Genomic DNA, 121,896 nt, shown 5'->3' on the forward strand with positions numbered 1-121,896 from the left:
TCCAGAGGTCTGTAGAGGCGAGAAGACCAGCCATGCAAGCTCCAGAAAGAATCAGCCGTGCTAACACTGCATTCGACTTGCTGTGATTCAGCTCATATTAGCCTCCAGATCCATAAGAGAACAAACTGATGTCGGCATATGCTTCAGAAGTTGGAGCCATTTGTTATAGTGACCAGAGAGGGGGAAAAATACACTGGCGTAGAGTCCCTCCAGAGTAGAAGGAGGAAGGGAGGCGTGCAGTATGAACTTCCCTGGGGTCGGAGAGGTCGTAAAAGAAACAGCTGCCTCTGACACCAGTGACAGCTCAACAGACTGTTCATGAAAGCCTGGCTCTCCAGGCCTGGTGAGAGAGCTCGGCGATTAAAGAGCACTCTCTGCCTGATATTCCAGAGGACCCGGTTCAATTACCAGGGCCCATATGGCGGTTCGCAGTAACTCCGGTCCCAGGTGGGTCAGACGCCCTCTTCTGGCCTCCTTGGGACCAGGCAGTCGTGTGTACAGGCTTAAAATGCAGGCAAAACACCCATACATTCGGTTTTTTTATATTTTTTTTATTTATTTCATATCCCAATAGAAGGTTTCCCTCCCTCCTCCCAGTACCTCCCTCTCACCTCTCCTTCCCTCTCCATCTTCCTGACCTCCCTTTCTCCTCAGAAAAAGGGAGGCCGGATATCAGCCCATCTTGGCATATCTAGCTGGAGTAGGACTAGGTGTATCTTCTCCTATTGTGGCTAGGCAAGGGAAAGAGATCCAAAGGCCGGCATCAGAGTCAGATAAAGTCCCTGATACTGCTGTTAGGAGCCCCACAGGAAGACCGAGCTGTACCCCTATCACATAAGTACAGAGGGCCCAAGTCTGTCCCGTGGACACTCTCCGTTTTCGTGGGCCCCTATGGGCCCAGGTTAGTTGCTTCTGGAGGTGTTCTTGTGGCTTCTTCAATCCTTCCTCCCCCTCTTTCATAGGCTTCCCCAAGCTCTGCCGAATGCTTGGGTATGGGTCTCTACATCTGTTTCCATTAGCTGTTGGGTAAAGCCTCTCAGATGACTGCCAAAGTCCAGCCCAGGCTTGAGAAGGGTTCTGAGGAAGGGGCATCTGGGGAGCAGAGAAAAAAAACGAGGTCAAATAGTGGTTCGAAGTTGGCAGCCTATGTTCTGTTCAAGACAGCTTTTCAGAGTGTTTTCTCTGTTCTGCTTTCTTTGGAGATCTCCAGAAGGTGTGTGTGTTCCTCACCTCTCCTCACCTTCTCCCCCCCTCACCCACACCCTCCCCTCCCTCAACCTCCCCTCACCCCACCCTCACCCTCCCCTCACCCCTCACCCACCTCACCCTCACCCACCCCCCCCTTCTCCTCCTTTCTCCCTCTCTTCTCCTCCAGACAATTCCCCAAACAGGTCTCTCTTGCTATTCTAAAAAATTCTCTGGATAGCTGATCTCTTGCAAATCATAAGCCCAGTCTTTTATTTTACATATCAATCCAGCCACTTACTTCAGGTTCCCTTTTGATTATCCTAAGAACCAGCCTTCCCTGACCCCAGCCCCTTAATTCTTAGAAGACAGCAAGCACACATTTTCTTTTAACATTGTGAAATAATTCAAGCATCTTGAACTCAGGAATCTGTCTGCCTTTGTAAGAAAAAAAAAGAAAGAAAAACCCTTAGCTAGATGGAATCTCCTTCGTCCCTACTCCCTAAATCCCTTTATCTGCTTAGTATCTTTCTGACAAGTTGGCTCACAGTGCAGCTGCCTCTGCTCCTTTAGATTCATGAAGCCCCTTATACAATTCATACTGTATCTTTATATTTTTGCATAGTTGAGAAATTACATATTTTTAACCCATGTTTTTAGAGTTCTTTTCCATAACCTTAAGGGCTGTCCAGAGGATCCCAGTGTTTACCATTTGGCTGAGACATTAACCACACCTTTGCCTCCCAGACTCCTACGGTCTCTGATTATCATGGAGCCATTAACATTAACAGGGAGGACTTTCCTTCGAGGAGAAACATAAAATATGTACATTACTATACAAACAAACCCTATGCCCACAGCAGGCGAGACACTCCTGAATGCCTACGCCCTCTGGCTCTGTCCCAAGGTCAGGAACCATGTCATTCTGTCACCACTAAACCATGCCAGACCAACAGATGAGTTATGCTAAGCTCCGATCTGCAAGTACAGCAGGATATCATTAATAATGTCAGGGTGGGCTCCCTCTCATGGCATGGGTCGATTATTAGTTGACCATTCCCTCAGTTTCTGCTCCATCTTCTTCCTTGCACATCTTGTAGACAAGACAAATTGTGGGTCTAAAGGTTTCGTGACTCAGTTGGTGTCCCAGTCCCTCCACTGAAAGTCTTTTCTGATTATAGGAGATGGCTGGTTCAGGCTCTGTATCCCTCATTGCTAGGAGCCACCCTCATAGATCCTGGGAGTTTCTGTTGTCCTAGGTTTCTAGCTCATCCCAAAGATTGTTCCCCTCAGATTTCAATTTTCTCTCCCATACACACCCATAAACACATAATTTTTTTTAATTTTCTTTTCTTTTTTTCGGAGCTGGGGACTGAACCCAGGGCCTTGCACTTGCTTTGCTCTACCACTGAGCTAAATCCCCAAGCCCTTAATTTTCTTAAAAGTTTTTTAAAAAAAAAAAAAAACCAGCTTTTCGAGTAATTAAACTTAATTTGGAATCAATTACTGAACAGAACATAGCTCTTAGGCAGCTGCTCCAAAACCTGTGTGGTGGTTTGAATAGGAATGGCTCCACAGGCTCATAGATTCGAATGCTTGGTCGTTAGAGAGTTTCGTGCTACTTGACAAGGATCAGGAAGGAGGTGTGGCCTTGTGGGAGGAAGTATGTCACTGGGGGCGGGCTTTGAGGTTTCAAATGTTCAAGCCAGACCCAAGGTCTCTCTCTCTCCCTCCTGCCTGCCTGCCAATCCAGACATGGAAATCTCAACTACCTCTTCAGCACCATGGCTGCTGGCGTGCTACCATGCTTCCTGACTGACAATAATAGACTAAAACTCTGAATTGTAAATCAGTCACAATTAAATATTTTCCTTTATGAGAATATGTCATGGTCTCTCCTCACAGCCGTAGAATACTGAGTAAGACAATTCTTTGACTATGTTGACATTTCTTTCTTTTGTCTGAGATAGATTTTTGACATGTAGCCCAGGCTGACTGCAAAGCCAAAGTCCTCACAATCCTAATTTGCCTGGTGCTGCTATGGTGAAATACAAACCAAACCGACTTGGGGGAGAAAAGGGTTTATTTGGCTTACAGGTATTGAAGTGGAAGTTTCTAGTTGTGTCATGTGATGCAGAGTCACGTGGTGCTTTGCCGAGGCAGGACCCATGAGAGGACATGTGATGTTTAGAAAAAGTATAAATAGTACTCAATGGACAGTGATGGGGCGCTGGCGTAGCTAGCTGGGCAACTCTTTGTTGGTCTCAGGTCTTCTCTGATCTTCACTTCATTGAGAATGGCACTGCAGAGAACTCCTGGCATGATGGCTGGTTCTGGTTACTCGCACTGACTCATGCCAATTCAGTGGAGGCCTAGCTGTTTCTGCTGGATCATGCCACCACTGTTGATTCATGTTTGGTGTCCTGGAACTACTGAAGTGGACTGCTGGTATCCTGAACATGGAGATTGGAATTGTCCCTAAGAACTTCTTCTAAGCAGGTCCACATCCCCTTGTGTTATTCACCATCTTTCTCCCCTACCTTTGTTTGAGGCTGGGCTAGAAGGGGGTTGAAGCTTTTGAGAACCATTATTAAAGTAGGTTTTGAAAAATCTAAGCCTACAGGTTACAGTCTATTATCAAAGGAAATCAAGGCAGGAACTGAAGTAGAAACCATGGTGGAATGCTGCTTACTGGCTTGCCCTCCATGGCTAGATCATCTTGCTTTCTTCTACATCCGGGACCATCTAACCTCCACCTACAGGCCAATATGATGGAGGAGTTTCCTCAATTGAGTTTTCTCTTCCCAAGCGACTGAAGTCTGTATCAAGTTGACAAAAACTAACCAGCACAGACCACTAGGGATGTAGCCTGGTCGATAGAACCCTGAACTGCCTGGCAGGAAGCCCTGGGTTCTGTCCCTAGGTCAACCTAGGCATGGTGGGGCATGTCTACACAACCACAGCACTTGGGAAGTGGAGGTGGGAAATCACTAATCCTCAACCATATAGCAGGTTCAAGGCTTCCTTGGACCACTTACAATTCTATTCACCTCAAAACAGAGATCCTCCTGCCTCTGTCCCTTGAGTGCTAGGATGTGGCTCTGACTTCCTATGTTGTGAGCAGGGGAGAGTTAGTGAGAAAGCAGAGAAGAAAAGTAATGAATAATAGCTTCTCTTGGCGAGGGCAGTTTATAGTGACCATGCCTCTCTTCCCAGGAGGATGTTAACAGCCTCAGTGGTCACTATCCCCCTGCAGTTGCTATCCCCCTGCAGTTGTTATCCCAATAGTGTAGAGCTCTTTTCTCTATCTTCTTGCCTAGGCTATGGACTCCATCAATCTGCCCCAAAGTAAGGATGGTTGTGTCAAATCCTGAGGACCAGTTCTCCCCCAAGGCCCAATGCCTGAATGCCCCCCTCCTCCCACCAAAAACATCCCTCTTTGCTGCTTTTCCCCCTAGTAACAAAGAGCTAGGGAGTCCCTGTAGCTAAAACTCCCAACCCTCTCATCTCAACACCTATTATCCCCAGCTTGGTCACTGCATGAGCTTGTACCTCTCTTCTGTGGCTGGATGTGGGACTCGGTAAGGTCAAAAGTTAGGACCGGGCTGTCAAGATGAATCAGCAGGTATGGGTGCCTGCTGCCTGAAAACCTGAGTTCATTCCCCAGGACTCATGCAGCCATGGCAAGGACTGACTGCCTCCCACAAGTTGTCCCGTGACCTCCACATTTGCTCGCCATGGTGCCCGAGGACACACACAGAGGTACATACTTTTAAAAAGTTAGGATAGGTTCCAAGGCCTGGGTGAGCAGCCAGTCTGTACCCAGGAGCAAGACTAGGTTTGCTTTTTTTTTTTTTTTTTTTTTTTAAACTTAGTTTTATTCCCCCTCCCCTCTGGCCCCTGTTTGTTTTGAGACAAGATCTGACTTTCTAGCCCAAGCTTGCCTCAAATTCATGACACCCAGCTTCAGCTTCAGCTCCGCAATTCCTGTAATACAAGCAGGAGCCGCCACACTAGGCCAGTTTGCTCATTTCTTTTTACCCTTTTGGATTATCTATCAGTGTTGTGAGATTGCCCAGTCTGGCTCAATAAAGCCATGGCAGATGATCCATGTGGCCCCAAAGTAACCTCAGCTGTGTCTCTGTCTTCTAGAAAAATCTTCAGTGGCGTGTGTGTGTGTTGCGGTGGGTGGAGGGGGGTGTCAGTAGATTGTGACTGTCATCCTAGCTACTTGGGGAGCTGAGGCAGGAAGAGGTAAAGTTCAGGGCCAGCATAGGCTACAAAGTTGAAGGCCACCCTGCTCAACTTAGTGGAGGCACTCTCTCAAGATCAGAACTAGTAACCGGTGGAAGGTTTCAGCAAGTAAAGGTGACTGCTGGCAAACCTGACGGCCTGAGTTTGATCTCCAGATGGTGGAGGGAGAGGGCTGATTCCCCCAGGCAGTCTCCTGACTCACACACATGCAACACTATGGTATATGCACACCGGCTCATCCACACACATACATATAGACAAATAATAATAATCATTTTAAATGTAAAGTATTTACTAAGTAAAAAATTAAAAATTCTAAAAATAAAGGAGGTCGGAGGTCGAGCTCAGGAATGCTTTGGCAAGCACGTGTAGAGCCAAAGGGAGCCATGGGGTGGGGGGTGGGGAGGCTCAGAAACACATTCAGCTTGTTTCCCTGTGTATTTATTTACCTCAAACGTGTGCCCAACTCCCAAGTACCAGAGTTCTCGGCCACAGTCCCAGCCTCTCCTGTACACATCACATCTATTCTTTTTTTCAGAGCTGGGGACCGAACCCAGGGCCTTGCACTTGCTAGGCAAGCGCTCTACCACTGAGCTAAATCCCCAACCCCACATCACATCTATTCTAACTGAAGTAGATGACCTCACACATCACTTCCTGACTCCGGCCAAGCATGATTTTTTTCTCACAACCATGATAAGTGGATGGGATTAAGATTCTGCAGTTTGGCCTGGTGGTGGAGGCGCATACCTTTAGTTCCAGGACTCAGGAGGCAGAAGCAGGTGGATCTCTGTGAATTTGAGGCCAGCCTGGTCTACAGAGTGAGTTCCAGAGAGTCAAGGCTATCAGAGAAACCTTGTCTCAAGACAAACAAAACAGGATTCTGCTACAGTTCTAAGAGTCTCCCGTCACCAAGCAGCGTGGCCTATGTCTGTTTTCGAAGGGACCTGGATTCAAGCCCTAGCCTGAGAGTTATTCACTGGAAAGCCTCCATTTCCTAACCTGTAGAGTGGGAGCTAAGTAAGGCAATGTTTCTCATGTGCTCAGCACAGTGCCTGGTGACACAGTCATAATGGTTACGAATCATTAAGTAGGTCTGGGCTGACAGTGGACATTAGAATTGAGCATCCAATAGGACACACACCTACACACACACACACACACACACACACACACACACACACACACACACGGATGTACAGCAATTACCATGAAGGTGTAAATAGATTAGTGTAGTCCAGAACAGACCAAAGAGTGAAAATCAGAAACCATGACCCTTCAAGGTCATGCCTGACAAGACATTAGTCTGACATGCATTTATTCACCAGAGATCTGTGAAGATTTTCCTGGGGATAGACAGATAGAGGAATGAACTAAGGGGAAAACACGAAGATTCTCATTTGCAAGTAGACAATCCCAAGTGAGGTGCTATGGTGCCCCTGCTCTTCGGGAGGCCGAGGCCAAGGACCATAAATTCATAGTTAGTCCTCCCTCTCAATAATTGTAATGATGCTAACAGTAATAATACACAGTAACGTGACTGAGAGTTTTCTGGAAAGAACTAATTGAGAATGGCTTGCTCGTTCTCTGCAGGCCGTGTGTGTGTGTGTGTGTGTGTGTGTGTGTGTGTGTGTGTGTGTGACTAAACCCAGGGCTTTGAACATGCTATATCCCCCATCTACTCATGATTTACTTCTTTCTGGGGAAAAAAATATCTAGGGATATCTCTAAGTGGTGGAATTCTAGCCTTACCTCCCTGCTATCCTCTATTCATGCTGTTATTGCAGAACACTGGTAAACAAATGAAGAAATGGTTAGAACATCAATATTGCCCACAGCTGGGCTAGAGAGATGGTCAAGGGGTTGAGGGGCTTGCTGCCAAACCTGACGGCCTGAGTTTGATTCCCCAGACCCACACAGTAGAAGTAGAGGCCTGACTCCTACAAGTTGTCCTCTGGCCTTCACACATAGCCGCACATGGGTACACAAAATAAACAATGGGATGTCTGAAGTAGCAAGGGTCTTCAGCCTACTAAAGTGATGGCTGGTGGCTGACACCTCTAGCTTTGAGATGAGGCTTGCAGCCAATTCTCTGACCAGCAGTGTGGACGGAAGGTGGAGGTTGAGTTGATGATCGTGGTGGCCCACGATATATTCAAGCAGGTTTAAATGAACAGGTCTCCATCAAAATGAAAAGGGACAAGGCTGAGGCCGCAGTTCTGATGGTAGAGAGCTTGTCGAGCACACACGAGGTCCTGGCTCCATCCTCAGCAGCCATATATATAAACCGAACATAGCGGTGCGTGCCTGTGATCCCAGCAGGAAACAGGAGGATCAGTTCAAGATTATCCTCAGCTGTATGGTGGTTTCCAAACCAGCCTCGGCCGCTTGAGAAAACAGAAGGTAAAATAACGCAATCAAAGAGCTTTTGGATAGTTAAATATGTCAGGAGTGGTACTAAATCATTCCTCCGGCCCCACCACACCCTCTAAGTTATTGATGCCTGTGTGCTCCTAGCACTTGGTACACAACAGCTAAGAGCCTCTCCTCCTGCACTTTAACACATCTCTTCCATCTGGCTTTTATAATAAATCAGGAAACATAAATACTGCTTTCCTGAGTTCCACCCTGGCAAGTTATTTGAGCCCCAGGAGTGGGGGGGCGGAGGTCATGAGAACCCAACTCATAGCCAATAGATCAGAAGCACAGAGCAGACAATCAGAGGCTTGTAGCGATCTTCTGCCAGGGCAGGAATGGGGGTTAGCCTTGTGTGCAGTGAGCTGTATTGGATTTGGGCCTAGCCGCTTTGTGAATGCATAGCTCAAGGTGGCTACTTGACTCTGGGCTGCATGGCCACAGAGGTTTAACCTTGAGACGACTGTCATACGGACATGAGATTGTTGAACTAAGAGCCTCTCCCAGGAAGACCCTGGGAGCAATGACAGGATGTTTCAGCCTGAGCAAAACACCGGATGTCCCTGAGCAGATTCCTGAGAAGGGTTCGACCTTTTCAAAGAACATGTCCCCGGAAGACTGTTGCCTCTTTGTTATAGGAGGATATCTTGCAGTATAGTGATTCACCTTATATCCTTGGGCACTTCCCAAACTCCCCCACCCTAAGCTTCAGTTCCTGCTTCATTTCCTGCCTCAGAGCTTTAAATGCTGTACATTCCTCTCAATAAACGAGACCTTGACAACAGAACTCTTGCTTGGTCTCCTTCTTCTCTTCACCCCCATTTTGGCCCACAGGTAGAAAGCCTCTTCGGGACCCTGAATAACTGGGTCCCCGCTGGCGGGGACACTTGTGGGAGGGAGGTTCAACTTGTGCAATCTGGCATGACTCCAAGGAGATGCTGGGCCTGTATGGAGTTGGAGGAGACCAAGCTGCTGCCTGACGTAGAATGGCCCCGCGTGTAGAGAAAACAATCTGTGTTAGACTCCCTCAAAGTGACCTGTGTTGTGAGAACACAGTATAAGGGGCCCACAATATGGCTCAGCGAGTAAAGGCACCTGTGGCCAAGCAGGACGACCTGAGTTCAATACTCAGGACCCACACAGTGCTAGGAGAGAAGATCTGGATCCTGAAAGTCGCCCTCTGACCAGCACACACTTCCACTCGCACACAGTACATAAAAAAATACAACTTTAAAAAAAAAAAAGAATACAAGATACACTGCTGGATGGGTCATCTCAAAAATAATTAATTACTAATTTTAAAGACGGGAAAAACACATTTTTAGGTTTTCTTGTGTCTCACGTGATTTTCTTGCAATCCTTTGCTTTTCAACTTTTCTCTTAAAAAACAGAAATGGTGTTGCAAGCCTTTACCCAGCAGAGGAAGGCACAGGCAGGCAGATCTCTGTGAGTTTGAGCCCAGCCTGGTCTATACATGTACCAGGCTACCCAGGCATACAGAGTAAAATGGTCTCTAGAAATAAATTCATAAAAGAATTTTTTAGGAGTAGTGGTTGTAGAACATAGCAGGTTCAAGACAAGTCTGAGCTACATAGAGAGACCTTATCTAAAGAACACCCCTCCCCCCCCAAAAAAAGTGAGAGGGGATTTACTAAATTAATATATGTTGGCTTCCTGTTATGTGAATGCTATTTTTCCATGCTTGCAGCAGCAGAAGTAAAAGAATAAAAAAAAAGTGGTTTTGGTGTGTTTGTGTATGTAATGTGTACCTGCATGAATTTATGTGCACATGTGTGTGTGCACATGTAGGTATCCTCAGAGACAAGAAGAGGGTGGCAGCTTCCCTGACACCGGATTACTACTGGTTGTTGTGAGCCCAGATAGAGTCCAGATCCTCTAAAACAGACAATAAGTGCTTTTGTTTTGTTTCGTTTTGTTTTGTTTTGTTTTGTTTTGTTTTATGAGACAGGGTTTCTCTGTGTAACCCTGGCTGTCCCGGAACTTGCCCTGTAGACCAGGCTGGCCTCAAATTCACTGAGATCCACATGTCTCTGCCTCTCCAGTGCTGGGACTCAAGGTGTGCGTCACCACCACCTGACATATAAGTGCTCTTAACCATGGAGCCATGTCTCCAGCCCCAGGGATGAAAATTTCAAACTCGGGGCTAGAGGGACAGCTCCATGACTAAGAGAACACACTGCTCTTCCACAGAATCCAAGTCCGGTTTCCAAGGCCAAGACAGGCGGCTCACAGCTTCTGTAATTCCAGCACCAGGGCATCCAATGCCCTTTGCCTGCTGGGGCACCTACAGTCATGTGTGCATTCCCACATGCACACGTGTGCACACACACACACACACAAAATTTAAAATAATAAAAGTAAGTTATTCTTTTTAAAAATGTTAGGGGCTGGAGAGATGGCTCAGTGGTTCATACACGTTCTCACAGAGGACCTGGATTTAATTCCCAGCACCCACAAGGTGACCCACAGCCATCCACAACTCCAGTTCCAGGGCATCTAAAGACCTCTTCTCACCAGGAGCATACATGCAAGCAAAACACTCACACACATAAGTAAATATTTTTTTAAAAAATGTTTTTAACTGGAGGGGTGGAGGGGTGGCTCAGTTGGTAGGGTGCTTACCCAGCAGGCGTAAAGCCCTGGGCTCGAACCCTAGCACGAAACGCCAGCCGTTGCACGCTTGTAACGCAGCACTCAGAACGGGGAGTCAGGAGATTCAGAAATTCAAGGTCCTCCTCAGTTACAGTGTGAGTGTGAAACCAGTCTATATATATACATATATATATATATGTAAAATGTTTATGTATTTATACATATGTATATGTATTTATATACATATATGTATGTATATACTAAAAACTGGGTGTCAACTAAGGAAGAGCACCTAAAATTGTCCTCTGACCTCTACGTGCACATGCGCATATGCACATGCACACATGCATGCATGCACAGGCCAAAACTGAAGTCTGTAACTATTAAATGTCTTCCCTAACATTTCTGACAACTCTGTAATGAAGAAATATAATGTTCCCATTATACAAACTCTCATGGGAAGAGGAGGTCACAATACTCCGTTTTTCTTTGATGCATTTCAAATTGGTTACCTAGAGAAACTGTGCACTGATCTGTCTCCGCTGGCCTCTGCTGGACTGTGAAGGCTTGAGTCCAGACTGTCTGTTTCCAAGGCCTCAGAATCCCCAGAGTGTGGGCTGGGCATGGAGCTGACTCCCAAGGCCGAGGTGGGGCTTCTTTAGATCTTGGATACCAAGCACCTCTGGAGGCATCTGTTGCATCCTTGACTTCTGGATCTTCTCCAGCCATTCCTTATTCTGGAAGCCCAGGCATGTTGAAGGTTTTTTAAAAGAAGAAAGAGATCGGATTTATTTTCTCTTTGGAAATGTGGGTGTGTTAGAAGAACTGTGACTCCCAGAAAGGAAATCTCAGGAGCCCGTAACCTTCTCCCTACTCTGTGAGAGTGATATATTCTTCTGGAAGGGCAGAATGCACAAGCCCAGGCTGGTTCAGGCAAAGAAAGTTAAACATTAGTAACTGCAAGAGTTGCCTGATTGAAATGGGGTGTGGCTGAGACAGCCAGTAGCCTGGGAGGGAGTATGCAGAGAGAAGAAATTCTTTTCACGTGGTCTTTTGAAATTAGTAACGAACCAGTTTACACACGTTACTACAGTTAGAAGAATGGAACTTCTGAGAAAATAATGATAACCACTCTTGGGTGGTTGTAAGGTTTGGGATCTACCCCAGGCACAAAACAAACACCCTGAACTTTAGTTGCCACACATTGACTGGCCGAACCAGAATTTGCCAAAATGCAATACAGGCATTAATCCTAGGACTCCTATAATTGTCAGGGAGAGATATTGATGCATTGGCTGGATTTGCTGGGTGAGGTCACTGGGGAACGGCTCCACCCACAGCCACACACAAGGCCAGAGTGGGGTTTGGACCCAGCAAGGGAGCAAGGGAAAGGAAGGGAAAAGATTATGGTGTCTCTGACTCCCTCCCACCCACTCTTCCTTCCCAGAGCTTTCAGTCCTCTAGGTCTTCCACCTGGCTTGGTTTAGCCCTCTAACCGCAATGTGGTCTAAAAACAGTAGCTCAAAGGCTGGAGCATGCTCTGGTAGACGCTGCGTGCATGCAGTGGGGTAGCTCAAAGGCTGGAGCATGCAGTGGGGTGAGCCAGCAAGAAGCAGGGCAGCTCATAAAGAAGAGTACAGCAGAGTTGGGCAGAGGGTCCCAGAAGGATACGAAGAGAGAGCAAGTCACAGTAGAACCCAGTTACTTACTGCATCTCTGTCCAAGGGGACCACTCTATACTGGAGAAGGGTGTACTGGGCCATGGGAAACAGCAAAAAAAAATCCAGATAGGTGAGGTGAGGCATCCTAGAAAACCAGAGACTGGGAAGATCATCTACTGTCCTTCCTCCCCAAGTTCCTCAATACAACACAGAAAGGATAGACTAGTACCTAATTTAAAGAACCTAACGGGGAAGGGCCAGAAAGATGGCTCTGGTTAAGAGCACTGGCTGCACTACCCAAAGACTATACATGGACTGACCCTGGGCTCCAACCTCATAGGTAGTAATGCATAGCCTAGTAAGAGCACCAGTGGAAGGGGAAGCCCTTGGTCCTGCCAAGACTGAACCCCCAGTGAATGTGATTGTTGGACGGAGGGCGGTAATGGGGGGAGGATGGGGAGGGGAACACTCATATAGAAGGGGAGGGGGAGGGGTCAGGGGGATGTTGGCCTGGAAACCGGGAAGGGGAATAACAATCGAAATGTAAATAAGAAATACTCACATTAATAAAGATAAAAAAATTTTTTTAATTTTTTTGAAAAAAAAAAAAGCACTGGCTGCTCTTCCAAAGACCCAGGTTCAATTCCCAGCACCTACATGGTATAATTTCAGTTCTAGGGTATAAGACACCCTCTTCTGTCCTCTGTGGATATTTCACATGTGATGCGCAGACATACACGCAGGCAAAACACTCGTGTACATAAAAATAGATCTCAAAAAACCTTTTAAAAAAGAATTAATGGAAAATAGTTGCAGATATGAGTCGTATTTACAGAGGAGGAAAACTGGGAGTTGATAGCCTAGTCAAAGCCACACAAAAGGCAGTGGCTGTGACAGGGGCAAACTGTATTCAGGGAACTCCTTGCCAAAAAAAAAAAAAAAAAAAAAAAAAAAAAAAAACCAAAGTCCCACTTCCCCACCCCCTAAGCCTTGTCTGATCCTTTCCGAAGAAAATTCATTTCCGTCCTGGCTCCTTCCCCTTAACACCAAGATCGTTCTACCCCTCTGAGAATCGCCACTATTGTTTTATTTGTGGTTTTGTGGTTTTTTTGCTGTTTGTTGAGTTCGTTGTTAGTATTATTTTAGGGTTTAGAGACAAGGCCACACTATGTAGCCCACACCGGCCTGAAACTTGGAATCCTCCTTTTCCAGCCTCCCAAGGACAGGGGATCGATGCTGTGAGCCACCGAGGCCCAGAAACCAGTTGCTGAGATGTGTAGGGTACCCAGGGGTGAGAAAGGTGGGACCTGCCTCTCCTCTCTGGTATAGGCAGAGAAATCAAAGCTCGACAAATAGCCCAGTACATCTGGCTGGGTAGAGGGGCTTCAGGAGAGACCTGGAAGCCAGCTCAGGAGGGAACTGGACCCAGGAGAAGGGCTCAGAGAGCAGATCAAAGAGAGGGGGATGCAGAAGCAAACAGACGTCCTTTGACTCGGGCATCTGAAATTCAATTGTCAACCCAGAAAAAGATGCAGAACTGATTTTAAAAGGAAAGGTCTGGAAAGGCTCAGAGCTCAGCTATGCCCCTGGGGGCAACAGAGGGAGACATATGTCAAAGTCATTTTGTGAAACACCTCCCAGAAGTTAAAAACAAGTGAAGCAGAACCACCCTTGTGGATAAAGACAAATGTCAAAACCAAAGTAAGCCTCCATTTGCAAAAGAACTAGGTGTGGGAGACACCTCACAGGGTAAAACCCTGGCCTTGCAAGTCTTAGGTCAGGGGTCAAAACCACAGAACCCACACAACCCTGTGAAGTGCATCCCTAATCTGGCACTGGGACAAGATAGGAGGAGCCAGAAAGGACATCTGGAAGCAGACAAGGCAAGGACAACAGAGACCCAGTCTTAAATGCCGTGGAAGGCAAGGATCAAAGGATCAAAGGACCAATACCTGAGATTGTCCTTCGTCCCCACATTTCACCATGACATTCTCTCTCTCTCTCTCTCTCTCTCTCTCTCACACACACACACACACACACACACACACACTCACACACACACACAGCACACACACACACACACACACACACACGGACACCACACCAACCACACACACACATATCCCACACACACACACACAGCACACTCACACACACAGCACACACACGGCATACTCACATGGATACACCCATACACACATACACACACAGCACACTCACACACACAAACAACACACACCAACCACACACACAACACACACACACCCATGGACACACACACACACAACACACACACACACCCACACACACAGCACACACACTCACCACACACACACACAACACATACACAGAGCACACACACAGCATACTCACATGGATACACCCACTCACCCACACACACACACAGCTCACTCACATACACAGCACACACACACAGAGCACATACACACACACAGAGCACACACATAGATACACCCATGCACACACCCACATACGCAGCACACACACATGTACACACGCACACATACACACACACACACACACACGCACACACACGCACACATACACACAGGCATGCACACAAGAATAGGTTCCAACGTGTACCACGCTGTGGAGTCTGCAAAGGAAGATGTCTGTAAATACTGAAGCCTAGGCTGTCCTGTGTAGGCAGGCATAATGTTTTTGAGAGCTATGTAAAGGTTATCTTTCTGTTATTCTAATGTCGATTTCTCTGCCCTCATATCTTGTTTCAATCTAGACGTGACATTGTAATATTTAGGTCAAGAATTGCCTGTCTCAAGTTTGTGTAAACAATTCTTTCAACCTTCAAAAAAATACAAAATTTAAATAAGAAAATAAAGTCTCCATAGAGAGACTTAGACCAAAAAAAAAAAATTTTCCATATTAAAAGATGGAAAACACTAAAAAAGAGGGCATTCTGACCCCCTTTGTTTTGACTGTCAGCATACAAGTAATATGCTCAATAGTGACTATAGTTCTCTATATCCTTTTGAAGAAAGGTCAGACTAAAACAGGCTTAGGGGGGAAAGAGACAGAAATTAGATACTAGCTTAGAGGCCATAAAGCAAAGTCAGAAGATTCTTTAGTCCCAGAACTTGGGCCCTCCTCTGTCAGCTTCCCAGATGCCTAGACCAGGCTTTCTCTTCTCATTTACATGTGTGTGTGTGTGTGTGTGTGTGTGTGTGTGTGTGTGTGTGTGTGTGTAGTGGGGGACTGTGCCTGTGTGTGTGGTGGTGTGTGTGTGTGTGTGTGTGTGGTGTGTGTGGGTGTGTGGGGTGGTATGGTGTGTGTGTGGTGTGTGTGGTGTGTGTGTGTGTGGTGTGTGTGTGTGTATGGTGTTTGTTTATGTGTGTATGGTGTGTGTGTTTGTGTGTGTGTGGTGTGTGGTGTGTGTGTGTGTGTATGTGTGTGTGTGTGTGTGTGTTGTGTGTGGTGTGTGTGGTGTGTGTGTGTGTGTGTTGTCTGTGTGTGTGTGTGAGTGTGTGTGTATGTGTGTGTGGGTATCTGTGTGTGTGTGTCTGTGTGTGTGTGTGTGTGTGTGTGTGTGTGTGTGTGTGTGTGTGTGTGTGTGTGTGTGTGTGTGTGTGTGTGTGTGTGTGTGTGTGTGTGTGTGTGTGTGTGTGGTGTGTGTGGGTGTGTGTGTGTGTGTGTATGTGCAGGTGCCCTCAGAAGCCAGAAGAGGGTTGTCAGATCTCCTAGAGTTTCAGGCAGTTGTGAGCCATCATGTGAATGATTTCTGGGTCCTCCTGCAAGAGCAGCAAGTGCTCTTAAGCAGTGAGCTACTTCTCCAGCCTCCCTGGCTTTTTTCTTTTCTTTCCCTTTCCCTTGAAGTATTTATAAGGAATACAACCCAGGGATTTTGAGCAAGCATTCTATCACCGGCATTCACTTTCAGCCTCACATATAATGATCTTAATTAAAAGTCAAACACATTGGCTTACACCTTCAATGTCAGCATATGGGAGGCAGAGGCAGGCAGAAGATTTCTGTGAGTTTGAGGTCAGCCTGGTATACATAGCAAATTTAAGGTCAGCCAGGGCTCTCCAGTGAGACCCTGTCCCAAAAAAAAAAAAAAAAAAAAAAAAAAAAAAAAAATTAGGAGAGAGAGAGAGCGCGCGCGCTTTATAGGCAATTCTAGAACTAACTACACATTATTTCATTAAGCCAAAACAGTTTATGTGTGGCGCGAGCTGTTGCTGTCATCCTGGGAACTGAGCTCAAGTTCTTGAACATGCTGGGTCAGCTCCCTTCTGCCTTGCTACATACAGTGCATCCCCAGACTTCTTTTCACTGTTTACACCAAGACAAGTTCTCGATAACTTATTCAGCCTGACCATGAACTCACTGTGTAGCCCAGGCTGGCCTTAACATGAGTTCTCCCCACCTCAGGCTAACCCCACAATTAGCATTGCCCCAAACCCCGCCCAAAACCTCTTTCCCTGTAAGATGGGACTGGAAGGTGGAATAGGAAAGTAACCATCAGACTACCTACCTCTGTTAGAATTAAGACCGAAGGGCTGGAGAGGCGGCTCAGAGTTTAGGAGCACAGATTGCTCTTTGCAGAGGACCCTGCTTTAATTCCCAACAATCACATAGAGGCTCACAACTGTTGGTTAACAACAGCCCCAGAGGATCCAACCTCCACTGGGTTCCTTGGGCATCAGACATGCACTGGAAGACCCCCAGAGCAGGGAGACCCTCACTCAAGTCTCGGGATGATGCGACCCCCCAAGAACTCACGTGAGACCATCCTTGCTGTAATAAACATGAGGTTTATTGATAGGAACCAGTGCACTGGGGTCGAGACTCATATCCCATGCAGGGGCAGTGGATTTCAACCCCGAGAGGCTGGGAGAAAGGGTATTTAAAGGAAGAAGCCACAACCCAAGGGGGCAGGGGTGGCATCATTGGAAAATCACAAGGAGAAGCTTCTTGTCTCCCAAGATTGCTTAACTTTATGGTCCGCTAGTTCCTAGAAGCTTCCTGCTTCTCGAGGTTGTTCTCTAAGACTTTAATCTAACTTTATGGTCAGCTAGTTCCTGGAAGAAGCTTCCTCTTATCTTTACTAGGTTGAGTCAGCATTCCTAAACTTCTGACTTTTTGGCTGTATTTTTTATTCTTTCATTCCCCACTTCTTATATGGCTAGTTCTAATCATAGAACTAAATTTTAGTACCTTTATAATATTGGTTTTCTTGTCCTCCTAAAGCATGACACTGTGTCGTAACATCAAAATCTAAACAGTACTCCCTCTTTCTCTAATGAAGGTAACTAGTAGCTTGTCCCAGGTTACAGAATTTTTTTTAACTTATTTAATTAATGTATGAGTACACTGTAGATATCTTCAGACAGACCAGAAGAGGGCATCAGATCCCATTACAGATGGTTGTGAGCCACCATGTAGTTGCTGGGAATTGAACTCAGGACCTCTGAAGAGCAGTCAGTGCTCTTAACCACTGAGCCATCCCTCCAGCCCCTCAGGTTGAAATTTAACTTGGTAAATCCCACCAGGTGAGACTTAAGACTGCTACCACAACTTTGAGCTCTAATTTGAATGAGCTTCATTAAATAGTGACCAGAACGATGCTTTATTAATACTGGCCAGCTCCATACCTGAGATTCCCAGAATGTGGCAGCAAATGACATCAGTCAAAGGCTTGTAAAGGCAAACCCCACAGGACTAGGTCCTTCCTGCCTCCGTCCCATTAGGGGAAAGCATACATCCTGAGGCACTTCCTGCCTATGTACCTACCCCTCCCTACCTGTGTTCAAGCCCATCCCGTGCAGTTGGGCAACCAACTTTGTTTACTGAAGGGAAATCACATGACATCTTCCACGAACAACAGCCCCAGCATTCCAGAAAGTTGTCTGTCCTTGGGCATGTTAGACGCATTTTTGTTTTATACAGCTCTTAATCCCGGTGATTTAAACTTAAACCGTAACTTTAGCCATCACCATGGGAGGAGGGATGGATGAAAGTGTGTATTTGGGCATACCGACTGGGGACAAGCAGGGCTTGTCAGAGGCAAGTAGAGGTTTTCCCTCAGGCCCACTTATCTTTTGTAGGGATGGATCTAGTTTTAGCACTTCAATACCTACACCTTTAGGCTGAGCATTCCAGAGTCTGAAACAGGAAAAGCTCATGGTCAATCTCAGTCACATAGTAGATTCCAAGCCAGCCTGGGCTACATAAGGAAACCCGTTCTCATCTCAAGACGCAAGGAGAGAGAGAGAGACAGAGACAGACAGAGAGTCAGAGACAGACTCAGACAGACAGACAGACAGACAGACAGACAGACAGACAGAGACAGAGAGCTCACTGTTGGAACAGGCTGGGAAATCAAGCTACTCTGGAGGCTGGGGCAAGAAGACCATAGCCTGGGCCACAATGTTCAAGCCAACCTGACACATTTGGTGAGTCTCTCTGTCTCGGGCTGTGAGCACAGTCAGTGGAAGTATACTCCTCGCCTTGTGTGTGCAAAGCCTTGGGTCCAATCCCATCACAGCGCACACAGAGACAACATTAACAGGAGAAAACCCACTTTCACTACATATATGTTCACAGCAAGACACACAAAATAAGAGACCTCCCTCTTCCCCCCCCTCCCCCAAGAAAGGCTGGATGGAGGTTATTTTACCATCCAGGCCTCACAGAAAGAAATAGAAGCTCTGGAGAGGGACGGAGGAAAAAGGGGGAGGAGGGGCAGAGGGAGAGAGAGTGTGGGAGGGGAGGAAAACAGGGACTCTAGACTAGAACTGACTCACAGAGAAACTCGGACTTTGTCTGGTCCGCCCACTACTCTTCTTAACTTGCAACCTTTGTTCCCCAGGCTCATTTCCTCCCTCACCATCTGCTAACCTGCATTTAACCTCTCACTCCACCCCACCCCCCAAAAAAGCCCAGACACCTGTTTCTTGCTTTGCTTCAGGACGATACAAAAGGTTCATCCGGCCCTTCTCGGCTTACATACTAATACACATGGGTGTTTTGTCTGACGGTAAGCACACCAGAAGAGGGCACTGGATCCCACAGGACTACAATTATAGATAGTTGTGAGCCTCCATGTTGGTGCCAGCAATTGAACTCAGGACCTCTGGGAGAGCATCCAGCGTCCTTAACCACTGAGCCATCTCTCCAGCCACATCGGCCCCTTCTTAGGGTCTTTTTATTTTGTGTGGCTCAAATGCCTCTGTGTAGCTCAGGCTGGTCTTGAACTCACAGTCCTCTGTGCCTCCCCCAGCCCCTGCCTTATTTTAAATTTCACTTTTATTTACTGGTTGGAGGGGGCGGGGGCGGGGAGGGATACACATGCCGTAGCATCCATGTGGAGGTCAGAGGACATTTTGTAAGAGTTCTCTTCTACCATGTGGGTCCCAGGCTTCGACCTCAGGTCCTCGGGCTTGGCAGCAAGCCTCTTTACGCTCTGCTGTGGTTTGAATGAGATGCCCTCCTGCCCACCGTAAGTCTCAGGTATTTGAATTCTTGGCGTCCAGGTGGTAGCACTGTTGGGCCAGACTTAGGAAGTGTGATCTTGCTGAAAAGCGTGTGTGGCTGGGAGCTCTTTGAAGGATTAAAACCTGTGCGTACTCCCACTCTGCTGTCTGTGCTTCACGTATTCCATTCCAGAAGCTCGATTGCTGCCCCAGCCTCCATGTCTGCCACTCTGCCCCACTCCAGTGGTGACCGACTCTTACCGCTCTGGAACACAAGCCCAACATAAACCCTCCCTCTATGTCACCGCGATCAAAGTACTTTTTCACAGCACTAGAAAAGTCTCACTGGCTCTTTGAGTCAGGGTCTCATGTGGCCCAGGCTGGCCTGGAACCTATCATGTAGCTGACTGTGGCCCTGAACTTGTAATGCTCCTGCCTCCACCTCCCACGTGCTGGGATTCTAGATGTGCGCTCTCAGACCCGGCACATGTATGAGGTCCTCGAGGTGCTTTTTCTATCTAGCAAGCAAAACCATCCCCCTCCCTGGCTTCCTGAAGCCAATAATTAAATTAATCGATATGTCAGAAAACCCTGGTTCACAGACCTAGAGTTCTTTAGCAAATCCCAAAGGTTCCTTGAATGGGTCAGGAAATCCCATAATCAAAGTTTCCAGGTCATTTTAAAAATTATTTTATTTGGGGGAGGGGTTAGGGGGATGTTGGCCGTGAAACCGGGAAGGGGAATAACAATCGAAATGTAAATAAATACTCAAGTTAATAAAGATGGAAAAAATTATTTTATTTGTGTTATTTGTGTGTTTGTGTGTATGTGTATGTATGTGAATGCATATGTGTGTTTGTGTGTGTGTGTGTGTATATATGTGTCTGTATGTGTGGTGTATTGTGTGTATGTGTGTGTTTGTGCAGAAATCTCACAATCAAAGTTTCCAGATCACTTAAAAAATTTTTTTGATTTGTGTTATTTGTGTTTGTGTGTGGGGTGTGTATATACGTGTATGAATGTGTATGTGTGTATATGTGTATATGTGTGTGTAGTGTATTCTGTGTATGTGTGCTTGTTTGTGTTTGTATGTGTATATGTTTGTGAATGTGTATGTATGTATATGTATGCATGTGTGTGTGCATCTGTGTATATGTGTATATGTATGTAGCCTGGGTATGTATGTGTATGCATGTGAGGGGTGTGTGTGTGTGTGTGTGTGTGTGTGTGTGTGTGTGTGTTGGGGGGAACTTTGGGGAGCAGGTTTGCTTCATTCGCCCTGATTACAAGGATCAAACCTAGGTGCCCAGACTTGTGTGACAAGGGCTTTCCATCCTGCCAGCTCAATCTTTGGCAGTGTAGTTAGAGGCTATAACAATGTCTTCTTTGATACAGAATATTGTTTCTGGGCATGATGGTTCATACCTAAACCAACCCTTGGGAAACAGAGACAGGATATCTCGTGACTTCAAGATCTGCATACTGAGCACCATAGAGAGATCCTGTCTCTAAAGAAAAGAAAATTAGAATGAGGAGGAGGAGGAGGAAGAAGAGGAGGAGGAGGGGGAGGAGGAGGAGGAGGAGGAAGAAGCAGAGCATGATAGAGGAGAAGTATGACAGAGAAGGGTGGAGAAGTGGCCATTAGCTTCCCCAGAATTCATCTTCAGATCTGATATAAGCTCTGAAATTTTCAGCTTTTTAAAGATTTTTATCATTTCCAATTATGTGTCTGTGTGTGTGTGTCGTGTAGACATGTACATGTAAGGGCAGGCGCCTTTGGAGGCCATAGGGGTGGAATCCCTGGAAGCTAGAGTTATAAATGGTGGGACCCACCTGATGTGGGTGTTGGGAATTGAACCCAGGTCCTCTGGTAGAGCAGCAAGTGCTCTTAACCACTGAGCTATCTCCCCAGACACCGAAGCTTTCTTATCAGATGTCCTTCAACATCGTTCAATTCTCATGATATTGGAAAAATCAGGGTATCTTAGAGAGTGGTGGAGCCCTTCTCTTCTTAGGGAGCTAAAATCCAGGAAACTCAACAGCCAGCCACCAAGGCTGCCTTGAGCCAGATTTTGTGGTTCTCACCTCTCAGATTCAGAGAATGAAAGGGATCAAAGAGAGTGGGTTTTAGAAGTTTGCTACAGATTTTTAGGTAAAAGCTTAAGAGGGAGGGAGGGAGGGAGGGAGGGAGGGAGGGAAAGAGGGAGGGAGGGAAAGAGGGAGGTAGGGAGGTAACTAGAGCTGAGCTTCTGTATAGCAAGCATGGTCCCAGGAAATAGAGTACTATCTAACTGTTTCTCTGGGCCTTTTTAAAGGACTTGTGCAGGCAGGCATGGTGGCACACATCTTTGAAATTCGTGAGGCAGAAGTAAAAGGATCTCTTGAGTTAAAGGTCTGCCTGATCTTTACATAGTGAGTTCTAGCACAGCAAGGATTACATAAAGAGACTCTGTCTCAATAGAGATAGATAGATAGATAGATAGATAGATAGATAGATAGATAGAAGGATAGGAGATAGACAGATATAACAAAGTACTTATGCCAGAAACTGGGGTGTAGTATGGGGAGAGGGATGTTAGCCCAAGCCTTCAGTCCTGGGTGCTCATTTGGGAATAACAAAGAGGGACCAGGGTTCTCATCTGTTGTTCCTGTCAGCAAGGGCAGCTGAGGAATGGCTGCCTTGGGGTTCCAGGCCTGTCTGACCAGTTTCTGCTGCCTAGTTCCAACATTTCCCACTTCTGAAGAAGCAATCCTAAAATCTTTAGGAGCCATATTAGGGACCAGAGCATCAAACACTTTTAGCCACGACAGGACCAAGGGCAATTTTGACTTATGGCTGAGGATATGAATGGTAGGAGACCCCTGCCCTGTCTGACCAGCTTCTATCTCCTGAACTCCTTCATTAATTTCTTGTACATTGACAGTGTTACCATTTCTCTTCTTAGCTGCTTCTAAATTCCAACTGAAGTAAACTCCCCAACTCACCATCTCTCCTTTTACTCTGGCTTTGCCACAGGGGTATCAAGTATTCCCCCACTGAGGAAAACACAAACCCCCATTACCTTTAGCTCAGTCTCCACGTTTTCCCAAATATTTGCAAGTTATCCTACCTGTCAAACAAAGTGATCTGGTAGACCAGATGGCAGTTTCTCTTGAATGCTTTCTCCTTCCTTACAATTCTTTTTGTTTTTATTAAAGATTTACTTCATTTATATGAATACTCCATAGCTGTTTTCAGACTCACCAGAAGAGAGCATCAGATCCCATTACACATGGTTCTGAGCCACCATGTGGTTGCTGGGATTTGAACTCAGGACCTCTGGAAGAGCAGTCAGCGCTCTTAACCGCTGAGCCATTTCTCCAGCCCCTTCCTTACAATTCTTGTTTTGTTCAGTTTGGGCCTTTGAAACAGAATCTCACGTAGCCCTCAGACCGGCCCTACACACCCTATCCAAGAACATCCTTGACTCCAGTCTTCTTGTCTCCCAAGTGCTCAGACAGACAGGTCACCCTTGAATGTATGCGTTCCCTCTTAATGGCCTTTGCTCCTGAAAATTCCAACAGTCTGTGTTAACTGAAGGCTTATGCTTTGGACTTAGGGGCCCATGGGAGTGGTTTCACCCCAGGGTCAGTTCCTCCTCCTGGTCTGATGTTCATGCTACATACTTATGGAAATATGAAGGGGCTCCAGGCACTGAGAAGGTATCACTTGTGTGTGACTTTTTAAGTGAGCCAAGAAAGGAACTTCTGACCCAGGAACAAGGTATTTTGGTTTAGGTGGGTTTTTTTGTTTGTTTTTGTTTTGTTTTGTTTTGTTTGTTTTGTTTTGTTTTGTTTTGTTTTTTGGTTGGTTGGTTCTTTTCTTTTTATTTATGTGTACTGGGGGGTGGAACATACACATGCCACACCATTTGTGTGAAGGTCGGAGCATTAATTGCAGGATCCAGTTTTCTCTTCCACCTCGTGTATCCCCAGGACTGAACTCAGGTCCTCAGGCTTGGCAGCAAGCACCTTCACTTGCTGAGCCATTTTGCCAGCCCAAGGCCTCAGTAAGAGGCCACCACAAGTCAGAATTCCTGCTGACACCCTTACCTGCTGGGTTAGAAGGAACTCGGGACCTCTTGTCTTCCGCATCTTTGCAACCAGCCCTCAGGATTTCTAAACCAAACTGGGCTAAGTTGCGATGAAGATGAGCAAGAGACAGGAAAATAAAGTTAGATGTTGAGGGAATGGCAAGAGAAGGAAGGCCGAGTGCTAGCACCAGACGTCCCGGAAGAATGTATTGAAACAGTAATAGGATGCCCAACCTAACTACCAGCTTAGAATAGACCAACAAGCCCGGTCAACCAAAACAAAAGGTAGGGGTGGGGGTGGGGTGCAGGCTCCCGGAAGGACTCACCATCATCCACTCTGAGATGTAACGCGCATAGAGATGGCCGGTGCTGGCACCTGGCGCCAATCCCGATGACTCCTCAGGTGATCATCTCTGAGGTCCCACATCACAGTTCTTGGTCCAAAGGGAACGAAAGCCACGTCTTCTGGGCCAACGGAGAGTACCCCTGACTGGGAGCAGAAATTCGGGCTGTCCCTAATGTCGTGTTCCACTGTGGAGGATGTGGCTTGAACTTTTTATAGTCACAAAACAAAAGAAGCTGAGTCACTACGTTCACCAAATACATCAGTGAGGGGTGTGACAAGGGCAGAGCTTTGGGGTCGGTGGGCGCCAGCGCTCTGGCAAGTTTAGCAATGCATTCCAGAAGATGTACCTAGGAGTCAAAGATGCGAACTCAGAACTAGTAGATGACTACTAAGAGGAACTAAAGATAGTCCCTGTGTGATTCTGACTCACGGTGTACAACATTCAGATGTCTCTTCACAACCTGAAGCCGCAGTTCAGCCATCAGCAACCCAGATATGGCTCCTTCGGGGTTCATACTGCTTCCCTAGAACAGAAAGGAAACAGTATTTTTTCTTTTCCGAAATGTGAAGTCATGTCCTACAAAAGCCACCCCCATGCCCCTAGAGTTCTCACATGTCCTACCTTTGATTCAATCCTTGATTTAGCAGATCAAGATGGCACCTTGATAGGTGCCAGGCCCGGCAATGCCAGGGATACTGCAATGAGCCAAACCAGCAGCCGCCGTCTATCATCTGATGCTGCCTGATCCCTCTCAGGTCTTTGTACTTCCTGATTATTGGACCTCACCCTCATTTGCATGTGGATATGAAGAACACAGAGCTCCTCTAGATTGCTCACAGTCACATCCTCAGACAAAAAAAGAAAAAAAGAAAAAAAAGACTTGTTTACAGTGAGAGATCCCAACAGAGAGGGACTGGGGTTATTAGCTCAGTGGTGGAGCCTGCATTTGGTCCTTAACACTGCAAACACTCGGTACCTGTTAAATACCTGTATGCAGATACATCACTGCTGGCAGAGGCCTTACTGCAAGTGCAGCAAAGAGCTCTGAATTCAAGGAGTCTGGCAGCCACTGACAAGCAAAGTAAGTCTGTGGTTCTCAGCATATAGGTCACCACCCCCTTGGGGTCGAACACCAGATATTTACATTATAATTTGTAAACTAGCAAAGATACACTTCACTTATGAGCAACAAAATAGTTTTTTTGGGGGGGTCACCACAACACGAGGAACTGGTAAAGGGTCACAGCGTTAGGAAGGTTGAGAGCCACTGCTCTGAATGAATCGATCAAAGAGTGGAGCCAGGCTGTCAAGATGGCTAGAAATTAAGAACACTGGTTGCTCTCCCAGAGACCCTGAGTTCAATTCACAGCAACTATATGGTGGCTCACACTTGTCTATAATGACATCTGGTGTCCTCTTCTAGCCTGCATAATAAAATAAATAAATAAATAAAAACTCTTTTAAAAGAGGGAGCTAGGAAAGAAGGGGTTTATGAGGCTCCCAAGTCTGAGAGGGGGGAAGGGAGAGGAGAGGAGGGGAGTGGGGAGCGCCTTTTCAGTGGTGTGGCCTCGGAATCAGGAGTTCACGCTCCTGTGAACAATCTCTCAACTGAGACCCTGTCAGCAACCCTAATGAAACTCATCTGGTCATCAAAATTCATTAACTAACTAATTAAGTAGGAAGAGCAAAGGCCTCAGAGATAGGGAAACGAAACTAGTTGGGTATTCATGAATATGAATATGAAAAAATGTTGTGTGTGTATGAAAATGCCAGAATGAAACCATATATATACATATACATATATATGTATAATTAACATAGTTAAATAAAAAATAAATTAGGGCTGGGAGACTGCCCAGTGGGTGAGCACATCCACAGGAGGACTGGAATTTATAGCCCCAGAATCCTTGTAAAGAAGACAAGAGACCCCTGGGGCAAACCCATCAACTAGAAGAGGGATTCCAGAGAGAACCTGCCTAGACAAATACAGAGGAATGCAGGGTGTCGTTTCTACCTGCCTGCCAGGATCACCCACGTACACAAGAGGCCCACTCACAGAGTAACACTAACACACAGATATACACTAAAAAAAAACTTTGTTTTTAATTTAAAGAACAAGTCCTTTAACCCCACCAGTGAGTAATTGAGGCAGGAGGATTAAGAAATTCAAGGTCATACTTAAGCTTCCAGAGAGTTCCAGGCTAGCCTGGGCAACCTGCGACCCCGTTTCAAAACAAAAACAAAAACAAAAACAAAAAAAATGGTTAAACCAATACAGAGTGAATGACCTAAGTCGGATAGCAATGTCACGGAGCCTTGTAATCTAGGGACAACATAATGTCAAGTCCCTCCTAGTTAGTGGAGGTAGGATGCGGGAGGAAAGTGCCTCCAAGACACTGCATATGCAAGCACACACGCACGCACGCATACCAAGATAAGCAGAGGGAGGCAGGAGCTGGGGAGAGCCAGGCGGGGTCACTGCCCCGAGAGGTGTGGCTGCTGCAGCCAGCCAAGGTCTCCGGCTCCCAGGTTTCTCTTATTTGCTTACTGTGCCCTACCTGGGCCCCAAGGTACTGACTCCGCCCTCTGAACCCCGGGAAAACCTAGGTGACCTGGGAGTGGGATATCTATTCTTGCTGTGGTGTGGGACGTCTGATGACTGCGGGCCGAAGACGGAGAAATTGGGGTGCGGGGAGCGACGCCTTGCAGGAGGCTGCCCCGCCCCACTCCTCTTGATTTCGTTGAGGAGGGAGCCGCCCCGTTCCCGCCCCTAACTAGTCCGGCCGCGAGGAGCTTCTAGGAGGTGCAGACCCAGCCGACCTGCAGAGATGGAGGCAGCCAGCACCTGGGCGCTGCTGCTGGCCCTGCTACTGCTGCTGCTGCTGCTGGCTCTGACGCTGCCCAGGACCCCGGCCCGAGGCCACCTACCCCCGGGGCCCACGCCGCTGCCGTTGCTGGGGAACCTCCTGCAGCTGCGGCCCGGGGCGCTGTACTCGGGGTTCTTACGGGTGAGGGAACGCAAGGACATCCTAACGGGATATGCGCGGGGGCGGGGGGCGGGGGGCGGGGAGCCTTCTAAGTGTCTGGGCAGATGAGTCTTGCAGAAGCAGGAATCCTTAGGGCAAAGAGACTATGATTGCCTTGAGCCTGAGACGCGAACAAGTTGACCCAGGCTGGGCAAGAGAGAGAGGGTATCCAGGTTGGGATGGGCAGAGCTCAGCCAGTCCTGGAAGTGGAATCCTGGGCTAAGAAAGAAAAGAAATGCCCTGAAAGGGGGACGAGAGCTGGAAGGGACACAGCTCACAGAAGTCTAGGAGGAAATGAGACCAGGACCCAGAGGGGTAGGGGTCCCAGGTCTCAGGGACAAACAGATTGCTGGAAGTTAGTGAGCTGGTACGAAAGCTGCAAAGCAGGCATTCTCTAAGCAAGAGGGTGGTGGGCGAGCTTGTCGTCCCCACCACCACCCGTTGGAAAGGAAGCATCTGGAAGCTGGAGGGGGCTGAGCAGAGAGCATCCTAGGGCTGAAGGAATCTGCCTCAGAGACTCCCAGAGTGGGAGGCGGGTGTAGCTCTGCTAGGAGGGAGCTAGGAGTTCCTGCCACCGGGTGGGAGGATGGGGAGGCAGTCCCAACTTGCTGGGGGTAGTGGGGGGGTGAAGTTCTCCATTCAAAAATATTCTGAGGAACTTTTAAGGACAGAAAAGAGGAGTGGGCGTCTAAGGGAGAGATGGGACACATGCTTCATGGCACTTGGTTGTGATATTTAAGTGTTCAGTAGAGGTTGAAAGGGGTAGCCAGGTACTGGGAAGAGGGGGATTAAGCAACACCAAAGCTGGTTGTGGATGGTCCCAAGATCAGAGGTTCGAAGAGCCTAGAAGGAAGTGAGAGGGAAGGCAAAGGGATGTGTTTAAGAAGCCCCCATCCCAGCACTCTGGAGGCAGAGGATCTCTGTGAGCTTGAGGCCAGCCTGATCTACAGAGCGAGTTCCAGGACAGCCAGAGCTACACCGAGAAAACCTGTCTCCAGAAAAATAAAAGGGTGAGGGTGGGGATGGGCTGGAGCTCCCATTCCACACGCTCATGCAAAAGGAGAGCAGCTTCCCAAAGGGATACTTTTTGCTTGCAGTGGAGAGCGGACCAGTTCCTGATACAGGGGGCAAAAGCCACACCACACGGTGTGGAACTAATACAGGCTGCCTGACAGAGGCAGCTCCCTGGGACCCTCTTCTCCCTCTCTGCCCCCAGCTAAGTAAGAAGTATGGGCCTGTGTTCACGGTACACCTGGGCCCCTGGCGCCGCGTGGTGGTCCTGGTTGGACATGATGCTGTTCGAGAAGCCCTGGGAGGTCAGGCTGAGGAATTCAGCGGGCGGGGAACGTTGGCAACTCTGGACAAGACCTTTGATGGTCACGGTGAGTCATGAGTGCAAATGGGGGCTGCTGGGTCTTGCCCCACTTCAGGTATGGAAGGTTTTGTACAGGTGACTAAGTGCCTACCTTTCTAGGAAATGGGGTGACAACAGTGCCTGTCATTGAAGGTTGTACTAAGGTTGTTAAAGAAGAGAGCAGGCTTGTGTCAAGTGGGTGCTTACTCACCAACTTCCAACCAGAGTGATCATAATTACTACTCCCTTATCCGGGAATTGATAAATAAGCACTCATGGCACGGAAGCTTGACGTACGTGGCTCATTCCCAACATTTGGTAGGCTAAGACTGGAGGAACTCAGCATGCACTACATAGTGAGTTCAAGGTCAGTTTGGGCTACATAGGACATGACAGTGTGACTAGGATTTGTGGTAGAGCATGCATAGAACCTACCAGTGATAGTTGCAGGCCTTGTTCAGTGGAAAGTACTTAACTAGAATTCCCCAGTGAGGGGCTGGGGGCATGGCTCAGTGGTAGCGCCCCTGCCTAGAATCCCCAGTGAGGGGCTGGGGTGTGGCTCAGTGGTAGAGCCCCTGCCTAGAATCCCCCAGTGAGGGGCTGGGGGTGTGGCTCAGTGGTAGAGCCCCTGCCTAGAATCCCCCAGTGAGGGGCTGGGGTGTGGCTCAATGGTAGAGCCCCTGCCTAAAATCCCCCAGTGGGCATGGCTCAACAGAGTATTTTCTTAGAATTCACTAATGAAGGGCCAAGGATCTTGTCCTCTCCCTAGCTTGTGTAATGCCATGGATTCCATGCCCAAGCCAAAAGCAAGAGAAGAGGGCCAGGGGGCCCAAAACACAGAAATAATTCTTTATGCTAAGATGGGAAGCATGAGCAGCATGTGTGGAGCCCTGGCTTCAGTCTCCAGGACCACAGAAAAGTCCGGCAACACAGTAGTGACTAAGCTGCCTACTTCCCCTAGAGAACCCAGACAGCCTGTCAGCAGACAGGATGGAAGGGCGAGCTAGCATTGGGGGGTGGGGTGGGGGGAATCTAGGATTCTAGGAATCCAGAGGCGGTGCCAGACGCAGCCTATGCTCTGAGACATACCCAAGAAACTGACAGGACAAAGAGTCTGTCGAAGCTGCAGCTCTTGGGCTAGAAGGGAAGTTATATCCAGGCAAAAGGACCAGCATGCTCGCAGGTGTGGAGGAAAGAGAATGGATGTCACATTTCTCTTTGTCAGTGCACAGGCTCTCGGTGCCCGGCCCTGTCCTAGGTACTGAGGACACGCAGTTTCCAAGGCAGATAGATGCCCGTGTCTTCTGGCTGTGAGAGAAATGTAGAAACTACAGAGGGGATAGAATTCTAAAGTGAGAAGAAGCACGGCTCTGAGAGCAGGGACACAGTGTGGGGGTGGAGGTGCTGCACTGGAGTGGGGTGGGGAGGGAGGCAGGCTTCTCAGAGCAGGTGACATCTGGGCTGCAACACAGTGAGGGAGTGGGGTTCCTCCAGGCTGGGGAGGCAGCAGAGAGTGGCGGCTCAGGCCTTTGATCCAAGTACTCAACAGGCTGAGTCAAGAGGATTGCTAGGAGTTCAGGCCAGCCTGGGCTACATAGCAAGACCCTCTCAAAAAAAAAAATCATTAATAATTAAAAACAAAAGGATGGGGGCAGGGAAGATGGTTAAGCAGTTCTTAAAGAGAACTTGACCCTTGTTCCCAGGACCCGTTTTGGGCAGCTCACAATAGCTTATATTCCTGCTTCAAGGGATCTGACCTCCTCTTCTGGCCTCTCCAGGCACTTGTTGTATATGTGTGAACGTACACAACACACAGAGAAATTTAAAAAAAATAAATCTTTTAAAATAAGTAAAACAATGGACTGCATCTAGGAATGTACTTGTGGTAGAATCCTCACAGAATCCTCCAGTGAGGGGCTGGGGGCGTGGCTCAGTGGTAGAGCCCCTGCCTAGAATCCCCCAGTGAGGGGCTGGGGGCGTGGCTCAGTGGTAGAGCCCCTGCCTAGAATCCAGAATCTCCCCAGTGAGGGCCCGGGGAAGAGAATTTAACACTGGTAGAGAGCTTAACATGTGCAAAGCCCTAACTAGGTTCATGTCCATCAACCCCTAAAAGAACTAGAAGGGTGGGAGAAAACAGCAAGGGTCCAGGTGGGGTTGGGGGATTGTGAATGAAGCCTTTGAGGAAATGAGAGAAGTTGTAGTTGATGATTAATAAAGCTAGAAGTCAGCATGCTTCTGTCCACCTAGCAGGCCTGTGAGTCACACCAGAGCAGCTGGGCTCTGGTTTTCTGAGAGCTATGCATTTCCCCAAGGAAAAGGCTGTGGAGTGAACAGAACTGAAGGTTAAAAGCCCAGAGGAGGGACTAGCTGGACCATGACAAGGGCTAAGGATGGAGAGAAAATGTATTTGTCAGAGAAGGCTGAGAGGGCTAGGATTCTGAGGAACAGCCAAGGGATGCGTAGTGGGGCTGAGGTAGGGAAAGGAAAGATCTAGAAGCTGGTTTCAGACATGAGAGGAGCCCAGGACAGCTTCCAACTGCCACTACAAGCCAGCCTTCATCCCATAGCTCTGAGTTCAGGAGGGGAGAACTGTGCAAAGGCATGTGTCTCGGATAAAAGAAAAGACGATGTGACTTTAACCTTCTGGCTCTCTGTTCATATTCTCACCTTGGCTCCTCAGGGCCCATGGTGCTCCTCCACACATGCTGGGACACGAGGGGACAAAGAGGGATAAAAAGGTGATGGGGGGTTAGTCACACATTCAGGCTATCTCCTCTGGCTTAAGCTCAAAGGATAAAGAGCTAAGTCAACTGTGTACTTATAGATCACCTACTGAGTCCTTATTACACACACGCACACGCACACGCACGCATGCACATGCACACGCACATGCTCACGCTCACACTCGCATGTGCACACACCATCTGCCAGGCTGGTACAGGTTCAGGACAGGGCCCTGGGACATCTCACTGAAGGGAAGGGACCAGTCTCTTCCTGAATCTGGCTTTCTATGCAGGAGTTTTCTTTGCCAATGGGGAGCGGTGGAAACAGCTGAGGAAATTCACCCTGCTGGCTCTACGGGACCTGGGCATGGGCAAGCGAGAGGGCGAGGAGCTGATCCAGGAGGAGGTGCAGAATCTGGTGGAGGCTTTCCAGAAGACAGAAGGTCAGAAGGGTGGAGCCAACAGATGCTTCCAGCCAAGAGGAAGAGGAACCATCCCCTTTGTTCCTGGGTGGTGGTGAATCTGCTAAGGGATGGTGGGGGGTGCACAGGGGTGGGGAACTTTGCTCACCTCCTCACTGACTCTGTCCTTTATCTCTGGAGGTGCCACAACTGCTCTCCCTGTCCTTGGAACATTGGTACCCTTGAGCAGGCTCTCTTTCTCCCTCTCTCCCCGCTTCCTTCCTCTTTAACCCCCTATCTCCTTTGTCTTGTTTTGTCTGAGACAGAATTTTACTAGTTAGGCCAGTCTGTCTGGCCTGGAACTGATAATTAATCCTTCTGCCTCAGTCTCCAAGTGCTAGGACTGCAGGCGTGAGCTGCCACGGCTGGCTCTCCCCCCCCCCCCTCTCTCTCTCTTTCTCTGTGTGTGTGTGTGTGTGTGTGTGTGTGTGTGTGTGTGTGTGTGCGCACACGCTGTTTATCTGATTTCATAAATAAACCACAGTAAGTTCCTTTCAATGGTAAAAACAGCATCCTTGACACAGGGGATTCTAATGAAATCGGCAGCGACAGGAACAGACAGTTGCTTCCTGAGGTTTAGCCACTGCCTGTAACAGGCCAGTGAACACAAAGCGAAACACAGGTGGCCTTCTTATTTCTGAGACAGTGATAGAATGTCCCCCGTGTTCAAACATGTTTGTACGCCCAGCTATATGAATCCAAGTGTAAAACCACTCAGTAGGTGTGAGGTGACACCCCCGTCTTTGCGGAACATTGAACGTAACTACTTAATCTTGAGAAAGGGAGAGAGAGCCACACTAGCATGCAGCTGGAGCTGTTATTCTAAAGAAGCTCACTTCCGCTTCACCACAAGTCGGTTTTATTTAAATCAGGGCTGTCCGACAAAAACATTGCTCGCCATTCACGTTCTGAATTGAATCACGGTTCACATATGAGACATTTGTTTTGTGATAAGTAAGGCAGAGTAGCCTTGGGTTTTGTAAGTCAGTGTTTCTCGGTGTCGCCCTGGCTGTCCTGGACCTCACTCTGTAGGCCAGGCTGGCCTTGAACTCAGAGAGATCCACCCGCCTCTGTCTCCCCAGTGCTGGCACCAAAGGTATGCGCCATCACTGCCCGGCTTCACTCTTCACCTTTTTAAGATAAGCTATTCAGTCTGCCCTCTCCTTTCTTAATCCAGAGAACGTCATTTCTGTCCCAGATATGTATTCTTTGAATTCTCCAAATACTCCATTAGGGCTTTATCTCCCAGGTGATCCTTTGTTCTCCTTGGCATCTGTGTAAGAGAATCCATTGGCCTGGCCTGGCTTCCACCCAGACAGACCCTGGAGATTTGATCCAGTCCCATGCTTGCCTCTCTTTTCCACAGTGTGGAAAACTCTTCTGGCCTTTCTCAACACTACAAACCACTCAAATGCTGCAACCCAAAGACAGATGCCCTGTTCTCTCTCTTTTCTCTCTCTTTGTTGCTAGGCTTTGTTTTAGGTTTGGGGTGTGTGTGTGTGTGTGTGTGTGTGTGTGTGTGTGTGTGTGTGTGTGTCTGTCTGTGTGTGTGTGTTTTGGTTTTTTGCTTTTCGAGACATAGTCTCACTCTGTAACCCTTGAACTCCCAGCAATCCTTCTGTCTCAGCTTCTCAAGGGCCAGGAACACAGGTGTGAGCTACCACAACTATTTTAATGCTCTTTCTGCCTCTTTTTATCTAATTCTAATCTCTCTCTCTCTCTCTCTCTCTCTCTCTCTCTCTCTCTCTCTCTCTCTCTTTCTCTGCCTTCTATGCCTCTGGGGGACGTCCATTCAACCCTTCCATGCTGCTGGCCCAGGCTACCTCTAATGTCGTCTGTTCCCTCATCTTTGGCGTCCGTTTGCCCTATGAAGATAAAGAGTTTCAGGCTGTGATCCAGGCAGCAAGTGGGACCTTGTTGGGGATCAGCTCTCCATGGGGCCAGGTAAGTGCTGGAAGCCTTCTCTAGCCCCAAAGCTTCCTGTCAAACGCTCTGGGAATGAGTTGTCTTCCTGTACCCACAGGCCTACGAGATGTTCTCCTGGCTACTGCAGCCCTTGCCAGGCCCCCACACACAGCTCCAGCACCACTTGGGCACACTGGCTGCCTTCACTATCCAGCAGGTACAGAGACACCAGGGACGCTCCCACACCTCAGGTCCTGCTCGTGACGTCGTCGATGCCTTCCTGCAAAAGATGGCACAGGTGTGGAAGAGGAAAGTCCCTTTTGAGTATGACTGGCAACTGGCCTAGCTAATAGTCCATTTACTTAGCGTATGCTGAGCCCTCATCCCAGGGATGAACTCAGGATGGGACTCTGGGGAGGATTTATTTTATTTTGCTAGAGGAAGAGACCATTCCTTTTTGATTCTAGTCTGCTATAAAGAGCTTTCTTCAGGGACTGAGAGCTCCAGAGGGTCTTTATTACTCTCTTCCCTTTTTATTTTTGGTGAGATATGGTCTTACTCTGTAATCAGGCCTGGAACTCACCCTGAGGCCTAGGCTGGCCTGGAACTCACCCTGAGGCCTAGGCTGGCCTGGAACTCACCCTGAGGCCTAGGCTGGCCTGGAACTCACCCTGAGGCCTAGGCTGGCCTGGAACTCACCCTGAGGCCTAGGCTGGCCTGGAACTCACCCTGAGGCCTAGACTGGCCTGGAACTCACCCTGAGGCCTAGGCTGGCCTGGAACTCACCCTGAGGCCTAGGCTGGCCTGGAACTCACCCTGAGGCCTAGGCTGGCCTGGAACTTGGAGATATCCCCCTGTGTCTGCCTCCTAAGGGCTAACCCCCCAGGCCTAGCTTCAGGTCTTTTCTCTACCTCCATGTGTCTGTATACAAGTTGGCAGAGCTGTCTAGCAAGCAGGAAGCCCTAGGTACCACCCCTAGAACCACATGAACTGGTTATGGTAGCTCACACTTGTCATCCCAGCACCTAGGACGCAGAAGCAGGAGGTCATCTTCATCTGTATAGCAAGTATGAGGCCAGCCTGGGCTACATGAGACCCTGTTTCATAAACAAGAGTAATGACCAATGGCTTGTCTCGGTGGGTAAAAGGATTTGGCATCAAGTCTGACTGTCTGTGTTTGAGACCCAGGACCCATAGGACAGGGAGAACCAGCTTCTGCAAGTTGTCCTCTGACCTCCACATGCATACCATGGCGCACCCATGCCCACACATAAAATGTTTAAAAAAAGATTTTCTTTTAAATCTAGAATGTCACCCACCATGCCTTTAATCCCAGCACTCAGGAAGAAGGAAACAGGTAAATCTCTGTGACCAGCCTAGTCTACAGAGTGAGTTCCAAGACAACCAAGGATACACAGAGAAACTTTGTCTGGAATAATAATAATAATAATAATAATAATAATAATAATAATAATAATAACAACAATAATAACAATAATAACAATAAATAAACTTGAATCTGTATCCCACTTAAATAACAGTTCCTCACTTCCCAACTTGTCCCAAACACTTATTTCAAAAGGAGAAAGAAGACCCAGGTACAGAATTCACCGAGAAGAACTTGCTGATGACAGTCACATACCTGCTGTTTGCTGGGACTATGACCATCGGAGCCACCATCCGCTATGCCCTTCTGCTCCTACTGAAGTACCCTCAAGTCCAAAGTAAGAAACTGGTCCTGCCAGGCGGCCCCAGGAACCAGAGCAGCGGTTCCGGAGGACAGAATGTGGAAATGAAAAAGAACGTGGCTTGGAGTTCCCCAAGGGGTTCCCCGAGCGGCGAGGGCTTCCAGAACTTCTGATCACAGTGCAAGATGTAGTGAGAGGCGAGACAGGACCCACCTGTGCCACTTGTCACCTTGTCCCCACTCATGGGGAGCCATAGAAGGATCTTGAGCAGGGAAGATATGATTGGTTTGTGCATTTATTTTTATTTGAGATAGGATCATACTTTATAGCCCAAGCTAGCCTGCTGCTCACTGTTTAGCCCAGGCTGGTCGCTAACTCAGCATCCTAGCTCGGCTTCCCTCGTGCTGGATGTGTTAAATTACCGCATGCAGTTTATATCTGCATTTTAGAAAATGTCTGAGCTTCCATGACAGAATGAACTGGAGGAGACTGGAACTCAGTGGCAGAGTTCTTGCCTAGAGTCTCAGGGGACAGTGAAGGGGAGCTCAAGAGCCCTTGCTTAGAATCGATCCACTGGTGAAAGGTGGGGATGTGACTCAATGGTAGAGTGATTGCCTAGCAAGCAGGAGGCTTTGGATAACATTCCCAGCTAACACCCCACAACATGCACACATGCACACACACACACACACACACACACACACACACACAGGAATACCATATGCACATGCGCACACTCATGCAGGCACACATGTACACACATGCATGTAGGAACACACACACACACACACACACATAGGAACACCATATGCACATGCGCACACTCATGCAGGCACACATGTACACACATGCATGTAGGAACACACACACACACACGCAGGCACACACATGAATGAATGCATGCAGGAACATACATACACACATGTGCATACTCGCACAGGCACACATGTACACACATGCGTGCACACACACACACACATGCGCGCACGCACGCACAGCGGATTGTAAATGATGAGAGGAGACCCAAGCGCTCCAGGAGGTGGACGGAAACCTGAAGAAATAAGACAGGGTTAGGCGGGACACAGGGGATAGAAGCGGAATAGGCTGGTCTTGAGAACAAGGAAAGGAGGACTTGTCCAGGGGTACACTTGAGTTTCTAGCTGGCAAACTGCGGACAGTGGAGTTACCCTGAGCTAGAGACAGGAAAGATGAGGACGGTGTTGCTGTCAAAGGGGATGCCAAACACTGTGGGTCTTGCCTGTAATCCCTGCACTCAGGAGGCCTGAAGCAGAATGACTGTCACAAGTTCAAGGCCAGCCTTTATCACATAGTGAATGACAGCCTTGGCTACTTACCAAGAGCCTGTCATAAGAAAAAGGAGGGGAAATGCAGGTGGGGAAATATATTAAAGTCACCTTGGAAGGCAAGCAGGAGGCTCTGGGTAATATTCCCAGTTAGCACCCCACAACATGCACACCTGCACACACAGACACACAGACACACACACACACACACACACACACACACGGAGAAGAATACAAACTTCACAAGACACTGGACCAGGCCTGGAGTTTAAAAATTATAATCAGGGCTAGGGAGATGGTTCAGAGGGTAGCTGCACAAGCATGAGGATGTGAGTTCAAATCCTCACCATTTATGTAAAAAGCTTGGCACAGCTGTACCATAACTCAGCACTAAGGGAGGAGGGGCTGAGACCGGAAAATCACTACTGGCTGCCAGCCTAGCTCCGGGTTCAGCTGTAGATAACGGGAATAAGGTGGTTAGTAATGGAGCAAGACAGGGACATCCTCCTTGGGCACCCCAGCACACTTGTGTGCACATCCCCATCCCCCACACCCCATCTAGGTGTGGTAGTGCTCACCTGTAATCCCAACGCTTAGTAGGCTGTGAGTTTGAGGCCCAGGCTTGGTTACACGTGGAGATACACTCTAGCCTGGTTCATAGACAAAACAGAATAAACAAAACAATGAAAAAGAGGTCATGATCAGAGCTGTGGCTAGCCTGTAGTAAGTGAGGAAGGGCAGGTGGATAACAGGCCAGGCTGGGAATGAACTCCCCACCCCCACCTCCAATCCCACTCCCACCCCAACACCACCCCCAATCCCACCCCCAGGGAACTCAATGTCTCCAGCTAAATGCCTGAAGGCTAGTGAAGTAACCTGACCCCTAGTGAAGTAGCCTGACCGGATAAGCAGCACTCTAAGGCCCAGGGCCGTTACTGGACTCAGCTATGACTTTGAGTGGATGTCTGAGGCTCTGTGGGTCTCAGTTTCCTCATCTAGAAAATGGTGATCAATAACAGTCTCCACCATGCCCACACCTTTAATCCCATTGCTTGGGAGGCAGAGGAAAGTGATCTCTGTGAGTCCGAGGCTAGGCTGGTTTATGTAGCGATTTACAGGACAGCCACTCTCAACACCATTTTTTTGTTAAGGGAGTTAAGGCAAAATAGATACAATATCCAACATAGGCAGACGAGACCCCAGGCTTACCTGCTCCTCACCTGCTGCTAGCCTCACCCCCAAACCACTCCTGCACAAGATGAGGCTTCTGGGGGAAGAATCCTAGGGTCCGTCCCACCCTTGACCCGTAACACTCTTGATTCAGAGCGTGTTCGGGAGGAGCTGATCCAGGAGCTGGGTCCCAGCAGGGCTCCAAGTCTCAGCGATCGAGTTCGCCTCCCTTACACGGATGCTGTTTTACACGAGGCACAGCGGCTCCTGGCCCTGGTACCCATGGGAATGCCCCACACCGTCACGAAGACCACTTCCTTCAGAGGATATACTCTGCCCAAGGTAGGTGTATGGCACGGCCAGAGCAATTACCTCTGCCCTGGGACTTGCCTTTGGATGCCTCTGCCTCTGTCTGGTCCACCCCTTTCTCTCCCGCCTCTATTGAAAAACAGTTCAGAATAGAACCACCAGGGGGCGACATACCTCCAATCCTGAGAGAACAGCAGCGGCTCCTTCTGGAATCAAATCCTTATGCTAGTTAGCTCTGTTGTTTTTCTTAGCTGGAACTTGAACAAATTGCTTCATCCGCTGAGCTTCAAAATACCCCTCTTCTAAATTAGGAATAACGATACTAATAGTCATTCGGACTTGTAAGAGAATGCTTGAAAAACATCTACCCAGCTCTTGATGGTGGGTGGGTGCCCATGTACACACAGAGGACAGCCACAGTGTCATAATAAACACCTTACATCGTGTCAGCCATTGTTCTGGATGCTTTCTGTTAGCGTCATTTTCTTTCATCCGCAAAACAATCCTATGCAGTCATCACACCCATTTTACAGATGGCAGAACTAAGAGGTGTGCACCCAGCCAGAGAGTGGGAAGACAAGATTTGAACCCAGGACCTAAGCTTTAATCACTTCAACCTTTCTTTCTGTTACTTAGTAACAGTTCCATGATCCTTTTCCGGGAGCTCCTTCACCTTCACAGCTCACATGCCAGGGGCCAGACTTTGTAGCAAATCACACTTTGCCCCTCTGCTCTGACTCCCCCGCCTGCCTTCACCCTCTCCCATAACAGCCCCAAGAATACACAAGCTCTGGTCTGGCCCGAGGGACTGCAGCCCTCCCTGCCTGTCCCTTCTTGGACATCCCTCCCCACATGCTCTTGTCTTGCCTCCTGCGACATTCCCCAGAGAGGTGACTTCGTACAGCCACAATTTAATCTCGAGATCACAACAGACTCCCAGAATCTCAAAACAGTATAAAAATAGCACACTTTGCCAGTCTCCCCTAGGGGTTTCCTTGGCTACTGCTTAAGTTCTCTAGGCCTTAGTTTCTCCATTTTTTTTTTCATAGCCCTCCCTTCACCCTATAAGGTACTAGGGGTTGAACCCAGGACCTCTTACACATTAAGCAAATGTTCTACCACCAACTTACATCCTAGACGCACACCCTTGTGGAGGTTTGTTTGGTTGGTTTTTGATTTTTTTTTTTTTTTTTTTTTTTTTATTTTCGGAGCTGGGGACTGAACCTAGGGTTTGCGCTTAGGCAAGCACTCTACCACTGAGCTAAATCCCCAACCCCTGATTTTTCTTTTGAAATATGATCTTTAGGGTTGGGGATTTAGCTCAGTGGTAGAGCACTTGCCTAGCAAGCACAAGGCCCTGGGTTCGGTCCCCAGCTCTGGGAAAAAAACAAAAAAAAAAAACCAAAAAACAAGGAAATATGATCTTTTTAAGTAGCATGGGCTGGCCTTGAACTTGCAATCTTGCCTCCTTCCTATCTCAGCCTCCAGGCTCGTGCCATTACACCCAGACTCTCCGTCTTTAAATTGGGCTTCTCCTTCCTGAGCTTAACTCCAGAGACTCAAGGTGTCAGGACAGGACAGGACTGTGTCCGTGTGAGCCTGTTACATACAAGGCAGTGGGTGTGAATGTTGAAAGAAAACGCTTGGTTATCCCAGTGTGGTAACACACACGCCTGCTATGTCACCACTGAGAAACTGAGGCAGGAGAATTGCTGCCAGTTCAAGGTTAGCTTGGGATACATAATGAGACCTGGCCTAGAACGAAAGTAGGAGCAAACGGGAGAAAAGAGAGAAAGGCACAGAAGTGGTTATTTAAAAAAGAGCGCACAGTGCTGTAGCTGAGGACCCAAGTTTCGTTCTCAGCATCCATGTTGGGTGGCTCACAGCTGCCGGTAACTCCAGCTCCAGGGGGACACGACGCTTCTGCATCTACAAGGATTCATATGCACATACACACACTCTGACACACATGCATAAATTTAAAAAAAAAAACTAAATACCTATAAATCTTTTCTTTAAAAAAATAATTTTTAATCCAGTTATTTTAAGAGTATACATGTAGAACACCCAACTGTGTGAGCTTTCACCTGTCTCCTCAGGGCACTGAGGTCTTTCCTCTGATTGGCTCCGTACTGCATGACCCTGCGGTTTTCCGGAACCCGGAAGAGTTCCAGCCAAGCCGCTTCCTGGACGACGATGGTCGGATTAGAAAACACGAAGCCTTCCTGCCCTACTCCTTAGGTATCTAATGGGCTTTCGGGATAATCAGAGGGTGCTGACTGGCCCGTGGCTCCAATTGGGGAGGCGCTTTCCCGCACCCCTGGGTCTCTGTCGGTTCCCAGGGTCCCGTGAGCCCAGATGTGACCACGGCTGACTCAGTCCTTCCCACCAGGTAAGCGAGTCTGCCTAGGAGAAGGCCTGGCTCGGGCGGAGCTGTGGCTCTTCTTCACTTCCATCTTGCAAGCCTTCTCCCTGGACACCCCGTGCCCGCCGGGTGACTTGAGTCTGAAGCCAGCTGTCCGTGGACTTTTCAACATCCCCCCGGACTTCCAGCTGCAGGTCTGGCCCACTGGCGATCAGTCCAGATGAAGGAAGGAATTTGGAAGGTGGGAGCCACCTGGGACGACACAGTGTGTGAAGCAGGAGTCTCGGGAGCTACCCCACACCACACACCATGTACCAAGGTAGCTGTGAAGACCAGGGGGCCACATCCCCAGGACATAACCGCACAGCAACCGACGCGTATGCTTTTTTGGAGAGGGCTGTCTGAAACGGGATCTTGCTATGGGACACAAGCAGATCTCAAAACTTGTGATCTTCCTGCCTCAGCGTCCTGGTTGCTGTAATTAAAGATATGCACCGCCATGAAGAGCTGCATAGGTTTCCAGCCTACATCAATGTAATGTATACCATCCGGAATCACAAGCATATAGCTAGATACCCCACCATCCACCACACAATTGCGTATGCACACAACCTTAATCTACACAGACACACAAACAACCCAACCGCGTTCAAGACCTCCCTGTCTAACGCTCTCAGCACCACGTTGCTGGGTCCCTGCCATAGAAAACAGCATGCCCCAGCTGGGGTCGTGTCACAGCCAGAACGATGTTCCTGTCTACTCCCATGGAATGACCTCACCACCATCCAGGCACACGAGTACCTCCATCTACGGCCACTAGCCAGAAATCCACACAGCCAAACCTTACATGACAACATCTTGGCTCTTCCAAACGTCTTCCCACTGAGACACACCGTGACGACAAACTATTCCCCCGCCGCCTCCACACCCTTGCCCCTCAAACATGCTCCTTCCAGCAAATTTCCCCAATATAACTGTTTCCTGGTCTGTAACTGCGCGCACAGACCTTTTACAGATGGGGACCACAGACCCAGAGGAAAAAATTCCCAGTCGTGTTTTACGTAATTGCATTATCAGGGGCCTGCTCTCAAACACATTCTGATCTCAAGCTGCCTACAAGTCCTCATGGGAGTGCTGGAAATGTACCCCTCCCCTGGAAGGACTAACTGGTCAAACAGGGATGGAGCAGGGGAGTGCTGTTGGATGTTTCCAGCCCTCCTTATCAGGACAGAAGCCATATCTGACCTCTTTGTGTCCCCATTTTGCAATAAAAGTTTGTCTCTGGCCCGGGAACGGACACCCTCGGCTTGTGTGAGTAAGGGGTGGGGATGAGGGAGTCCGCCCCTCCCCTGAGGCTGGGAGGGAGCAGAAAAACATGGTTACCGCCCACCTCGCTGTTGACATCAATGCCAGATGTGTAGCTGAGGGGGTGGGGAGAGGGAACAGACAGGGCTGGGGCTGTCTGCTGTGAGCTTTAGGATCACCGGAAAGTCTTCAGCCAACAACAGCTCTGGCCTCTGGGAGGGCTCCAAATCTGAAAGCAGATTGCTGACACACAGGCACTAAGGACACAGGCCTCACACTCTACCCTTGTTTCCACTACCAGGCGTCTCCTGGTTTTTCCCATCACTCCATTTTTTTTTTAAAACAGCCATCAACTCTATCGATGCTGTCTGGAGGTGTAGCTCAATGGTGGGCGCCTGCTTAACATGTATGGGGCCCGGAGTTCCATCTTCATTACTGACAGAAATAAAAAATAAAATGGCCACTAGCTTCTGCTGGGTCTACTTCACTTATCACTCTTTGTTACGGTTATTTTAAGAAAAAATTAGAAAATAATTGAACATGCGTTGTCTTTTAATTTCATTTAGGACAGGGCCTTAGGTAAGAGGCGGTGATGCACCCCTTTAATCCCAGCACTTGGGAGGCAGAAGCAGGTGGATCTGTGTGAGTTCCAGACCAACCTGGTCTACAGATCAAGTTCTAGGACAGCCAGGGTCATTTGAAAAACCTAAAAAAAAAAAAAAAAAACTAAAAAAAAACAAAACAAAACAAAAAACAGGAGGAATGGGAGGAAGAAAAAGAACAAGAGGAGAAGGGGGAAGAAGAAGAGGGAAGAGGAGGAGGGGAATCTCATGTAGCCCAGGCTGAGTTCTCTGTAAAGCCAAGGCTCGCCTTGAACTTCTGATCCTCCTGCCTCTACGCCCCAGGTGCCAGGATCTCTGCTGTGCTCACTGTGCCTGTTTTGTTTTCTATTTGTTTGAGACAGAGTTTCTCTGTGTAGCCCTGGTTGTCCTGGAAATTGTCCTGTAGACCAGGCTGGCCTTGAACTCACAGATCCACCTGCTTCTGCCTCCTGAGGGATTAAAGGCGAGTGCCACTGACTTGGCTTACCCTGTCTGGTTTTCTATGGTGCTGGTGATGGAATTCGAGGCTTCATCACGTGCTAGGTGGGCTCTACTGACTGAGCAACCTAATACCCCAGACCTACACCTACCCCAGACCCACACCTACCCCAGACCTACACCTACCCCAGACCCACACCTACCCCAGACCCACACCTACCCCAGAACCACACCTACCCCAGACCCACACCTACCCCAGACCCACACCTACCCCAGACCCACACCTACCCCAGACCCACACCTACCCCAGACCCACACCTACCCCAGACCCACACCTACCCCAGACCCACACTTACCCCAGACCTAAGTCATCTTTTTGAAAGCTTCCCAATGGGCTGAAGAGACGGCTCAGCAGTTAAAAGCCCCACTGTTCTTCCAGAGATCTCAAGTCCAATCCCAAACACCCACATGGCAACTTAAAACTGTCTTCTTACTCCAACTCCAGGAGATCTGATATCCTCTGAAGATACCACACATATATGAGGTACACAAATATTCGTGCAGACAAAACACCTATCCCATAAAATTATACACATACACATACAGTTTATCCAAAAAACTCTTGTAGTCTGGGGAGATGGCTCAGTGGTTAAGAGCACTATCTGCTCTTCCAGAGGTCCTGAGTTCAATTCCCAGGAACCACATGGTGGCTCACAGCCATCTGTAATGGGATCCAACGCCCTCTTCTGGTGTGTCTGAAGACCATGACAGTGTACCCATATACATGAAACAGATAAATAAATAAATCTTTAAAAAAAAAAAAAAAAGACAATGGCTTTTGCTTGCTTTGCTCTTAAAATTCACATTCAGGATAATCTGGAATCTTCCAAGTGATGAATTTAAAGAGTCATGGAACTAAATATGGTAGTGCAAGCCTCTAATTTCAGCACCCAAGAGGCTCTGGCAAGCCGATTACCGAGAGTTTGAGGCTAGCATGGAGTACATGGTGAGTGTGAGGTGGCCTAAGCTATTTCTAAAGGTTGTTTCAAAGATAAGAAGGTAAATAGTAACCCTGCACCTTGTACTCTCTCAACATAAAGCATAATTATGATGACTTCAATAGGAAAAAAAAGACGAACTCATTCATGGCTTCATCCACAGACAATAATTATTAGACAGCAAGGTGAAACCTATGTAACTAGTGACTGTGGTCAGTGAGCATTGACTTGGAGACATAGTCTCTGGGTAGAGTGTTTGCCTCATAAACACTATAGAAACACCAATACAGCTCAATTGGTCCAGTGTGTGGACCAAACAAACATGAGGTCCTGAGGTCACAGCCCAGTACAAACACTCATAAGCACACACATACTCACACACACACACACACACACACACACACGCACAAGCACACACTTACACTATACATTCTCTTCTTTTATCATGTGGGTTTCAGATATCAAAACCTATCATTTTGGGGAGTGAAGAGATGGCTCAGGGGTTAAGAGCACTGACTGCTTTCCCAGAGGTCCTGAGTCCAATTCCCAGCAACCACATGGTGGCTCACAACCATCTGTAATGAGATCTGATGCCTTCTTCTGGTGTGTCTGAAGACAGCGAGTGTATTCACATATATAAAAATAAGCGAATCTTAAAAACCAAAACAACAGGGGTTGGGGATTTAGCTCAGTGGTAGAGCGCTTGCCTAGGAAGCGCAAGGCCCTGGGTTCGGGTCCCCAGCTCAAAAAAAAAAAAAGAACAAAAAAAAAAAAACCAAAACAACAGAAAACCCTATCAACTCTTTAGCCAAAGGTATATAACTTAATGGCATTAAATAGATTCATATCTGCTGTCATTACGACTATTACTTTATGTGTGTATGTGCACATGTGTGCAGGTGCCTGCAGCAGCCAGAAGAGGGCGTCAAAGCCCTTGGAGCTGGTGTTCCTGGGGATTGGGAGTCTTCCAGCTGGGCTCCATGGAACTGAACTTCAGTGTTCTGCAAGAGAGCGGCAAGCTCTGTTTACCCTGAGCTCTCCCTCCAGCCCCTGATTTTTGTTCTGAGACAGGTCTTCATTCTACAGCCCATGCTAACCTGGAAATCACTGTGTGGTCCAGGATGCCTTTGACTACAGAGTCCTGCATCATCCCCCTGAAGGTGGGAATTACAAGCACGAGCCACCACACCCAGCTAACATTTACTTTTGAAAAGTCAAAAACTGTATGACTCACTTTGACAGGCGTCACGACCGTGTTTACATTTCCCTGGTGGCCTCATAAAAGGATTTTGCTTTCATTCTTGCATTTATTTGTTTAATTATTTATCTATTTATTTGCGGTTGGAAGGAAATGTGGGTATGTCTGTGCCACGGTACCGGCATGGAAGTCAGGGGACTCCTTGCAGAAGTATCTTCTCTCTTTCCATGGTATGGGTTCTAAGTATCAAACTCAAACTGTCGGTCCCGGGGGCAAGCACCTTTACCCAGTGAGTCACCAGGTTCACAAGTGTATTTTATACTATATTTATGTTCATGTTTGTTTGCTGGGTGTCCCTGTGTGTGTGGTAAAGATTTAAAAATCTTTACGTGTGTGTGTGTCTACCTACATGCATGTGTGCCATATGTGTGTCTGATGCTTGTAGAGTCCAAAAAAAAAAAAGGGTTCCAGATCCCCTAAAACTAGAGATGAAAGTGATGGGTCCTGGGAAGTCGAGCCCAGTCTTCTGCAGGGACAGCAAGTGCTTTTAACCACCGAGGGAATCTCTCTAGCCCAGCCAGTACGTCACAACTCACTTAGGAGTTGAATGACCCTTTCACAGGGGTCAGATATCAGACGTCCTGCATATCGATATTTACATTGTGATACATAACAGTAGCCGAATTGCAGTTGTGGAGTAGCGATGACATGATTTTGTGGTTGAGGAACTGTATTAAAGGGTCGCAGTGTTAGGAAGGTTGAAAACCACTGGTCTACCTCCACTGTTTTGAGGCAAAGCGTCATGTAGCCCAGGCAGGCCTCAAGCTTACGGTGTAACTGGAGCTGGCCTTGAACTCCTGATCTTCCTGCTTCCACATCCCAAGTGCTGAGATTATAGGCAAGTGTCACCAGGCTTCACTTAGACTTGTTGCATTAAAACTCAGTGGTTGGAGAGATGGCTCAACAGTTAAGTGCACTTACTGCTCTTCCAGAGGACCCAGGTTCAATTCCCAGCACTCAGCTCACAGTCCTCAATAATTCTAGAAACCCTCTTCTGGTTTCTGTGTGCACTGCACACACATGGTGCAGACACATGTGTAGGTAAAACATACACACACACTTTTTTTAAAAAAAGAAATGTATTTATTTATGATATATAAGTATACCGTAGCTGTCTTCAGACACACCAGAAGAGGGCGTCAGATCTCATTACAGATGGTTGTGAGCCACCATGTGGTTGCTGGGAATTGAACTGAGAACCTCTGGGAGAGCAGTCAGTGCTTTTTTTTTTTTTTGGTTCTTTTTTTCGGAGCTGGGGACCGAACCCAGGGCCTTGCGCTTCCTAGGCAAGCGCTCTACCACTGAGCTAAATCCCCAACCCCGCAGTCAGTGCTCTTAACCCCTGAGCCATCTCTCCAACCCAGAAGTAAATACTTTTAAGTACTAGAATCTTGATTTCACATGGTAAGAGTCTTAGGTTTTTGAAATCTGTAACAGTTCTCCATTCTTTTGCTTATTTTATCTCACTTCATTTAGTTTAGTCTTTATTTTTATTACATTTGTTTATTTTCATACGTGAGGGTAGGAGTAGGTACGTTCCTTTGACCCGGGGATTGAACTCAGGCTGTCAGGCGTAGAGTGGCCTTTACACCCTGACCCTAGTTTTTCCATTTTCCATTTGACTGAGTATAGCTCTGAGCCTCAAGTTGGCCTCCAGCTCCATTTCTCCGTCTCAGCCGCCTGGGTCTTGGGGTTGCAGGTATGAGCCATCGCATGCCAGGCATCGTTTATATTTTAAATAGCCCGGGTCATTTGTCCTGTGTAAGTGTTTATATGCTGGTTTTGGCTGACAGCTTCTTCATGGTGTCGTTCGACGTCCTTCTCTTCCCAGAATCTGCTATAAACCGGAAGCTGGATTAGATGCAGGCTCATTCCAGCAAAGAACTCATCGGGGGAGATGCCTGTGGCAGAGCCTTAGACCTTAGCACAACCAATTCAGGCCATAAACAGGTAGACAGCACCTCACCCAAAGGACAGCATAGAGCTAATCCAGCAAAGGCCACGGCTCGGGGAAAGTCTCTAAATGTGCTAACCTTGCCTGTTGGCTTCTGTGGTTCTGCTTCTGACTAACTGTTCTCATTAATTGAAGTATGTCAATCCGGGATACGGGTTTTGAGCTTCAAAAGCTCACCCTGAGAAAGTGGTGGTGGTGCATGTCTTTAATCCCAACTCTCAGGAGGCAGAGGCAGGTGGATCTCTGTGGGTTCAAGGTCAACCTGGTCTACAGAACGAGTTCTAGGGCAGCCAGGGCTACACAAAGAGAGACTGCCTTGAAGAGAGACAGAGAGAGAGAGAGAGAGAGAGAGACAGACAGACAGACAGACAGACAGACAGACAGAGACAGAGAGACAGAGAGAGAAACAGAGAGACAGAGACAGACAGAGACAGACAGAGACAGAGAGACAGACAGAGAGACAGAGAGACAGAGAGACAGAGAGACAGAGACAGACAGAGACAGACAGAGACAGACACAGAGGCACAGAGACAAAAACAGACAGACTGACAGGTCTACACTGGAATCCTGAATGCCCAGTGTAGTCACCTGCCAGGAAATAAAGACTTTGTATTGGCTAAAGCTGTGTTTGAGTGGCCTTCTCTGGTGGATACCCAACATTCCTTCTCTTGTATCACATCACAAAAGCACCCCTCGTGTGTTGTAACAGTTAAGACTGGTATGTCTGGGTCCTGGTGTCTCCTAGGAAATCTCCCACCAACTTTTCACTTGGCAGCCTTGGTTGATGGATCCTTTAGAACCCAATGGAGGATCAGGGAGACAGATCACTGGGTGAAAGGGCCTACCACCAAGCCTAAAACCCTGAGGTTTCCGATCTCAGGGATCCACATGACAGAAGGAGAGAGAAGACTACTACAAATTGTTTCTGACTTCCACACACAAGTGCTGTGACCTGCCCCATACACACCAGATAGATAAATAAAAATAAAGCACCAAAAAAACCTAAAACTAATCTAAAGAAACCCAGTGGAGGTCTGGAGGCATAGGTCAGTGATAAGGCACTTGTGTGGGATGTGTGAGGCCTTTTGTTCTATTTATTTATTGGTAAATTTATCAGTTAGGCATGGGGCTCCACCTCTGTGACCTCAACACCCCTGAACAGAAAGAGCTATAAAATGAAATACTGTCTCAGAAAATACAGGGTTTGGAATGTAGCTCAGTGGTAGAGCCCCTGCCTAGAATCCCCCAGTGAGGGGCTGGGGGTGTGGCTCAGTGGTAGAGCCCCTGCCTAGAATCCCCCAGTGAGGGGCTGGGGGCGTGGCTCAGTGGTAGAGCCCCTGCCTAGAATCCCCTAGGGAGGGGCTGGGGTGTGGCTCAGTGGTAGAGCCCCTGCCTAGAATCCCCCAGTGAGGGACTGGGGGCGTGGCTCAGTGGTAGAGCCCCTGCCTAGAATCCCCCAGTGAGGGGCTAGGGGCGTGGCTCAGTGGTAGTGCCCCGCCTAGAATCCCCCAGTGAGGGGCTGGGGGCGTGGCTCAGTGGTAGTGCCCTGCCTAGAATCCCCCAGTGAGGGGCTGGGGGCGTGGCTCAGTGGTAGAGCCCCTGCCTAGAATCCCCTAGGGAGGGGCTGGGGTGTGGCTCAGTGGTAGAGCCCCTGCCTAGAATCCCCCAGTGAGGGACTGGGGGCGTGGCTCAGTGGTAGTGCCCTGCCTAGAATCTACTAGTGAGAGCCTAAGGGGGGTGGTTCATCCACTCAGCTCTTGCCTAATACAGACTCATTAGCATGATTCCATAAGGCCCCAGGTTCTGATCCCAGCACCAAAGAAATATTGATCAATAAACAAAAAACAATCAAACCCTATCTTTCCAGCCCAAAGGCCACTATGGTCTTTAGAATAATGAGCAAGTTCTTCCACTAGGCAAATCCCAATCCTGCCTGGGCCTGCCCATGTCTGCACTCATTCCAGTCACAGATGTGTCTCCCCAAAGTTACCCCGTCCCGCCTCTGAGTCTTTGCATGGCTCTTTCACCTGCCTGGAATGCTCCAGCCGCGTGGCTTACTGTCCACTTCCTTAGCTCTCTAGCTTAACCCCAGAGACCTTCCTTATCACAGGCATGCAACACTTCCATGCCTTGCCGTTTCCTCAAGGTCCAACCTACTTCCTCATAGGTACTTTTATCATTGTTTTTCTGTCTTTTAAAAATAGGAGATCCAGGGCTGGAGAGGTGGCTGTGTGGGTAAGGGCACGCACTTACTGATCTTGCAAAGGACCTAAGATTGGTTCTCAGCACCCAGTTGGGAGGTCACACCATCTGTAACTCCAGTTCCAGGGGACCTGATGCCCTCTTCCAAATTCTGTGGACTCCTGCACTCACATGTGACACACAGATACTGAAGTCAGGCACACACACACACACACACACACACACACACACACACACAAATAAATGAATAAATATTTTTAATAAAAGTAAGAATGGGGCCCTGAGTGGTGGTAGCACACGCCTTTTTCCCAGCACTCAGGGGCCCGAGGCAGGAGGATCTCTGTGAGTTCAAGTCCAGCCTCGTCTATGAAGGGAGATCCAAGACAGCTACGGCTACACAGAAAAAGCCTGTATCGAAAAACAAAAAGAAATTAAAAATAAAAAAATGGGAGCTCATTAAGCAAACTGAGTTGTGATCTCATTTTCTTGTGTGAAGGGCAGTTTTGTCTTCAATTCTTTTAAAAATTTATTTATTTATTATATCTAAGTACACTGTAGCTGTCTTCAGACACACCAGAAGAGGGCATCTGGTCCCATTACAGATGGTTGTGAGCCACCATGTGGTTGTTAGGAATTGAACTCAGGACCTCTGGAAGAGCAGTCAGGTCCCTTAACCACTGAGCTGTCTCTCCAGCCCCTACTTTTGGTTTTGTTTGCTTCTGTGAGGTGGTCTCGCTACATAGCCCAGGCTAGCCTTGAGTTTGTTAGTTTTTTTTTCCTGCCGCAGCCCATCAGGTACTTGAGTGATGAGTTTCAATTTGACATGAATCCCCTTGAGTTTACCGACCTTAGTGAATCTATACAAGGGTGTGATGTGTATGTATGCATGTGCATGTGTGCCTGCCTCCACAAACACAGATGCATGTGCCCTTACATGTGTGTGATGAGGCCAAAGGTAGAGGTCAAATGTCTTCCTCTCTGCCCACCTTAATTTTCAACTATTTATTTATTTAATTTTTGCTAAGGGCTGTTTTTAAAATGTGTCTAGGCGTTTTGTCTGCTTGTATATTTGTTTGCACATCATGCTCCTACCTGGTCCCTGTAGAGGCCAGAAGAGGGCATCAGATGATCCAGAACAGAACTGGTTGTGATCCGCCAAGTGTGTACTGGGAATTGAAGCCACAAATCCCCTGGAACAGCAGCTAGTGCTGCAGAGCCCGTCCTCAGCCCCTCCACCTCATTCTTTGAGATAGGGTCTCTCGCTGAACCCGAGGCTCAGGTTAACGGTAGACTGGCTCGCCGGCAAGCCCCAGGGATCCACCCATATTCACCTCCTCTAGAGTTACGGGTGCTGACAACCACACCTGACTTTGACTTAGGTAAAGCGCTTGATATACCCGAGTCAGAGCCCCAGTCCTGGGATGGACCTCTGTGCCCCAGTGTAACCTCCCTTGTAGCCCACCACCCACCAGAGATAGCGAGGGAAGTGGACTTGTCTAGGAAGGGTCTTTGGAGAAACTTCCTTCTGTGTCGTCTGGAAATCAGCAGTTCAGTTCACAGCCCAGCAGGTCAGCTCGATCCATTCACAAACACTTCACAGGTAGACCAGCAGTCCAGTGTGGTAGAGTCGGGTTAGCAACAGTAATGGTCCAAACTAGCAAAGGCGGCAAGTCTCAGCCTCAGCTTGAGTCAGTTGGAAGGACCAACAGGAACAGCAGGAGAAGTTCTCAGCTGCGCCTCTCTCAGGAAAGCAAAGATCAGAGAAGACTCAAGACCCGCAAGCATTGCACAGCTAGCTGTACTAGCAAGCCAAGCTCTGTCTCCATCACTCCAGGGAGTCCTGTTTATACCCTCCTGTGGGGTGAGTTTGAGCTACACTGCTCCCGGTAGGTCATGCTTCCAGCCACCTGCCCAGGGAAACTTTGGATCCATGAATGAAAGACACACACACACACACACACACACACACACACACACACACACACACACTAGCTTATTTTTGAAATGCCTTGGCTACCTCAAAGCTGGGCACTCCTAAACCTTCCCCTGCTAGTATGCTTTTCCCTCCTGTACCCTGGCTCAACACCTTTTTTTTTTTTTTTTTTTTTTTTGAGCTGGGAATCAACCAGGGCCTTGCGCTAGGCAAGCGCTCTACCACTGAGCTAAATCCCCAACCCGCTCAACACCTTCTAAGTCTACTTTTAACTTTGCTGCCCTGTTACCTTCAGTGAGGTCCAATGGTCTTTGCTGCCCAAGACGCTTCTGGGCAGCCCTCCCGGGGCTGCTTTCTTTTTACACCTAGGTTTCGGATGCTCTTCCCTCTGAAGCTCTAAATCTCATCCATCTCCCCCACACACACACCAACCCCCAAGTCATGGCAATTCTGTGACTCTACGTCTTCTCCTCTCTCCTGTGTCCCAGCCCACCAACTCTAAGGGTCCCACCCCGTCTCCCTTTGCCCAACCATTGGCTGCTGCCATCTTTATTGATTGTTCAAAAACCACTTGGGGACAAGGACCTTTAGTGTTTGTACACGAAGATTCCCAACTGAATCAAAGCATTAGAACCAATCTCTAACACCCTCCAAACATCGTGTGTCCTCCACGTGCCTTGCCTCAGCACATGCCTCCAATCAGCCCACGTCTGGGGAGTCCCAACAATGCAATGTAAGGCGGACCAATACCTGCGCGTTGTTAGCGAAGAATCCCCCATCACCTGTCCTTTCACTGCTTGCTTTAGCAGAACATCCTCTCTCCTGTGTGTGCTTCAGCAAAATGTTCCTTCACGAGTCTGCCTTAGCCTTTCACATGTGTCCACTTTAATGAAACGTTCCTTCATGCGTTCGCCCCAGCAAAACACCATCCAAATAACTTTGCAAAGAACGCTTAAGATTCTACTTCACCCCAGAAATGCCATTTTTTAAGTCTACCATGTGGCAGGCCTTTTCCATGGGTTGCAGCAGCATCTGAGATATCCCCCAGGCTCTTCTCCCATTGCCCACCCATCAGAGAGGAGAGATAGGCAGGAAGCATAGAATTGTGCAATAAATCCATCATGGCAATAAACGGGGCATGCTGCCAACGAAAAGCACCGAGTAAGCTGGGTGTGGTGGCGCTTGCCTGTCACCCAGCACTCTGGAGGGTGAAGCAAGTAGGACTGGGAGTTCAAGACCAGCCTTGGTGATATAGTGAGACCATTTCAGAAAAAGAAAAAGGGAGCAGCAGATTGAGGGAGTAGAGCGAGGTTAGACCGGAAGGAGCTGGAAACCCGATGTAGAAGAGGAGGGAGGAGAGAGGTGGGGCTGAGGGAGGTGAAGAGGCTTGGGACAAAGTGCTACAGAAGGATGCTCCAAGGCCTGTGAGGGAGGTTTTTGGGGGTGAGAAAAGGAAAGCTGCCTAGGGAGGTGATGATACAGTCTGGTGGCTATGAGGGATACTTGTAAGAAGCCCGTGGCTTTATCTTAAAGGCTGAGGCAGAAGACAGGGATGCGGCTAGGTGGCGGAGGGAGAGGGAAGGAGGGAGGAGAGAAGGAAAGGATCAGACGGGATATGGGATTAAGAAACACCCTGTGGCTGCTGAAAGGGAACTATGTCGGAAGAGGCAATAGACTCAGCCCACTGAAGGAGCAAATTACAGTTGGGATCCAAGAGGCTAAGGGCAAGGCTGGACCCGGGTGAGATTGAGAGAGGCGGACAAGTAGGAGAGAGGATCGTAAGACTGAGCTCTCCCAGCGTCCCATGTAATTCACCCCCACTAAGGTTCAGGAGGACCCCAGGGCTCAGACTAGGTGGCCGGTTAGATGCCAGGGCTGCCGCACCATTTGAAGTGAGATACAAACTGAACGGTGCTTACGGTTAGGACTGTGAGCGGACAGCTGAGGGGCTTGGAGTTGACAGTCAGAGAAGTGGGGAGTCTAGAGGGCAGGCAGGCTCAGAGTCATCCTCCTAGATCCCAACCAAGAGCTGGATTGGAGGCAGGGATGTCGAAGGAGGAGTGGTGGATATGGAGAAGGGCAAAGGGGGAGAGAGAGATGCCAGGAAGCGAAACGGGATTCTGGGGCGACCAAAAGCAGTTCAATGATTTGGTCCAGAAGTAGCCTGACTAATGGAGAAGAGAGCTGGGTACTCAGAGGCCATCTGAGCATATGCCCTCTACGGCAAACACCTAGAGGCCCAGAAGTAGACATGCAGCAGAGCCAAAACACTAGCTCTGGATCTACAAGGGCTAGAGAAAAATATCCCTGAGGCGGAGGAGCAAACAGCACGGGCGCCAAAAATCCCCGGCACCTTGTCTTTTGGGCCACCTCGTGCAAGGAACTACGTGCACTTTGACCTAGGTCATTCTCTCACTAGCCTGCTGCATCAGTCTGGGCTGTCCTCATACCCATCTCACAGGTAGACATACTGAGGCACAGGAAGACAGGCCTTTGCCTATTGCCCACAGTCACAGGACTGGGCTAGAGCCGGGATTCTCATTTCAGTCCTCTGCTGCCACCTCTGGATTCCTGCTTCTGTGTTCAAAGGGGCTTGGGTGGGTTTGGGTGTCGATGTGCCGATGAGTACCCTGCCCCTCCGTGTGCCCATCCAGCAGTGACCTTCCATTTGTAAGACTTCTCCAGCAGGCAAGCTCCTGACCCAGCTCATCTGAGGGTACCTGTGGGTAGGCAGCATGCCACTGCATGTCTCTACCTGTCCCAGCTTCTGTGTCAATGCCATCAGAGAGAGAGAGAGAGAGAGAGAGAGAGAGAGAGAGAGAGAGAGAGAGAGAGAGAGAGAGAGAGAGAGAGAATGTGTCCTTGTTCAAGCTTCCGTGAGTGTGAGGGGAATTGGAGGAGGCTTGGGAGGCTGGGCTGAGGGTGGAGGCCCAGAAAGGGGGTTTGGGGGGGCATCTTGGGCTGAGAGGAGTGGAAATGCTACAGGAATGTTTACCAGACCCTGAGAGAGTCTAGGGGAACAGCGCCCATCCTCCTAACTCACCAGCCCAGGATCGGCCTCAGCCACCATGAGCCACCAAGGTCTCCTTCCTCCTTCCCAGCCTCTCTCCAAGGCGCCTGGGCTCCTTTAAGACTGCAGATCCGTACTCTTCACTTCTAGTTAACCCCTCCAAGTCCCAGTGGCCCCGAGGCTGGGGCCCTAGTGGGCGGAGGCAGAGGGGGAGCCAGGGGCGGAGAAAGAAGTCTGGGAGTGAGAGAATGAGGCAGGGTAGCCGGGAAGGCGGCTAGCTAGCTGCGGAGGAGTTGAGCCAGCCGAGGGGCTCCCGCTGTGCCAGGCGGGCAGTGCCAAATCCCAGGAGCCCAGAGGTGGGGGGAGGGCCGGGGACAACCCGGCCCTGCCCCCTTCCCTAGTGAGGTGCCCATCAACTTCGGAAGAAAGTTTGGCATCAATCTCAGCCGTTGGTGACTTGAGGATGGGCAGGGTCCCGCTGGCCTGGTGCTTGGCGCTGTGCTGCTGGGGGTGTGCAGCTCCTAAGGGTGAGTGATGGGGTCTCATTGAGGCAGAGACACTGGCTGATGGGACCCAGGGCAGGGGGCAGTGAGGAGGTGGGAGCTGGCTGGCAGGTGTTGGGGGTGCCGGGCTGGTTTAGGGAGTTTCCTTGGGACGACAGAGTGCTGGCTTGGGGATGGGGGTGGGACAGAAAGGCACAGACTCAAAGAGCCTGGGGTTAGGGAAAGCAACTCCGAGAGAAACAGAAGAACAAGAAACAGAAACCAGGAGGGCCAAAAGATGAACTGGGCAGAAAGACAGTCAGAAGGAGCTGAGGGAGGGCTGGGGGCTGAGGAATCTGGGTCCTGAGGGAGGGACAGATGGAACTAGAGGATCCAGATGACGTGAAGGGATCTTTCCCCAACAAACACAGAGGAAGACTGAGAAGGAGGGCTTGGGAGTCCTGGGCCCCCCTTGTCACTGCTGTCCCCCTCCACTTGTTCTTACTCTGCTGGAGTGTTCTCCTCTCTCTCTCTCTCTCTCTCTCTCTCTCTCTCTCTCTCTCTCTCCTCCCCTTTCTTCCCCTTCCCTTCACTTCTCTGCTCCGTTCTCTTTTCCTCTATGTCCCAGAGCAGACTGTGAAGTCCCTAGAGACCAGAATGGCAAGGACCGGCCCTGCCAGGCCATCCAGAGCCGGGGAGGCTGCCAGATCCCAGGCCTTCTTCCCAACAGACTGGACATGGGATGGAAGCCGGACCTCAATCCCCTGGGAAAACTCCCATCCTCCCCATGCCTCCACCCCACCCCCCTCTGAGATCACTCTACAACTATGTGGGGTCCTGGCAACAGTGGGCAGATAGAGAAGGTGGACCAGATGAGCTCGCTAGCTGTGGGGCTCTAAAACATGCTCTTTACGTCTCCCCTGACAGACACACAGACCGAGGCTGACAGCCCATTCGTGGGGAACCCAGGGAATATCACGGGTGCCAGAGGACTCACAGGGACCCTTCGGTGTGAGCTCCAGGTTCAGGGGGAACCCCCTGAGGTGATGTGGCTTCGAGATGGACAGATCCTAGAACTGGCTGATAACACCCAGACCCAGGTGCCTCTGGGCGAAGACTGGCAAGATGAATGGAAAGTCGTCAGTCAGCTCAGGTGTGGCACCTGTCGCTGACCAGTGCTCTCCATACACGCAGCCCTTCCACACCAAGCCACGGGGCAGCCAGGGCAGCCGTTCCACCTGGGCTGGGAATCTCCACCTGACCACTTACTGGGCACGTGGCTCTAAGCTTGTGATATGACCTCTGGGTTTCGTTTTCCTCTTCTGTAAAAATGAGTTAAAAATAGGACCTACTTCAGCCTCCTATAAGTTTCCTGTCCAGACCCCCCCCTCCTTCCAGTTCTGCTGACCCTCCGGGTATCCAGCCCTGATCCCCGGCCTTCTCTGTCCCTCCTCTTCCCTTCTAGAATCTCAGCCCTGCAACTCTCAGATGCAGGAGAGTACCAGTGTATGGTGCACCTGGAAGGACGGACCTTTGTGTCTCAGCCTGGCTTTGTAGGACTGGAAGGTGAGTTCTCCGGTCGAGCTTCTGCGGGGGTGACAGGTGACAAAGAACTCAGGAGTTTTTCCATGGGGACATCAAGTCCAGAGACATAGGGAATCTTTGGAGTTGGGGAAACATGGGAGACCATTCATTATGGGGGATAGGTCTAAGGGAGATTCTATGTTCCAGAGGAGAGAGACTTGGGGAGCTTTTGGATGTCCTGGGGAATCAGATATGCTTAGAGTAGGACCTTCTATTCTAGGAGTCAAGTGCATATGAGTTAATTCTCCCATTATTCCAAGTACCTCATTTCTTCATTAGGAAAGGGCTACAAGGAAAGCCAGGCATCGTGATGCACAAATATAATTGCCACATTGAGGAGGCTGAGGCGGCGATCTGTAGTCTGAGGCTAGTCTGGGATACATATCAAGACCCTCAAAAGAGAAGACCTGGGCATGGGAACACATACCTTTAATCCCAGCACTGATAAGGCAGAGGCAGGAAGATCGCTGTGAGTTCAGTCCAGCCTGGTCTACATAGTGAGTTCCAGGACAGTCAAGGCTCTGTAGAAAGACCATATCTTAGAGGGGTGGGGGTGGGAGCAGGAGAACAGGAAGAAGGAAAGGGGCAGGAAGAGGGGGAGGAGGAAGAAGAAAAAAAAAGGAAAACAAGAGATGAGGTGAGAATTCTACCTGCCCTGGAAAATGTCCAAGATGACCAGGCATAGGCTGGAAGCACAGGCCTAGGCATAGGAGCACAAAGGATCCCATGTCTGAAGGTGATGCAGGTGTCCTGAGGGACCATATGTAAGGGACAAGTCAAAACCCTGCAGGGTGGATCTAGTGTTTAGCACCTCCAACATCCTAATGGTTATCTGAGGCCCCTGAGAGGCTCAGTGGGAACCAAGCTTCTGTCACGGACTGCCCAGGTCTCCCATACTTCCTGGAGGAACCTGAAGACAAAGCTGTGCCTGCCAACACCCCCTTCAACCTAAGCTGCCAGGCCCAGGGACCCCCGGAACCCGTGACCCTACTCTGGCTTCAAGATGCTGTCCCTCTGGCCCCAGTCGCAGGATACAGCTCTCAGCACAGTTTGCAAGCTCCAGGTGAGTCTGAGAGCGTGGGCCAAAGCAGGGTAGCCAGGGCCCTTCATTCTATGTGTCTGTCCACTTGTCTTCTGTCTCTGTCTTGTTTCCCTCCCTGTGATTTTTTCACCTGTCTGTTCTTCATCCTTCTGTCTCTCCATCACTGTTTTGCTACTTCACCCAGTCTCTCTCTTTCTCTGCTCACCCCAGCAGCCTCCCTGCTCACCCTAACCTCTTCCTGCTCACCCCAGGTCGGTGTCTCTCTCTCTCTCTCTCTCTCTCTCTCTCTCTCTCTCTCTCTCTCTCTCTCTCTCTCTCTTTCTCTCTCTCTCTCTGTTCACCCCAGCCTCTCTGTTTACCCCAGCCCCCGCCCCCGCTCACCCCAGCCTCTCTCTGTTCAATAGCATTCTTTGTCCCAAATTTCCTCTAAAGCTGTTTAGAGGCCTAAGTGTGTAGGCCTGGTGCTCCCTTGTCAGCCCTGACCCAAGCAGGGCATCAGAACGAACCAATTCCCTCCTCTGTCCACTTCCTCATTCGACCTGCCCAGCCCCTGCTCTGAAGTGTCCCCTAGGCCTCAGTCTCTGCTCAGCTGAGGTTTCCTGGGAAAGCAGAGCCCAGACTAGACCAAGGGAGGGAAAGCGAGCAACAGAGAAAGTCCGTTAGAGAAGACAAGAGTGAATGCTCATGCCTGTAATCCCAGAACTTGGGAAGCTGAGACAGAAGGTTTGCCACCAGTTTGAGGTATGTCTAGCTGACAAAGTGAGTTCTGGGCCAGCCTGGGGTTACAGTGTGAGACCCTGTCGATGAAGAAAACCAAAGGGCTGAGGCCGTTAACCAGTTGGTAGAATGATTGCCTTAGTATGCTCGTAGCCCTGTCCCTTCAAAGCACCGTGTAAACCAGGTTCTGTGGTGCACGCCTGCGATCATAGCACTGGTGGAGGTAGGACAACCAGAAGTTCAAGATCATCCTCAATTATCAAACTCAAAGCTAGCCCTAGCTACACAGTGAGTTAGAGGCTAGCCTTGGGCATGGTGAGGAAGGGAAATTAAAAGAGAACAGGCCACCGAAATGACCCTGCGTGGAGAGACACATTGATAATGTGGTCTGAATGACAGGACCCCTACTTCAGAGTGGCCCTCCCTTTCTGTACTATACAGATTGGGCATTCTGCTTAGGGCCACATGGTAGTCAGAGACAGAGCTGGGGGACCTTGAGTGACCCTTATCAAGGAAGAGGAGATGGAGGCACATATAACAACTCCCGGAAGAGTAATGGCTTCCTACAACCCCACCTGCTGCCTCTCCGGGGAGGTCAGGAGGGGGTCTTTCAGTGTGGAGGCTCACATTCCCAGCATTCTGGGAGCCCTGAGTGTGCAAGGAAGTGTGATGAGCACGCTGGCCCCCCAGAGGGGTGACTCAGGCCTGAGGCTCGAGTAGCCTGGTAAGGCTAGGAAAAGGGCCTGAGTCAGCCTGGCTGGGCAAGAAGGGAGGAGGGGAGAGATGGGGCCCACAGGTGTGAGAGGGTCTTCTGGGTCTCTTGGTGTGTTCTGACAGGAACAGAAGCATCTGCAAAGAGGTGAGGAGTTCCGCATGTGTAGCCCCGTCCTCCTGGATTGGTGGATCCATCGGCATCCACTGCTCTGTAGGAGAGAATGTGTTAGTGGGGGCCAACCTCTGTGGCTCTCAGGGTGTGTCTCTGTAGCTGTCACTAAAGGTCAACTTTGTCTTGTATCAGTTTTCCTCCTGTGCTCTGTGTTCACGGCTGTTGATATCGTATGAGACCAGAGCTGTTGACAACGTGTGGCTAGCTTGACCACCTCTGTATATATATATATTTTTTTTCTTTTTTCTTTTTTTCGGAGCTGGGAACTGAACCCAGGGCCTTGCGCTTGCTAGGCAAGTGCTCTACCACTGAGCTAAATCCCCAACCCCTATGTATATTAAGGGAACCACATCAGTTCACAGGAGTGCACCTGGGGTTGTATGTACTGTTGAGAGGTCCCAGTCCCTTGCAGGATCACGATGTCATATGGATGTGGCCGCTTGTGCCTGTAATCCCAACGCTCAAGGAGGCCAGCCTGGGCTACACAAGACCCTGTCTCCAAAGGGAGAGGGAAGATGCCTGTGTGACTAAATTGGTATGTGAGTTCCAGGACGATAGACAAACCCTATCACTCCACCACCACCCCCAAAAAAAAGGAGAGAAAGAGAAGTATGACCATCATCATAAAATTCTGTCTTACTCAGTACATAACAGAGAGAGAGACAGAGAGAGGTAGACATTCACAACGGAGTATTAGTACGCTCCTGTGTCCTCTGGGCTCTGTTACTGACTCCTACTGATTCTTGGTGACTGAACCCCAAGCGCTCACCTGTTACCCATGTATCTGTGCCAACCCATGCATATGTGGCAGTGTCCTCATCTTGCCGTCTCTACAGAGGGCCTTTGTGGCTGCGGGATAACTGTGTTTCCCCATCTGTGTTCCCATCCGTCTGTATCTCTGTTTTGGCACAGATAAAGCCCCCCCCTCCACCCCCGTGTGTGTGTGTGTGTGTGTGTGTGTGTGTGTGTGTGTGTGTGGTGTGAGGAGTCAACATCAACTTTTAGTGCTTCCTGGCAATAACAATTGTGTCTATTTGTCTGTCCCCTTCAACACTGGCATGTGTTGTTAGGAGCACAGAAGTGTGCTCAGTGTGTTCTCCATATTGACATCTGGATATACTACTTAGCCAGGTGTTTGCAGTGGATGTGTGCAGGTCGGAGTGTGTGCTTATGTGCTCCTCCCCACACTGACTGTGTGTGTGTGTGTGTGTGTGTGTGTGTGTGTGTGTGTGTGTGTGTGTGTGTGTGTCTGTCTGTCTGTCTGTCTGTCTGTCTGTCTACTGGCTATGCCTCATTGTCAATCTCCATGTGTTTTCCAGTAAGTCCCGGGGCATTTATGTCACTGTGTTTGGGACAGCATCCGCCCTGTGAATAGTGTGTAGCTTAGCTAGTGCTGCATTTCTCTGTGTTTATATTTGTGCTAATAACGGCCCCTGTGTATTTAAGAGTGATTCACTGTCGGGGGAGGGGAGGGTGCTTTGTAAAGGAATTTTGTCCGTTTGTGCGTGTGAGTGCCTCTCTGTCCCTCTCTATCTGAGTCAGGGCGTGTCCTCTTCTCCCTCCATCTCTCTCATTCCCTCGGAAAAGCCAAGGGTGGGAATGAGCGGATGGGGTGGGGGCGGGACAGTACATCTGGAAAACACATCTGGAGTCCACAGGCTTTTGTGTGGTGGAGGGCAGGGGAAAAGGGTCCCAGACCCCTCATCCCATCCCAGTGGCCTCATTTCAGATGCAGCCCCTGGGGCATAGGAATGGGAAATCCCAGGCTATGCCCACCAGGACAGGCCGGAAATAGAGGGTGGGGGGCGCCCCGGTGACTCAGGCGGGGGCAGGAATGCTGCGGTCGGAACAGAACCGAGCTCCAGAACCACTCCCCCCCCCTTGCTCCGGGGCTGCTAAGGCTGGCCCTTGGCTCCACGTGCCAGGTGGCTGGACGTGATCCAGCATTCGCCCCCTCAGTCTGCCGTCCCAGGGCCACGCATCCCTTCCCGGGCCGCGGGGGCTGTGGCGCGGGCACCTGACCTTGGCTGGGAACCGCAGCCAGCTGGGGCAACTGGGGCTAGGGCGCTTCCCTACCCACCCCCTTCCGGCCTTCGAGACTGATTTTCCCCTGTTCCACTCCCTCTGCTGACTGAGAAAAGGAAACTTTGTGTCTGCCGAGCGAGGTCGCCCTCCAACATACCAGGTGGAGGGAGCACCACGCTCGCACAAACGCAGATGCCACAGTACACAAGTACATGATGTCCTCAGACTTATACAAGCCATGAAACACAGATGGGCGAACTCACGCACGCACATCCACATCCATCAGTCTCAGAATTGCTGCCCCAATACTAAGAGGACTCTGTGCACATGAGTGTTACATATCTGTGTGTTTGTCTGCTTGTGCCTGGAGTGTTTGTATTTGTACACACTTGTGTGTGTACCGTGGTGACAAAGTTGCTCACACAGAAAGAGTGGGTACACAAACAAGGCAAAACAGACTTAAGACAAACACCTTGGCCCACAAACCTTTCCCAGACACACCAAGACATTTATTCAAGAACGCATTAACTGGCTTGCTTGCCTGTTACATAATCAGGCTCCCTTTTCTTCCTTATACACCCAAACACAGATGCACACGCATGTGTTCATTGGCTTGTAAGGCCTGGCTTTGTCGGCCTGTCATTCCAGCTACTCCAGAGGCTGAGACGAGGATTATTTGTTCAAAGCCCTTCTGAGCTAAAGGGTCTGTTCAAGGCCAGTCTGGGCAACTTAGTGAGATCCTATCTGCAAAGAAGAACTAAAAGGAAGGCTGGGAATGCAGCTATGAGACATCTGCCTAGAATCCATCGAGGAGGAGCTGGAGGTGTGGTTCATCTGTAGAGCATTGGACTAGCATGCCTGAGGCCTGTGCTTGATCAGAAAGATCCATGGGGGCTGGAGAAACTGCTTAGTAGATAAGAGCACTTGCTGCTCTTACAGAGGAACTGAGTCCAGTTCCCAGCAACTACTGGGAACTGTAGATGCCATCTCACATCCTTCTGTATGTGTCTAGCTCCTGGGACCCCCATACCCTCTTCTGGCTTCTGAGGGCACCTGAATACATGTGGTAGTCTCTCTCTCTCTCTTCTCTCTCTCCTCTCTCTCTCTCATCTCTGTCTCTCTGTCTCTCTGTCTGTCTCTTCCTCTCTGTCTCTCTCTCTGTCTCTCTGTCTCTCTGTCTGTCTCTTCCTCTCTTCTCTCTCTCCTCTCTCTCTCCTCTTTGTCTCTCTGTCTCTCTCTCTCTCCTCTCTCTCTCTCTCTGTCTGTCTCTCTCTCTCTCTGTCTCTCTCTGTCTCTGTCTCTCTCTGTCTCTGTCTCTCTCTCTCTCTGTCTCTCTCTCTCTCTGTCTCTCTCTGTCTCTCTCTGTCTCTGTCTCTCTCTGTCTCTCTCTGTCTCTGTCTCTCTCTGTCTCTCTCTGTCTCTGTCTGTCTCTCTCTCTCTCTCTCTCTCTCTCTCTCTCTCTCTCTCTCTCTCAAACTTCACTCACAGCCATGCAGTGATGGCACACATCTTTGACACCATCACTCCACAGGCAGAGGTGGGCAGACCTCTGTAAGTTTGAGGCCAGCCTGGTCTACAGAGAAAGTTCCAGGACAGCCAGGACTACACAGAGAGAGACCCTGTCTTGGGGGAAAAAAAATTCACCCACTCGTTCAACAGACATTTGCAGAGTACCTACTGTGTGCCAAGCCATGCTGCCACCACAGGGTTCCTTAAACAGACACTCCCTGCTCTCCTAGAATGGAGAGTCTGAAAGAGAGCCTTAAGAAACAAACGTGATCCTTGAGCAACGTGTGAGCATGCGGGCAAAGAGGAGAGAAAGCAAAGCCAGGCTCCAATTCTACGGAGATTAGTCAGGGGCAGAGCAACTTAGGTGTGTCATCAGAGAAGCCAGGGTGAAGTCACATAGACATCTTGTGGGAATACAGTGTGTGCAAGAGAGAGAGAGAGAGAGAGAGAGAGAGAGAGAGAGAGAGAGAGAGAAAGACACCAGAAGCAGATGGAGCTGAGAGAGCAGATGCAGGAGACAAATTTATCAATGAGCAAACACGTGTACATTACCATACACTATGTCCATTGTTTGTGTCTCTGTGAAAATCTGTGTAGGCTGTGAGTGATGTTGGTATACGGGCCCCCTGACCCCTTTCTCTGCAGGGATGGGATGATCCTTCCACATGTCTATGATAAACTTTCTCCTCCCCATACCAAGGACCAGTCATCTTTCCTTTCTTTTCCCTTTTATTTCCTCTACTCGTTCACGTTTTACCGTCTGAGTTTGAGATCTCTGTCTCAAACTGCCAGTGAGCTTGAATTTGAGGTCCTTCTTCCTCAACTCACCCATTGTCTGGTACGACAGGTGTGTACCATCTGGCTCTGTAGATGTCTGCTTCTGCTCTCGCTCGCTCGCTCTCTCTCTCTCTCTCTCTCTCTCTCTCTCTCTCTCTCTCTCTCTCTCAACACTCACCTCATGAGTCTGAGTGTTTGTCTGTGTACATATGTACATAAGCATGCTTGTTTCTGTGTATGTGTGTGTGTGTGTGTGTGTGTCTGTGTGTGTGTGTCTGTGTGACAAGGTGTGGGAGTCCTCCCCCCTGTAACACTAGGCTTTCTCCTCTTCCTCCCCAGGCCTGAACAAGACATCTTCTTTCTCATGTGAAGCCCACAATGCCAAGGGAGTCACCACCTCCCGCACAGCTACCATCACAGGTGACAGCAAGAGGATTCAGGGATCTTGGTGACAGGGGTGTGGGAGGCTGGATTAGAGGTCAGAGGAGAAGGCAGAGGGAAGGTGGAGGGCACTGGGGAGAGGTAACTAAGAGTCAGCCTTCCCTCATCTGCCCACAGTGCTCCCACAGAGACCTCACAATCTCCACGTGGTTTCCAGACATCCCACGGAACTAGAGGTAGCTTGGATCCCTAGCCTGAGTGGCATCTACCCACTCACCCACTGCACCCTGCAGGTGAGACCCTCTGACTTGGATCACTTCAGTCTCAGCCCTCCTTCCGTCCATACCCACAAGCCTACATCATCTTCCCTAAGGAAAACCAGCCCTTCCGCACTGGTTAACCCAAGACTCACCCACTTCACCTGTTAGCTGTGTGAATTTGAACAAACCCCAAAGACCATTCTGGACTTCAGTTCTCCCAGCTATAAGATGGGCGTGATGCTAATATTTACGAGCTAGGAATGAGAATTCAGTAAATGAAGGCAAGTAGTCAACTTAAAACAGTGTCTAGGGGTGCATTATAGACTATTAGCTGGTTTTATTGTTTTGAGTATTAGTGATATTGATGGTAGCCGGATTGGAAACTCTAAGTTGTCAGGACTTGTAGCTGTGTCTGTCACAACCCTATGCTTACTGTCTTCACTCTGACCACTCTGGATTGTTTCTGTCTAGAGTAGGTCTTTCCCTCTTTGATATTTGGGCTCTCTAAGGACAGTGCTTTTAGTCATATAGTCATCTCAATGTTATATAGCATAGGTCAGGCAGATAAGGCTGTTCAATGGAACATATAACGGCACAGTTGAAATGGTACAGGCCTGTAATGCCAGCATTTGAGAGCGAGAGGATGGAGAGTTCAAAATAGCAAGACTGTCTCAAAATAAAAGACTTAAAAAGCTAAAAGTATGGCTTAGTGGTAGAGCCCCTGCCTAGAATCCCCCAGTGAGGAGTTGGGGGTGTGGCTCAGTGGTAGAGCCCCTGCCTAGAATCCCCCAGTGAGGGGCTGGGGGTGTGGCTTGAAGTAGAATGCATAGAATTCACCAGGGAGGAGCTTTTTTCTTTCAAGGTATGAGACTGAGAGATCCTGAAAGGAAAGTGGCCTGCGCCCCCACTCCAATCCCCCTAGCCAGAAAAACAAAACTGAGGTTCAATCCTGGCATTTCACCTACTTGAAAGATCTCAAATGTCCAGTGGAGCCACAGCTGCCCTCCTACCCACATCCATGCAGTGTCCAAAGAAAAGCAGAAGTGTGGGTTCTTCCTTCTCCAGGTCTCACTTCCTGCTGCCCACAGGCTCTGGCTGGACAGTTCCTGAGGGAGGGTCATGGCTGTCCCAGGGAAAAGAGAAGTGGGAGTGATTTTGAGCCCACTGTCTGCCCTTCTCCCCTTTGTCCTGGCAGAAGTTCCTCTTCCTGTATGTCACTGTAGGTCAGAGAGCAGACTCGTCCCCTCCTGCTATCCATCACTGACCTGCCTCCTTCTCCTCAGATCTTGTAGGGCCAGTGTCACCCATGTTACTCTGAGAAAGCTATTGAACGTCTGGGCCTTGACCTCCCCATCTGTAAAGCTGGAATGAGAAAAAGAATTGAACCTCTAAGTGGACAGGAGGGATTTATGTGATTATCGGGGTACAGGCTTAACAAGGGACTTAGCATACAGTAGGCGCTTGAAAAATATTGACTTTTAGGGCTGAGGTATAATTTAGTGGCAGAATGTTTGCTCAACATTGATGAGATCGTTGGGTTCATCCCCAGTCGTGCCAAAACGGGGGCTTAGGGATAGGTCTCAGTCAGTACAGTGCAAGCTTGAGGGTCTGAGTTTGATCCCCAGAACCCATACAAAGGAGCCGAGCATATTAGAACACACATGGAATCCCAGGGCCAGGGCAGATGGAGATGATGGATGCCTGGAATTCACTGGCTGGCCAGTCTAGCCAATCAGTGGGTCTCAGGTCCTATTGAGAGACCCTGTCCAAAAAAAAAACAAGGTGGGTGCCAACAAGAGGGCTCACCAGGTAAAGGTGCTTGCTGTCAAACTTGACAAATTCAATTCCCAAGACCCAAACAGTAGAAGGGGGAAACTGACTCACATAAGTTGTCCTATAACACACACACACACACACACACACACACACACACACACAATAGCAACTATAAAAACAACAACAACCACCACCAGACATAGTAGCACATGCCTTTAATCTCAGCTCTGGGGAGGCAGGGGCAGGGGCATCTCTGGAGTTGAAGGCCAGATTGGTCTCTGAAGCAAGCCCAAGTAAGCCAGGGACACATAGTAACACTGTCTCAGAAAGAAAGAAGTCAGGGAGGGGACAAGTTGATGTCATTGTAAACAAATGAACCTACCTATCACTAAACTTTGACACATGACAAATAGAGTCCCCTTGTCACTCAATGGTGAGCAAGGTATTGGCTTTTTCGCCTTAATTTTTTTTTCAAGACAGGATCTTACTATGCTGCCCAGCCTGTTCTTGAACTGGTGATCCCCCTGCCTCACGGAGAGCTGGATTATATAGCTGTGTGTCACCACACCAGCTGCACAACTGCATTTAACGTTTTGGTTGATTGGTTGATTGGTTGGTTGGTTGGTTGGTCGATTGGTTGGTTGGTTGGTTGGTGGTTGGTTGGTTGGTTGGTTGGTTTGGTTGGTTGGTTGGTTAGTTGGTTTGGTTGGTTGGTTGGTTTGGTTGGTTGGTTGGTTAGTTGGTTTGGTTGGTTGGTTGGTTGGTTGGTTTGGTTCAGTCCTTCAGTTGTTGCTTTGAGGGTTTTGCTTAGGGGTGTGTGTGTGATACTAGGGATACAGAGTGTGCTCTGTACCACTGAACCACTCCTTCAGTTTGTGCATTTAACCTTTAAACAACCTTTCAAGGCATCTCTGGTCCTCTAAATGAGGAAACTGAGGCTCAGAAATCGGGAGGGGGTGGGGGAAATCTTGCCAGAGGTGGCTTTTGCAAGTGTGGTTTCTTTGCTTTGCAAATCTGGATGGTCATCGTTGTCCTGTTGTGGAGCTACAACATACAGTCACACACACACACACACACTCACACACACACTCACACACACATACCCTCACACACACACACACTCACACATACACATACTCTCTCACACACTCACGCACACTCTCTCACACACACATATACACACATACACATACACACACACACACACACACACACACACATCCTTGCGCAGTTATATAGTCACACTAGGATCACAATCAAGAATAGTGTAAACTGCCTTCTGGTCCTCATGTCTTTCCCTACCTTCAGGCTGTGCTGTCAGACGATGGGGTGGGCGTCTGGCTGGGAGAGTCAGATCCTCCAGAAGAGCCCCTCACGGTGCAAGTATCAGTGCCCCCCCACCAGCTTCGGCTGGAAAAGCTCCTTCCTCACACCCCATATCACATCCGGGTATCCTGCACTAGCAGCCAGGGCCCCTCACCTTGGACCCACTGGCTTCCTGTGGAGACCACGGAGGGAGGTAAGAAAGTCTTGGGAGGAAGATACCATTGGGCTTTGCTTTCACTGGTCCCATCCTGAACTCTCCTGTCACCCCTTTACCCCACAATGGCCTTAGTCTCCTTGACCGGCCCCTAACCCCTAAGCTCTGCCCCCTAGCCTCTCTCCAGATCTCTCCCTGTGCTTCCGCTCGTGGAAGGCCTGCACGAATTGCGCACGCGTGTGCTCTTTGCAACTTGCCCCACTTCCTGGGAACAGGGGAGGGGGTCAGGAAGAGGTGGGGGTACCAGCTTCCCTCTTCCATGTCCTCCAGTGCCCTTGGGTCCCCCTGAGAACGTTAGCGCCATGCGGAATGGGAGCCAGGCCCTCGTGCGTTGGCAGGAGCCAAGGGAGCCCTTGCAGGGCACCCTGTTAGGGTACCGGCTGGCATATCGAGGCCAGGACACCCCCGAGGTGGGTGCTGCTGGCTGGGTTAGGGTGGAATGGTTGTGGGAAGTGGGAGATGGGGAAGAGATAACAGAGTAGACACAGGCAATTGTGGAAATCGGCCACTACTATACTGTTGTACCGGGCTGCTGAGTGCGCGTGCCGCTGAGGCCCACTCCGGAAATCCTAAATGGGCCCACGAAGAAGGGGCTGAGGAATGTCTGTCTGTGAGCCTTGTAAAAGCACCTCACTGGACTTGAGGACTGTAACTTTTACAGCATTTTAGGGATGAGACACTTCCTAATTTATACAGATGTTTTATCTGGGCTGGCTGTACCCCAAGGTGGGGGGGGGGTGAGAAGTTAGAAGGGGTTGGATGAGAGCAAAGAGATGAGAATTAAGTTCTTCTACAAATGCTGAGCTGTGCCTGGTGCCAAGCACTCTCCTGAGAAGCTGAGGATACAGCCAGAGATGAGGCAGAGTCCCTGTCCTGTGCAGCTGATGTTCCGGAGTGCATGGGGCTAGAGATGTGGAAATGAGGGGGGCTAGAGATGTGGGGACCAATGTGGAAATGAGGGGAGAGGGTGAACAAGGGTTGAGTCTTAGGAGTTCTGGATGTAGGTGTCCCTTCTGATGTCGCCTCTGGACTTCCTAGGTACTTATGGATATAGGGCTAACTCGAGAGGTGACCTTGGAACTTCGGGGGGACAGGCCTGTGGCTAACCTGACTGTGTCTGTGGCAGCCTATACCTCGGCTGGGGATGGGCCCTGGAGCCTTCCTGTGCCCCTAGAGCCCTGGCGCCCAGGTAACTCTAAAGCCATACCCAGCCCCCTTCAAGACGTCCTTAGGATGGCCTCTTCCTGGCACCCTCGTTCCCCATGCCTCTGAGTGCTCCCACAGCTTAGACTCTGTTGCTACCCTCAACCCGACACAGAGTCCCCCTCAGCCGCTCACTCGTGTCATGTCAGTCTTGCCCTCTCTGAGCATGTCTCCCCTCTGTCCTTTCTCCTCACAGGGCAAGGACAGCCACTCCACCATCTGGGTAAGGGCTTTTGTGCCCCCTTTCTCTGCCTTCCCTCAATATGCAGGGAGAGCCTCCTCACCACACAACTGCCTTTTACACACCCCTGCCATGCATCCCAAACATATCGCTCTAACCCTTCCCTTGTTCAGTTCGTGTGGCCCCTGAGGGAGGTGCCTAGAATGGCCCAGTGAATGGTAGGGAGAGTGAATGAATAGATTCACAGGCGCATGCATATGTAAGGAGCGAATTAGCATACACTGGGCGGGCAGGTGGATGGATGGCGCATACGTATATGGAGACTGGGTTAACAGACACTTGGATGGGTAGACACATGTGTGGGGATAAAAAGACTGAAGGATACATAGCCAGGCATGGTGGTATGTGCATTTGATCCCAGCACTTAGAAGACAGGGGCAGGTGGATCTTTCTAACTTTGAAGCCAGCTTGGGCTGTGTAGTGAGTTCCAGTCCAGCCACATAGTAAGACCCTGTCTCAAAAAAAATAATAATTGAAGGATAGGTAGATGCATAAATGGATGGACGCATGAAGAGTGAATGGTCATACATAGAGATGAATTCTTACAGACATAGGCCAAGGGGTGGACGGAATGTATAAGGGATGAATAGACAGATCAACAGGAGGAAGGGAAGGGGACGGAAGAACGGAAGGAAAGAGAGGAGAGGCAATGAGAGAGATTCTCTCCTTCAAATATTTCTTCAGCAATTCTCCAACCTTCTTCCTACTTCCATTGCAGCCCCCTAGCACTACAGAGACACCACTTAGAGCCCAGCTCACTCCTTTAAATGCTCTCACATACCCCCCTTCCGCGTCATCGACCCTCCTCTCGTGCCTCATGACAACCCTTCTTTCCTCACACATGCCCGTTGCACACTCAACTCTCACAGATGCCCATTGCTACCTTCTCCTTGTTTTTTGACAGTGGGACTCACTATGTAGCCCCTGGGTGGCCTAGAACTCTACACAGTCCAGGCTGGCCTGCAACTCACAGAAATCCACCTGTCTCTGCGTCCTGAATACTGGGCGTATAGGCATGTGCCACCATGCCAAGCTATACCTAACATCTATATGCATAGTCTGTGTGTGCCTTCTGTCCACCCCATGGGACCCACTTGTAACTACTGAAAAATGTTCAGTCCTCAACTGTCTTAAAACCTTTATCTGCTTGATAAAGGAATTTTACTCTCCTTACCCTAAACAACCTTACCTACAGTCTTACTATCTTCTTTCTCTATGTCTCTCTGTCTATGTCCTCCCTCTGTCCCTCCTCCTCCCACACACACACACACACACACACACACACACACACACACACACCACACACACACACAGACACAGGCACACACAGGCATGCACAGACACATACACATGCCTAGAAACACACACACACACAGCACTCAGAGAGACACAGAGACGAACATAGACACACACACACACACACACACACACACACACACCTACCCCCTGGTACTCCTAGCACACACATGACCCATCACACTCCAGTCCCTCCCTGCTCTATGCCTGTCCTTTCCTCTACTGCCCCATGCCCTTCCCGTGCTCCTCACCTGCCAGCTCACGTTTAGTTTGTGTATTTTGCATGCTCACTGCACACTCTCCCCATGCCCAATCACATCCCTAAGGATCACTCCTCAGAGCCCGCCATGGTTGGCCCACACTTGCAACCCCAGCACGTGGGAGGGCTATGGAGGCAGAAGAATTAGTTCAAACTGCCCTGAGCTACAACAAATCTTGACTCTAAAGAGAGAGAGAGACAGACACAGACACAGACACGGAGACAGAAAGAGGCTAGAGGTGTAGCTCAGCTGGTAGAGTGCTTGCCTGGCATGCACGAGGCCCTGGTCCCATCTCCGGCACTCCATAAGCCAGTTCAGAAGGTACATCCCTGTAATCCGAGCACTCGGGAGGTGGAAGCAGGAGGATCAGAAGTTCAAAAGTCATCTTTGGCTGCATACCAAGTCTGAGGCTTAAAACAAAACAAAACAAAACAAAAATTGGACATTTCTCCTTTGTCTTGTGTTCCAAGCTCTTCCAATGGCCACCCCATTCTACACACACACACACACACACACACACACACACACACACACACACACACACACTTCCCTTATGCATGTGTATTTGTCTCTTATTCCTCTCCTCATTGAGCACTCCCAAAAGATATTCCTTAGTTCTTTGTTTCCCAGCCTTGTGCTACGTGCGCCTTCTGCACTGTGTGGATTCTCTCCCTCCCTCACTGGTCTTTCCACACCCAGGACACTTTTTTGCACGATTATCTCCCCTGCACTATTTCCGACTCTCCCACACACACTCGACTATCCTCTCCTCGCATGCTCACACCCCCCTGTATACACTGCTCACCTTCCCTTTCCACCCAGGTCACACTCCTGTCTCCCTCCCATGTCACTCCCATTTGGGCCCCAGGGAACTGGATCCAGGGGCCTTAGCTGTGATCTGTCCCCCATACCCTCTGACAGTGAGTGAACCCCCACCTCCCGCCTTCTCGTGGCCTTGGTGGTATGTACTGCTGGGAGCACTTGTGGCCGCCGCCTGTGTCCTTATCTTGACCCTGTTCCTTGTCCATCGGAGGAAGAAGGAGACGCGATATGGGTGAGTTAGAACTCCATCGGGGAGGCTCTGTGGACCTGGATGGAGAGGCTGAGGTCATAGAAGACCAATGAGGAGGCTCTGTGTGTGTGTGTGTGTGTGTGTGTGTGTGTGTGTGTGTGTGTGTGTGTGTGTGTGAGAGAGAGAGAGAGAGAGAGAGAGAGAGAGAGAGAGAGAGATATGTCTGAATGGGGAGGAAGAGACCTGAAGAGAAGATGGAAGTCAGGGAGTGGTCTTTCGAGATGTGCTCAGCATGCTCTAAAGGGGAGGGTGGCACAGCTTGGGAATGCACTGCTGCTTGCTTTAGTGCCCACTCAAGGACAGGGTTCCATGTGGTTCTATTCATCCCTCACCTTCTCCCTTCTCCCCCTAGGGAGGTGTTCGAGCCAACCGTGGAAAGGGGTGAACTGGTAGTTAGGTATCGTGCCCGAAAGTCCTACAGTCGCCGGACCACCGAAGCCACCTGTAAGTGAACTCCACATAGAGAACTGGGCGGCTGCAGATGGCCTGAGCTTCTGTAGATGTCTGAGATGAGTTTCTGGAAGTCTTTAGAACACTAGGGTGTTAGAGCCGCGGGCCCTAGGCACAGTGAAGCTTGGACCACACAGCTTTAGAACGGGAGAAGATAGGGCGTTGTGTATTCTCAGCACTGGGACAAAAACAAAACAAAAACAAAACAAAACAAAACAAAACAAAAAAACCAGCTTCAAGAAGGCTCGTTGTTTGAGGGCAGGACTAGTCCAGACTGATGAAGAAAGGCTCCAGTAGGTGGCTGGTCAATTTCTGTTTGCAGTTGGGAAGGCTAGGGAGACAAATGCTTGGCTCAGCTTGACTTCTCCTTTGTGTTCAGTCCAGAACCCCAGCCCGTGGAATGGTGCAGACCACAGTTAAGGTGGGTCTGCCCGCCTCAGTTCCTAATTCAGAAACTCCCTCCAAGAGTTGCAGAAAGGCGTGCTGCCTGTGCAGTTCTAGATATTGTCGTGTTGATATTAACCACAAACAATAAGTGTCTTGGGGTTTTGTTTGTTTGTTCTGAGACCAAGCCCAGGCTGGACTGAATGTCTCTTGCCTCTGTCTTCCTAGTGCTGGAACTGCAGACAGAGAGCTCGGCACCTGGCTCTGCTTCCCTTCCTTCCCTTCCCTCCCTCCACTCCCCTCCCCCCTTCCCCTCCTCCTCCTCCCTCCTCCTCCTCCTCCTCCTCCTCTTCTTCTTCTTCTCTCTCTCTGTCTCTCTCTGTCTCTCTCTCTCTCTCTCCTCTCTCTCTCTCTCTCTCTCTGTCTCTCTCTCTCTCTCTCTCTGTCTCTCTCTCTGTCTCTGTCTCTCTCTCCCACCCCCCCTCGCTCTCTCAAGTACAGTCTCACACTGCAGACTTGGAACCCTTCTGTCTCCGTTCCCTGAGTGCTGGCTAGGATAATCTGAATTGCAGACTAACTCTTAGGAACACCAACCTAAGAGCCAAAAGATCCTGGGATGATGTTTAATGATGACAACGATGAAGATGATGGGTGATATTGACAGGCAACGATGATGACACCGACAATGACAATGGTGTGACAGTCCCCGCCCTGCACGAGCGCTGTTCTAGGCATTCTATACACGCCGACTCATTTGACCCTCACAACCCAAAGCTATGAGCTCTGTTATCACCCTGCCTTCAGAGATGGGAGCCATCGCAGAGAGCAACTAAGCCACTTGCTTAATGCCACACAACTCCTAAGGTGGACAAGTGAGATTTAAACCCAGCCAGTTTTCCTCTGAGTTCATTTTTGTCTGGTTTAGTTTGGTTTCGTTTCCTTTTTGAGATGGGATCTCAGGCTACCCTTAAACTTTCTACAACCGAGGTTCTCTTAAAGTCGAGATCCTACTGCCTGCAGCTACTTGCTCTGAAGCTTTCTCTCCCCTCCTCTCTGTCTCAAGCTGTCGCTCCTTCACTCCCTCCCTCCCTCTCCTTCCTTCCTGGGGCTGCAACGCAGGGCCTTACATATGCTAAGCAAGCCGGGTACCACCAAGTCATACACTCAACTTTTGGTTTCTTAAGGCATTACCTCACTATGTAGTTCAGCCTAGCTTTGAACTCTCTATCCTCCTGCCTCAGATTGCCACGTTCTGGTATTACTTCAGTGTGCCACTACATACAGCCTGAAGTCAATACTCCTGATGCCCACACTCAGAAATGGCCTCTGAACTATAGAACGTTAGAAACAAGCAGCAGAGTTCTAGATTTGATCTTAGTCTGAAAAAGAGTACGCTCAGTGCTCTAAGCTCTCACAGTTTTGGAAATCACAGGGTCTTAGAACTGTAGCCCCATAAGACGACAGACTCACGGACAGTGCCAGCTGAGGTCATCCTCACAGGCCACCACCCATGAGAGCTCCTCAGTTTTCCAGCTGGGGAAACTGAAATCCAGAGAGCAAAAAGACAGAGCTAAGTCTAGATCTAGCACACAGCACAGGCTGCAAGGGTCTCAGGGGATGCTGGGAAGGGCTGGGAAAGACATTTATTAAGAAGAGAAGGAAAATGTAGTTGGATGGCCACAGTGATTTGATGAAATAATACAAAAAGCCACAATTCTTGCAGCATGAGCCTGGTCCCAAGAGGTTCCTGAACGTTAGGCTGGACGTCCATGAGGTCAAAATGATTTTCACAGTGATAACAGGATGCTGCTTGCTCCCTTGCACCGCCATTCTTCACAAACTTTCAGGGGACTGTCCCTCAGGCTCCCTGATCTGCGAGGACATCAACAATATGTGGTTGAAAGAATGTATGCTTGTGTGTTACTGTGTTTTAAAAAGCTCTTGTCAGGAGCTAGAGAGATAGATGGCTCAGCAGTTAAGAGCATTTGCTGTTTTTCCAGAGGACCTGTGTTCAATTCCCAGTACCCACACGGTGACTCACAGCCATCAATAAAGCCTGTGCCAGGGTGTCTGATGTCATCTTCTGGCCTCCATGCACATGGTACACAGCTGTACATGCAGGCAAAAAACCCATACATGCATATATACATATAAACACATGTTTTTTAAGATTTATTTATTTATTATATATAAGTACACTGTGGCTATCTTCAGACACACCAGAAGAGGGCATCAAATTTCATTACAGATGGTTGTGAGCCACCATGTGGTTACTGGGAATTGAACTCAGGACCTCTAGAAGAGCAGCCAGTGCTTTTTTTTTTTTTTTTTTTTTTTTTCGGGCTGGGGGGATCGAACCCAGGACCTTGCGCCCTAGGCAAGCTCTACCACTGAGCCAAATCCCCAACCCCGCAGCCAGTGCTCTTAACCACTAAGCCATCTCTCCAGCCCTAAGCTCATGTTTAAAAGCAAAATAAACTGTTATCTTAAATTGAACAGAGTGGCAGATCATGGGGGGGGGGAACTAACGCAGGAAGACTGAAAGTTTAAGACTTGCCTGGGCTAGATCAAGTTCAGGCTAGCTTGTGTAACTTAGTGAGACTGTCTCAAATAAAAAATAAAAGAGGTCTGGGATTTAGCCCAATGCTCAGTGAAAGAACACTTGCCTAAAATCCTCAAATGAGGGGCTGGGGGCGTGGCCCAGTGGTAGAGCCCCTGCCTAGAATCCCCCAGTGAGGGGCTGGGAATATGACCAGGTTAGGCTGCATATTAAGACTTTTTTAAAAGACTGACTTCTGCAGTACCTAATAATATACTTATAGGAAGATTATGGGTTTTTGTTTTGGTGGTGGTGGTAGCTTTTGCATGAGACAGGATCTCAGTATGTAGCACCCCCCCCTTCAAGTTCATTCTGTAGATCTGGCTTATCTGAAACTCACAAAGATATGCCTGCCTCTGCTCCCCGAGGGCTGAAGATATTTTTGAGATTAGCCCCCTTACGTAGCCCAGACTGGCCTCAAGCTTGCAGCAATCTGCCTGTTTTTCCTCCCTAGGGGAGAAGTAGAGGAATGTGATGCCATGTCCAACCTTACGTCTTTTGTAATCACATAATTGTAATATTTATGGGGTACAGTTTCTGAAATACAGGGGGATAATTAGATACTTGTACACCGTGTGCAATTACAAAGTCTGGGTGATTAGCTAATTAGGCTTTCCATCTCTTTTAAACACTTAGCGTTTCTTTGTGCTGGTAAACTTCAGACTCTGAAGAACTATGTTTAACAACTGCTACAGAGGGCACTGGCCAATTAGGGTACCCACTACAGCGAGATTGGGGCCAGGTTTTAACCTTGTAGTTGCTTCTGTGGAGCAGATTGAGAGGTTGCAGGAGCTGGGATGGGTTGAGTACTCTGTACACAATTCAGCGATCAACAGTGGGTGTGTCCTTCTTGGTACACATTTCCTGAACACCTACCCTGCCACACGGCTCTGTCCCTCTCATTTCAGTGAACAGTCTGGGCATCAGCGAAGAGCTGAAGGAGAAACTACGGGACGTCATGGTAGATCGGCATAAGGTGGCCTTGGGGAAGACCCTAGGAGAAGGTGAGTCCTCCCAGCACACATACACGCATGTGCACAGGCACATACACACACACACACACACACACACACATATGCATGCACATGCACAGTCACAGGCACACATGTACACACACAGGCACATATACATGCACACACACAGAGCCACACACGCACACCACACACATGCATGCGTGTACGCACACACGCTGGCACGTGACCCACTAAAATGCCAAGATTCCTCTTTCCCCAATTCTCAACCAACTGCAGGAAATACTGCCCCCATAGGTCCCTCTGAGATCAATATCTTTCTTCTTCCTGGCACAGGAGAATTTGGTGCTGTGATGGAGGGCCAGCTCAACCAGGATGACTCCATCCTCAAGGTCGCTGTGAAGACCATGAAAAGTGAGTCTGTTTACATGAGCGAGTATACATGCAGCAGCCCCGGTCCCTAAGCTCCGGAAAGTACCAGTGTTCCCAACAAGAAAATGGAGCCAGTGCCAGACACTTGAATAGAAGGAATTGAATTCAGGGACACGGCTATCACGTTGAATGAAGTTTGGGGTAGCATAATAATAACAGAGGCATCAAAACAAACAGATTAGCAACAACAGGAAGTCACTTCCACCTCTAGGCTGAAGGGCAAAGGGAGGAAGCTGTAGCCCATAGCCAGCAAGGAGTTGAGAACACAGAATCCAGGGCTTCCCAGGGGGAGCTAGAAACCTGAGGGACATGCGGCAGCTCCAAGACAGAGGAAGGGGAAAGACAGTGAGGTATCCTGGCCTCTCTTTCACCTTCCAGCCTCCCACCAGTGTCTGCCACTGACAGACTCTGGAAGGAAGGGATCTTGGAAATGACTTTTTGAGGAGGGCAGGACAGAACGAGGCCCAGCCGGCCACTCCATTTATCAGCTCTGACGTTACCTCTCCAAGCCTTCCTTTCTTCCTTGGAAAAATCATTCGTGATGTCGCTATTTCTTAGGGCTATTATGAAACAAAGCAGTAAATGCCAGCGGGGGCATATGATACCTACTGTTAGGGCATGCGACAATCTCGTCAGAGAGGGTAAAGGCCAGTCAGTAGTCAAGCAGCACAAGGAATCAAGGGGAAGAAGTCAGGAAGAAAAGCCTAGAGGGGTCAGGCTAGGGCCGGAGGCCCGAGAGGAATGATGTTTTGTAAATTTAGACTTTTAGGGCTTGAGCTGTGGAGACACTGATGCATGGGCACGGGCTAAGCATCCTCTGTACTTGATTAAGCTGGTGTGCGTGCGTGCGGGACTGGGGGTGGGGTGTTGAAGGTTGGTCCTGGAGACGCTAGAGCCTTACACACTTCAGACAAATGCCCTCCCCCTGAGCTAGTTTCTACTACTACAATTTTTTTTTTTTAAATTTTAAGACAACATCTCATGACATGTCTAAGACTGGCTTCCAACTCAAAATCTTCCTTCCTCTGCTGACTTGACCAAGTATACATCACCATGCCCACATCCTCTTCTTTAAATTTGGCTAATAAGGTGACATAAGACTATAACCTCAACATTTGAGAGGTCCAAACAGAAGCATCATGAATTCCAAGGCAGCCTGGTCTACAGACTGAGACCTTGTTCCAAAAACAAGTGGTTCAGTGATAGAACGCTCCATTAGAACCTCCCAGTGAGGGGGTTGGGAGTGGCTCAGTGGTCGAGCCCCTGCCTAGAATCTCCTAGTGAGGGGACTGCATTGCATTTGCAAACCCTTGGGCTCTGCATAAATAAGCAAACAGTTAGCACCATGTATGTTATACCTACTGGGCATGTAAGTAAAACAGTGGGTATGCCATTTTACGATCCAGTGTTAACATTTGATGAGGTTGAGTGATTATGATGATGGTGGTGGTGGGCTGGAGGAGGAGGAGGGAAGAAGAAATCCTCTCCTTCCTCCCTCCCCCTCCCACCCTTGTCACTCACCTCCCTTTCTCCCCTAAGTTGCCATCTGCACAAGATCAGAGCTGGAGGATTTCCTGAGTGAAGCTGTCTGCATGAAGGAATTTGACCACCCCAACGTCATGAGGCTCATTGGTGAGGGAGGGGCATGTGCTCCCAGGCCCAGCCCAGGGCGCAGAAAGATCGGAGCTTCCTGGCTCCCTACCCCCTTCTCCTTCAGGATCAGCAAGCTCCCCTTCTTTTGCTCCCTCAACTTGGAATGTGACCTCTGACCTGTTCCCAGAAATAGCTGAGGGTCCCCAGGAGGGCTCCGGGAAAACATCCCTGGGAAATGACTCTCTGAAGTCTGGTCCTTACCATCCACCTCCCAAACAATGTGGAGATTAGATTTGAGGGGGTGGGAGAGGGGGAGGCTGAGTCTGTACGGGAGTGGAGTTGGGTGCCCCTCTTCTGCCTAGCCAGAATGACTGATTTTCCTGGGGGTGGGGGGCTCAGGCGTCTGTTTCCAGGGTTCTGACCGAGAGGGTTTCCCAGAACCTGTGGTCATCTTGCCTTTCATGAAACATGGAGACCTCCACAGTTTCCTCCTGTACTCGCGGCTCGGGGACCAGCCAGTGGTGAGGGGCATTTCCTCTTCCAGTCCATGAGTATTCACTGAACACTTAACCAGCTACGCAGACACAGAGAGGGAAGGCTGCAGCAGACCTCGGGCTTGCCCTTGTGGGTCCTGTACTGCAGGGGTGGACGGGGCAATAAATAAGCTAACAGAAATGAGTGAGAGCATTGTGTGCTATGAAGGAAACGCAGAAGGAAGGAGGAACGATAAGGCGGCCTTGGAGTTAATTTGGGTAGAGGGAAGGCCTGACTGAAACGGCGACCTTGAAGGAGATGCTGACTGAGGAGAGGCAAGCGGGAAATAAGTTCCTAACAGAGGTTTAGCTTGGACCAGGGACTCAAACCCAGAAGGGGGGTCCCTGGCTCAGGTAGGTGTCTAAAGCTAGAACAACAGCCCAAGTCAGAGAGGAGTCGGTTTTCTAGGACCTTGTAGCTATCTATAGAGAGGGTTGATGTTCTCAAAGCCGTAGAAAACCAGAGTAGATCCAGACACATACAGGAAGAGAAGGAGACCCTTTTTTGACTCTGACCACTCCTTCTCCTGGCTTTGGCCCTCCAGTTCCTGCCCACTCAGATGCTAGTGAAGTTTATGGCCGACATTGCCAGTGGCATGGAGTACCTCAGTACCAAGAGATTCATACACCGGGACCTAGCTGCCAGGAACTGCATGTAAGTGGCAAGCCCTCTGGAAGCCCCTCCTTCTTCAAGGCACTTACCCCCCCTCGCCCCCTCCCCAGGATGAAGGGGAAACTGGAGCCTTCAGGGAGGGTTGGACCTCCAGACAAGGCTAGAAGGTGTGACAGGCACTTTTTTGTGGGATAAAATACCGGAGGAAGGAGAAAGATTTTCTTGGGCTTGGGGTTTGAGAGACTCCAGACCATGGTCACCTGGCTCCATCATTGTGGGTCCTGAGAAAGTGTGGAATCATGGTCAACGGAGTGTAGCCAGGTATCACTGCTTACCTCATGGGAGCTGGAAAGCAGAGAGAGACATACACCCACCAGCGGAGCCTCCCCAGTGCCCCACTTCCTCCGGCTGGACCCTGTCTCTTAGTAATAACCACTCAGCTGTGAACTCCTTGAGGCATAGCATCTCATTGGACATCACCCACTGGGGATTAAGCCTTCAGGGGACTGTCACCCTTTGTGGGGTGACTCTTCATATGCAAATCATAAGAGAAGGCCAGCAAGGAGATGTGTGGAAGGCTTCCTGGAGGAGCCCTTCACTGGGGTTTTTATTGTTGTTTGTTTATTTGGAGGTAGCCTGGGCTGTCCTGAAACTTACAATGTAGACCAGGCTGGCCTTGCACTCACAGAGATCTGCTTCCTCTGTGCTCTGCCTGCCTCTGCTTCCTGAGTGCTAAGGTAAGGTGTGTACTAACGTGCCCGGCCTTTCTTGGACTTTTAAAAAGATATAGGTGCTGTCTAAATGGATGTGCTTGTGCCTGTCCTGGTCTACACACACATTGTGCAAGCTTTTGTTTGCTTTCTTTGTTGGGTTTTTTTCTCTTTTGTTTGTTTGTTTTGTCTGGGTTTGGCTTGATTTGTTTTAAAGGATTTATTTATTTTTACTGTATATGTATGGGTGTTTTGACTACATGTATGCATTATGTGTGAGCAATGCCAAGGAGGCCAAAAGAAGGCACCGGCATTAAAGACAGTTGTGAGCTGCTACGTGAGTGCTGGGAATTGAACCCAGATCCTCTGTAAGAACAAGTGCTCTTAGCTACTGCGCCATCTTGGCAGCCTCCAAAGTTTGCTTTTTTGAGACAGGATGTCATATAGCCCAGGCTGGCATTGAACTTACTGTATAGTGAAACATGACCTTGAATTCCAACCCTCCTTTCTCTGCCTCCCAAGTGCTGATACTACAGGTACACGCCATCATTCCTGGCTGTTTGTTTGTTTCCCAGTTCATGTCCCAGAACCGACAGCATCGGTTCACAATGGCCTCCTGTTACTCCAGCCCCAAGGAGATCCTTCACTTGGGACCTCCATGGGTACCAGCACTCGCATGCACACATCCACAGGCAGGCACGCTCATACACACCATTAATATAATAAACAGTTTTTTAAATCCAAGAAAACAGAACAGGGACTCGGGAGTTTCGAACGGATCTCAAGACCGATAAAAAGCCAAAGTGGAAAAAGCTAGAAGCCCTTTTGTCCAAACTCTTAAAGCGTTTCCCTCTGGGACTGGGGTAAGGGTTTAGGAGTCAGATCCCCACCCTCAGCAGGACTGTGGTGGGGTCAGACAGGAGGTGCAGGCACACCTCAGACCCAGCAGGCTTCCTGGTATGGATGAGCCACGTCCTGACCTTACTGCTTTCCCCAATCTGAGCAGGCTGAATGAGAACATGTCCGTGTGTGTGGCAGACTTCGGACTCTCCAAGAAGATCTACAATGGGGATTACTACCGCCAAGGGCGCATTGCCAAGATGCCAGTCAAGTGGATTGCTATCGAGAGTCTGGCAGATCGAGTCTACACCAGCAAGAGTGACGTGGTGTGTGTGGGTAATTGTGCCACCATGGGGGTTGGGGGCAAGACCTGAGAAGCTATAGGACTCACAGGGACCTGTGTGTGTTCTTGCAAAGGTGTCTGTGAGACCAGGACATGCTTGGAGAATGTATGAGTAATGTGTGTACAGAGCTAGGACATAAATAGGTCCACTGCTGCATGGTGGCAGTATACTTTAGGTCAGGAAGCAGTGGTGACCAAGTGTGCCATAGGACATGTGCAACAATGTAGGCATGAAGGGTGACATGTGATGTCATGCAAATCTGCACACAGGTGTGCATATCTCTGCATCCTCCAAAGTCAGTCACTGTGCGTGTGTGTGCATGTGTGTGTGTACCTGTGCTAAAATCTTTCTGTGTATACTGTGATACACCCATAGATGCAGCTGTCAACAGATGTCTACATAAGTGCTCAGTGCTTGCCCTAACTCAGTGTTGGAAATGTCTTTGTGTAGGAGAGACCCTCTTACCCCTTTTCCTCTACTCTGACAGTGGTCCTTCGGTGTGACAATGTGGGAGATCGCCACCCGAGGCCAAACTCCCTATCCTGGGGTGGAGAACAGTGAGATTTACGACTACCTACGCCAAGGAAATCGCCTGAAACAGCCTCTGGATTGTCTGGATGGCCTGTGAGGACCTTTAGGACTCTTCTTAGCCCCACCTCAGAACTTAATCCAGCCCTCGGTTACACACAGAGAGCCTAACAGCACCTCCAACACTGACTAAGTGTGCATGGAACCCCTCAGAATATCAAGAAGCCCCTCACTAGTGCTCTGAGCATGCCAGCGGGGTGGGAGTTCGCTAATGGTACCTTTTTCAGCTCTGTCGGTGGTGGTGGTGTGGAAGGCAAACTGGGTCAACCCCTTCCCACCTCAGCCAGGTATTCCTAAGCAAGGAGCAATTGCATACAACCTTCCTGGGTAGCCCTGGCCCTTGGGAGCCCTACCTCCCATGGCCCCTCACCTTCCATGTGCCTCAACACCCAGGGTGCTTTGCGGAGCCCTCCACTCTGCATTGTGGACCTTTTCCAGACTCTCAGATCTCTGAGCCGCTAGCAGGGATCGTCAGGATATGCTTACCTTTGCAGCCTCACAGCATGCAGAGAAAGGCGTGATATTTAGCCCGCACTTTGATATTTAGCCCGCACTTTGAGGTTAAGAAGAGGGATGTTGCTTGGGTCAGTTGGGGATTCAGCTTCCCCATGCTTCCTTTGGGCAGTCCTAGAGCCGAAGAGGATGGGATTAATAGCTAGTCTTTTGCAGAACTTACTAGAAGGCAGGGGTACAAGTGCTTTGCTTGTATTGACTCATTTGATCCCTACCACAGCCACAGGAAGTAGGAAGGCGCTGTCATTATCCCCATTTTTGCCAATGAGACATCGAAGTCTTCAGGGAGGGCGTTTATTTGCTCCTGTATGAGCCGCCACACTCCAAAATCTAATAATTTAAGCCCAACATTTGTCTCGTGGTGTCTGAAGATCAGCCTGACGGTAACTTAGTAGGGTGGTTCTCCTGCAGGCCTGTGCCAAGGTTATCAAGGTAGCAGCTGCGGCTGCATATGAAGACTGAGGCTGGAAGACTGATTTCAAGATGGCAAGCTCATTTTGGAGATGATGGCACACACCTTGATTCTCAGCACTCAGGAGGCAGAGGCAGGCGGATCTCTGAGTTCAAGGACAAGCTCATCTACAGAGCGAGTTCCAGGACAGCCAGGGCTATACAAAGAGACAAACTAACTAATAGGACCTCTTCATAGGGTGACTTGAGCTTCCTCACAAGATGATCCGAGAGAGCGTGTAAGGGGTGACTGCACTGCCTCTAATGACCTACTCTTAGAAGTCACATGTGTGTCATCTCTTCTGCTAAGCCAGAAGCAAATCCCTACACTCAAGGGGGAGGGGCCTTGGTCTCAGCTTCTGAATGGTGGAGTGTCAAAGAATGTAAAGACATATGAAAATCATACGACTTCTAGTTCATTCCATAGGCGTTCCCGGCTCCGCGCGCCCCTCCCCCATGATGTGCCTGATAAATGGCAGCAAGGCCAGGCCTTGGTACAAGAGTCTGTTCTATGTAGCCACACTGACAAACTCTCATCACAAACCACCCGAGACCCGGAGAGGTTTCCTAACATCCTTCTTAGTTACTGAGTCTCCTGACCCACCCCAAAAACTCCGGAATTCTCAAATCCCTGTAGACTTCCCTAAGTTGTGGAGACTCTCTTAAGTTCCCAGGTTCTCATTCTCACCAGAATGTCCTAAATCTCTCCTTAACCTCTGGGCCCCTGCTCAGTCTGCCCCCTTTGCTTTCTCTCATTAGCTATGCCCTGATGTCCCGGTGCTGGGAGCTGAACCCTCGAGACCGGCCAAGTTTTGCAGAGCTCCGGGAAGACTTGGAGAACACATTGAAGGCTCTACCCCCTGCTCAGGAGCCTGATGAAATCCTCTACGTCAACATGGATGAGGGCGGAAGTCACCTTGAACCCCGTGGTGCTGCTGGAGGAGCTGACCCCCCAACCCAACCCGATCCTAAGGATTCCTGTAGCTGTCTCACTGAAGCTGACGTCCATTCGGCTGGACGCTATGTCCTCTGTCCTTCTACAGCCCCAGGACCCACTCTGTCTGCTGACAGAGGCTGCCCAGCACCTCCAGGGCAGGAGGACGGAGCCTGAGACAATCTTGCACCTGGGACACCCTCTCAGGACCCAAGCTAGGCACTGCCACTGGGGGAAAGCTCGCCCCCACTCTGCCACTCCAGGCCTTCTCCCCAGCTGCAGAATGACCCTTCCCTCCCTTGTCAAATTCAGTCCAGAAAGATGTGTCCTGCTTTCTATGCCCTGAACACCCTATCCACAACAAGAAGGGCTGGACTGCAGTCTCAGAGCGTTGTCTCAGATCTTCCAGCCCAGCATTCTAGATTTTAAGATTTGAGTTTAGACTTCTCAAAGATGGTGAGTCTTTGAGGAACCCAGATGTCTGAAGTGCTATTGCCATAGACAAGGCCTGCTGTTCGAAGGCTCTGAGATTCTGTGGCTCTGGATTTTTCTGGTTCTATAGTCTGGTAGTGCCCCCATGGTTTTAGGTTGCATGGCTCTGAAATTCCAGGATCTAAGGCTCAATGATTCTAGACTTTATCTTTCTGGAGCCTGGGGTTCTATCAGTGGAAGACTGTAGATTTTTAAGTTGTAAAGATTCTAGGCATGAAGGTTTTAAGGCATACTGTTCTCCAATTTAACAGTTTAAGGCTCATGTTGGAATATTCCAGATCATATTATTTCAAACCTTAATTTTTTTTTTAATTTCTAAGATTTTAGTGATGGTCAACCACAGTTTCCGAGGCCTTATGATTATAGATTCTTTTATATAAAATTCTGCCTCCTAAGGAAATGTGATGTAGACTCTGAAATTCAAAAGCTTTAAGAGTCTCCAGATGGAGTTTCTAAGCTGTGATGTGATGATAATCTAAAATTTGGTCCAAAGTTCTAGATTCTTAAGCTTCCACATCATATGTTCCCAAGATTCCAGATTATTAAACTCTAAAACTCTAATGTTGGCCTGATCTTCATCTCAGGCACAGTAAGATGCTTTGGGTCCAAGAAGATGGGTCCTCAGCATCTGAGTCATGAGAGGCTCACAGTTAATTATGACTAACCAAATACCAAAGTTCTAACCATTTCTAATGATGGGCACCTCTAGGTCTATGCTGCTTTCTGCCTTTCTAGCACATAATTAAATATCCAAGAATACATATGTCTAAAAATCTTAAATCTCTAAGCACTCTAACTTAAGAATCCAATGTTCTGAGTGTCTCAAATTCTAAAGGTCCACAGATCTAGAGTATTAGGTACGATTCCAAGGATGGGAGCTTGTAGCATTTGCCACTAAGCCCTTTTCTCTCCTTAGGCACCGATGCTTCCTCCTCTCCTCGTGTGGGGTGTGCCCCACCTTAAGCCTGTGCAATGCATTGGGAATGCCTCCTTTCCTCTAAGGGATGGGTCATCTCCCTTCCTTTTGGGCCACGTTGCCCCTTGAGCCAGTCCCTTGTTCCTGTTCTGAAGTGTGGACTCTGGTGCCTCCAGAGAGGCTCAGATCACATAAAACTTTTGTCAATCACTATTCTGTCTCTTGTCTCCATTTAATTGTGATACGGCCCCTCCCCCTGGAGGGAGATTCGGTTTCCCCACTGTGAAAACAAAGGCTCCTGTGTCTACCTGTAATCCCAACACCTGAGCGGCACCTTGCAGGCCATCGTGGTTTACGTAGAGGGACCCTAACCTCGATAAAAAGAATAAGAAGGGTTTGAGGGTCACTGGGGAATGTCATTATTGATGGTAGACATGTGCCATGCAAATAGACAAATACATACAACCAAGGAAAGTCAGACTCTCAGAAAGCCCTGAGGGAATATGAGAGAGAGAGAGAGAGAGAGAGAGAGAGAGAGAGAGAGAGAGAGAGAGAGAGAGAGAGATTCCCATAAGGTCTTACACAAACACTCCAAGGTAACAAACATGTGAATTACTGTACATACTAGGCAAACTGAGCCACAAATAAAAAGGCTTAATTATTCACATGTAGCAATAGAAACACATAAGCCCACACTTGTAAATCTGCAAACATCCACAGGCAGGTACTCTCTAACAATAGGGAGAACCTTTAGTAGCTGAGACACAGAACAGGATCAAATGTGGTACCCATAATCCCAGCGCTTGAGAAGTATAAGCAGAAAATCAAAAATTTAAGGTTGTTCCTGATTACATAGAGACTGCTCAATAAAGAAAAACAAACAAACAAACAAACAAACATGCCCGGACTTATGCCTAGACTAGAACAACAAGCAAATGATTCTCAGACAAGCAAATGTTCAGATTGTCGAGGAAAAGTGGGCCAGAACACCTCGATCCGCAGATGCACAAAAGATTGAGTCTTCACTTTTTCCTAGGCTCTACTACGGATATTAAGAACCCTATGCGGCGCCCGGTCGCCCCCCGGTGGTGGCTCCTGAGACCCGGGTACAGTTCAATCCGGGCCACAAAGTTGTTTTTTTTTTCCTCTTCTTCTTTTTTTAATAAATCATTGTGGGCAGCTGGGAGGAGAGAGGAAGTCCAACGTGGGCGAGGGGCGGGGTGTCTGGACTGGAACCTCGGGTCCACGTGAGTGTCTGTCCCGCTGCTGAGTGGGTGCCGCGTGTCTAGGTTGCTGTGGTGTAAGCTTGTAGCGTGAACTGTCCTAGCGGAGCTTTGTCGCGCGACGCTGCATGCTTGTGCCACACCTACACTGCCGTTTGAAGTCTTATCCTGAATTGATACTTTTGGCCTGTCACGCCTATTCGTTTATTGTGGGATGCTTAACTATATCTAAGTAGAGAGTGTTTGTGGCTTTTATTGGGCGTTAAGGCTATGGCTTGGGTGTCAATGCACATTTGCATTGTGCGTCTCGGTGTTATTTCACTAAGTTTTTGTCTTCTGAGCAAGGGGCGATAGGCGTATGGATTAACAACACCTGTCGTAATTACGGATGCTAGTGTGCGAATTGGTCAGTGTAGACACAGCAAGACTGAGCGAACGGTTTAGAGGATTCGAGATGGAAAGCCTCGAACTTCCTGCAGCTTGTATCCAGAGCGGGAAGGCTCTATGGTCTTGTGCAGAGTGGCTTGTCTAGCAACCATAGAGAACGTGCCCTGGGAGGATGTGCTATCAAAAGGAGGGGTGCGATTTACCGCACAACTTTTCTCTTGCTGTTAGCCTAGCCCTTGTTTTCAACCCTTCAGCGCTCTCCAGAACCAATTTTTGTTATTGTTTCTCATAAAGGCAACCGGGTTTCTACAAACGATGTGTAACATATCCACTTAATTTTTATTCCGTTTTCTGACTTGCTGTACAGAGAACTTTGCGAGGCAAGCCTCAAGAATGGCCAATCTATTTAGCTTTTCCTAAAGCGATCAAGCTATAGCTATGGGTGAAATATAACAGTAACTGCGATTGGCGAATAAGTTGTTTTGAAACCGCCCTAACGGCAAGGGGCGGGCCTTCGGTGAATTAATCTACTTCCGGTTTCAGAAAGGCAACAGGAAAGACGAGGGTTGGCCGACCTCTTCCCGTCGCATTTGATTGGTTGTAGTGATTTTACCCGCTTGGCCTCCGCGAGGGGCGTGAGATGAAGACCAGTTAGAATGTGTTTTACAGAGTCTGAGGGAAGGACGGCTCGGAGAGAGACTGGACGGCCATTCTGAGAGCTCATTGCTAATTGCTCCAAGTCGTTGCTCCCTTTCCTTCATTTGACTGTACCGCAGCTGGCGCGCGGACGCTACCCAATCAGTGCTTGCTCCGCCTCTTGCCTTTTCCCGCCCTCCGCTTTGGCCGCGACTTCAACGTAGGCTAACGCTTCCTCTTAGGCAGCTCCTGAGCCCTCTTACTACCGTTCTTTGAAAGCCACACTGTGATTGGCTTGGTTCTCGGGCCCGCGCCCGTTGCCCCATGCGCTGACCAATTGAGACTCGTTTTACGTCGTACTGTACGGGCAAGGGGGAGGAGGCGGCGGCGGCCATTTTGAGCGCCGCCGCCATTGGAGTGGCCCCCCCCTTTTCCCCCTTCGCCTCCTGACAGGCAAGGTTTAGGGGGGACAGAGCCCTGGGAGGCCGGGCCGGGCTCGGGGGCCGCCCCGGGGGCCCGGGCCATGGATGTGCGTCGCCTGAAGGTGAACGAACTTCGCGAGGAGCTGCAGCGCCGCGGCCTGGACACTCGCGGCCTGAAGGCCGAGCTTGCTGAGCGGTTGCTGGCGGCGCTAGAGGCCGAGGAGCCCGAAGACGAACGGGAGCTCGAGGCTGACGACGAACCGGGGTTACCTGGGCACAACAACGAGGAGGTCGAGACCGAGGGGGGCTCCGAGCTGGAGGGGACCGCGCAGCCACCGCCGCCCGGGCTGCAGCCGCACCCGGAGCCCGGCGGCTACTCGGGGCCGGACGGACATTGTGAGAGTGCGCGGGGCGGGGGACCGGGGAGCCTGGAGTCCGGGCCGAGGACGGGATGTGGGACGCGGGAGCTTGACTCCACAGAGATCCAGGAGATGGTCTGAGGATCCAGGGATCCCGGCACCTGCCGCTGTAAAGGGTCTGCGGCCAGGGCCTCGGGGCAGCCTGAGGGCGGATCCTGGCCTTCGGTGCAAGGGAAATTGTGTGTGTTGTGTCTGTGTGTGTGTGTGTAGGGGTGGGGGGTGGATTTTGTTTTAAGACGACTAGGGTACGAGCGGGAGGACCCGGAGGACTTTATATCCTGGGATTCGATGACCGGAAACAGTTTTGGGGTTCTGTTTTTGAGTTGGGAAAAGTCAGAAGAACTAGACGCTTTAGAGAAAGGGGTGTCGGGGGTTGACTTCTTGGAAAATGGGAGATTCTAGCTGAGCTTTGAGCTGACAGCTTGGGTAGCCGTGCTAGTCCACCACTTGATCTGGGTCTGGGTCTCAAAAGCCGGATTTTCAGGTAGTGGAAGAATGGCCAAGGGTGCAGGACTGGAAGAATTTTAAGGATAGAAGATCTATGATTTTCCTCACGGGTGGGAGATCTGCTTAGTGCTGGGGGTGGATTGGTGCTTTGGACTTACTGGTGTCCCCGGCTGGGAAGAGTCCCCCAAAACATGGACTGAACGCTCCAGTGTTTTGCAGGTGAGCATTTAGGGGATAATGAAAGACCAGCAGAAGATTTGGAAACCTCTACCTGCTCTCGTATATTTTCAGTTACAGGGTCAACCTCCAGGGCAGGTATAATTTGTATATTTGGTACCTGGAGACCCAGGCGTCCAGAGGAGGCACGAGAGCTTTGGGATCTAAATGGTGACAAGAAAGGACAGAGTATTTAATGGACAAAGAAGCTAGAGGGTCCAGGATTGGGAAAACTCTTGGGACAATACTCTGGTTTCTGCTGAATGGCCTTGCATTGTTAACTATAGATAGTTTTCAAAGCAGGAGTAGCAAGTGCATGAACTGTGTGGTGGGCAAGGACCCTTGTCTGCCAGAGATCATGTAGCTGGTCTAGCAGATGTGGGGGAGGGAAGCAGAGAGGATTAAAAAGAAAGGAAACCTGTTGCTTTGGCTGGGGGCCTCATGATGAAGCCGAGGGAGTATTCCTTTCCAGGAGAGGGCTCCCGAGTCCCCAGAAACAGTTACTTGTGTGCCCAGGGAGATGGGGTGCTCAGGAGATTTGGGGGAACTTGATCAGCCCAAAGTGTCTGTATAAAAGGTAGGATTGGGGCTGGAGAGATGGCTCAGCGGTTAAGAGCACCCGACTACTCTTCCAGAGGTCCTGAGTTCAATTCCCAGCAACCACATGGTGGCTCACAACCATCTGAAAAAGAGATCTGATGCCCTCTTCTGGTGTATCTGAAGACAGCTACAGTGTACTTATATATAATAAATGAATAAATCTTTAAAAAAAAAAAAAAGGTAGGATTGGCATGAAAGGGCAGTCCCTTGAGTACAGAAAACCCTGATATGAGAGGAAACCTGGAACTAGACACCGTGGCATCCAAAACTTAGAGTGTTTTTCTGAGAAGGCACCGTAGGGCTTGGGACTAAACAGCAAAAAGAGTTAAAAAATGAGTCTTCAAAAGAGACTTGGGATTGGCATCTGGTACTCACTTGTTCATAAGGAGTGGGATCCTGTGGAGGGGCCACCCTAGATATAGATGGTTGTGGTGTTAGGGATTACCCATGTGCTGGCAAGTCTTCCACAGACAATTCCCTGCTAAGAAGGGAGGCGTGGCTTGTGAATTTATCCAAAGCTGAGGAGCCTGGCAAATAGACTTGTGAAAGAGCGGAGAGGATGCTGCTCTTAACCTTGCTTTTAGCAGAAGAGTCTTGGGAAAGTGAGTTGGATGCTTCAGAACAACTGTAGACTCAGGCAAACTTTGAATTAAGCAAATCATTCCCCCTCTGAACCTGGTGTCCATGTACAGTGGAATGGTAAGATTATCCTCGTAGAGTTGATAGTCATGAGATTGTGTGTCTAAAGGGCTTCATACCAAGGTTGCCTGTCATTAGGGTAATGTGGTAGGGCGTGGAAAAGGACCCAGCATCATACCCTTTCTAGGCCAGCCTATCCCGTTAGGGGAAAGATACCGGCTTTCTTGGGGAAGACATTGTCTTGAGACTGAAGGAAACAGAATAGTTTGAAGAGGCCTTATATTCCAGTTAAGGAGATACTCTATCCCTTAACATCATTGTCATCCCCTATACCCCAGCAAAATCCTCTAAGCCCTCCTTCAGGTTCCCTCTGAGTACTTCATTCTTGGTAAACAGATACTGTATATAGCAAGCCACATGACTTCTTGCTTTCCTCCCTTTGGGCTGCACCTGGTTTGTGCCCAGATGTATTTGTCCTCTGAGAAAGAATCCGGTTAACAAGTGGCAGAACAGTCTCCTTCCCTGTGGTTCTGCCTCGCTGCTCCTGGCACAGCTTCTAGCAAGGCTCTGGAGGCACCCATCAGCAGGCTTACCCCAGGGGCAGAGCTGTATGCTGTCCATCCTAAGTTCATAATGTTCTCTCTTTGTTTCTGCTGTGTCCTGCTTCTAAGCTTTTCACATAGACATTATTCTTCCCCAGGAGTGTTCTCTGATGTCATCACTGAGCCTTGGACTATGTATCTTTTGAGTTGAGGCTTATCAGTTCCTTACTGGATTCCTTTCTTAGCTCTTGGTCCTTCATATACAGTCAGTATATAATTTTGTAGTGTGCCTGCCTCCCTAAACTGGATGCTTTAGTGGGCAAGTTTATACTCACCTGTATCCCAGGGTCTGATGTGTGTTTGGCATGCATTCCATAAGTAGTTACTATTGCTATTCTTATACCTCTTCGTCACCTCCTGATCCCACAGAACACTTTTCCTAACCACTTCTAGCTCCAGGTGTTTGGAGACCTATTCCTAGTGAGTCTGGAGGCCATTATGATCCCAAGGTTTGTACACTGCATTGCCTTTGCTGGCAATCATAAGCACATCAAAAGGCAGGGGCAGGCAGGAGTATTTTAAGTCACAGATGAGTGGAACTGTTCAGAGAACTGGTTTGTGCTCCAAGTTTTGAAGACTGGGCCCTGAAGTCAATTCTAAGCAATTCACTTTAGAGACTAGTGTTAACTGCTCAATGAATGGTACATCATTAGAGTAACTCCTGTTTTTCTAAGTTTAGGTTCCAGATTAGAAGCTACTCTAAAGATGTATTGCTTAGAGAAATCAAGCTGGACTTATTTCTTTGACTTTACAATCTTGTTTTACCCATAGGACTTCTTCCTCAGTCAGTTTAATGTATTCAGTTTCTATAGAGCCTGGCGTGGATCTGTTTGTAGACTTCTGAGACACAGAGACATAGCCATAGGAAGTGGGGAATCTACTGCTAAATAGGTTTCCATTTAAAGGTGGACTTCTGACTTCTGATAGTCTGTTCACCTGAGTGAAGACAATGTCTTGGTTACAAGAGTACTTTCAAATGCATTCATCTAACTGATTTTTGTTTTTTAATCTTAAGATGTCATGGACAATATTACCAGACAGAACCAATTCTACGAGACACCGGTCATCAAGCAAGAAAATGAGTCAGGCTATGATAGGAGACCACTAGACATGGAGCCACCACAGCAAGCATATCGCCCAGGTAGGAAGGCTCCCACACTTTCTTCCTTGATGGAAACAGAATCTTTCTGTTGGGCAGTTCTTCTGGCCTTTGTCCTTCAGGCAAGGTGGGTTTATTTGTTTGTTTAAGCTGAGATTTAGATTTTATGCTATTTGGGATTCAGGGTTTTATTTTTGTTTTGGTTTATTTTTGAGATAGCATCCTTACTATGTTGTTCAAGTTAGCCTTAAACTCAAAAAGGAACTGGGACTGGCTTTGTATTCTTGATCCTTCTGCCTCCTTTCCCTCCCAGTTAGTTCTGTTTGGTTTTGAAGAAGTAATACAGTCTGGATTTCTGGTATCTTTCTAGGTTATTAGTGCTAGCATCTGGAGAGTTTAGACCAGGGTGCCAATGCTTTATCCTTAGAGTCTTACCATGCAGAAGCCAAAAAGAGCTTTCTGAATCCAGTGTGGTGCTGCCTCTGTTCTGAAAATGATGCTCCAGCAGACTAGGAAAGGGTCTTTCATTGGAAAGGGGTTCCTTAGCCAGATACAGCTGGAAAGGGCAGCAGAGAAGTTCAAGATTGAAATAAACCTCATACTGTATATTTAAACTCAGGATTTTTAAAGCACGTGCCTATATTATTTCAGAACAGCATTTTCTATAAGCAGGGAAACATAGGTTCTCCCCCTCTTATGTGAGGACATGTTGTCTGGTGGCAAAACTGAGGCTAAAACCCAAGAAACTGGCTCAGACCAGTGTTCATGATACATGAGCTTCAATTTTCTTGCATGTAAATCTGTTTAGGGGGGAAAATCCTGCTGTTGAAAATGGCTGGCCCATAACTGTTAATGCTCCATTCCTGGTATGGCAGTATTTAAAGAAAGAAGTTGTTGGGGGTTGGTTGGTTTGTTTGTTTTGTTTTTGTTTTTTTGAGTCAGGGTCTCACTATAGTGGTAAACTGTTGTAGATCTTGGGATCCTCCTGCTTGAGTCTCCCAAATGCCTAGATTCATGTGTATCACTATTCCCAGCTCCAGTGCCTTTGCTCATGAATCTAATTGATCCTGTCCAATTCCATTCTGCTTCATTCACAAAATAAAATCCCCTGCTGGGTTAGTTATTTTCTGGTTTGTGTGTGTGTAGAGGGGAGGCTAGGGACATTAAGGAATGTCAGTTAAACTGTAGGTTTGTGTCAGACTGTGGGGTCATTTGACTGGTCTTTATGGTTTTCTGGGCTGGTACCCAGCACCAGTGGCCTCCTTTGAGTCTGACTTGTGCTTAAGTCATGGAGGCGTGACCATCAAAATAACCGAACAATCTCTACCCTGGAAAACCAGGGAAATTGCCTCGGGGATTGTGTCCATATGCCAAAGCTAGGGAGTGACTTGAAGCGAGCGTTGGGATGAGCAGATATGAGTGAGTCGCATCAGCATCAGTAGGTGGAGATGGTGCCCTCTTAGCACCCTCTCAGAAAGTAGGGCAGCATGGGTCCACAGCTTGCTCTTTTTTGGTCATCCATTCATGGGATCTGTCTGACTGGGGCTTTCTCAGGTCCCGTATGTTATCCCACCATAACATCTTGTTCGATGTGGTATGGTGAAGCAGACTGCCAGAACAGCTGGCCTGCCCACTTGGCCGATTGGGTTTTGTAGAAAATGGCTGAAGAGTTTACTGTAGACCCACAGTGCTCTGCTGATTTCACTTCTTCCCTACCTTTGTCAAAAAGAAGCTCTGCAATAATGAGGTGGAGGTGGAGGTGAGGGTGGGGGACAGTTTAACTCTTGTTTCTCAGAGTTTACAGGATCTTTTTTTTTTTTTTTTTCTTTTTTTTTTTTTTCGGAGCTGGAGACCGAACCCAGGGCCTCGCACTTGCTAGGCAAGCGCTCTACCACTGAGCTAAATCCCCAACCCCTTACAGGATCTTTATAGTCTCTTAGGGCTCAGTCCCTCTCAGTGTAGGCCAAGGTTACTGTCAGCATTCATGAACTGACAGAATATTAGCCAAAGACTCTTGTTGTACCTTTGGGTCATTTGGGGGATCTTGACTGTATTTGGTGTTGAAGGGCACCATCTCAAGGAAGGGTGTCACCTGGCCAGCAGACTGTCACCCGCACAGCCTCATATTATTCTGGCCTCCTTGGCTCACTCCCAGGCCTCTTAGAGCTCAACCCTTCACTGTAGTCACAAGCCTGCCAGCATCATTAGGAGTAAAGGGGTAGGAGAAGTAATAACCTGAGGGTTTTCCAAGTATCTTGACCATCCTGATGCGTCTGACAGTAGAACTGAAGACAGAAACGAAGCAGGAAGCCCCACCCAGCTTCCTCCCCCCTGAAGCCTCACAGCTCAAGACAGACAGGCCACAGTTCCAGAATCGAAAGAGGCCTTTTGAGGAGAATCGAGGCCGTGGGTACTTCGAGCACCGAGAGGACCGAAGGTGGGTACATGAGACAGCACTCACTTGTTCTCATTGAGTAAAAGCTCAGTGAGTAGGGCACAGTGGAGTTCTCTTTTCCCTAGTATTCCTTCCTTACTGGCTGCCAGATTGAACTTTCTTAAGCTTTGATCCTTCCTCCCATTCCTCCCTGCTTATTACCTGCACAGCAAATGCCAGACCTTAGATTTTACATTAAGATGCCAGTCTGCTTCTTCAGCCCTTTCCTTACTGCTTCTGGGCTATGCAGTGTCTGTTCTGGTGGGTTTTGTTTTGTTGTTGTTGTTTTGTTTTGTTTTTTTTTTCTTTGTAACTGGCCTGAAACTTGCTATGTCTACCAGGCTAGCCTTAAACTCATAAAAGTGTTCTTGCTTCAGCCTCTCTTCCTGGCTAGTGCCCTATTCTTATTGGCCACTCTGTATCCCTTAACTGGAATGCTATTTCCTGACCTTCTTCCCCAGCACAACCCCTCCTGCCCACCCACCCAACTCTCATCCAGTTGCATTCATGGGATGCCTACCCTGGCACTAGATACTGAGGGGATAAAAGCCCTTTGGACAGGGGATTTGCCTTCTGCTTTCCCAAGTTTGGAGTAGACTCTTACACACGTAAGTCACAAGTTCATAGACTGATTAAGATGGGAGTTTTGGGAGCTCCCAAGGAGTGGCCGCTTCTCTGGCCCATTTTCCTTAGGACAGGCCCTCCCCTTCCTTTCCGTTTAGGCCCTGCCCTACCCCTTCCTCCTTCCCTCATTTGGCTCCTGTCTACAACCTTTTCCAGTCATGGAGTCTAGGAATAAGTAGTCCCCTGGTTCATTCACCTAGCACGTGCTGTCTCCTACCTGGTGAAGTCTATCTCTCCAACTTGCTTATAACTAAGAAAAGGCCTAGAGGCCCAGGTGTATCTCAGTGGTGGAGCCCTTGCCTAACTAAGCACATGTGTGTTCTGGGTTCTACCTCTACCATGGCAGAAGAAAAGAAAGAACATGGCTTTCGTGGACAGTAACTGAAATTAGAACAAAGAACCTACATTAGGTGGGCTTGTCCCTCCTCCCACAAAGCAAAGGCCAGGAGCTACTTGTAGATGATGAGCAGAGAGGGGCATGAGCTCCAATTTGGAGATGTCAGGGAAAGTTTGCTAGGGTATACTTAAGATGATAGCTTTAATTCCAGCACTGAGGAGACAGATTCTATGACTTCCAAGCCACCCAGGGTTATGTTGACAGACCCCCTCTTTTTTTTGTTTTTAAGATTTTATTTATTATATGTTAAGTGAGTATACTGTCATTGTCTTCAGGTGTATCACAAGAGGACATTGGATCCCATTACAGATGGTTCTGAGCCACCATGTGGTTGCTGGGAATTGAACTCAGGACCTCTGGAAGAGCAGTCAGTGCTCTTAACCACTGAGTCATCTCTCCAACCCAAAGAGGCCCTGTTTTTAAAAAATAAATAAAGATACTAATCCTAGACCAGTAGGACTGGAAAGGGACTTCCCTAAAGGGGCACCTGCTGTAAAGAGAGTCAGCAACATCCAAGCAGAGTGCTGGCTGGGTATTGGGCTCAGCCTGCTGTCTGTTACTCCTGTACAGCAGAAATCAAGGAGTTAACGAAATGCTTTTTTAAAAAGTGTTGTAGAAAGATACCTTGTTCATAATTAAGGACACTTTAAAGAGAGCAATAGGCTGAAAAAGTGGGTCATTTCATATCCTTTCAGATACAGGATTTCAAGAAGCCTAATACATGGGTACTTTTCAGTTACTGCAATTTGTCCAGGCCCTTGCCCTTAATGTTCCCACTTGAGTTCTATGTCCTCCCCTGAGTAATCACTCAGTAAGGGCAGCAGTTTACAGCATAAAGAGAGTACAGGTCAGAATCTTAGGATGTGAGAGGAAGATCTGAAGGTTCCTTGAATGACTCTAGTGCCCTTCTTTAACAGAGCAGTCCGTTTGTCCTTTTAAAGATTTAAAAGTACACTGTAACTGTCTTTAGACATACATCAGAAGAAGCCATCAAATCTCATTTTACAGATGGTTGTGAGCCACCCTGTGGTTGCTGGGATTTGAACTCAGGACCTCTGGAAGAGCAGTCAGTGTTCTTAACCACTGAGCCATCTCTCCAGCCCCCATTTGTCCTTTTATATGCTGAGAGTTAATACTCACTGCCCTCAGCAAGTGTTTGGTAACCCATGGGAAGAAATGGTGATCCAGAAAGCAATTGGGGGCCATTTGTAAACCTCAGCAGAAACTTTATTCATTTACACTCCTCCATCTGTTACATAACTGATCCCTCTTTTCACTACAGGGGCCGTTCTCCTCAGCCTCCTGCTGAAGAGGATGAAGATGACTTTGATGACACCCTTGTTGCTATTGACACATGTGAGTGCTAAAAGTGCCCTTCTGATTCTACTTTCTGACCTCCGTCATCCAAATGAGCCTCTGCAAAGCTCCCAAGCCGGGGCAGTGGTGTGGAGACAGGCCCACCCCCTGCTGGGGCCTTAGGCAAGCTGTTCTACTTCTCCTGCTTCTTTACAGAGAGAAGGAATGCTGCCTTCCTGCCCCCAGACTCCCAAGACAAGGTTGCAGAAGGAATATGAAAACCCTGTGCCACCTTTGTGCCCAGGGGGCTTGTCTCTAATCAGGGGAATCTGAGTGCTGCTGAAGAAACTTAACTCTTTGACAACCAGCTCGCCAGTTTCCATTAGCTGCTCATGTTCCTAGTGAAACCAAGGCCACTATGTCCTTTGAGACACTGGCCTGTTATCCGTCCTCCAGTGCATGAGTGACTTCGCCTTGACTGTATATCTAACTACTCAGGAATTATCGTGAAGGACCTCGACTACTGAAATCAGTCTATGTGGTAGAACCTTTGAGTCTGTTTTCACATATACCCAGAAACCTACTTTGGCACTTAAAAACTGTATTTTCTTAAGCAATCAATTTTTCTCGTAACTCATGTTTATAGCGCTCTGGCTGTGTATTTTGGTGAGAAATAAAGACTGACAATTCTCTTCTCTCACAAGCTACTAAAGACAGCTAACTGTTTCTGAAAGTGTTGGGTAGCAGTGGTCTACAAGCCAGCACTAAATGCTGATGTATTGACAGTGGTGTTCAGCCTGCCAAGAAATGAGAGCACCTTGTGAGCAAGATGGTCAAAAAAGGAGTCCCTAAAGGTGTGACTGGCTCTTTCTGGATGCCAGATGTGGTTCAGGCCAGATATTCGCACCAGAGCCGGCAACAGAAATCTGCACTTAAGCAGTCAGTGCTGTGAAGAAATTAAAGTGTGAGGTATTAGGGTACTCTAGGTATCCTGAAATCTCAGTTTGAACTTACTTATAAGGCTGTTAAACCTCTCTCTAGGTTGTGACACATTACCTTAAAAGATATTTAATAGTTTTTGAAGGACTTCCTGAAACCTATCTTTGAACCCCACAAATCAGTCAATTGTCTGGGGTTTTCTTCTCCACAGATAACTGTGACCTGCACTTCAAAGTGGCCCGAGACCGGAGTAGTGGCTATCCATTGACGATCGAGGGCTTTGCATACCTATGGTCAGGAGCCCGTGCCAGCTATGGAGTCAGAAGGGGGCGTGTGTGTTTTGAAATGAAGGTGAGTGGGAGAGATAGACAAGAGAGACAGAAATCAAGTCTATCCGTTGGAATAGCCTGTCATCAGCCATCTTGATCAGAGATGTCACTGCAGAGATTGGTTTGAACTTAGACAATGTTCTAAGCAGACAAAAGTATGATGAACTATCATGGCCTAACTGTCTCAGAAAAGTAGGAGAGTTGTATTCTTTTCTGTGGTGAGGTTTATGGCAGGTAGTGCAGAGCCAAGCAGTCTTAATGATGTTTGTAAAATGGGCAAACGGGTTGGTTGTCTCAAAGAAAGAATGGGCTCCGGGGCCAGGGAGATGGCTTAGCAAGTCAGGGCGCTTGCAGCCACACCTGACAACCTGCATTCAGTCTTCTGTCCATATGGTGGAAGGGCAGGATCAAAGCCCTGAAGGTTGTTCTCTTGACAATAAGCAGACACCTGTGCATGACTGTGTAAGTAGAGTTCAAAAAAGAGTGGGCTCAGGTACCATTGCTTTAACGGGAAGCTAGAGAGGAACTGGGCGAAGAGCTGCCACATTGCCCATTACCAGAGTTCCATGTCGGGGTATGAGAACAGCCGTGCTCGAGTAGAGCAAGAGTTCAGTTTGCAGGGTGCAGAATTAAAAGTCAGAAGTTGCGAGCTTTCTTCCCTTGGGTCACATATATGTTAACAGTTTTGGGCAGGGGATATAATGCTCAGGGGAAGTGCATGTTTAAGGAGGGTGCATGCCCAGTATTGGGGGAAAATTCTCATGTATTTTTTGTATATCTAAACTTATTTATGGTAATACCTTTAGAGTCCCTCACACACAGTCAGTGCTGAGCTCTTCCTGTGCATTATCTCCATTAATCCTCACAGTGTTAACCTGAAATGAAAGTATTCTCACAGCCCCAACCTAGAGGTGCAGTGCACACACAGGTTCATGTTATTGACTGACACCATCAACTGATGGCACACTACTTAATGAACCAGTGTAAAGAAGTACTAACTAACTGCATGGCTCTCCTCTGTGGATTGTGAGATGCTGTTATTTCACAGATACAGATGTATGAAAAATACCTGGAAGTCAGTGAAATGTGCTATCTTTCCAAGGCTACAAACTAGTTCCTGTGATAGGGATATCAGGTAGCAGTTGTGATGTAATTAGAACCTACCAAGAATGGAATTAAAAAGCAGACACCATCCCGGGCTCCACCCCTATCCTTTCCATTGAAAGGAAGCTTAGAGGGAGAGCAGAGGTGGGAAGGATGCTTTCATTCCCCTCTTCTGTTACTTGCTACTGTGTCTTGAACATTTTCCCATACTCTTACATTAGTCCTGCCTCATCTTTTTGTTTCGTGGCCCAATTATCCCGTAATACCTGGTTCCTTGTTGATGGTTTTCTTCCTGGCTTTTATAAAAAGAATGCTGCTGTCAGGGTTCTTGTGAGCTCACATTTACATGCTTGAACCCCTGGGGTGATCTAGAGGTGCACTTAAACTCTCTTGGTTTTATGATGCTGTGGATCCAGACCACAGCCTCATGCCTGCGTGCCTGTGATCTCTCCAGTGAGTTTATTTCCCCTGCAACAAGTGTTAAAACTGCAAAGGGAAGTTGTATTTGGGAGCACTCTCTGTGCACCTTAGAGGCCCTGCCATCACAAAAGGCTCTTAGGAACTACTCGAGCTCCTGGTCTAGTCCTCCCCCCACCCCCCACCACCCTCTTTCCATCTATCCATCTACCAAATCATCTTTTCCATCCATCCATCCATCCATCCATCCATCCATCCATCCATCCTATCTAGGCAGGATCTCACTGGCCTAGGCTGGCCTTAGCTTCACTGTGTAACTCAGGCTGGCCTCGAATTGTGGCAGTCTTTCTGTTTCTGCATCCTGAGTGCGGAGATAACCGGCATGAACCATCATTCCAGCACCATTACTGTTAACTGCCTGATACGCTTTCTTCCTACATTGCCTCACAACCCACCAACTTTAAGAGACTAGGTCCTGAGCCTTCTTGTGTTCTGTCCTCAGATCAATGAGGAAATCTCCGTGAAGCACCTTCCATCTACAGAGCCTGACCCCCACGTTGTCCGTATTGGCTGGTCCTTGGACTCTTGCAGCACTCAGCTAGGTAAGAAGAGTTCAGCCAGGTGGTCGCCAATAGCGAGTGAGTGAGAGCCCTGCCCCTGGATTCTCATGGCTCCTAAGCAGCTCTTCCCAGTATCAGACTCCACACGCCTACCCTGGGGGTTGGAAACAGGTGCAGCTGTTAAATCTGCGTCACTGCCTGGCCTCGAGCAGACTAGATTCAGCCGAAACCTGTCAGAATCAACTCTTTTTCAGAGTTAATTCTTCCACTTTGTCTTTTGCAAGAGGGTCCAAAGTTCTCTGTGAGAACTGTTCCCTATATTTGAAACCATTTCTGCCCTCACACAATACTAATGTAAATTTGTAAGCCCTGTTCTTTATGATTCTCTGTCCAGAGTAGAACCTACAGTGAAAGTGGAAGAAGCAGGGGCTGCCAGGCAGTGACCGTCTTCTGCACATTGCTTTTGGTTTTTCTGCATACTCAACCTGTGTCATGCTGTGAACTTTTATGTACTCTGGTTTCTTTTAATATATAATGGGCCAAATTTTGCAAATAAGTATGGTTTCTTGACCAATGCATAATTTGCCATTCTGTAGCAGTTTCCATGTTTTGTTCTGTGGTGGGTGCTGGAAGTCACACCCAGGGCCTCACAAAAACTAGGTTATCAGTCGCTCTGCCACTGACCTACATCCCGACCCTATTGTATGTGTTTAACAAGTTTCTTTTCGTAGCTTGTTTAAATTAATTTGATGGTTTTGCTTGAGTTCCTATTCTTGGATTTACTTGACAACTTTAGACAGATCCTTAGAAGTAGGTGTGTGAGGCTAACCCTCAGCACACACACAGATGACACAGCAAGTAAAAGGGCTGCGGAGGGTGGCACGAGGACCCAACCAGTAAGAGCACTGCTACACAGGCCTGAAGAAGACCTGTGTCAGTAAACATGGAAGGAGAGAACTGACTGCAAGGTTGTCATATGACCTCTCTGTACGTGCCCACCCACCCAAAATAATAACTATTTTATTTTTATAGGGAGTAGCATTCTTTATTTAAGAATCATGGGTAGAGGGCCTGGAGAGATAGCTTAGAAATGAAGAGCACTGGCTGCTTTTCCAGAGGGCCAGGGTTCAGTTCCCAACACCCACGTGTCAGCTCACAACTGCCTATAATTCTAGTTTCAGGAGATCTGGGCCCTTACAGTCATACATACAGGAAAAACCCCAATGTACCTAAAAATATTTTTTAAAGAATCATTTGCATCCTTAAAACAAATAAAAAGGTGCTTGTTGTTTTTGCAAAGGACCCAAGATTGGTTCTCAGCCTCTGCACCAGGCAGCTCACAAACACCTGTAACCTAGAGTTTGGGATGATCCGATGTCTTCTAGCTTCCAGGCACCTGTAACCAGAAGGCGCACATAAGGCAGGCAGGCAGGCACACGTACACATAGGTAAAAATATTTAAAAGTCTTTAAAAGACAAATTCAGAAGTAATGACACACACTTGGAACCCAGCTCCTGGGGTGTGGAGGAAAGATCAAAATTTGAAGACAGACCAGGCTCCTTAATGAGTTTGAAGCGAGCTGGGGTGGCGTGAGACCCGATCTCAACAAAACAAGGAAGGAGAATCATAGGTCAGAGCCAGGTGCCATGATAAAGTCCTCAGTCCCAGCATATCCAGGAGGGCTGAGAGTGTGAGACCAGGCTGGGCATTCTGCAAGACCTAGTCTAAAAATAATCATAGGTCATCCCATTTTATCTTTCCCTTGGTTTTGAAATGTAGATAGTGGCCAGGCATGGTGTCGTATACCTTTAATCCCAGTACTTGGGAGGCAGAGGCAGGTGGACTTCGTTAGTTCTAGGCCTGCCTTGTCCACAAAGTGAGTTCCAGGCCAAAAAGGGCTACACAGTGAGACTTGTCTCAAAACAAAACAGTAAAGAAATGACCTTGTCTTCAGATTAAAAGTATGTGGCAACTTGAAGGTTTTAAGTCAGTCCATCAAAGGTTTAACCTGCCTGTGCCTTCCTTCAGGTGAAGAGCCTTTTTCCTATGGTTATGGAGGCACAGGGAAGAAGTCTACCAATAGCCGCTTTGAAAACTACGGAGACAAATTTGCAGAGAACGATGTGATTGGCTGCTTTGCGGTGAGTGCTGGCAGCCTGTGGGAATTGGCAGGGCCAGGTGCCTGACTGTAGACTTTTTAGGATACCTGTGTCCTTCATCTACGTTTATTCAGCCACTCTCTCCATGTGTTATTGTCTCTCTATAGTTTGGTAGTGTCTCCTCCAGAGTAGGTATTCCTGATGTGTGTGAGACTCTGCCATCCTTGTCCTTATGCAGAACTGGCTGATGGTAGGTATCATGAAGATTCGGGGACTTAAGTCTATACAACTCCCTCTGTCTGTGGTCACCACAACGACATTTTCTAATCAAACTTAGTACCAAACTTCTTCCTTTGTTAGGAAAGCCAGTGTGCTTTCAAAGGGCATTGTGTTAGCTTTTGGACCCCATTGGCATCACCTTATCTTCCAAACTATTTCTTTTTTTTTTACCGTCCTGTCAGTTGAGCTGACCTGCACTGCCCTCTAGAGAGCGGAAGCAGAAGCTGGAGGGAGCCTGTGCTGCTGCATTCATTGGGAGGAACAGTGAGCAGCAATCACTGGCTCTGGGCCAGACTTGCTGAGCTCAGTTCTTGCTCTGAGACTCACAGCCCCAGACAACTTCCCTGTCAGTCTCCTTTACACTTCGCCCTTACCTCTCTTGTTCTTTTATGTTGAGATTTAACCCTTTACAAGCACTTAGAATGTTAGGTGGCAGAGTAGCACCCTTCATACTGTTAGTATTGGTGATTACAGGCAGCCTTGGGAACTGTGTCATGAGGCCCCTGAGGAAGGGGCTACCCAAAGGGTTCGTCCTCAGGCTCTTCTGCCCTTACTCGTTCTCATAACTCCTCTTTTCAAAGGTTCCTCTTTTTTTTTTTTTGTACTTGGAAAATGACTTCGAACTTAGAGACACTGGGGAAGCAGCTCAGCTGATGGAGTGCTTTTTGAGTGCGCAGAGCCCTGGGTTTAGTCTGTGTCATCACATGAGACTGGGTACAGAGACGACTATAAGCCTAGCTCTTAGAAGGCAGAGACAGGAAGACTGGAACTTCAAGGTCTTTCTCCACTACATAGTCAGTTTAAGATTAGCATAGGCTATGTGAGACCCAAAAAGCAAATCAATAAAAATTTTTAAAAAGAAAGTAACAACACAAAGGACCCCACCAACTCCCCCCAAAAAATTTAGAAAAATAAAAATAAGAATCTTCAGTATCTTTGCCTGCCACATTTGCTTTAACTGTGTGTGCATTTCTTTTTTGCATTTGACCTATTTGAGAGAACTCCTGCCCCTGTATTTCATGTATATCTTAGAATATGTTTATCATATGAGATATGACATCACATATCACATTTCTTTTTTGGTTCTTTTTTTTCGGAGCTGGGGACCGAACCCAGGGCCTTGCGCTTCCTAGGCAAGCGCTCTACCACTGAGCTAAATCCCCAACCCCACATATCACATTTCCATATGTGTGGCTGCCATCAGCTCTCATTAAGTACGCCAGTTGTCCCATGGACTTGCTTTAGTAACTGAGTTTGGTTCTGGAGCCGGCCAGGGATCTGTTGTGTTCTGTTGTCCTATCTTGGTTCTTTTAGTTTGAAACAGATCTCTGGCCTTCCTGTGTATTTGGTGACCTTTGTGTGTATGTGGTACGGTAAATGGGGCACTTGCCTGGAACTCATTTATGACTTTTGTTTTAAAGTGTGTGTATGTGTGTGGGGTGGGTGTTTGTTTAAGGCAGGGTCTAACCATGTGTGACCTAGGGCGTGCTGTATAGACTAGGGTGGCCTCTGTCTCTTTAGAGACCCACCTGCCTCTGCACCCCCATGTTTTTAATCCCAGGGATTAAAGGTGTCCACCACCATACTCTGCTTTTCTAATAAAACTTTAAAAAAAAAAAAATTGCTTTGCTTATATCCTATAATCTTGAAATCTTTTAGAGGAGAGTTGAGACAGGGTTTCTCTGCGTAGCCTATCCTGTAACTTTGTACACAAGGCAGGCTTTGAATGCAAAGATCTACCTGCCTCTACCTTCCAAGAGCTGGGATTAAAGGCATGTGTCACCACACCTGGTTTAGTCTTGAAATCTGTTTTCCCATAAAGAGAGAAACCAGGATTCTGAATAGAGTGCATAGCTCTTACCTCCACCCATTGTAGTGGCACCCAGGAGCCCCCTGCTTAAGGGCTTCTGTAACTTAGTGCAAGAGAGTGGGGGTTAAACCATGTATCTTACAATCTTATTTTAGGACTGTAGAAACCTAAAGATAGTTTTGGTTTTTTTATTGATTGGGGCTTGTGTGTGTGTGTCGTCTGTAGTCATTGTTTTTCACCACCATAGTTGGTGGAGCTTCCTGCATCTTCCTTAGCGGCCATTCGGTGAGTTCATCAGCTGTACCACGGGTGCCAGAGTACCCTCCCCTGGAAGCCAGTCCTCCTGTTACTCCCTGACAGTTGTTTGCTGGTACAGATAGAAATAATAGCAAAGGACATAGTCGCTATTTTTGCCACTTGCCGGGGTTACTCAGACGACTTTGTGGCCCTGATGTGGACCTGCTTCCCCACAAGAATTCTCATGGACTATATATGTAATATTCCTATGTTAACTTCTGGTTGTAATGGGGTGTGGCAGAGGGTGAGCATATGCATGTGTACATTAGTTCCTTTCCACTTTTTTTTTTTTAAGACAAGGGTTTCACTGCGAAGTCTAGATTGGCCTCAAACTAAGAGATTCCCCTGCCTCTGTTTCCTAACTACTAGAATTAAAAGCATATGCCAACATACTGGCAGTCCACCTTACTTTTCTGAGACAGAGTCAGTCTCCCATTGAACCTAGAGCCCATCACGGGCAAAGCTAGCTGGTCAGCAAGCTCTAGAGGTCTTGCTGTCTCCTCCTTGGCTCCTATAGGTTACCAGGGCCTGCCATCGCACCTGCTGCCCACATGGAGCCTGGCTCTGCAAACTTGGGTCCTCGAGCTTCATAGATAGCACTTTACTTGCTAACTCATCAGCTCTGTATTTTCAAATGCTGATGACTAGCTAACCCTAAGATTGTACTCTAAGAAGTTGAAGTTGACGGTATATTGGCTTTTATCCTGTGTTAGCTAGATCGTTTCCACTTTGTTTAAAGATTTCGAAGGAGTTTTTGTTGCTTTTAGCTTATTAAAAGTTGATTTTTTTTAAAGATTTATTTGTCTTTTATGTATATAATGTATATAAGTCGTCTCGTGTGAATGAATATGTGGACTATGTATGTGCTTAACATCCCTGGAGGCCAGAAGAGAATCACCTGACCTGGAGTCACAAGAGTTTGTAAGGTGCTGTGTGGTTACTGGGAACTGAACCTGTGTTCTGCAAGAGAAGCAAGTCCTCATAACCACTGAGTCATCTTTCTGGGCCCAGATTTATTTTATTTCATGTATATGTGTGGTGTTTGGCCTTCATGTGTATACATCCTGTGCATACATGTAGTACCTATGGAGGCCAGAACAGGACATTGGGTCCTCTGGAACTGGAGTTTGTAGCTGACATGGAAGTAAAGGGAATTGAACCCAGGTCAGTATAGGTCACCCAGGTCCTCTTTTCTTTCTTTTCCTCTTTTTCTTCTTCTTCTTGAGACAGGGTCTCCCTACATAGACCTGAGTAGCCTAGAGCTTACTATGTACACCGGTATGCCTCAGATTCACAGAGATCTATCAGCCTCTGCCTTGATTTCAAACTCACTTTGTAGCTGAAGATGACCTTGATTTCCTGATCCTCTCCCTCTCGAGTACTGGGATTGCAGGTGTGAGCCACTGTACCAGCAAGGAGCTCTCTTGAAAAGTTCACACACACTAGTGGTTGTGAACATGTCTTTCCTGTGCATCTTTCTCTCCCTTAACATTCATACTTAAACCTGTAGTCAAACTTGTTGAACAAAATCTAGCTCTGGTTTAAAGAAAGATTCCACATACGGTTCCTTTTTGTCAGAGCTTGTCATTACTTTAAAGCGGGTTCACAGCAGGGGTTTGAGGGGTATAAAGATCAGTATCTGGGGAAACAGAACATAGTTGTAAGATCTCAAGTCCTCAACTGACGAAGAGAAAGGACTGAGTGGAGAGCAGGTGGTCCATGTCAACACTAAGAAGTAGAGTCACTACAGCCTAGAGGACGGCAAAGAGGGCTGCCCAACAGTCCTGCCTCAGACAGATGGCTGTGTGGGTACACTGATTAGCAGTGGGTGCTGCTTTCTTTATATTGGGGTGGTTCTTCTAATAAAGCTGGTGCCCAGGGCAGGTGACCCCCAGAGTAGTCATTTCCATGCCAGAGCAAAGGTGCTACTTGTCCCCGTGTGGGAAGACAACAGCAGATACTGTACTATGTGCAGAAGTCTGCTGGAGTTATGTTGGCCTGTCTGCTGAGCAGGGTCATTACCTGTGATGTATAAGGTGGCAGCTAGCGTGAAGGATGCTGATAGAAGACTGGGGAGCGCCTCAGAACAGGCACCTCAAGCACTCCTTGCATATGTATACATATATATGGTTTTTTTTTTTTTTCTCATTCTATAACTTTGTGTCAGAAACTAGAACTTGTGCTCTGTTGAAGCTGCTGCCTCATCCTGAGTTTTGAAGCTTTGGCAGGCTCTGCTCCTGACTTGACAAGTCAGTGTTCTGCTTCATTGCCAGCAATGGTTCTAAACTTTAGCAGAACTTGGAGAGCCTTTTATACCCTAAGGTGAAGCCATGGCTCCTCCCCCACCATGCCAGCTCCAGCCCCAGCCCCTGCCCTCTACATTTTGGTTTTTTGAGACAGGTTTTCTTTGTGGTAGCCCTGGCTATCCTGGAACTATCTGTAGGCCAGGCTGGCCTCAAACTCAGAGATCCTCCTACCTCTGCCTCCCAAATGCTGAGATTACAGGTGTGCAACACCACCATCTGGCCATAGAGAAACAAGATCAATTTATTAGCTTTAGGTCATAAAATAGGATCCACTATAACTGGAGAAACTCAGTAAACAAATGAATGAGCCCTTGCGTGCATGTCCGAGATGCCTTTTGTGTGTCAAGGCACCTGAGCTGTATTCTTTTATTTCAAGGTTTGTGCGCATGACTCATTTCCATTTATTGGTCAGGACCTAACTTACAAATTCCCTCCAGGAAATGCAGGGGTGTTTTTACTGAATTACAGTATTGAGATTCCTTGTTTGATTCTCCATTGACCATGAATCCCATGGGATCCACATAGACATGTACTGGGATGCACTCGTGTGAGCACTCTAGGAATGTGTGCAGAATAAACAAGGGGCGCACTTGTCCCCACCCTCTGGTAGCACTGCACTCAGCTGTGGGAAGCTCCTGCTCTGGCTTCTCTATCTCGGTGCCTCCTCCCTGTCAGTTTGGGGACCAGGCAGTATGCCCGTGTCTTCATCTTTGTCTCAGCTTAAGCACAAGACTCAGATATGTGTGTGTCACCGGCTTTCAGATCTTGAGTAAGAAAGAATTTGGGTAAAATGTCTCTGAGCTTTTCCTGGTGCTGTCTAACTTGTGTGTATACCAAGAGAGAATGCCCTGGGTTCCAGAATAAATGACCATTTTACTCCCTGCATTAACTCTCACACGTGTGGCTCTTATTGCCTTTGATTAAGGTTACAGTTAGTGTTTCTTAAGACAAGGTTTCATGTATCCTGACCTGGTCTGAAGTTTATGTTCCTCTGCCTCAGCCTTCCAGATCCTGAGATGATGGGTGTCCACCATGACAGCAGCTCACCCTTGGCTTTCTCTCCTAGGACTTCGAATGTGGGAATGATGTGGAGCTTTCTTTTACCAAGAATGGCAAGTGGATGGGCATTGCCTTCCGAATCCAGAAAGAAGCGTTAGGGGGTCAGGCCCTCTACCCTCACGTCCTGGTGAAGAATTGTGCTGTGGAATTTAACTTTGGGCAGAGAGCAGAGCCCTACTGTTCTATTCTCCCAGGGTTCACATTCATCCAGCACCTTCCCCTCAGTGAGCGGATACGGGGCACCATTGGACCAAAGAGCAAAGCAGAGTGTGAGGTAAGTAGGGCCAGAGGACTGAATTGGTGGCCACTCCTCCAGAGCTACCCAAGGCAGAGGAAGAATGCTAAACAGTTTGTCCATGGTGAAAGGGACAGACACCTAAGTGGGTGGCTTCTGTGTCCCAGCTCCTTGGTTGAGATTGGAGTTGAAAAGCTGCTTTGAGTGTGAAGTTCCAAAGGACAGTGACCACACTGCTCTTGAGCAAGTGAGGCCTGACTCTAGGGGAAAGAGGCTTCCTCACAGCAGTGTAGGATTGCAGTGCCCTCTGCTGCCCAGGGTTCTTGGAGACGCTAAGAAGTCCCACCCTCACTAAGCCACTACCCAAAGACTACACATGGACTGACCCTGGGCAGCAATGGGGGGAGGATGGGGAGGGGAACACCCATGTAGAAGGGGAGGGGGAAGGGCTAGGGGGATGTTGGCCTGGAAACCGGGAAAGGAAATAACAATCGAAATGTAAATAAGAAATACTCAAGTTAATAAAGAAAAAAAAATAGAAAATTAAAAAAAAAAAAAAGTCCCACCCTCCTGCTTAGGGCTATGGGCATAACAGTTGGCTTTTGGCTCCTTCCATACCCTTATAGACAACCTTTGTTTTTGTTCTTGTTTGTTTTTAATGAACTGTGATCTCTGTAGCCCAGGCTGGCCTTAAATTCATAGCATTTCTACCCTGACCTTCCAGATGATGTAATTGTTACTAATTTCTTAAAATATATATTTCTCATAAACAGTTTGTGTTTGTTTCAGAAATTAAGAAATATATAGAAGTCTTAAGTTTATCTGAAGCTTTTGGAATTTATTGCGTTTGTGACATTTTCCACCTATAATTGAGATCTTATGACAAGCATTTGCTATCTGTCCTTTTATGGTTAACATTACTCTGTGGTCTGCGTCCCACTGCAGGAAAACCTGCCTTTATACCTTTTTTGAGACAGTCTAACTATGTCACTCAGGTGGGCCTTAGACTCCCTAAACTCCAGTTTTCTTGGTGCTTCAGCTCCCGGGTTACTGAGACTATAAGTGTGTTTCTCCACATCTGACTTGTAACATTTTAATGGCTTTAAAAAAGACTCGTTCCCTTTATTGTATATTTAGGCTACATGTAGTATTTGTTGGATTCTAAATATGATGCTCAAGTGGAATTCATGACCTTGTGGGCAGCATACCTTAGTTCCCATTTCAGACTCTTTTTTTTTTTTTTTTTTTTTTTTTTGTTTTTTTTTTGGAGCTGGGGACCGAACCCAGGACCTTTCGCTAGGCAAGCGCTCTACCGCTGAGCTAAATCCCCAACCCCCCATTTCAGACTCTTAAGACTACCGTTTCTCACACCTGTCCATGGTTCAATCCCAAGCCACAGGTCTTCCTTGCCAGTGGCCACTTCATCTTCTGTAACTGCTGTTGGTGGGACTTGACTTGGTGCTTGCCTGTGCCAGACCGTAGACTCAGAATCTGACAAGACTTATGTCTTTGACTCCCAACAGCAACACTGAGATAGATACTATTACTTCCATTTTCCAGAGGCAACCAGGAGGTTCAGAATCATCATCATGGGCACCATCAAGCCAGGGTGGTACTATGCCACCATGCCACATGCTGCTGCTGTTTCACAGCACCCCTTCCCTGTCCTATTCTTGTAGATTCTGATGATGGTAGGCCTGCCTGCTGCCGGCAAGACCACATGGGCCATCAAACACGCAGCCTCCAACCCTTCCAAGAAGTACAACATTCTGGGTACCAATGCCATCATGGATAAGATGCGGGTAAGGATGGCCTTGAGTTCACCTTACTCACCTCCCAGCCTCTGGGTGCTATCCTGTACCCAAGGCTCTACTCACCTTTCATTACCTATTATTCACAGGTAATGGGCCTGCGTCGGCAGCGGAACTATGCTGGCCGCTGGGATGTCCTGATCCAGCAGGCCACTCAGTGCCTCAACCGTCTTATTCAGATCGCTGCCCGCAAGAAACGGAACTATATCCTAGATCAGGTACTTGGAGCCGGTGGTCCTTGGCAGAGGGGAAGAGAGTGGTCATTGTACAGGAATTCCCCTCCAGCCCTTTTCTCATTTCTCCATAATGCTCTGTGGCAGCTGTGCTGGTCAGGATACACCATACATGATGGTAGCAGTAGACCCTTTCTACCACTTTCTAAGTCCTGTCTGTGCTGGGGTTTTGGGTCATGACCCAGACCTACTGGCTCATTCATTTCTATGCAAGAGTCACATAACCAAATGAAAGAGACATAGATCTCTTTATGTGTGTAGGTTTTTGTGTTTTGCCTGCATATCAGTGTACTACATTTGTGCCTGCTTCACAGAAGCCAGAAGAGGGCATCAGATCTTTGGACCTGGAGTTACAGTTTTATAAGCTGCCATGTGAGTTCTGGGAGTGGTCTTCTGGAAAAGTAGCTAGTGCTCTTAACCACTGAGCTATTTTTCCAGCCGCAAGAGCCAAAGACAGGCTTGAACCCTTAACTCTGCTACTTGCTAGTTAGGCATTTGTGAGCAACCAACTTTATAGTGTGACTCTCGGCATCCTAGTTTGCCTAAGGCCGCTCACCCTTCCCTCCATAGGACCTAGTTCAGAACAAGTAGTGTGGGTATTATGTACTCTGCAGAATGAAAGTGCTCTAGCTTCTCTGGGCACATTCCCACGAGTGGGGAGCACATGCTTGCATTTCAGTTAGGTTGGTCAGGTTTGAATTGGAGTAAAAACACCATGTATGGTTTTCAGCATTGTCAAAAGAATGAGTGGCCTGCATAGAGCTTAGAATCCCTGTCACTGATGAGTTCCACGTGTTTGTTGCCTACACAGCGTTGTATTGGCATTTGTTGTGTAGGCTCATTGAGTAGCAGCAGAGAGTGTTTACTGGTCTCAGGTTCTGTGTTTCAGCCTTACATGCATCCTTTCTTAGGAATCTGTAAGCAGACAGACAGACCCTGTAAAGCCCCATCGTGTAACCTGGTTGAAGTGTCTTCCGTGTGTGGCACTGAGTATTTATTTAGCACATGACTTTAAAAGCCGGATGAAAAGGGAGCTGATAGCTAGCATTGGTGGCTGCCATATGGGAAGGAAATCCCCAGGAACCATGTTGTCGTCACATGAATTGAAGATCCTACACAAACCAGTTGGCGACAATATGTGGTTTTCCTTTAATTTAGCCCTGACAGTAAGGGATCTACTACTCAGCCTTCTCTCTGGAGATACTTGGCTTGGTTTCTTGTACTAGTAATCCAGTCTAGGACCTTACTTGTGCTGGATAAGCATTCTCCCAATCAAGCTGTATCTTCACTACTCCCCTGTTCTCCTAGTTAGACCGTTTGGAATTTTAGTCTGTCTGTACCCCATCGGACTTAATGTTCTAAGAGGCTTAGCAACGATGTTAATTAATACCCTTAGGTTCCTCTTTCAGATCCTTTACTCATCTTGCTGGCCAAATTAACCCAACAATGGAAGTCACGGTGAGAGCATGCCATGGACCATTTCTGTCCTGCGGTCCAGCCAGGCACAAAGTAGAGCTGCTGCAGCCTTGTTTGCAGCTGGAGTCAGGACTGGGCTGCACAGATCGCCTGTGGTCTCCAACCTGCTGACCTTGCAGAGGGGCTGCAGATCAGACCATATGATCCAGGCCAACCATAATGCAAAGGCTCCTGCCCTCCAAAGTAAAGAGCACAGTTCTCTAGTTAACCCAAGGCTAGAGCCAGGAGCTGAAGCCAGGTCAGTGCGGCCAACAAAGGGCTTTTAAGCCAGCGGCTTTTCTTATTTTAGCCTAAACCCCAAAAGGTGTGTTTCAGAAAATTTAAATTATGAGAAATTTGTTTTGTGAATGTAGGCAAAGGTTTAGAGCAGATCTTGACATTACCACACCATTACTGTGGCTGTGAGGATTACATTGATAATTCATAGCTGTCTCATGGTCAGGGAAGATCTCTAAAGAGACTAGCACTGCATGCTGTGTCCCCGTAGTTGCAGAATATTAGCCTAGGTCATTTTCCCTGTCTGTACCTATTATATATGTGTCAGCTTCAGACGTAAAACCCTGCTGAGGCTGGGCAACCAAGATTCTGCCTTGCCAGGCCTCAAAGCAGGGTGTTCAACAGGAACTGTGTGTTCTAAGAGACCACAAAGTTGCCCAGACCATCTAGAGCTGGGGGCTATAGTCTATAGGACCCTCTTAGAGGTGTGTCAAGGCCTAGGCCAGGCAGAGCATTGGTCAGTCAGTTGGCTGCATACAACCTTGCTTACTTGGCCTCACATTCAAAACTTGGGTCCTAACTGAGCATGATGATGCATACATGATGACAGCACTCAGGAGACAGAAGCAGGATGATCTCCGAGTTGAGTTCCAGGCCAGCCAGGGCTATTTTGTGAGACCCTGATTCAAAATAAAACAAAAAAGTCTTTGGGTTCTAGTTCCATTCTCATCCCTGTTAGCAGGTGCCACATCATCATCACCACCATCATCATCATCATCATCATCATCATCATCATTATTCCTGAAACCTAGGGCAGGAGTCGGGCCCCAAAATAAATGGTCTCTTGTTAGCAGGCTCTGGAGGGAATTTTCTTTCCTCCACCCCCCACTGTCCCCAGAGCCTCAAGCCTGCTTCATTCCTGGCACTCAGACCAGTTCTCTTCCTTCCTGTGTACTTCCTTCCACTGGGATTCACCTCACTCAATCCAAAGCAAGCTTTCCTTGCCAGATGTGCTCCTCTGGGACTCAGCCAAGTTTCTTCTGCTGCCAGACTGGCCCTGTTGGCAAATGACAAGAAAGAACAGACAGATCAGACAGTAGGCCTTTGGAAAGAACTCAGAATATCAGCAAAGGTGCCCATCTGTGTCTGCTGTGTCCTCATGCCTCAGTCTGTCCCATATGAGACTTAGCAAGCACCATATCTAAGAACCCCAATTCTACCACCTTCCTTCTGCTCACTTTCTGGGATTAGAAGTGGTCTGGAGCCTAAGAACACAGGCCATTCTCTTAGAGCTGACATCCTCAAGCACTGTGGAACTGAAGGAGCAGGAGCTGGGTGTTCAGTCTATGTCTGGAAAAGCTGACTGTGCTGTTGTTCTTGTCTCCTAGCAATAGCCACAGGACCCCCCCAGAGACCACAGAGTGCAGGGCTCGCCCCAGGGCTCTGACCTCATTGTGTTTGCTGTGGTAACAGTCACCAGGAGTCCATTCCCTTTCCTCTAGGAAAGCCAAGCCTTTGCATGGCTCCTCTTTCCTTCCCCTAGCCCAGGAAGCAGCAAGGGAGATATACTCCAGACCTGGCTTCTCAGAAAGTCAAATACCATCCCAGACAAAGGTTAGCCACTTGTAAGTCCAGTCTACTCTGCCCTCATCCCTCCATCTTGTAAAGCTACAAAGATCGGTCCTTTTGCCAAGGTTACTTCTTTTCTCTATTCCTCATTGGAACTTTGACAGGGCAAGTGTACTATAGCAGATGACCAGAATGTGTTTCTCTGTGCCCTCACAGGTTAGAAGAATAAAAACAGGATCACTTGTGGCACTAGATAGAGTGGACCAACTTACCAGCAGATAGGGCTACGGTCACCCTGATGCCAACCATTCACTCTGGCTTTTATGTCAGGAGGAAACTTAACAGTTTTGATGAAGGAAGCCAAATGTTTGACTTTTAGGAAAGGTGAGGAAAGGTGCTGAAGAGGACTACAATAGCAAGAACCTAGCTCTGCCCAGAAACTATAACCTGTTTCTTAAAACCCTTTGTTACGGGCTGGAGAGATGGCTCAGTGGTTAAGAGCACTGACTGCTCTTCCTGAGGCCCTGATTTCAATTCCCAGCAACCACATGGTGGTTCACAACCCTCTGTAATGGGATTCGACGCCCTCTTCTGGTGTGTCTGAAGATAGCTACAGTGCACTCATATGAATAAAATAAATCTTTAAAAAAAAAAAAAACCCTTTGTTAGGCAAGGCCATACACAGTATGTAGGTGTAAGCCGTTCACCCTTCTGCTGTGCTTCCTACAGGAAATTCTGAGAGTAGGGAAGTGTTTAATCTGACAATGTGGGCTGAGCCTGGTAGTTAGTTTAGGACCAGAACGGCTCTACCCACAGCTTGGCTCTCCCACCAGACTGATGGCACCCCAGCCCCTGCCATTCTGGAAAAGATCCCTTGTGTCATATCTTCCTTGGGCTGAGTCTATCCTGGTGTTTGCATTGGGAAGCCTCTCTTAGAACACTGTTGGGCCTGCTCACCATATGTTGAGATCCACCCTGTGTGCTGGCTACTTTCCTCACTGCATGGCACAAAATCTCCCATCTGCAAATCCTTACCAGAGACGAAGGGAGGGTGATGTGATCCTCATCTCTCAAATGCAACTTGAGGCTCAGACTAATTAGAGGACTTGACTACAAACTGCCAGATTCTAAATAACACAACTGAGATTTCATCACAAAGCTTCTTCCCCAAAGCCTGTGCTCTTGGCTCTTTCTGCAGTGCCTCTCTTGTCTTTTGATTTGGAAGGTCTCTGTAGCTTAACCTTTCACTTTGGCCTGGGCTGCTTCAAGTCAACATCATGGAATAAATATCCCCAGCAACCCAACCAGTGACAACCGTTATTGATAGTGGCTCCTGCATGTTTAGTGCCGGAAGTGGGCCTGAGCCTAGAGCTTTAGTTCACTTAAACTTAGTCAGTCTTCACGGTGGTGGCCATGCAGCTTTAATACTGTTTACCCTTACAGGGCTTAAAATGCAGGAAATCCACATTGAGTTGATTTTACGAGTAACAGGCTGGAGCTCTGACATAGAACCTTGCTTGGTCTGCCAAGTTACACCTCTTTTCAAGGCATTTCCTGCCCCAGAGCTACCACTCAGTCTTTGTCTTACTTTGTGTTCATCCTCCCATCGCATCCTACCCAGCCTGGCAAAGGACTTGATTGGCACATGGGGGTATTGGTCACGGATGTTCTTGCTGCCCTCGGTTATTACATGTATTCTGCCAGCACCTGCCCAGAAGGCAGCTGCCTGCTGCTGCCACAAAGAAGAAAAGCAAAGCAGTAGCCAACTGCACTTTGGAAAAGCACAGACTGCCACCTTGTCAGTCTCCCTCAGTAGACTTGTGGGCAAGAGCAGTGTTTTCGAGGACCAGGGGAGAAGATTTAACATATTAGTAGAAGCAGTTCGCATAGGTCAGGACTACGGGGGTATGTTCTTTCCATCGATTGACTGTTTAGAAGAAGAAACACATGAAGAAGAAGCAGAGCATGGTGGAACACATCTTTAATCCTAGCAACTGAGGAGGCAAAGGCAGGTGGTTGTCTGTGAGTTCAAGGCTGGCCTGGTCTACATAGTTCCAAGACAGCCAAGGCTACACGTCTCAAAAAAATTTAAAATAAAAAAGTTTAGAGCTGTAATCTTGGCACTGGGGCTGAAGCAGGAGAGTATGAGTTTAGAAGACTGTGTGTAGTGGAATTCTGCTCGTATTAGTATAACTGATGCTAGGTGGCTGGGGAGCGGGGGCCTCCTTAAGCTTTATACTTGTGCAGTGCATATTTTACTGCAAACATAATCCATTAAGAACAGGGAAAGGATTTGTAAACTACAGTGCCAGTAACAAGTTGGATTAACAAGGAAAGCCCAGCGATTGGGAGCCAACCTCTTTGTGTTTCCTAAGTGTCTTCATTTGCCGAGATGGACATGAGTTTAGAAAGTACAGAAGCTATGAGTCTCTCTGGGAGGATTGCTATTTTACCTTTTTGTTTGTTCCCTGCACAATGCCCTGCAAGAGAGGCAGCTCTGAATGTCCCATCTCTCGCCTACCTTAGACAAATGTTTATGGGTCAGCCCAGAGGCGGAAAATGAGACCATTTGAAGGCTTCCAGAGGAAAGCTATTGTGATCTGTCCCACTGATGAGGACCTAAAAGACCGCACCATAAAGCGAACTGACGAAGAAGGAAAAGATGTCCCGGATCATGCAGTCTTAGAAATGAAAGGTAGGAACTGAGTGGTTAGGGGCCATCTCAACAGTACCCTCAAGACAAAGATCTCTTCACTCTGGCCCCTCTCATCTCCTTGTGATTCCTTTGTGTTCTGTTCTTTGTTTCTATTTTGTGTCTCCCGTTACCCACATATGAGGGAACAGGCTTCCAGTCTGGGGAAGGACTTTCAGGCTAGATGGGGATAGGTGTCATGAGAAAAAGTATGTGTAGAGCCCAAGCTGAAAGGCCTATACCATCTCCTGCCTCCGGTACCCAGCACTTGGGCAAGCCTTAGTTTACTCCATAGTGGGAAGAAAGGGGGTGTGGCTTCACTTGCCTCTGAAGCACCTTGAGGTGAGACTGGAAGGACCCAAATTCCTCTTTGGGGAAGAGTCTCTATTAGCCCATGCCAGTGTTTACACCAAGCAGTTGGTGTCCCATCTTAACCTCTGTCTTGATCACTACCTCATTCCTTCAACCTTCCTACTCTGTCTGATGAACCAATATTTTGAGGTGAAGCAAACCAGGCATCAGAGGTGGTGTTGACCTGCTCTCATTGTTTACTTCCTCGTAGCTAACTTTACTTTGCCTGATGTTGGGGACTTCCTGGATGAGGTTCTGTTCATTGAGCTCCAGCGAGAGGAAGCAGACAAGCTGGTGAGGCAGTATAACGAGGAAGGCCGGAAGGCCGGCCCACCCCCTGAAAAGCGCTTTGACAACAGAGGTGGTGGCTTCCGAGGCCGTGGGGGTGGCGGCAGTTTCCAGCGTTATGACAACCGAGGCCCTCCTGGAGGCAACAGAGGAGGCTTCCAGAACCGCGGAGGTGGTGGTGGCAGTGGTGGCGGAGGAGGCAACTACCGAGGAGGTGTGAGACCTTTACCTTCTCCAGCCATGCATTTTCTAAGGCCCAGCTGTGGGCACTGGTTGGTGGGAGTTACTACTATTCTGCAGCCTCAGGGGCCTTCCCACTGCCTGGTCTCCAACCTCCTATTTGCATAGGATAGCTAGCACTCTTTGTTAGCCTTTCCCTATCTGACCATACGCTCCTTTGAGGAACCTTGGGATCTATCTGTAGATCTCACAAGGGCAAATATTAGGACTGTTTTTAGAATCCAGATTCTTTTTTTTTTTTTTAATTCATTTATATGAGTCCACTGTTGCTGTCTTCAGACACACTAAAAGAGGGCATCGGATCCCATTACAGATGGCTGTGAGCCACCATGTGGTTGCTGGGAATTGAATTCAGGACCTCTGGAAGAGCAGTCAGTGCTCTTAATCACTGAGCCATCTCTCAAGCCCCCTAAAATCCAGATTCTTAATAAGTGGTATGGTGTCTGAAGTAATCGTGTGATCGATCATAAATTAACAAAGGTGCAGTTAAAAGCACTCTTTGCTCCTTCAGAGTTTAAGTTTGGTTCTCAGCAACCACACTGAGCTGCTTACAGCTGCCTGTAACTCTTGCTCTCGGCTATCTAATCCCCTCTTAACACACACCAAATAATGTCTTTCAAACAAACCTTTAAAACTATGTATCAGACATGTCCTAGACCCTTCTTCAGTGACCAAGGATGTTGTGACCTCATGACACCAAATTAACCTTCATGTTGACAAGCAACTCAGGAAGGGTCCCTGTGGATCCTGCTTTTGGTGTGAGGAGGGTACAGATTCAAGAAACAGTTGTACAAAGGCTCAGGAGAGGCCACTCGGCCTAACCTGTTGGACTGTAGCTGACTAGCTTAGCATTGTTCCTGAATACCTTTCTAATTTGTGGGACGGTTACAGAGAACTGGACACATCTTAGTCACCTGTGCTTTGCCTACTCATAGTCCACTGGAAAACACAGGCCTGTCTGCAAATAATGACTCTAGGTGTTGTGTCAGGGCAGGGACAAGGGAGTGTGCCAAGGGCTTGGGGGAAGCACAAATGAAGTACCTGCATTTGCTTGCATTATTGAGCTCAACCTTGGGCATTAGCCAGCAATGCTGAGTTTTCTTATACATATGGATTTTCCAATGTAGGTTTCAACCGCAGCGGAGGTGGTGGCTACAACCAGAACCGCTGGGGTAACAACAACCGGGATAACAACAACTCCAACAACCGAGGCAGCTATAACCGGGCTCCTCAGCAACAGCCACCACCACAACAGCCACCACCACCACAGCCACCACCTCAGCAACCACCTCCACCACCTAGCTATAGCCCTGCTCGGAACCCTCCGGGAGCCAGCAGCTACAACAAAAACAGCAACATCCCTGGCTCCAGCGCCAATACCAGCACCCCTACAGTGAGCAGCTACAGCCCTCCACAGGTGAGGCCGTGTGTGTGCTTACATACATATGCACTTGTGCACAGGAGAGGGGCCAGGTCTGAGCTATCACCACAGTATGAGGCCACTGGTCTGCACTCTTCCTGCAGCCTGTCCTTTTTTCCCTTGCAGCTAGCTGTTCAGCTGTGTTAAAACTAGACATGGCTAGATTTTCCCCTTCTCCCCCACAGCTGGAGGTATCTGCAAGCATTGACTCCCATCAGCAAGGCCATGTCTTTTAGCTCTGTCACTGGCCTCATTGGGTCTATAAGAAAGCACTAAGTGGAGTCACCTTTTGCCCATTATGGGAAGCTGAGGTCCAAAAGTAGATAAGGACCTTGTCCCTCAGTGGCTCCAGACCCTGTTCCATTTCTTAGGAGGCCTGGGCTCTGGTAAACTGAGGCCATCTCTTTTCTTTCACAACCATCTCAGTACCTTTTACATGTCAGGGAGCAGCTGGGAACAGCTGTCAGGAGACAGATGAGTGCTCCTAGGTGCCACTTAGCCAGCACATTTCCTAGACTAGGAGTTTGGCAAGACTTAAGTTCAGAGCCTAACCCCAACAGAACCCAACTTTGTACCTGGGGCTGTCAGCTTGACCCCTCTGGTCCTTGTTTCCACATAAAGAACAGAAACATTACTAGAAATCACTTGTGAAGTTGCTGTGAGGTAATGGGTACTGTAGCTTAATGAAGCCTCTGGGACTGGGCAGACCTGGGTTAGTCATTCTAATAGTGTGGCCTTAGCCCAACAACCTTGCTTAGACTTTTTTTTTAAGGGTTCATTATTTTTTAAATTTACTTTATGTATGTTTGTTTATATGGGTTTTGTATGTGCCCCAGTCTGTGTGCTTTGCCTGCAGAGGTCAAAAGAGGATATTGGGTTCCTTGAAACTAGAGTTATAGACAGTTGTGAGTCACTGTGTGGGTGCTGTCAACCTGGATCCTTTGCAAGAGCAGTCAGGACTCTTAACTGCTGAGCTACCTCCCCAGCCCTGGCCTCAGTTCCCATCCCTGTCAAATAGAGCTAGTGGAGATGTCAGCCTTGCTGATGAGATGGAATGGGTTACTGACCCACCCTGTGCATGAGAAGCTCTTGACAACTTGTCACCACTGCTTTTCTCGGCATCTCTCAAAGTGGCCACAGCCATTTCCTTGGTGCCCAGCACTTTGTGCACACAGACTTATTAAACTTCCACAGCACACCAAGAGTGTGACGGAGCTGAGGTTGTTTTGTAGACTGTGAACCAGGTCTTCGAAATGCCATGTGCGCTGCTGCCCGCGGGCTTCAGAGCCCAAGCCTGGGGCCAGCTGTGTCCATGCCAGGGTGTGCTGTCTGTCTCATGTCTGTCTCTGTCTTTCTCTACTCAGCCGAGTTACAGCCAGCCGCCCTACAACCAAGGAGGATACACCCAGGGCTACACAGCCCCACCACCTCCACCTCCACCGCCACCTGCCTACAACTATGGGAGCTATGGCCCCTACAATCCTGCCCCCTATACCCCACCACCACCCCCCACTGCCCAGACCTACCCTCAGCCCAGCTATAACCAGTATCAGCAGGTAAGTGCAAAATGGGCCTTCCAGTAAAACTTCTGGGAACATTCTTGGGCGTGCATTCAGATTTGGGTTCTTGCCTATTCCTAAGACATGGGCAGCTGCTTGTCTCAAGCTTTTGGTAAACTGGTTTTTACTGGCTGATGAATAACCACTGTGTAGCCCTGGCCCCCAGTGCAGCAAACTTACCTAGCTGAGCTAGGCCTCCAGCGTGGCCAAGGGGTGCCAGGTTCTATTCCAAGTTGGTGCTGAAGTTACCACACCTGAAAAGGACAGCCTATAAGCCACAAGACCGGGACTGCATTTCCTGCTTTCCCATTCATGTGACATCAAGACACCCAAAGCACTTTGGTTTCTGTCAGAGGACCCATGTGTTGAGGGTGGACCACAGAAGGAGAGAAGGCGTGGTCTGGAGTGTGAAGAAATGACCTGGTGTTCTTGCTCTCTCCCCAGTATGCCCAGCAGTGGAGCCAGTACTATCAGAACCAGAGCCAGTGGCCACCTTACTACGGGAACTACGACTACGGAGGCTACTCGGGCAGCACGCAGGGGGGCGCAAGCACACAGTAGCAGGTGCTGGAGCCTCCAGAGGCTCATGCTGGCTGCTTCCACGAGCACCTGCCTTGGCCCCTTTCCCCTCTGAGTCCTGTGGTGCTGGGGACGGAGTTATCCCGGGGCTGCCTCTCTCTAGCCCACTTCTTCCAGAGGGGCTTCTCCCTTCATACAGCCAGGCATTTTCCTCTCTGGATTCAAACAGGCAACAGTGACCTTTTCTTTTATCTTTGTCCCCTCCACTTCCTCCTCTCCCTGCCTTTTTAACTAAAGAATCCCTCCCTTGGTTACCCAGTGAGCCCACAGTGACTGGGGAGGATGCCTGTCTGCCCCTCCCTACTCTGCTTTTTAGCCCCTTGGCTTCCCAGACTCTCATGCAGTTGGTTGTAAATTCTTCCAGGAGCTGTTTTACTGTCTACTTTTCGGGATTTAAAAAAAATTTCAAAAACCTTAAAAAAAAAAAAAAAAGTTTAAGAAGCAAAATGCAGAGGGAGGAAGCAGTGACTTTTTTTTGGTAATTATGCTTTTTTTTTTTTTTAATTTTTAGAATTTGTCTGTTTTTACTGTGGGTCAGCCGTTGATACTTCATCAAATAACCATTTCTTTGCTGAGTTCAGGTAACCGAGGAAGAGCCACACCCTCGAAACAAACAACAAAATCACCTTTAACCTACCTTTTTATATGATGTCAGTTTCCTGTAACTCTGCACACAGCGTCTGTTCAGTTGGATTGTAACTGCTTTTGTACTTGGAGAGAGTGTGACTATTGAACTTGAAACCTTTTACTCCAGGAGTCTTGGTAGTTTCTGGTGGGCTTAAGCGGGGGAGAGGGTGAAGGGAAGGTGGGGGCGGGGCCAGCTTCTTGTAGACCCTAAAGTTCCTCCTCCATCACCACCTCCATTGCTCCTCCATGTGCCAGACCTCCAGAGTTTTACAGTGGTCCTTTTGATTAGTCTCATTTCCCCTTTGCCTGAATGTTCTAACCGGACTTTAGCAAACTGCACTTATTAAGAGATGTTTACCCTGTTTTGTTTTCTTTCAATAAATGACATGGCACCTCTTATCAGGAAGGAAGCAGGGTTGAAACCTGTTACTGAAGTGTTACTGCAGTTGGCCTTTAATTGGGATGGGAGGCCTTCAAAGGGAAAATGAAATTCCTCACTCATTCATTTAAACAGAGTGGTTCTGTACTTGATATAACCCAGATGCTCCTTGTGCATCTTGTAAGAAAGAGAAAGAGACCGTGCTGGTTCAGGCCCATCCCAGGTTGTATTGCCCAACCACACTCCTAAGGTCTAGCCTGGATGCTGCAAGTGCTGGCTGCCCACTCTGTTCCCCATCATCCTGCTAGGGACTCTGAGCACTGCAAACAAGACCTTGGCCCCTGTTCTTGGAGTACCTCCTCCAGGGAATACAAATGTGTAACCAGTTACTGCTCCCAGTGTTTAGAGAGGTCCTGCAGTAATAGGAAGAGGGCTTTCTAAAGAAGAGGAAAATGCAAGGTGAGCTATGGGGTAGGACTCTATAGACACTCTCCTTCCTTAGCTTCAGTTTACACTAGAAGGCAGAGGGATCCTCACTGTTGCTGGCCTGGGAAGTCCTGCTCTTGGCCTGCGTGTGTTGGGCGGCAGCGCCCTCTGCTGGCCATTCCTGGTGATGCAGCTGAGTTTTCCTCCTGGCATTCACCAAATCTCAATGCTTACCAAGTTCTAACTCTTCCAAGCCTGTTTCTAGATTAATGCACCACCTTCCTCATTGTAATCTCCAGTTCCTTTCCTTGGTTCCCTACCCCAAGCCCTGTATTTTCCAACCATCTCAAAGGGTTACGAAGCCGTATGTCTGACACCGACAAGTGGTCTCACATAGTCTAGACAAGGCTTGCTATGTAACCCTGGCTGGTCTTGTTAAAGACCAGACTTGGTCAAACCCTCACTGATCTCCCTAACTCGGCCTCCTGGGTGCTATATACCCTGACTACAGTAAACACCCAGAACTACCTTTGCCAGCTGAACTGCCTGAAATACTTACTCACTTATGCCCATCCCTTTCAGGTCCCTCCCCTTTCCACAGTGAATTCCCACAGCGAATTCCCACAGCTCATCCCTCAGATCTGCAGGTTTCCATCTTGTTTGTAAACACAAAAGTTCTCTCTCTGACTTCATCTCACCCCAGCCCTGCAGGCTGGTTGTGATGATAGAAGGAC

General features: G+C 48.5%; 3 protein-coding genes across 7 annotated transcripts; all 3 read left to right on the forward strand.

The window, feature by feature from the left end:
- Positions 1-26,541: 26,541 nt before the first annotated feature.
- On the forward strand, positions 26,542-42,146 carry LOC116892445 (cytochrome P450 2S1). The gene is made up of 9 exons (XM_032894146.1): positions 26,542-27,010; positions 28,245-28,410; positions 31,399-31,546; positions 33,348-33,510; positions 33,590-33,769; positions 35,054-35,195; positions 37,788-37,975; positions 40,042-40,183; positions 40,335-42,146. The coding sequence occupies exons 1-9, from the start codon at positions 26,831-26,833 to the stop codon at positions 40,529-40,531; spliced, it is 1,506 nt and encodes a 501-aa protein (XP_032750037.1). The 5' UTR covers positions 26,542-26,830; the 3' UTR covers positions 40,532-42,146.
- Positions 42,147-54,266: 12,120 nt separating this feature from the next.
- On the forward strand, positions 54,267-84,633 carry Axl (AXL receptor tyrosine kinase). Of its 2 annotated transcripts, XM_032894147.1 has the most exons (20): positions 54,267-54,534; positions 55,417-55,642; positions 55,955-56,055; positions 56,960-57,136; positions 63,369-63,449; positions 63,588-63,703; positions 66,755-66,965; positions 67,257-67,396; positions 68,025-68,175; positions 68,386-68,412; positions 70,908-71,040; positions 71,411-71,502; positions 75,400-75,495; positions 75,799-75,876; positions 77,434-77,526; positions 77,887-78,008; positions 78,566-78,675; positions 80,350-80,509; positions 81,015-81,151; positions 82,838-84,633. In XM_032894147.1, exons 1-20 carry the CDS (start codon positions 54,471-54,473, stop codon positions 83,187-83,189), a joined length of 2,667 nt encoding a protein of 888 aa, XP_032750038.1. In that variant the 5' UTR covers positions 54,267-54,470; the 3' UTR covers positions 83,190-84,633. The 2 variants fall into 2 exon arrangements, with proteins under 2 accessions (XP_032750038.1, XP_032750039.1); XM_032894148.1 differs by lacking the exon at positions 68,386-68,412.
- A 1,016-nt stretch (positions 84,634-85,649) lies between these two features.
- Positions 85,650-120,767, forward strand: Hnrnpul1 (heterogeneous nuclear ribonucleoprotein U like 1). 4 transcript variants are annotated; one of them, XM_032894152.1, is made up of 15 exons: positions 85,650-85,667; positions 91,027-91,152; positions 93,391-93,547; positions 95,848-95,921; positions 97,012-97,151; positions 99,153-99,252; positions 101,240-101,352; positions 107,069-107,335; positions 108,976-109,098; positions 109,197-109,325; positions 115,128-115,296; positions 115,856-116,146; positions 117,300-117,589; positions 118,957-119,148; positions 119,596-120,767. In XM_032894152.1, the coding sequence occupies exons 2-15, from the start codon at positions 91,032-91,034 to the stop codon at positions 119,710-119,712; spliced, it is 2,283 nt and encodes a 760-aa protein (XP_032750043.1). In that variant the 5' UTR covers positions 85,650-85,667; positions 91,027-91,031; the 3' UTR covers positions 119,713-120,767. The 4 variants fall into 4 exon arrangements, with proteins under 4 accessions (XP_032750043.1, XP_032750040.1, XP_032750041.1 ...); XM_032894149.1 differs by lacking the exon at positions 85,650-85,667 and adding an exon at positions 86,856-87,484; XM_032894150.1 differs by lacking the exon at positions 85,650-85,667 and adding an exon at positions 86,856-87,484 and having other exon boundaries at positions 93,394-93,547.
- The last annotated feature ends 1,129 nt before the right edge of the window (positions 120,768-121,896 follow it).

Source organism: Rattus rattus, chromosome 2 (assembly GCF_011064425.1).
Source record: "Rattus rattus isolate New Zealand chromosome 2, Rrattus_CSIRO_v1, whole genome shotgun sequence".
NCBI classification, from domain to species: Eukaryota; Metazoa; Chordata; class Mammalia; order Rodentia; family Muridae; genus Rattus; species Rattus rattus.

What these genes read in the sequence shown, in the direction of transcription:
- LOC116892445 (XM_032894146.1), top strand. Translation starts at nt 26,831, where the DNA reads ATGGAGGCAGCCAGCACCTGGGCGCTGCTGCTGGCCCTGCTACTGCTG. An exon ending in GAGGCTTTCCAGAAGACAGA is followed by an intron (nt 31,547 to 33,347) that starts AGGTCAGAAGGG and finishes CTATGCCTCTGG; the next exon opens with GGGACGTCCATTCAACCCTT. An exon ending in CTTCCTGCCCTACTCCTTAG is followed by an intron (nt 40,184 to 40,334) that starts GTATCTAATGGG and finishes CCTTCCCACCAG; the next exon opens with GTAAGCGAGTCTGCCTAGGA.
- Axl (XM_032894147.1), top strand. Translation starts at nt 54,471, where the DNA reads ATGGGCAGGGTCCCGCTGGCCTGGTGCTTGGCGCTGTGCTGCTGGGGG. An exon ending in GGGGTGTGCAGCTCCTAAGG is followed by an intron (nt 54,535 to 55,416) that starts GTGAGTGATGGG and finishes CTCCCCTGACAG; the next exon opens with ACACACAGACCGAGGCTGAC. An exon ending in GAGGCCAGGACACCCCCGAG is followed by an intron (nt 67,397 to 68,024) that starts GTGGGTGCTGCT and finishes TGGACTTCCTAG; the next exon opens with GTACTTATGGATATAGGGCT.
- Hnrnpul1 (XM_032894149.1), top strand. Translation starts at nt 87,190, where the DNA reads ATGGATGTGCGTCGCCTGAAGGTGAACGAACTTCGCGAGGAGCTGCAG. An exon ending in CTCTTGCAGCACTCAGCTAG is followed by an intron (nt 99,253 to 101,239) that starts GTAAGAAGAGTT and finishes GCCTTCCTTCAG; the next exon opens with GTGAAGAGCCTTTTTCCTAT. An exon ending in AGAGCAAAGCAGAGTGTGAG is followed by an intron (nt 107,336 to 108,975) that starts GTAAGTAGGGCC and finishes CTATTCTTGTAG; the next exon opens with ATTCTGATGATGGTAGGCCT.